Below are 123,654 nucleotides of genomic sequence, written 5' to 3'. Positions count from 1 at the left end.
ATTTAGGTGAATGATCTCAGCAGAAGTCTGTCCAGCCCCTTTTGCCACCATGAGCAAGTGTGTAGGGAAGAGGTGATGCTGGACCACAAGGTCACTGTAAGAAGAGGGGATCCAGAAGGACCAGGGCCCAAGGCCCTTGGTGAGATCTATAGTGAATGTGGACTAATTAAATCCACTCCTAAATGCCCCAGCCTATGTGGCAACTAGGCCAGAATGTCACTGATTATGTGGCTCCGTGGAAAAAGAGCTATCTTGCTAAACAAGGCCTTTGTGTTCCAGAGAGGGACACTTCATTCTGCCTGCCCAGAGCTTTGAGCAACATCCTTGTGCCAGGATGCCAAATGGCTGTCCCCTTGATAAGGGTTAGCTAGCCAGCTAGGCAGACAGGAAGGGGGGTGTCCAGGGAGGGTGGAGGCACTTCTGGCCTGAGCAATTAAAACAGCCATAAGGGAGATCAAAAGCAACCCTGACCTGAACAGATAGATGAATACGTGAAGGGCACCACGTGAGCTTTGAGCTTTGAAACTAATACTATATAGCAGAATGACCAATGAGGAAAGTAGGGGGGCCCTAAATTTAGGAAAGGTCCAATTAGAAAGGGTCAGGTTCATACAACTACAGCCTTTATAAACCCGGAGATAAAGAGACTCAGTAGATACAGATTTTAGATTTTTGGATTTATATTTTGAGAGAGAGAGAGAGAGAGAGAGAGAGAGAGAGAGAGAGAGAGAAGAGCAGGCTTTTCCCATTTGGGGGCCCCTTCCCAGGGGGACCCCCTTGGGGACACTCCTGCCCAGTTTGTATATGCTTCCAATAAACTTGTACATTTTTATTAAAGAAGCCTTTTTGCCCGCAGGTTTATTCTTCAAACTTCGTGGGGCAAGGACCCATGGGAGAGGAATCTGCACCCTGAACCCCACATTTCACCCTTAAGTGCCAACTCCTGTTGATTGGTGGTCCAGGCTGCCTGGCTCTGAAAGGCTGCTGGGATCAATTTGCCTTATATGCCAAGGCACATGGGGACCCAATGGTGGTAGCAGGGGTGAGTTCTAACCTCAAGTCATTTCCCTGTCTTTGTTCTGACTAAGAAACTATTGGGTGAACACTCTGGCCTCTGCCATGGGTGGATAAGACACGAATGTCTGGTCCCTCCATTAGCAGTGCTGCGGGCAGTGTAGCTCCCTGGGTGGCCATGGGGAATATGGTGAGCTGAGGATCTATCTGGTCATCATCTCCAGGTGCAACCAGGACAGGAAAGGCTTAGAACCAAGAACGAGTTTTCTGAAACAATCCCCAATGGGCAGCCTCCCCACTGGTGCCTCCCCCACCACAGAGTTAACTGGAGTTGGCCTAGGGTTATAGTCCCATTCATGGTCACATGTGCGCCGTATGTCACTGCAGGGACCCGGTGGCTGCTCTCCACCTGGCAGGGAAATACAACCTTTACTAAACTCAACCCAGGTGGCAGAACCCCATAGTGTTCCTCTGTGAACCCAGGGAAGGGTGGAGGAAGTGGGACACCAGGAAAGGGGAGTCATAAAGGCACAAATTCCTCTGTGGCAGTGGGATGAGGGATGTGATGAAGGGTAGTCCTGAGGAGCGCCGTAAGGTGGGCTGAGCCCAATGTGTCTGAAGACTCAGGCCTGATAGTAGAAGAAAAACCCTTGCTCAGCGAGGGGGTCCCCTCCTGCCCTGGAAACCCTGCAGGACATCACCCAGGACAGCCTCTCCTAAGCCTGCTCCCTGCCTTTGCTGTGGGAACCCTGGGGAGATGAAGGCGGGGGAGCCCCAGGGCCCAGGGATCAGACGGACTGAGTTTGAGGCCCGGTGGCCTATAGCAAGTGAGAACTTTTCTGAGTCTGTTTCCCAGCCTGCAAACGGGGATGGCAGAACTCTCCCCCGCGGGGTGTGTGAGGACCACAATTCGATGTTGACAGGAGAAGCGCTTGGCAAACAGCAGGCGCTAGTGAAGAATACCTACGAAGTGGGGGTGGTGATGGGGACAACGCGGCCGGAATCCGGGGAGGGGGCGTTAGTCCTTCCAGCTCCTGCTCGGGGCCGAACGGTCCGGGGACGTCCTCGAAGGAGCGAGGGAGGGGACGGCCTCGCGGCCCCGACCGCCACCGCAGCCGCGGTCCCGGCAGGTGCCGGGCCTTCGCCGCTCTACGAGGGGACCGGTCTCGGTCGGGACGGACATTAAGATGGCCCAATGGCAAGCTGGCGTCTTCCCGAGCCTGGCCAATCGACGCCGGTTGCTGGGCCGCGCCGGGCCTCCCGACCAATGGGAAAATTTGCGGGCGGATGGGGCGGGGTGGAGAGCTGCTGGCTAGGGCCGCTTTGCGCACGGGCCACGCGAGGGGCGCGCGGGCTGTCCCGGGGGCTGATCGCTGGGCCAGGAGGGTCAGCCCCCGCACGCACCCAACTCTGGGCCCTGCGAACGGTCCCTGGCCGTACGCCCTGGGGACGCCGCGTCCCGCACGCTCAGGGACCTGGGGACACTCGTCTGGGGGCGGGGGCCGTGCTGCGGAGCCGCCCACGCCGAGCTTCAGGTAGGCTGGGCCGGAGGGCGGGGTCCGCAGGGAGCCCGAGGTTGGAGCTGTAGGTGAGGGCCCGGCAGGGGCTGGGTCGGGGCGGGGTCTTTGGCTGGGAGTCCAAGTCTGGACCGGGTCGGGGCTGGGGATCGGAACCCAGCTCCACCCCACCCGCACATCCTCTGCGCCACGGTGCGCGAGACCCTCGACTGGCGGGGACAGGTCCCTTTGTGCGTGGCCTCCGGGCCCTGCCCCCGACTGGCCTGGGCCCCTCCCTGTACTGCACGACGCCGGGCGCCCCGTAGCCAGGGCTGTGCATCCACGGAAACTTTACAACCGCCGGAGGGGCTACGGGGACAGGGAAGTTTCCTGGGGGCGGTGCGCCGCTGGGAAGCGCTGGGGCTCGTCGGGGGGCCAAGGGGGTGTCTCCGCATCCCTTTGCTTCCGTCGCTTAGAGGACCAGAGGAAGGGGGCGGGGACGCTGTCCTGGGTTCAGGAGCGGTGCCCCGACCTGGGCCCGCCCCCTACCTCCCACCTTCATCCCCCCCTGCGCCACCTCGGTGGGACACCGGGGCCCCGAGCAGAACCGCGTCCTGTCCACTCAGAATGCTACCCAGCCCGGGTTCGCTGAGGTGTCGCCTTGGGCGGGCAACCTGGGCATTCCCAGCCTTCCATTTTAATCTTTAAATAATTAAATATTGGGGACTTACGACCAGTCGCCGTTTCTAACCTATGCTGAGTGTATTGCTTTGGTTCCGATGCAGTTTAGACCCAAACATGTTTAGAAACAAAGGAAAGAGAAGAACCTACTCCATGGGGTTTGATCGTTTAGGATAGACGTTTAATGTAACCTCAGGCGGGTACCTCTTGCTCACGCCCCTTCCTCTTATCATGTTACTGTGCAGGGCACACACCAGGTCAGGACTTACACATTCAGGTGCTCAGGGGATGAGCAGCTTAGTGCCTATGGGGGAACCTGCCCCATAAGGCCAGCACCAGGGGCACGATCTGAGCCCCCTACGCTTCCTGCCTCCACTCCCAGATCCAGGCTGCCACCCGAGGTCTGCCTGTCCTGAGCACATTCTGCCTGCCCTGTGCTCAGTGTATCTCTGGGACGGGGCTGGACACAGGGGACAGTGAAAGCCCATGGCCTTTCAATTCCCGAGCAGGTGGTCCAGGCCTTGAGTTTGGCCACACAGCGTGTGTGGCCATGAATCCAGAAGGCATGCTCTCTCCCGGCCTTGCTCTCTTCCATCTGCTGTACCGTGTCTGTCCCCTGTTGCCCCTGCAAGTCTGTGGTCTGCCAGCATCTAGCACAGAGCTGGGCACATAGCATTCCTTTTGCCGGGGACTCTCATCCGGCCTGGGGAGGAGGGTCATGGGCGTACAGCCAGGCCAGCCCCACCCTGCTCTTCCTCACTCGCTTTTCCGCAAGACACCGGTATCTGATGACCAAGTCCCTCCTGGATGAACGGGCTCAAGCCCTCAGCCTTCAGTCCTACTAAGTCAGAGCTGCCCCCATCCCCCTGTCACATCTGGACTGTAGTGCCCCCTCCAGAGGTAGCCCCTCAGGTCTCTTCCTAATCTAGGGGTTCCTTTGCATCTCCTTTCCTGTTTGTGTTGCGTAAGGATTCGGGGGGGGGGGGTTACTGTGCCCCCTTCGCCCCAAGAGACAGGCTTGGGGGACCTGAGCAGCGGGATCCTTTGCCTCCGAGAGCAACCAGAGACTGAAGCACAGCTGGGGGGCGGGGATGCCAAGGACGCCAGGCATGCGGAGCCTCAGCCAGCCCCTAGCATCTGCCCTGTGACCCAGCTTCAGCAGAGAGAGGGAGGGGCCGAGAGAGGGAGGGGCCGAGAGAGGGAGGGGCAGAGCTGGAGTGGAGGACCACGAAAGGAAAATGAGGGCCGTGGGGGCCAGCACTGTGGGATACAGGGAGGAGGGTTGGAGGGTACAAGGGGTTCTGGGAACTTCCCCAGTAATGGCTCAAATGGGGGGAAGACATGTGTTCTTTTGCTGCAGCTTCCATCAAGATTAGGATGAGGTCTAGGGCCACTGTGCAGGAGCCCCTGAATTAGAGAGTAGCCAGAGGGGGGACGTGGGGTCAGGAATCCTTTCATGGGCCTTCCCAACTGGAAGGGCAGCACATCGTGACCTACTTCACACGTCAGAAGATGAGCCCTTGTGCTGGTGGACAACGACCTCCCCTACATGGCTCCCCTTTCCCCTCCCCCCACCCTGGGTCCGTCATAGGTGTTCCCCCTGCCCCAGTGGACCCAGAGGGGCCAGCAGCCCCTAGCGCACGGGTGGGGAACCTTTTTTCTGCCAACGGCCATTTGAATATTTATAACATCAATCGAGGGCCATACAAAATGATCAGCTTAAAAATTCGCCTGCTATATTTGGTCAGACATTTAATTAACTCAACCCTAACGCCTTGGGAGGGCCAGACCAAATGATTTCTCAGGCCTTGTACTGCCCCGGGCTGGACGTTCCCCACCCCTGGTCTAGAGCAAAGCAGCAGCACGCTAAGTGCGGCCACCAGAGGGCACCAGGGACCACCATGCCAGGCAAGACTGGCTCCACCCAGGACCCCTCCCGAGGCACCCTGTAGGGAGACCAGAGCCCTGCGTTCTCTAGGTTGCCTGTTCTGGGTGCGCGGCTGGAGAGGAGCAAGGATCCCTGGGACAAGCCCCTTGCTACCCCTCAGAGCCCCTCACCACCTTTGGTGCCGGCAGAGGAGACCCAGAGTCTGGACGGCAGGTGGTTGAGCACCGTCTTGGGCAAGGGCAGTGAGGGACGGCCCCTGCACCTGCACAGCGCTGAGAGTGAGGACTCCTTCAGTTGAATGCCCCAGGCACCACCCTGCTTCCATAGGCTGGCCCTGCCATCAGGAGCGTTCCAGGCAAGGACTCCGAACCAGCCACTCAGGGCGGGGCTGTGCCTCTGTGCCTCAGTGCCCTCAGCTATAAAATGAAAGGGTGCAGCCAAAGTGGGTGCCTTTTCATGATGCACCGAGTTACCAGATTGACAAGAGCTCATCAGGATTTGCCGTGGTGCAGCCGGAGGCTCTGGTGCAAAGCGGGCTCTCCCACAGGCCTGCTGGACCCTCACCTGAGCTCCTCACTACCCACTGTGGCCCCAGGTCACCTGCCCAGCCCTCCCAGCCCTAGCCCCGGCCCTCCTCTGGACTCGGTTTGTGCCCATGGGAGCTGTCTCGTTGTCAGATGTCTGCGGGTCCATAAGCTTGCTGTTCTGGCCTGGTGGCTGGCCCTTGAAGGCTGGGCTGGGCTTCTGCCTCAGCTGGAGACACAGCAGGCCTTTCCAAGGCTGGGGTGGGTCTGATAAGGGGTGTGGTGACTCCCTTGACCTTGAGGTTCTTGGTAGAGGGTCCTTGGACTGGCAGGTGACCCCAGAACCTGCAGACCAATTCTGAGGGGGTGATGAGAAAGGATCCCCATGACAGGTACCCCCTGCCCTCACATCACAAATCCCATCCCTGGTTCTACCTTCATATCTCAAGTCTGTTCATCTGTTTGTCCATCTGTCCATGGCCCTGGGACTCCTGTTAGGCTCTGCCCAGCCCCGACCGATACAGCGCTGCTGTGACAAGGATGCCCTGGGAGTGGACGCCCACGCCTCCCCATACCCTCCCGCTCCCTCTGCTTCCACCCTCCACCGTGGGAAACCCTTCCTTGGACTCCCTCCCCCGCACAGCCCTGCAGACGTTCCCACCCCCACACTAGTGTTTACTGCTTGGTCTCCTCTGTGTTTGTGGAGTTCTTGGCCTGGCAGGAGCCCCATGAAAAGGAGCACGTTCTTCTTGTGACCGCACATTCCCAGCTCAGTGGGTGAGTTGTGGGAGTCCTGGGGGCAGGAAAACCTCCTGAGGTGCTGGCCCAGTGCCACCTTGCCCGGACCCAGTTTCCCCATCTGTAAAATGGGGTATTGGGAGTGAGCGTCTATATGATGATAGTGCACAGCCAGCATTTAAAGAGACTGCTCATCAGTGAATAGAGCGTTGGCCTGCAGACTGAAGGGTCCCGGGTTTGATTCTGGTCAAGGGCACATGCCCAGGTTGTGGCCTCGATCCCCAGGAGGGGGCATGCAAGAGGCAGCCAATCAATGATTCTCATCATTGATGTTTATCTCTCTCTCCCCCTCTCCCTTCCTCTCTGAAATCAATAAAATATTAATAAAATAATAAAACCTCCACCATTTATTTTTTTTAATATATTTTATTGATTTTTTACAGAGAGGAAGAGAGAGGGATAGAGAGTTAGAAACATCGATGAGAGAGAAACATCGATCAGCTGCCTCTTGCACACCCCCTACTGGGGATGTGCCCGCAACCAAGGTACATGCCCTTGACTGGAATCGAACCTGGGACCCTTGAGTCCGCAGGCCGACGCTCTATCCACTGAGCCAAACCGGTTTCAGCAAACCTCCACCATTTAAAAAAAGGCTTCTCATGAGGCCAGTGCTGGGGAGAGGCTGGTGGTTTGTCTGTTTGTTAATCCTCACCTGAGGATATTTTTCCAATGATTTTTAGAGAGAGTGGAAGGGAGTGGGAGGGATAGAGAGAGAGAAACATCGATTGGTTGCCTCCCACACATGCCTGGACCAGGGCCAGGGATTGAGGCTGCAACCGAGGTATGTGCCCTTGACCAGAATTGAACCCAGGACCCTTCAGTCCGAGGGCTGACGCTCTATCCACTGAGCCAAACCGGCTAGGGTGAGGCTGATGGTTTCCAGGCCTGAATAAATAAATAAAAAAGGTATGCAGTTCTCTGGGACAAGCTCTATATATGAACATTTAAGCCCAAAACTGAGGTGTCCCAGAAATGTCACATTCTGAGCAAAAGCTGATCCTTGAGCCTCAGACCTAGGGACAGGAGCAGCAGCACCTGGGCTGTGAGCAGGAGGGCATCAGTGGGCAGGTGGGCTCCTGACCACGCCTCCCTTCCTTGGCGCACAAGCTCGTGTCTTCACATGCATGTGCGTGCCCAGCTTGGGTCCCCGTGCTCCCCTGCCTCAGGCCCCATGATCCTCCCTGACTTGAAGCCCCTACCCTTGATGAAGGGGCTGCAGTAAGGAGGGAGGCCCACCCTCCAGGCCCCACATGGGCCACGTCCACAAAGGAAGATTGGACATAGGTGGAACAATCTGGAAGATACCGTGGAGCTGAGGGAGAGAGCTCCTGATCTCAATCACGCCTCCCAGGAGATAGCCTCCCCTCTGGGGTCCAGACCCTCCCTGCCTGTCTCTGCCACCCTGGCTTTCTTTTTTTCATGACGCAGACACTCTCTGGCAACATCTCCAGGCTTGATACGAGGGGGAATGTCTTCCCAGGTTGTTGGTCAAGACAGAAGGCCACGTGGGTCCTCCGTCCCCCCTTCTGCAGCATGTGAAGGGCGCTTGGCCATAGCTCCAGTCCCTGGGGCCCAGAGACCGGGGAGCTGGGTTGGCCTGAGGGAGCCTCAGGACAGGCAGGGGGAGTAGGGCCCAGCAGGGGGTGGGGACAGAGCCCTGGGCGGTGGGTTGTGACACCCTGCATGGGCTGGACACTGGTGAGGGAGTTCTTCTTTCTGGGCCTTTAACACAACCAAGCACACCCCGCCTTCTGGAAGGGGGACAGATGTTATCATCAGTTCACAACCCAACAGTCACACTTTTGAAGAATCGTCACAGCGTTAGAAACACAGGGACCATGGTATTCCAGTGCCCACTGCAGATGTGATGGCCCCAGTCGAGTGGGGACAAGAGTGCTCACAACTGCGCATGTCAGAAGCTCCATAGATGACCTCGGGATCAGGGATGACAGTGCCCAGCCAGGAGACTGGCCACATCCAGAAGAGACTTAGCCTGGCAGGTGGGCCTCACAAAGTGCCCTCTGGTTTCCCTGCAGGAGCTGGAGTTGGCAGGATGGGTGTCGGGACATGCTGATCTCCCCCTGAGACAGGTAGGTGACCCGGGCTTGGCTTGGGCACATTTCCTCACACAGGACAGCAGAATGTCCTGGTGGGCTGGGTCAGTGTGGTCAACAGGGATGGACCGTGGCTCTAAGTGGTGTGTGCTTCCAGTCAGCCTCTCGCTGGGTGGGCATAGCACCCTGGACTGGACCTGGGATCTCCTGCCACCCCTGCCTGGATTCACTGATGGCGTGAGCATGGACAGCAGCCACCATTTGACATCTGGCTTGAGGGATGAGCCTGCATTCGGGCCAACTGACCAGGACGTTAGCTGGGTTGTTCTGCACCACCTTCACATGGACGTCTGCCACGGCCGTGTCTGATATTGGCACAGCCCGCCCCGCTCTGCTCTTAGCTCAGGGTGGTCCCTGCTGCCAGGGGAGACTAAAGCTGCCCGCTGCGGACAGGCAGTGGTCCCACATGCCAGAGTGCCAGGAGGAGGGCACCAAGGCCAAGCAGCAGGCTTTGCCGGGCCCAGAGAGGAAATGTTTCAATTCTGCAGGCCGTAGGTCTGCCACTCACAGCCACACTGGTCTGCGTTGTAGAGAGAAAGCTGCCACGGACGACAGTTCTCTGAATAGTCTGATGACATGTGCTGGCCCAAGGCCTTGGGCGGTATCTGTTTTGTGGGTTTCTCTGTAAATCACAGCTCCAGTGGGATGGGCATGGTGCCAGCAGGAGGCTGAGTGGTCCCTGTCTCCCCAAGGACCCTCTGAAGGGTGCACGGTGTGCCCTCCTGACACCCCAGGCTGCCAGAGTTTACTGTGGTGGCGGCTTTCATAGAGTGGTGGTGGCTGGTAAGAATGCGCCCAGTCACTCTTCTCCGTCCAATACAGGCTCCCAGTCCCCAGCCCAGTGATCTGGCCCCAACCCACCGGGTGCTGTCTCTGTAGGAGGCTCAGCCGACCAGCTCTGTGGATCCTCAGTGTCACTGAGTGTCCAGTGTGGAGAGCCTGGCCCAGTCAGTGCTCAGGGTATGCTGAGAGCCCTTGGATCTCCAGATGCCTGAGTGTCCTGTGCTAAGGGCTGTGCGACGGAGGAGAGGTGCGAGGAACCCCCCACTTTTCTTGTCTCTTCCCCAGAACCTCAGTTGTTGGAGGCTCACAGGTGGGCTGGTGGGAGCCGGGGATCCACAGCTATCTGGCTGCGTGGGAGGACTAAGGTCCAGCCAAACATCTCAGTGGCCAGACTGGTAGGCCTTGCAGGGGCTCTGAATTGGGTTAAAGAAGCTCAGGCTGCGGAGCTGGTGTGGCTCAGTAGTTGAGCATCGACCTATGAACCAGGAGGTCATGGTTCGATTCCCATTCAGGGCATATGCCCGGGTTGCAGGCTTGATCCCCAGTAGGGGGCATATAGGAGGCAACCAATCAATGATTCTCACCATTGATGTTTCTATCTCTCTCCCTTCCTCTCTGATATATATATCCTACCTAATAAAGAGGGAATATGCCAATTGACCATCACACCCTCACAAGATGGTGGAGCCCACAGCCAATAGAGGGAATATGCTAATTGCTGTCATGCCCTCACAATATGGTGGCACCCACAGCCACAAGATGGTGGCACCCAGTCTCCTCAGCCCCGCCTCATCCAGCCAGAGTCCCCCAGTCCCCTCAGCCCCACCTCATCCAGCCTCAGTCCCTCAGTCCCCTCAGCCCTGCCTCATCCAGCCTCAGTCCCCCAGTCCCCTCAGCCCAGCAGGGGAAGGCAGTTGAGGACGATCATGCCGGCAAGGGAGCAGTTAGGCATCAATCAGGCCAGCAGGGGAGCGGTTAGGGGGCTATCAGGCTGGCAGGCAGGCAAGTGGTTAGGAGCCAGCAGTCCAGGATTGTGAGGGGGATGTCCGACTGCCGGCAGTTGGACATCCCCTGAGGGGTCCCAGATTGGAGAGGGTGCAGGCTGGGCTGAGGGCCCCCCCCACCCCCATGCATGAATTTCATGCACTGGGCCTCTAGTATATATCTATATCTATATCTATATCTATATCTATATCTATATCTATATCTATATCTATATCTATATAAATAATAACAAGTACATTATATATATATAATGTATTTGTTATTATTATTTTTTTCATTTCCATTTGCCTAGAAGATAATTTTCCATCCTTTCACTTTCAGTCTGTGTGAGCCCCTTGTTCTGAGGTGGGTCTCTTTTTTTTAATTTAAAAAAATATATATTTCTTTATTGATTTCAGAGAGGAAGGGAGAAGGAGAGAGAGATAGAAACATCAATGGTGAGAGAGAATCATTGATTGGCTGCCTCCTGCACGCCCCCTACTGGGGATCGAACCCACAACCCAGGCATGTGCCCTTGGCCGGAATCGAACCTGGGACCCTTCAGTCCCCAGGCTAATAATGCTCTATCCACTGAGCCAAGACAGCTAGAGCTTGCTTTTTTTTTTTTTTTTTTTAAAGGAGCTGGAAGGTGGTATAGAGGGTGATGGTGATGCCAGGCCTAGGCAAGATGTGTCCTGAGGGACATGTGTGTTCTTCACTGCAGTCATGTCAGCACTGGTACCTCCTCTCAGAGACCGCCCTCAGGTCGGCCTTTTATTTCCCCTCCCCCCACCCTCACTGATTTTCAGAGAGTCGAAGTGAGGGGACAAGACAGAGAGAAACATTGATGTGAGAGAAACACGATTGGTTGCCTCCTGCACGTGCCCCAGCTGGGGCCAGGGAATCGAACCTGCAACCAAAGTACGTGCCCTTGACCGGAATCAAACCTGAGACCCTTCAGTCCCCAGGCTGATGCTCTAACCACTGAACCAAACTGGCGAGGGCTCAGCTCGGCTTTTGTGGTTGAGCGAGGCTGCGCTTCTGTGACCACTGGCCCCTAGCCAGGGTTTCTTGAGGTTTTGATGTGTTCCTTAGCCATTGGTATGAGTCTTGACGCATTACAGCATGAATTCTCTCCTTGTCTGCCTGCCTGCTGCAAGTCTTTTTCAGCCTTTTAATTTTTGCTTGTGATGGTTTACATATTCAGAAATTTTTCATATTTTGTGGTGAAACCTGCCGAGTTGTTTTCCTTTTTACTTATTCCATTGTTCCATGCATTGTCCTCCCTAGCATGTAGCCAGATAAATTCACATGGATCTTTTCCTGTGGGTATTTCTAGCTTAGTGTTTACACTCAAGGTTTCGTTCATCTAGAATTTACTTTGTCATAAATGTGAGGTGAGGATTTACTTTTTTAAAAAATATTTTTTAAAATTGATTTTAGAGAAGAAGGGAGAGGGAGAGAGAGATTAGAAACACCAATGATGAGAGAGAATCATTGATCGGCTGCCTCCTGCGTGCCCCCTCCTGGGGATCAAGCCCAACCCAGGCATGTGCCCTTGGCCGGAATCGAACCCGGGACCCTTCAGTCCGCAGGCCAACGCTCTATCCATTAAGCCAAACCAGCCAGGGCGGATTTAACTTTCTTTTTATATGGTTGTATCTGAACTGTTTCTTTTTTATTTATTTTGAGAGGATGTTTGTTAAGGCTGGGGACAGCAGAACAAGGAAGGGCTGAGGGTGGAAGAAGCAACCAGGAAGAGCAGTAGGGCGGCTGTCGCTCTCTAGAAACATTAGGGGGAAGAAGTGAGCCAAGGCGGGCTGCTGTCGGCTCGCTGGAGCGTCAGAAAAGGGGGCCTTGGGGACAGGTTCAGGGGCCTAGCCTGGGAAGAGCTGCTGCTGCCCATTGCTCCCCTGGTTGCAAGTCTTGTGGGATCCCTTAGAGTTTAGGAGATGCGCGAATTTGGGGGAAGAAGGAGGAGAAGGGGAAGGCGCAGGCGTGCTCTGGGGAGGGGGAGTGTGCTGAACGGTGTCTTTTTGTTGTTGTGGTTAATCCTCACCCGAGGATATTTTTTTTCCCATTGATTTTTAGGGAGAGTCGAAGAGAGAGAGAACGATAGAGAGAAACATCGATGTGAGAGAAACCTTATCAACTGGTTGCCTCCTGCAGCCCCGACCAGGGCCTGGGCCGGAGAGGAGCCTGCAACCAAGGTACATGCCCTTGACTGGAATTGAACCCGGGCTTGGTCTGAAGGCCAACACTCTATCCATTGAGCCAAACCGGCTCGGGCTTCTGAACTGTGTCTTGACTAATATTTTCTGTCACCAGAAATTGGAAATGTCACATCACGTGTCCTTGGGTTTGTGGTGCCCTTGGCTAGAGCCCAGTGGATCGTTAAGATCCGGTCACCAGCCCTTGTGTTCTCAGAAGCCCATCCCTCTGTGTGTTTACCTATAGGGACATGTTGGGTCCACTCTGTTGGGACCTCCCCCATCCTTGGAATCATAGGCTCACACTGCTGGAGCCCACTGGCCCTCCCTCTGTGGGTTTGTGTCACGTGCTGTCCCATACACATCGTGCCTGCTCTGTTTTCCCTGTGTCTTGGGCTCGAAGCCCCTCTGAGCACCCTTCATTACTGAGAACAGGTCCCTGCCGTGGTGGGGCCCCCTCAGAAACCCCACAGGTGACCAGGTCCCTTTGTGGACATCCAGGCTTTGAATGCTATGCGCTACCTGTGGCCAGAGACAGCCCCAGAACCACCTGCAAGGCGGGGGGGCATGGGTGTGCCTTACCCAGGCGGCTTTGTCATGCTGGGGGAGTGAACTGGCCTCTTCCTCAAGGGTCATGAGCCTGGCATCCGCATGCCCGCAGTGGGTGGCACCACCTGGCCAGGGGCTCACGTATCCTGTTTGTGTCTCAGCCTCAGGGGCTGGTAGGCTTGTGGTGACCAGCCAATCTGCCTGCCACACAAGGATCTTGCCCTCGTGGCTGGAAAGCCTGGTTCAGGCCGGCCGGCTGCCCTCTCCGCTGTGGGCTGTCCTAAGCCAGGCAGCCAGGGGCCTCTGTGATTGGACTTGTGGGTCATTCCCCAGGTGGGCTCTGTTAGAGGCGCCGAAGGAGAAACGCATGAGGCTGAAAGTGGTAAAGAACTATAAATTTATTAGGTCATCTGGCGAGACCAGATAGGCTGAGCTCCAAAATGGTGCCTGCACCCAGGGAAGGGGAGTCAGATATTTTAAAGGACTCCAGGCGGGCTTTTTCAGTGGGGAATTCTCTGGGTGGGTCCAGATCCTGGGCCAGTCTGGAGGGGGAAGTTACTGGTCTTAGCAAATGGAATGTGGTCTAAGCGAAAGGGAATGTCAGACCTAAGATTATTTAAAGGTCCGTTTCCCAGGGGAGGGGGTATCGATTCAATTATTTGATCAGACCTAACAGGCTCGATGTGAGAAACAGGAGCCAACACCACAGCCCCAGGTCCCTTTCCACCCCCAGAACCCATGCATCTCAGGGGAGGCAGAAGGAAGGACACTTATGCGGCAGGACTTGGGTTCGGACCCTGGCTCTGCTTACCCCACAGGCCGCAGGAAGGGCTCCGTGCCGGCCACTGCGGTTGTGATGTGAGTGCCATGCCAGCTTCCGGCTGCACCATCCCTCGCTCAGGGTGATTCACAGCCCGTGGCGTGGGGGGTGCAGTGGGGCCAGCTTAGTGAGGCCGGGCAGTCCCTGCAAGCCCACAGTGGCTGTTGTGGTGTGTTTACCCTCACCCCCCAGCCCCATCACGCTCCTCCCAGAGCCCCCCCCCCCCCGCCCCTCTGCTCTTCTCTATGGCCTCCCCTGGGGCCTCTCACTGTCACTCTGGCCAGAGTCAGCTTTGGGCTCTTCCCTGGACTTGTTCTGCTTTGTCCCCTTCTTGTACTGTCCTTGGGGGAGCTGCCCGAGAAGCCCCCTGGGCCATCAGGCTGCTGAGGGGCCTCCGTTCCCCCAGGCCCTGGGTGCCCTGCCCAGCATGACTCTCAGCTGGAGCCCCGGGAGTCATCAGCTCTGTTTCTCTCGCCCACGGGGGAAGGCATCCCGGTGGGGGAAGCCAGAGGCACCCCACCCCCACGGCGCATCTTGCCAGGTTGATGTTTGCAGTGGATGAGTTTGGTATTTCGAATATGCCTTGAGTTAAACTTTTTCTTTTCAAAATATTTCACTCTCCTGAAAACCTAATTAGGCCATTCATTCGTCTGAATGTACTTGCTGCTCTCTGCATTTTGTGAGATAATGAGGCTGTGGAGATGCTGCCAAACCTATCCTGGGGGTAGGGGGAGGCTTTTGCTCTGTGCCCTGGAGGGAAAGGTGCCCCTGTGGCCTTTCCTGGCCTGTGGGATCTAAGCCCCAGGTCGGGGGTGGGGAGTAGGGGGCGGGGGCGCCAAGTTTATAGATGGGGAAACAGGCCTCTGTCACTGAAGAGTCTGGGATGGCATAGGTGGAGGGGTCTCAGCCCCGGCAAGGCCCACCCTTCACAAATCATCTCCTGTCACCTCTTGTCACACACCCCTGCCTCCCCGCCCCCCCCCCCCCATCACCTCTCACCCTAGGCCCTGGGTCAAGGCCATGGCCTCAGTGATGCCACGGAGGTGCCTCCTACATCCCCTGGGCCAGGCTCCCCTGAGGGGCTGAGAGCCAGGGAGAGGCCACAGGACCAACCCACAGACGCTCAACGACAGTGGCACCAGAGCCTTTTTAATAAATTATAAACCAATATGTGCTTTTCTATAGAAAATGTAGAAAATAAACCAGAAAAGGGGGGGGGGAAATAATGGCTGTCACACCCCTGCATCCTGGCACTGGCAGTCCTTCCTAAGCTCCTGGGGTGGGGGTGGGGGGGTTTCTGTACGTGCAAGTTTCAGCTGCTGGGTTTGGGACTCCGCTTCCCCTCACCAGCATCTTCTGTGTTGATGCTTTGCCAACACAAGAGAGTGGGTGCCCTTCACTCTGCTGGCCCTACCACGCCGCTCCTCTGACCACCTGGCTATTCCCTGCCCCCTCCCCACCACAGCCTCAGGCCCAGCTGGGTCCGGGGACTTGGGTGAGACCAAGACCACCTTGCCTCTTGAGCCTCCCAGCATGGGTGCGAGAGATTATGATGGGGAAACTGAGGCTCAACAAGCAGAGTGGTGGTGGGGGAGGGGGGTTGCTCCCAGGCCTGCCCCAGACAAGTACATCTTCCATTTTCATCTTCCTGGTAACAGTTCTCTGGCCTTTGTGGTCTGCAGAAACCTATTGTTCGTGATTAGGCTAATTCAGAACATTTGAAGAAATAATTCCAGACGTTTATTTGCCAAATCGTTTTAACAGGGGCATTCGTTAATTTTTAATCAAGCCTTTATGCTTGCAGACTTTGTCTTTGCAGAACCCGGACTTCCAGAGGTTTAGTGTTGCTAGTGGTGGAGGTATATGATGCCCCAGGGTGCAGTGCGGGGAAGGAGGCCATCTGTGACCTGTGACAAAGGCAGGAGCTGCGTACCCTGGAGGAACCCTGGGCCCAGCATGCAGGCTGACATGTCCTCTTGCTCCTGGTTATCCTCCGCTACCCTGACCCAACCTGTTCTGCTCCGTTCGCTCAGACTCCTCCCTCTGTCTCCACCAAGTGATGGGCAAGAGGAGTGAACCTCAGGCCAGATACATGGAGTCTGAAGACAGCAGCCTTGGGCAGGGGAAGGGAGCTGGGTGGGAGTGGAAGAGTGTCTGCCATCCCCTCCCCTGAAGCTGGTGGTGGGGCTGCTTTGGCCAGGGCAGGGGAAGCTCCTGAGCTGGGTCTGGTTCTCTTGCCCCAACACCCCCCATGAGATGCTTCCCCATCACCTTCAGGATAAAGGCCATACCCGGTCCCTGTGATACCACCAGCCTCACTCCTCGCCACACCCACCTTTAGCATCAGCAGGCTCTGCCTGGATGAGGTCTCCGTGCCCACTCCCCCCTCGTGCCATTCTAGACACAGAGGCACTCCCTTCAAGTGAGTGTCCCTCTGAGCCCTCAGGAGCCCCAAGGCAGTCCATCTCCTGACATTTCTCCAGTTTCTTGCAAAAATTGGCCTCCGTATACAGCACATGCTCTGACTCTGCAGGGCAGCCCAGGCATGGGAGTCACAGGGCTCTGTTCACCTGGGCACTATACTGCAGCTGCTCATCCTTTCTTCCTTCATGCAGCAGAAATTAATTGAGCACTGCCGCATGCCAGGTGCTGTGCTGGTTGCCACTCAGCTCTGGCCTGTAATTCAGTAGAAGATGAGGTGATGGCTGTCCCTGCCCACCTGCACCTCCAGTTCCATTTGAGGCAGCAGGTGAAACGTTAGATTTGTTGTTGTGTCTGCCTTGTTCATACAGAGGCTTAAGGGCTTAGGGAGGCATAGTAGTAACTTCACATTGTGATCCTAGCTAGGTTCAGAGATTAACTTTCTCTGTCTTCCTTCAGTCCTGCTAGGTTCATAGGTTAATTTTCTCTATTATAATTTTTTTCATTTCTGGCATATGAAAGGTAGTCAGTGAGAGATGCATTGGTTATTTCAATGAGAATCTTGGTTTTGGGATTTAAATGCCTATGTGCTCATTTATTTTATATTTATCCATATTAATTTTTTATTTTTTAATTATGAAAGTAATTAAGGCTATGAATTTACCTCTGAGAACAGCTTTAGCTATAACCCATATTTTAATTTCCAGCTTTATTGAGATGTAATTAACATATAATACTGTGTAAGTTTATGGTATATAATGTGACGATTTGATACATATATATATTGTGAAATGTTTACAACAATAAGATTCATTAACCCATCCCTTCACCTCACATTATTATTATTGTTCTGTTGTTGTTACAGTGAGAACATTGAAGTTCTTCTCTCATAGCAACTTTTAAAAATATATATATTTTATTGATTTTTTACAGAGAGGAAGGGAGAGGAAGAGCGAGTTAGAAACATCAATCAGCTGCCTCCTGCACACCCCTTACTGGGGATGTGCCCACAACCAAGGTACAAGCCCTTGACTGGAATCGAACTTGGGACCCTTGAGTCCGCAGGCCGACACTCTATCCACTGAGCCAAACCAGTTAGGGCTCTCATAGCAACTTTTAAGTACAGTAAGTCCTCACAACATTATTAATAAGTTGTTGGAATTGTGGCAAAATGACGTATAATGAAACCAATTTTACCACAGGTTAATTTATATAAATGAGTTAAGTTCCTATGGCATCTCATCAATGTTATAACGAAATGATGTTGAACAAAATGATGTTATTAATGACCTGCTGTACATAATACAATGTTATTAACTATAGTCATCATGCTGTATATTAGATCCTCAGAATTTAGTCATCTTATAACTGACGGTTTGTATACTTTGACCAGCATCTTCCCATTTCCCCTTCCCTTCAGCCTCTGGCAGCCACCATTCTACGATTCATACATGCTTATGTATGATATGTGAATATATTTTTTCACTGTTTCTAAATGGTCAGCTCTATATGCTTAAATTTTTATCTTTTAAACAAATTTTTATTAATTTTTTTAAGTAGGGGGGGAGAGAAACATTGATTTGTTGTTCCACTTACTTATGCACTTATTGGTTGCTTTTTGTATGTGCTCTGAACAGGAATCAAACTTGCAACCTTGGTGTATTGGAACAACACTCTAACCAACTTACCTACCCAGCCAGGCCCCTTCTTTTGACTCTTAAAGCCATAGTCCAGGGTCCTGGTGAGCCATGTTTGCTGCCTCCCGGGAAAGATTGACCATGCAAACGGCAACGTGACTTTGAAAATCCAGGAACTTCACCATGAAGTCTGCTTAAGGTAATCTCAGAGCTAGGTTAACCCTTTTATTTTATTTTTATTTTTAAAATATATTTTACTGATTTTTTACAGAGAGAAAGGGAGAGGGAGAGAGAGTTAGAAACATCGATGAGAGAGAAACATCAATCAGCTGCCTCCTGCACACCCCCCACTGGGGATGCGCCCGCAACCAAGGCACATGCCCTTGACCAGAATCGAACCTGGGACCCTGGAGTCCGCAGGCCGACGCTGTATCCACTGAGCCAAACCGGTCAGGGCAAGGTTAACCCTTTTAAAGATCTCGAGTTAAGGAGGTGAGGTTTCCGGTTTGTTCTTAATAAGGCTGTCAGCTATTTTTTACCAAAAAGAGTGTCTGCAACATGGGAGGTGATGAGTGGGCAGCGGATGCTGCAGCTGACAACTGAATATCCGGACAATGGCCAGGGCTGTGGGCAGCCTGGTGGCGAACGTGAACCCAGACCTCAGTGTGGCCTGGGGCGCCAGCCTAGGCAGGCCTCCCTCCCACACTGCAGAGTGGATACCACATGTTCAAGAAGTCCGAGGAAATATCAGCCTAATGAGAGTGAATCGTAAAACCCAGGGAACAGACACGTCCACCGTTTTCTCAGCTTCGACCTGGACGATGACAGGCCTTCTCTGTGAGGCGGTTTCTGACCTTTTCTTTGGGTCCCATGTCTATTTTTTCTGCCTCAGAGAATCCCCGTTATGTCAAAACTTGGCCCGGGTTTCATTTTCCACATCGCCTGTCTTCCCTCTTTTATCAGCTCTTTAATCGTTTTCTGCTGGTCTGGAAGGACTGCCTCCAGTTTGCTTTCTGCTAACTCCCCATAACCTGGTTTTCTGCTCGGCCCTGCCTGCTGTTGGCTGCCTCTGCCATGTTTTCCTGTAAATCTCTACAGGAACCTCCTCATTTATGATTGTTCCTTTTCATTAAGGTCTGTTCTCAGTGCATCTGTTCAACGCCGTCTTTCGCCATTTGAGAACACATGCCAGCTAGTCCCTAATATCTGTGCTAATAAATGCACTGAACACGGTTCAGCAGAAGGCTCTCGGGTCTCCTAAGGGCACAGGATCCGCCCGGGGTGTGGGGTGCTGCAGGAGGTCTGTGCATGCTGGGTGCTTCTGACCAGGGGCCGTGGCCCCGCCACCCCCATCTGTCACAGACAGACCTTAGTGTGGACCGGAGGCCTGGGGCTGCTTGTAAACTGTGTTGTCAGGAACAGGTCTGGCCTCTTGGTCGGGGACAGCCTTGCCTGGTGATCAGGACAGTAACGGGGTCTGCCCAGGACCTCTGATCCTCACCAGGAGCCATGATGGCTAAGGAGCCATAGTTTTACCTTCCCCTCCTCACAAGGACTGCCAGGCCACCTACCACCCATTTTCTGGTGGGGCAGGAGCAGCTCCATAGGGCAGTTATGGTGAGTTCATTGGCAGCCACACAGAGCAGAGAGTATGCATGCGTGTGCATGCATGACTGTGTGGGTGGCTGCACGCAGGTGCTGCAGGTGAGTTTGAGGAAGTCCCAAAATAGTCAGCAAGCCTCTGCAGTGTTTCTTCCTCCTTGTGGCCAGCCACAGACCAGCCTGGATCCCAGCAGGCTCTCGTGGTATATTACATATGTGTGTGGGTTGGGGGAGCCAGACGAGGACACTCACTGCTGGGCTTAAAGTCTGTGCTGGGTGGGGGTGGGGTGGAGCCCCCTGCCCAGTCCCACTGGCTTATTTGCATATGAAAAGCAGGACTCTGCTGTTGGCTGGAGGTTGGTGGTGTCTGGACTTGTTGCCATGGGCACTGGGAGCTTCAGAGCCGCAGAGCTGGTTCCCAGGAGGAGGAGAGCGGTTGGGAGCGGCAATGCTGGCATCCAGCTCAGTCTCTGGGAGGGAAGGGCTGTCCCTGGGGGTCCCTCCAAGGAGCCAGAGCTGGCCAGAGGCCACTTGGGACTGTGGGCTAGAGCAGACCAGAGGGGACCTGGCCCTCTGAGGCAGCAGGCCAGGAGCAAGGCTGGAAGTGCCTGGAACCTCCCTCCCCAGGCCATGCCCACCTCCGATCCATCCAGAATCAGGCAGCCACGGCCACTCTGCCTCTGCCACAGCAGCTGGAGGGGCTCTCACACCGGTGCTGCTGTAGGCCCTGTCCCTTTCACTGAGCTGCGAGTGCCGTGCAGGTGAAGCCACGTGGAGCCTCCCTGCTTGGGTCCCCAGTGCTGTTTCCTGATGAGGGAGTGCGGGCCAATTCCCCACACATCTCACTCTTCCCGGAGAACCTTCTTCTGGGGGCTGCGGGTGATTCAGCTGAGCCCCAGGTCCCATCTCCCCTGGGCTATGTTGGGGTCCCCTCCCGCCTCCCTCCCGCCCAGAGCCATGGGAGGATTGACTGGGTATATTGCTGATGATGGTCCCTGCAGGCACATCCAGCTGCCTGGAAGTGTCAGCAGCTCGCAGGAATGCTGAGAGAGCTGGCCAGGTGGGTGGAGCAGGGGCCAACATCGGGGGTGCAGGGGACGGTTGCTGACTTGCAGGGGCACTAATGTGTCAGGGCCGCCCTCCCCGGGATCTGTGTGGTTCTGCCCACAAAGGGAAGAATCTGTCGTGGGGCCATTACCGCCTCATGTTGCCCCCTGGGCCTGTGATCCCCACCCCCACGCCAGGGGCTTAGCAAAGCTGCAGTGGGTCAGACTGAGGTCACTTGGGGAGGGCCAGCCCGGCAGGGGCCCAACATGCAGGGGCACTGCCAAGTGCCTGGTCAGCAGCAGTCAGGGCGGGAGGGACCCGTGGGCTAGGATGGGGAGGGGCTCTATGACCAGGGCCACCTCCAGGGTGGCGGGGGGTCTGTTGGGGTGAGCCTCCCTGACTGTGGAGCTGGGGCACAAACAGGACAAACATGCTGGGGTGGGGTTGGGGGTGGGGACTCCACGTTTGGCCCCTGTCACTGTGCCCCGGACCTCAGTCCCATCTCCCCAACTCTGGAGCAAGCAAGGCCACAGTGAGGTTCCCTTATCCAAGCCTGTCGCAAGGTTGTGGCTGCATCAAGTCTGCTCCGGGCCACACAGTTTGGCTGGCAGAATTCTCAGGGCAGACAGGCAGAGATGGGGGCTCTACCATCTAGAGAAGCCAGGCTAGAGAATCAAGGGACGGTGAACTGGGATGGACCGGACACTGTGTCCCTTCAGCAGCCCTGGTCCCAGGCCTCCTATTATCTGCCGGCACCCAGGACTTCCCTGCCTGGTTTCCAGTGAGGTGGGAGTTCCCTTGCTGCCTGTGCGGTTTCCACTTATCTAGGCAGAGCACGCTGCTTGTCAGAGGACGGGGGAGACAGCGGGAAGCCCCCCAGCCCCCAGCAGACAGCCACTTCCAGGTGCCTTGATGTTCATCCCAGGGACCCCTAACCCTCAGGCTCTCCTGCCCCAGCTTCCTTGGCTCTGTAATGGGGGGCAGGGGATTGAGGGACCCTGTCTCATCATCTCCCAGGGGCTGTAACCCCACTGCCCCTCAAAGAGGCTTTGTACCACCACAAAGAGGCTCTGTCCCTCCCGGAGAAGCCTGGGTGTTGCCATGGTGACAGAGGGGACCTGGAAGAAGGGGGTCCACTGTGTGGGGGGAAAGAGACATTCCAGGCAGAGGGCACTGGTGTGCACAGGCCAGTGGCTAGTGTGGGTGACGGCTGCACTGCCAGGCTTCAGCCCTCGGCCTGGCTAGACAGCTGCCCGGCTGTGCCAGGTGGGGCCGTCAGACCATCTCACGGATCCCTTGGCCCCTCAGTAGAGGCTGGGCTCCCAGGCCCTGGTTGCTGCGGGGTCTGTCTGGGTTTGGTCCCAGCCTGGCTGTGAGCCTCAGTCCCTGTGATCACCTCAGTGGGTTGGGTCGCTGAGCCTAGGCCCTTGTATCTGCACCCCACACACACATTGTCCTGCTCTTCCTGCGATGGAAGGCTGTGGTGAGCAGGGCTCTACTGAAGGGGTTGGGGGAGCCACACAGGGTGCCTTGCAGGCTGGGTGCCTGGTGGGGGAGGCAGAGGGCCAGCTGATCTCACACAGTGGGGCACCTTGGAGTTCAACCACTCCTTTGTGCCTCAGTTCCCCTCTCATGGCTGGAACTGGAGTGGGTGGGCTGCTGGTGCAGGTGGAGAGAGGACTGTGACTTCCAGCCCCCAGCCCTCTCTGCCTGGAGCCCCCGGCTCTCCAACCCTGGGGCCTTGAGGTGCCCCCAGGCCGGCTGTTGCGGGGACCACAGAGAAGGTGGGTCCTCGCTGCCCATACCCACACTTGGAGCTTGAAAGGCATAGCCCTCGGGCCTAGGCTGCAGCTGCAGTCTGGGTCAGGTGCAGGAGGGGCAGTGAGAGGGCTGCCCGGAACCCCAGCCTAGGACCTGGGGGACTGCGGTGCATTTCCATCCCACGAGTCCTCACAGAGAGGCGGGCCGCAGGGAACCAAGGAGACGTGAGGGGTGCCACAGTGGGCACAGGGAACGCAGTCTGTGACGGTCCCAGTGGGAGTCGCAGGCCAGACCCTTCAGGGGTTCTGGCAGTGGCTCCCTGTGGCTCAGGCCTCCCACCCCGGGGGGGGGGGGTGTAGGGGTAGCAGCTGAGTGCTCACCTGCCCCTGCCTGTATTGCTGTGTCTGACCTGCAGTCACCTGGTCACTCCCCAGGCTCTCTGTGGCTCTGGCCTCCCACTAGGAGGGGCAGCAGTTGGGATGCTCACCTGCCCCTGCCTGCCATTGCTACATCTGACCTGCAATCTCCTGGCCGCTCCCCAGCCCCGCCCCCGCTCCAGGCTCTCAGCTCCTCCATCTCAGGTTCCCTGGGCCCCAGGAGTGTCCCTGCCTGGATCTGACCCTGAACTTACTGCATCATGCACACACACACACACACACCCCCAACACACACACACACACACACACACAGCCCCAGTTCTTCTGGACCACCTGCCAAATGGCCCCCCTGCCCGGGTGCTGACCAGTGCTTGACCTAGGGCGCCCCATAAGTACAGGGCAAGAACCTCTTGGGAAGAACACCCCTAGATTGTCTCCCCGCATGTAGGAGTTGTCTTCCATGTGATCATGGGATGGGTACTGCTGGGGGTCCATGTGGACAGACAGTCCTGGGGCAGGAGGAGGTCACCAAGGGGCCGCCGCCCCCCCCCCCCCCCCCGCCCCCGCCCATGGTGTATGGTCCAATGCAGTAGGCGCGCCTCCTCTGCTGGGGAAATCTAATTTCCGGGATGAATGCAATTACGGCTCTGCCAGCTCCCTGAAAATCCTACAGCTTCCCTTGGGCAGGCAGTGCCCAGGCCCTGGGGGAGCTCAGTTCCCCAGCTTCTTCACCCACTTGGCTGCCAGCTGGGCGGATGTCTGTTTTTCCCATTTCTCTCTTAGGGTCTGATGGTAGCAGAAGCTGGTGCTCCTTCCTAGAACATTGGCTCAGGACCAAGGGGCCTGGAGCTGCTGCGGCCAGAGGCGAATTCCTTCCCGTCTTTTTTCTGTGTATGCGCTTGCTCCCACTCTCATCGCATCTTCTCTGTCAGGCCACATCCCTTGTTTATGACCTTTACCTACTTTGAGTTGGGATTTTGGGTTTTTTTTATTGATTTATAAGAGCACTTTATAGACAAAGGAGATACTTTACCGCAAGGACTTGATCCCAATGTGTCGATTGGCTTTGGGTTGTCTTGATGTCTTTTTCTCCTACTTTCTAGTATGGAAAATTACAAACGCACAGGAGTGGAGAGACTGGTGCAACGCATCTCCACGCGCCCTCACCAGCTCCCACCGTGAAGTCACAGTCTAGAAGTAGAGTCATTGTCTTCCATCTGTAACGTTCTCTACATGTGCTACTGTAAATGGTGTCGCTTTAAAAAAAACCTATAACCAAAATACATGGCTTTTATTTTTGATGTACAGAAATGTCTCATTCTCCCAAAGTTAAGCCGGTTTGTCTTTTCCTTGGCAGTTGCTTTCTTTTTAAAAAATATATATTTTATTGACTTTTTTACATAGAGGAAGTGGAGAGAGAGTTAGAAACATCGACCAGCTGCCTCCCGCACCCCCCCCCCCACCCTCACTGGGGATGAGCCCACAACCAAGGTACATGCCCTTGATGGGAATCGAACCTGGGACCTTTCAGTCCGCAGGCTGACATTCTATCCACTGAGCCAAACCGGTTTCGGCCTTGGCAGTTTCTTTAAGGTTGAGAACAGCCTCCTCCTGCCCAGGCAGCCCAGGCCCTGCACTGACTATGAGTGACCCAGTGGTCCTGGCTGGGATGGATGGATGGATGGATGGATGGATGGATGGATGGACAGACGAGGACTCCACCCTTGTGAACCCCATGCCCCGGCCTCCTGTTCCAACCTTGACCCCAGCCTTGGCACAGTGTGCGTCCCTGTAGGCTGACCAGAAGCTATCCCTGTGGCTGTATCCACAGCAGGGGGCGACAGGGTAAAGATGGGCCCCCCACAAGGCCAGAGGTGTAGGGAGCAAGCCTCCCTGCTGGCAGTGCTGAGGGGACATGGCGCCCCCTGGCAGAGAGAGCTTCGGCACCACCAGCCCTGGGTTCTGCTCTTCTGCTCCTGCTTGCACCCTTCCTCCCCATCCAGATGGGTGGGGAGTGGGGTGTGGAAGGAGGTTCAACTGGTGTTGAGACCCCTCTCTCCCCTCATGGGGGACAGGGACAGCTGGCGGTCTACTGACAGATGGCCGGTGAGAGGTCAGGATCGGAGCCCAAGCCTCCTGCCTGCCTCCCCCTGCTGGCCTGAGCCTTGGGAAATTCCTCTAATTCCTCAACCCAGATTGGACTCAGGCCCCATAATTTGATTTTCTGGAGCAGGGTTTGGCTGTACTCCCTGTGAGGAGGAATGTCTGGGTCAGCAGGAAGACATCAAATGTGGGCTTAGGCCCTGACCGGTCATGCTCAGTGGTGAGAGCGTTGGCCTGTGCACCAAGAAGTCGGGGGTTCAATTCCCAGTCAAGGTTGTGGTTTGCACCCCACCTCCGGTCGGGAGGCAACCAATCGATGTGTCTTTCCCATATTGTCTCTCTCTTTCTCTCTCTCCCTCTCCCTCCCTCCCTCCCTCCCCTCCCTCCCCTCCCTCCTTCCTTCCCTCCCTCCTTTCCCTCCCTCCTTTCCCCTTCCTCCCTCCTTCCCTCCCTCCCTCCCCCCTCCTTTCCTCCCCCCCATCCCTTCTAGTTTCTCTAAAAAGGCAATGGAAAAAAAACATCCTCTGGTGAGGATTAACAACAACAACAAAAATGTGGGCTTAGGTTTCGGGGAAAGGTTCAGCATCTCCCCCCAGTTCCTCTGATGGTGCCTTCGGTTTCCTGATGGAGTGCAGCGTCTACAGTTGTGCCCCAAAAGGCTCGGGGACAAGGCCCCTCCTCCCAGCGGTTCTCAGAGCCTCATTCTTGCCCACCTGCCCACTCATTCATCTGCCCAACTGTCCATTTACTCATTCCTCCAGCCAGCCTCCTTGTACCCACTCACCAACTGCCTATGTAGCCACCCACCCACCCATCCACTCCTCTGCCCCCATCCTCTCATACAGCGACCTACTTATTCTGCAGTCCACACATCCGTTTACTCGTCCATTCCTTTCCCCTTCCATCCAGCCTCTGTGCTTTCACCCCTCCACCCTCCCACCAGTCCATCCACCGGGGGTCACTCCTGGGTGTCCAAGCCTGGACGGGCTTTCCCCAGGTCGAGCACCTCCACTCCTGCCCTGAGACAGGCAAGACTGTCTGTGGACGGCCTGTTTGTTCCTGTCTTCTTGCTACATCACCTCCATGGGCAGGCGGGCGTGTGTGTGGTGAAACAACTCATGCAAAGGTGGTGCCTGGGGTCAGGGCGGGGATCATGGTAGGTCTGCCCTGCAGGCAGGGCAGGGCCCTTCCCCGGTGAATGGCTGGGATGATGTCAGTCCGTGTGGCACCTCCCTGCCTTCCTCCCGGGTCACAGCAGGAGTGTCTCATGCCTACCACTACCCAGGATCGGAGCTCCACCCCAGGGCCAGCTGGGAACACAGCTGGGAAAGTCTCATGGTTGATCTTAAAAATTCATGCACATTTTTGCCTTTTCATTACATAGTTATTGTTTTAATATAAAAAGAGCATTTTGAGTTACCATCAGAAAAGCCACCTCTGGGGTGCTGGCCTGGGACACCTGTGCCCACCTGGGACTCGGGGAAGCTCCCATGTCAGGAGAGTGGGCCTGTGTCTTCCCGGCTTCCTAGATGCCCCCAGCCAGCAGTCTGCCTCCTGGGCATGCCAGGGCTGCTCTTGAGGCCACCAAGGTGACAAGGCGGCAGCCTGCAAGGTTCAGTGCCCTCACCCACAGGGTGTACCCTCAGACTGGAGCAGAGGGCATGGGCCCCAGACCGGGGGTCTCTGTTCTCCAGTAGGCAGCTGTGGGGCACTCTGCCCTCAAGCTGGCTGGCATTTGGGAGTGTCACCTGGGAGACGCACAGCCATGTAGCTCCAGCTGAGAGAACCGGGTAATGGAAAGGTCAGTGTGGGGTTTGGCCACCTTCTCACTATGGGCTCAGAATTCTGGGCCCCTGGCCAGCTCCCAGCCAGAGCAAGTGGGCCCCCTTCAGAGCCGGGGCCTGCTGGAGGGCTCAGGGCAGGGAGGCTGGAGGCTCAGGCAGCCCCCTCGCCTGCTGTCCCAAGGTCTGGGGGGAGGGGAAGCCTGAGGTTAGCCAGGAGCCCATGTCTCTGCATGAACGAGGAGGGAGGGAAGCCACCTCCTGGCCATGAGGCCAACAGCTGTCCCCCAGGTCCTGGTCATCCCCTCCCAGGCACACCTGGCCCTCCTGCGTGTGGCTCCGGGCTCAGCTGTGCTGCCCAGGCATGAGGCTCAGCTGAGGCTGCCCTGCTACAATCAAGGCTGGCTGCAGGCTGGCCTGCGTCCACCTCCATCCTGCCCTGTGCTGCCCCCGAGGGAGGAAGGGCCCATGACACCCACCTGGGCAGCCAGGTTTCGTTGATGTGTGCCCAGGGCCTGGTGGCCACCATATGCAGGTGTGTCTATGACCCCTGCACCGGGGGCTACGTGCCCATGGCTGCGTCCAGGCCGGGCTGTTTGTCCCGTATCCCCTGCTGGCCCACTGCACCCCCACCTCGCTGTGACTGCCAGGACCTCTCCCGGCAGGAGTTCAGTTAATTCCTCCGCCTGTGCTGACCTCATCGCCCCTCCTCCAGGTCACACGGACAATTTATTTGTGTGACTGGTTCTGGGGAAATGAAAAACAGCTCTGGGACCTATGCTGGCCTCTTTTCCTCGCTGGGCCTCAGTTTCCCCAGTTGTCACGGTCGATTGGACTCGGCGGCGTTCTTTAAACTGGAGGTGCACCCATACGCCCACAGTGTCCCTGGCCCCGCCAGCATCAGTGGGGCAAGCCTACCACTGACCTTCCTCTAAGGGCTCTGCCCCTGCAGCTGGACCTTGTCACGTGCTGCCCACTGTGCTGTGTCTCTAAGCTCAGGCCCTACACGAGTGGCCAGCGGAGGCAGCCTCAGTGGCCTGGTGTGGGTCGGATCAGGAGGATGCCCTGAGCAGCACTGGCTCCATGGGGCACCCTAAGTGCCTGGCAGTGTGGCCACATGGCCTGCACCCCATGCACTCCTATGCGGCTGGGTGTGAACTCCAAATACTCCTCCTGCATCTTTTTGCCCATGAAAAACAAACACCCTGAGCAGCCAGGGAGCATGCGGTGAGGAACAGCGCTGGCTTGTCATTGCAGCTGCCAAGCTCTGCCACCCTCTCCCCATCCCCTGGGACCTGCAGGGGAAGCACTGGGCCCAGACCCAGGCAGGCCTGGCCCTCCTGGCACACTGGGCCTGGGTAGCCTGGGCCCCCTACCCTCAGCCTCCTCCGGATCCAGTATTCATGGGCCACTTTCAGGCACAGAGTCACAACCACGCTGTACGCGGCTTTCACGGCCGTGTGGGTAGACATCACCCTGTTCCAGCCAGTGTAGCTGTGAGTGGAGGCCAGACCGCTGGTCTGAAGGCCAGTGTCACCCCTGTGCCTGCCTCGGTGTCCCGGGTGCACCTGGTGGCTGGGGAGTGACACCTGACGTCCTGCTCACTGGTACATTGGCTCTGCCACACCAGCTGCGTGGCTATGGACAGGTCCCCCAACCTCTCTGGGACCCAGCATTCACCTCAGTGTGAGGAGCCTAGGCTGGCCCCATGAGATGGGGTGAGTTGGCATGTGCTGTGGGCAGCAGAGGGCCTGGGAGGTCTGAGTGCTGGTCACACCAAGCTCTTCTGGCCCTTCCCTTCCAAGTGGGCTCTAGGACCCCCCAATAGTCCGTGGTTCTGCTGCGCCTGCCACGGAGCAGAGCCCCACACCCCACAGGGAAGGAGCCGGCTGCTTCCGGCCAGCCTCAGATTAATGGCTTTTAATTTAGAATTTAATCAATGTGGCTTCTCTCTTGAGAGCTGGATGCTCCAGTGTGGGAGTGAGTTGTGTGATCTGTGAGTGGGGCAGGCAGGGGGCCCATGGTGCCCTCTGCCTCGGCCCTACCTTGACCTTGCTCTGCTTTGCCTGCAGCCAGCAGGCGTCCTGGTCATGGAGGACTGCAACGTGCACTCGGCTGCCAGCATCCTGGCCTCGGTGAAGGAGCAGGAGGCTCGCTTTGAGCGGCTGACACGGGCCCTAGAGCAGGAGCGGCGCCATGTTGCCTTGCAGCTGGAGCGTGCCCAGCAGCCTGGTGTGGGCAGTGGTGGCGTGGGCAGTGGGCAACCCCTGCCGATGGCCTGGCAACAGCTGGTTTTGCAGGTAACAGCCCAGTGACTCAGGAAGGGTAAAATGGTCAAGTGGGAAAACAATCAAGGGGTCTTAGTGGACCACATGCCAGCATGCATTGGCTTATTGCAAGACCTCCTGGGGTCTCTGGGGGAGAGGCGAAAAGTGGGATCCCAAAGGGACTAGAAATCCCAGGTGGGTGTGCAGGGCACCATGCGATGAATGGGCAGGACACAACCTGACCCTCAGAACAGCACCCTCCACTTGAGTGAGCCCCCAGAACCCAGGCAGCTGAACAGGGTCTATTCTGGGCACCTCGGTGGTCAGCATGGTGACACTGAGAGTTTTGCCAGCCCTGGAGTCTCCCTGCCATGGTGTTCTTCCTAGCATGCACCAATGGGTCAGCCCCATGGGAAGGCTCCAGCAAGGCCTTGGGCTCTGCCTGCAGCCCAGAGGATAACCTGGGGGTTCAGTTTCTCCACTGGCTGTTACTCTCAGACGGGTATCTGGGCCCTGATCAGCCCCCAAGAGGTGTGGAACCCTGTCCGCTTTGTGGCCAGACCCTGATAACTCTGAAGTTAGAGGTTCATGGTTAGGAGTCAGGCCACCTGGATTCCTCCCGCCACCCACTGTGCCCCAGTGCCTAACCTGCAGACTAGTTACAAAAGCACCTTGCTCACGGGATGGTAGCGGCAGGACAAAGAAATGTGGGAGTCCTGGAGTTTGGCAAGGTTATTTTGGTTCCCATTATGAACTGAGGCATGGGGTGGCGGACAGGCAGGGTGGAGCTAACCCGGGAACTTAGGGAGAGCTGGGAGGAGGGTCCCTGTGTGGGGATCCCACCCTGCAGGCCTCCCACTGTGCCCCCTCCTCACCACTAGGCTCACTGGCCGCGGGGGGCATAGGCCTGAATATTCCCCGGGTTCCTCGCAGTGACCCTGGAGCCGCCCCCCCGCCCCGTGGGTTCGTCAGTTTCCTGGGCGGGACAGCAGGGTTGCTCTCCCAAGCTCGGTAGCCGGAGCTCCTCCTGATGTTTCCCCAAGCACATGCACATCCTCCCTTCTCTGGTCCTGCTGAGCCTTCCAGAGGTGAAGCCTGTACCCCCAAACTCAAGGAGGGGCAGAACAGCCTAGCTGGGCCACATGGGGATAGCAACAGCCAATGACCCCAAGGTGGCCGCTCAGGCGCCAGGAGCTCTATGCAGCCCTTCCAGGCCGGAAAAGGCTTGGGCCTTCAGCCCAGAGGGCACCGACAAGGGTTGATGCCCCCGAGGGAAGAGGGAAGATGTTCCCATGGCCCGGAGCTGCCCTGGCTTCCCGAGGGCGGTGCAGGGGAGACCTCAGGCCACCACCCCGCTCTGCCCACCACCCCTCCCCACACAAGGCTTTCCCAGCCTGCCCTCAATGTTCTCTCTCTTGGGAGGATATGGTTTTCTCGGGCTGAGATTGGGAGAGTGTGTTCCCAGGGCGGTGGCTAAACTGGCAGGGCGGAGGGGGTTGTGGGGGAGGTGGGACCCCATCTGGCTGTCCAGTCCTAGCAACCTCAATGCCAAACCTGCTTTCCAGATCCATCTCAGCATGAGGGGGCCTAGTGACCTACCTGCTGAGCCACAGAGCTACCGGGAGCTGCTGGTCCTCAGGGTCAGAGCTGGGCTCTGCACCGCTTGGGAGCAGGTAGCTGGGCCAGGGGGCTGAGAGGCCAGGGGCTACTGCTGCCAGGGGCTACCCCCACCCCTAGACTGTGCCACAGTCCTGGTTGCCTGCCCTTCATCCTCCAGCAGGAAGAGTCCCCTCCTCCAGACACCTGGCTGGAGCAGGGCCGGCCCTCACCAGTGTGTGTGTGTGTGTGTGTGTGTGTAGGGGGTTGGATGGAGGGGGGGCGGTCATCACTCGGGACCTACCCAGCTTCAGGCTGGGGCACAGGCAGCTGGTGTGATTTGGGAGAAGGCAGAAATGACCCCAATGTAAGCATCCTGGCCAAGTGACCTTAGGGCAGCGCTCCATCCTCCTGCTTCCGCCCCAGCCCTCTTGCTCCTGCTCCACCTAACGCTGCCATGGATTGATGATATAGGGGCCAGTGGTCAGGTCATCTCACCCCTGTGCCAGTGGTAAAACTGAGGCTCAGAGGGACATGCAGTGGACACCCCGAGGGCTCGCGCATGCTGGCTGCACGGTCTGTGTACGTGGCATGTTGTGGAAGAAAAGAGGCCCTGTGGTGGCTCTAAGTGGTGCCTGTGGGAAAACAGGTAGGAGATGGGAGCCCGGGCCTCCTCTCCTTTCTGACACGATGAACCTCCCTGGGCTGGCCCAGCTTTGTGCCTCCCAGAGCCAGGTTAGGTTACCTTGATTATAATGCCAGAGCCACTGGCTTGTTTTTGTGGGCTATGACCCAAGAGGTGGCCCAGCCCAGCCCTTTTCTTGTCTACATTTCTTTCGAACAGAGCCAGACTCCCCAGGGTGTGGCTTCGCCTTCTCACCAGGCTCCTGGGAGGAGGGGGGGAGTGTATCCTGATTAACCCACTACTCTGATTCCCCCCCCACACACACACACACACTTCCTAGTAGATCAAAGACATGGAGGGGAGAGGGTCTGAGGCAACTCAGCCTCAAAAGCTTTCACCCAGGGTCACCAATAATCCCCCCCCCCACCCCTTTGATCTGCTCTGACTCTCCTTAGAGGGTGGAGAGATCCTGGGCTTGGGCCTTGAGGGAGAAAACCCAAGACAAAGTGGGTCAGTGCAGGTCCCTTTGCCAGGTCTTCGTTGAGCTCTGTGGGGACGCTTACTTGGGGGGAGGCCTTTAAGGATGGGCAGTTGGCCTGGAGCGGGATCTGAGAGACCTTTGCAGCACTGCCATGGTAGTAACTACTGTCTTATCGGCCCCCATTTCACAGCAAGGGGAAACCGAGTCGCAGCCAGGATGAGCAGTCGTGCCGTTGAGAGTGGCCTTGCACTCTGTCCATAGCCACACTGGATCCTGAGCCCGGGAAGAGGGACTGGGCTCATCTCTGGGCAGGAAAAATATCACCCTCGCGGGGAAGTGGGGTGCAGGGAGGGATGAGGAGCCCGGACCGGTTGCAGGGGAGACCGCCCCGCACCCCTCGCCTCGCCCAGGCTGCAGAGCTCCGCCCTGCCCGGCCCCGCCTACCGGTCCCCGCCCCGCCCCGCCTGGGCGCGGCCCCGCCCGATTGGCTGCTCGCCGTGACCGCCGCCAGGTCCGCCCCCGCGGGGAGCGAGTCCGCGGAGCCCGAGCACCAGCGACCGAGGCTTCGGAGCCGAGCCCGGACCGGCCGCTGCTGCCCCACCTCCGGCCCGCGCCTCCCCAGCCGGCCCAATGCCGGCCGAACTCAGACAGGTTGGAGGGAACTTGGTCCCGGGACCAGCGGCGGAGGGCGGGGCGCCGGCCTTCCCGGGAGGACCCGCTTTTGTTTCTCGAAGCCGGCGGCCGGAGGCGGCTATTGTCTGTGCTCCGGGCCGGCGCATCTGGCCCGGGCGGGGCGGCGGAGTGGGCGCGCCTCCGGAGGCTCTGCCTGGCGCGGGGCCGCGGGGTCTCCGGGGGCCGGGCGCGGGGGTCCCGGGCGGGGCGACCCTGAGCGGGGAGCGGGGGGTGCACCCCGGGCCAGCGCCCAGGACAGGTGCCGACGACAGGGACGGAGGGCGAAGGCCTTCGGGAGCAGCCCCTCTGTGCCAGAGGGATGCCGAGCCCGAAGGGGGAAGCCCAGCCAGGCCTCCTGTTCCCGGGGCACGCTGGGCCTCTGCTCCCTTCCCCTCCGTAGCCCCAGCGCGGGTTCAGGCTCTGGGGACCCGCGAAGGAGATTCCAGAGGGAGATTTAAGGGAAGCCCTGTCTGCGGCGGCAGCGCACGTGAGGGGAGGGGTGGGGACGGCCCTGCCCACGTGCAGAGGCGGGTGGGGTCTCCGAGGAAAGCCGAGGCTGCCTGCCTGCCTTCCAGCACTGGGGCTGGGGGAGGCCTGTGTGCAGCCTGCACTCTTGCCCAGAGTGGGCGGGGTCCAGTAATAGACCCAAAAGCAGGCTGGGTGGAGGAACAACCGCAGGGCACCCCTTGTGCGGTCTCCCCCACATCTGCCTCCTGGGACAGCCAGCCAGTCTTTGCCTCCTCTGTATCCCTGATGTGGTCCCCAGGGTCTGGCCACTGACTGCCCCAGAGATGAGGTAGTCATTGGAGGAACTGGGGAATCTGGGCCACAGTGTGGCCAATGGGTGTGGGCTGGGTTTGGGGAAGTTGGGATGAGTGACAGCCAGCTCTGCTTTCTGTGCCCCACAATCCTGCTCCCGCAGCCTGCTGGGCACCCCCTACCTCTTGGCCTCTCTGCCACTCAGCGTGAGGCTGTACCCTGGCAGGAGGACTGCTGCTGTGGAGGGCTGACCTCCAGCCTGCCAGGGCTGGGCAGAGGCCATGGGCACCAAGGGAGAGGGTGTCTGTGGTGGCTAAGGGTTTGCTCCCTGATGAGAGATGCCAGCCTGGCTTATCCTTGAGTCCAGCTGGGATGGCCCTGCTGGTGGGAGGGGCTGTCACTCCTCCACCCCTCTGTTCATTCAGCAGCATCCATCTTATGCCCTCTGGGGGCCTGGCCCCGGGGGGTTATGGGAGCCAGGTGTGGGATCCCAGCATTCCCTGTGTTTGCTAACGGGAATGTGGACAGAGTGGGGCACCTGCCCCTTGGTTCATTATTCATGAAACAGACCACGGGTGCTCATCTGACAAGTGCAGATGGTGCAAGTAGATCCATGCCTCTGGGACCCCAGTCCAGCCTCCCCGTACCACCCCCCCCCCCCCCCCATTACAACTTGGCTTGTTTCTTCTGTCCCCTCCCTCAGCCATTTCCAATGCACCCCGGAGGCTATTGTGGACTTTTGCCCAAGTGGCGACCCCTCTGCATTGTCCCACATCTGGCCACAAAGGCGGACTGACACTATCTCCGCCTATCCCACAGCCTTGACAGCTCAGGTCCTTCCTGTTTCTGTGTGAAGAAGCCAAGCCCCTCCTGTGTGAAGGGGCCCAGGGCCCTCATGCTGTGCTCAGCTCTGTGCCTCTAGGCATCCTCTTGTGAGCATTACCTTCTGGGGAACTCCAGCCCCCACTTGGAGACCTGGGCCAACCCCCTTCCCCATAAGTTCAAGGGAGCTCATGGGAAACCCTAGGTTTGGGCAACAGCCCCTCTCTGGGCCAGAGCCCATGGGCCATGGACCAGGTGGACCATGGATAGGTGTATCACAGGGCGGATTTGGGCCCTGGAGGTGGGTGATGGGAGGCTGGGCAGTGGTTCCAGTGAGAGCTGCAAGCATGAGGCCAGGTCTGGAGAAAGAGTGCCAAGACACAGGTGACAGGACTTGACAGGATTTGGGACATGGAGGAGGGCTGGGGTGGTGTGTCCATGCAGGAGCCCATGTCTGGGGTATAGCGGGGTAAGGGGGGAACTGGGGCTGCAGGGCCAGGGGTTCCTGAGGGTGGGCTGGCCTGGGTAGGTGGACATGGGTGGTACATGGGGCCCTAGAGCAGGGCCTCAAAACCAGACAAGGACCCAGGCCCACTGGTCAGCTGTCTCTGTTGAGCACCAACTGTGTGCTGGTCATCGGCCCATGATCTCATGTCCCCAACCCAAAGATGTTGGACAGTCCCAAGCCATGGGTAGATCTTGGGCTTCTCCCTACCCTAGGCCTCAGTTCCCCCATCTGCTTCCAGTTCTGAGACTCCTATAGTGGATGCCTGGGTGCTGGTGGAGGGAGTCTGGCCCATGGTGGAAGACGGGAGGTGGTGGGGATGTGTGCACACCTCTGCGGGTGGTGGGCACCGCGCACTGAGTGCTGTTAGAGCACACACACTCATTTCCTCAGGCCTGTGGGCCAGGCTGGTTCTCGTGCACACGTGTGTCCCTTTCAGAGGGATCAGGTACATGCACATGTGTGACTAGGTCCCTGTCTGCATGCGTGTGCCCAGGCATATGGAATGGGGGCCAGGCCTTTCCATGATCTCCGGCTGACTCAGGCTCCTGCCTGCCTGCCTGCCCGCCTGGGTGAAGTCATCGCCTGTTTTTAGCTCCCTGAGGTCATTTGCCAGCAGGGGCTCTTGGTGCTACAGGGCTGCCTGGACTGGATGTTGATGGGTGGTGCTGCAGGATTATCAGGCCCTGTTGGAGGGCCCTGGCTCCCCTGGACACCCCATCTCCTCACCCTCCTGACTTAAATGTGTCAGAACCTCAGTACAGGTCGGAATGAAAAGAATAAGCTAGACCACAGAGTAGTATTGAGATCTGAAATGTGCTTTCCCCAATCCCAGCCAGGGAGTAGGGGCTCTTTAATGTATGCAAATGTATGCAAATTTACTGAGGGGCCATATCCCACTGGCAGTGTTGTGTCCTGGGCAACAGTCTTGATCCCTCGTGTCAGTCTTGCTTCTTGCCCCGCCCTGATACTTGCAACCACCAGTCCCAGGCCTGAGGCCCCTCCGTGCCTGGCCCTCCGCCTGGCCCTCCGGAGCCCAGCAGAGAGAATTCAGTCCCTGCCACACATCTGTTCCTGTACGTGCTAAATACAGATGGGGCACCCAAAGCCCCCGCAGTGACAGGCCGTTCCTAAACCTTCTCCTGTTTCAGAACTCTCCTGGCTCCCCAGTGCCCTCCAAGAAGTGCTCAGGCCACCCTGCCTGGCAGCCCATCCGCATGTCCCTACTCTGGGCCTCAGTTTATTTCTCTTTCCCAGGGGACAGTGTTCCTCCTTCCTGGCCAGGTCTCCAATAGGCACTGCACCTGCATCCCAAGACTGAGAAAGTGACAGTCAAGGCTGTGGCCCACAAGGGGTGAGGTGTGGCTAAAAGGCTTTGCAAAATTGCCTTCTGTGCAAAATTGGCTTCTATAAAGATGCCTGAAATCCCCCCATTAGCAGTTTGTGAAGTTCTGGGTAGAGCTTTTCCCCTTTGTCAGGCCTCAGTTTCCCTTTTGTAAAATCACATCTTTCCTCCTGCTTGGGGTACATCCTGTGCCTCTTCCTTCCTGTGTCACCAGAGCCCGAGGGATGCACCTTGTCCTCTCATGATAGTTTAGGCCCTTCCCTGGACCCCTGACGAAGTTACAGGGACCCAGAACCTCCATACTACAGGCAGTTGGGGGGCTCAAGCATTCCTTCAGGACCGGACCCCGACCTGGGAAAATGTCACACCCTGAAGGCACCTCTGACTGCCTTTCCCTGCATCACTCCGAGACCCAGGGACAGGAGCTGAGGAGGGCTCTGATGCCAGGCAGACGCAGATGGGAGTTGCTGGCCTTCCCTGGGCCTCAGCTCCACGTCTGTGCAGGCCTTCGGGGCCTGGGGCCCAGGCAGGGGACCCATCCTGCAAGGCATGGGGCCTGGGCTGCAGAGCAGAGCCTGTGCTTCTGCTGGCCCTGGCTGTCCAGGAATGTGCTCCCCATTACCCACCCCCTGTACTGGATTTCAGCCCCTGCCCATCCTGGCCAGGTGCTGATCCTGAGACGTTGGTGCTGTGTGTGGAATTCATGTGGTCAGAGATCCAGGGGTAGATCTTGGTCCCTGTGCCACACAGCACAGCAGGAGACTAGCCAGTTCTGCTATGGGCTGGCCTGTCTTCTTAGAGCCTCAGTTTTCCCACTGGCCAGAGGCATATGGGCCTTTGAAGAGCCTCTGTCCAGAGCCATCTTGCCTGGAATTCCACCATGGTCGTCCCCTGCAGGGATGAAGGTGGGGAGAGGTGTGTGTGTGTGTGTGTGTGTGTGTGTGTGTGTGGCGGGGGCAGGGACAGGTTGAGAATGAGGCAGGTGTTCGGGAGCTGAGGGCCAAGGTTGGGAGACCTGGGTGGTGAACAGAGGGGGGACACTGGTGTTCTTGTCAAGGACAAGCCGGGCCCCCTTGGCGTGAACCCACTCTCTGGGCTCTCAGGGTCTTAGCGATGGTAGGACTAGGCCTTGCCCACTCAACACCCTAAGAGTGTCTGTGCCGGAAGGAGTGTGAAGATATTTTGGTCCTCTGAGTGCCCAGGGCATTCTGGGAGCTGGGTATTTCTGGTCTGCGAGGGTGTCTGGCTGGCCTTAGGGACAGGGGAGCCTCGGTGTGGCCACGGCGAGTTGGTGAACACTAATGAAACTGCCACCTTAAGGCCTCTGTACTCAGCATTTGTGAGGTGGGGCAGGGAGGTGGCCCAGGACACCTGGAGGACATCCTGTGGGTCCTGCCTGGCCTTGGGCTCCCAGGAGCCTGCTGCAGTCAGGCCTCACTGCTAAGACACAGGACCTTTTCTGCCAGCTCAGCCCCAGGAGGCCCTGGAATAGGGGCCAGCCTCTGGGGCCCCCCTCTTGGGATGGGGCAACAGGGCACGGTCAGCCCCTCGGCGTTCAGAGGCAGGCACATGCTGTCCTCACCAGCGGGGGCTGAAACAGGCCCTCCGGTCAGTGGGTGCTGAGGGAGGGGATGAAGTCATTCCTGGCATCCAGGCCAGCACCTACCTGCACTCTAGGGCCGGGTGAGCATTGGGTCCTCCCACCCACACCCACACCCCTCACCCAGGAGCAGAGCCCGGGCAGCCAGGTCTCACTGGCCACAATGCCGGAGGCGCCTGAGGTGCTGGAGGAGACCGTGACGGTGGAGGAGGACCCCGGCACGCCCACCTCCCACGTGTCCATTGTCATGTCAGAAGATGGCACTACGCGGCGCACGGAGACCAAGGTATGGCGGGGCCCACGTGGTTGGCAAGTGGGCTCTGTAGCCGCAGTTGTCCCCTGTGTAGAGTGGGCGCATGTCCCAGCTTCCTCGAGGCCACTTGTTCGGGGGGAAGACTGAGGCCACTCGGGCCCTGTGGGCAGTGTCCGGGCCTCTCAGGCTGCCCAGCCCATTGGCTGCCTACTTACTCACCAGGTCACCAAGATGGTCAAGACAGTGACTACACGAACAGTGCGCCAGGTGCCCATGGGCCCAGACGGCCTCCCCCTCTTGGATGGTGGCCCCCCGCTAGGACACTTCGCTGATGGCCCCCTGGACCGGCACTTCCTGCTGCGCGGGGGTGGCCCGGCGGCCACGCTGTCTCGAACCTACCTCAGCAGCGGGAGTGGCTTTCCTGACAGCCCCGAGCCCCGTGACATCCCCAGCTACGGCAGCCTGTCCCGTGGGCTGGGTGTGCGGCCCCCACGTGGTGGCCCTCTAGGCCCCGGCCCCGGTGATGGCTGCTTCACACTGCCTGGCCGCCGGGAAGCCTTCGCCGAGGGCCCAGAGCCTGTGCCGCCGGCCGGTCGCTCCCAGCCCGAGCGCTTCCAGGCAGAGCCATACGGCTTGGAAGACGACACACGCAGCCTGGCTGCCGATGACGGGGGCGGCCCGGAGCTGGAGCCTGACTATGGCACGGCCACGAGGAGGCGGCCTGATTGTGGGCGGGGCCTCCGCACGAGGTGAGCACCCTGTGCCCTGCCACCACAAACAGGGAGTCTGTCTTCCCCTCGCCCACCGGAGAGTCCCCCACAGGTGGTCTAGCTGCCGGGGCTAAATTAGCTAGTCACGCACACGTCCGTTTGAATTGGCCTCTGTTCTTCTCAAGGACAGCAGCAAGGATGGGCTCTGGGATGGTGGAAGTTGCCCTGGGTGCCCTCCCTGCAGGTCTGGGCACGAAAGAAGCCCAGTACCTGCTGTCCCTGCTCTAGGCAGGTGACCCTGAAGACCGGAACCCAAGAGGCTCATGGGAGGTAGGGAGGCAGTGCCCATGGTCAGGGTGTTTCTCTAAGCTTGAGGCCTCCCAGGCCTCATGCTCAGATGCAACTGGAACCCAAGAACTCCCCTTCCCCCAGACCCTCTCAGTTTTACCTCTGGATCTGTTCCCTCTGCCCTCAGTTTCTCTATCTGTAGAATGGGAACATGAACACAACCTGGGTCTGGAGTATGTTGCATGACCATGGGCAAGACCCCTGGCTCCTCCTAACCTTAGTCCCTCTCCTGGGAAGTGGGTTTGATGGTAAAAACCCACAAGGACATCTGTGCCCTGGGGGACTGGTAGTCTGTATGCCCCTTAGATGGGCCCACCAGGGTGACCATATACAAAGAAGATCACCTCCCCCCACATCCTGGCACCAGGCAGAGACAGGCCTCAGGGGAAGGTGGGACTTCCCAGTCATGGGCAAATATTTCATAGAAAGGCATTTAGCTCCGAATCAGGGGACACTGCCTGGTGATGGGAGGGAGGGAGCCCTGTCCGGGAGGGATGCAGCCCTGATGACCATTGGCTGGGGTTGCTTCTGTCATTGGTTCTGAGTTGGTTCTTGCTGGGCTGGGGTATGACTCTCAACACCCATGTGGTGCCTGGGGCCAAGTACCAACACTCCAGGCCCAGTCCCACCCTCCGTGGGTTCACGTTTCCCTGGAGGTCTGTTGGGGCAGCTCAGGGGCAGGGCAGGCAGCCGCTGAGAACGTGTTCGTGTGCCCTGCTCATGTGCACAGGGCCTATGAGGACGTGGCAGACGATGGCGGTGAGCTGATGGAGGAGAGGCCCCCATTCCCAGCCACAGCAGCACCCCTGGCCCAGCCAGAGCGGGGCAGCCTGGGCAGCCTGGACCGGATGGTGCGGCGCTCGCCCTCTGTGGACAGCGCCCGCAAAGAGCCACGTTGGCGGGACCCTGAGCTGCCCGAGGTACTGGCCATGCTGCGGCACCCCGTGGACCCCGTGAAGGCCAACGCAGCTGCCTACCTGCAGCACCTGTGCTTTGAGAACGAGGGTGTCAAGCGGCGTGTGAGGCAGCTGCGGGGGCTGCCCCTGCTCGTGGCTCTGCTGGACCACCCAAGGGCAGAGGTGCGGCGCCGGGCCTGCGGGGCACTGCGCAACCTCTCCTACGGCCGAGACACTGACAACAAGGCCGCTATCCGGGACTCTGGCGGCGTGCCCGCCCTGGTGCGCCTGCTGCGGGCCGCCCGGGACAATGAGGTCCGAGAGCTCGTCACAGGTGAGTGGCACCTGGCCGGCCCTGCATCCCCCGGGAAGAGACGAGAGCGAGGCTTTGGCCCGGGAAAGCACCCCATTCAGTCAGGAGTCCCAACTTCTGGGGGCAGGTGTCAGGCTTAGATGCCATGGAAGGTCCCCAATCTTGACCTCTGACTTTGCTGCCACTGGTGGGGCTGGCACTGGGCCCCTCCCCACCCGGTCCCACTCCCAATGGCCAGGCAGGGTCACATGACCACCTTTCACTGTGGCCCCAGTTGTAGGCCTACCCACCCGTGTGGCTGGGAAGAGGGGTGGGGAAGAGAAGGCACCTGCTGTATCCAGCCCCAGGCTCCCTGCTCTTGTCCTAGCCCCTTGGGCCCTCACCCCCTCCTCAGTGGGAGCCAGTGGTAGGTGCCATATGCCCCAGCCAGGAGGAGCATTCAGAACCTCGAACAGCTTTTGTCACTTCCTGCCTTCTGGCCTGAGCTGGGGCATGATGGATGGTGCGGCAGGTCCTGAGCAGTCACCTGGGAGGTAGGGAGGCAGTGCCCATGGTCAGCACTGGCTGGTCAATGGTGCCCCACAGGCACACTCTGGAACCTGTCATCCTACGAGCCCCTGAAGATGGTCATCATTGACCATGGCCTACAGACACTGACCCACGAGGTCATTGTGCCCCATTCGGGCTGGGAGCGAGAGCCCAATGAGGACTCCAAGCCACGGGATGCCGAGTGGACGACTGTCTTCAAGAACACATCAGGCTGCTTGAGGTGGGGGTGGGGCCGGGCTCAGGCACCCCCTGAGCAGCTGCCCTGGGCTGTTCTTGGTCAAGGAGGCAGGAGCCGGGCACCAGAACCTGCATGCAAACAGCTATCCTGGGAGAGCCATGTCCTCCTGTCCCAGATAAGCAGGAAGACAACTAGCTGCCCGAGTCTTAGGGATCAGCCATGTCACAGTTCCTGTCCCAGTCCTGAGAATGGGGCCCGGTGGGCTTATACTGACTCCCAAGGGCCGCCTCTGGACAAAGTCTGCCACCCTGTTGTGTGGTACCCCATGGCCCTATTCCTGCCCAGCTTCAACCCACTCTTCCATCATCATGACATCCAGGGAATGGGGAGCCAGGACCTTCCTCTTCAGTCTGCCTCAGAGGCTTCATCCCACCTCCTGTGACCTCTCCCCCACTCTGGGGGGGCCTGCAGAGCCCACAGGCAGTCCAGTGTCCCCACAGTCCTGTTTATCAAGATATGGCCCCATCCTATAGGATCCTGACCTTAGGAATAGTAGAGCTGCCATTGGGGCAGGGGGAAGCCAGAATGGTCTGTGCACAGATTCAGGCTTCTGGACCCACTCTGTCCCTTTCCAAGTCAACTGGGAGTCAGGAAAGCCTCTCCCCTGACCCCCGCCGTGGAGATGCCAGGTTAGGGCTCCCTCCCCCGAAGGCAGGCCAGCCTCACCCCCTTCGCTGCTACGGGCTGGTGTCAGCTGCCGATCACCTCAACAGGGCGGTGTTAGTGTCCATTTTGTAGATGGAAACAAACCCCCCAAGGCCAGGTGGGGGCCCGGGGAGTTCCGGCGGGAGCCAGGGGTCATGGGGCTTGCTCTTGGCTACCCAGGAACGTGAGCTCAGATGGCGCAGAGGCCCGGCGGCGACTTCGGGAGTGTGAAGGGCTGGTGGACGCGCTCCTGCATGCCCTTCAGTCAGCCGTGGGCAGGAAGGACACAGACAACAAGGTGGGCGGGGTGAGACAGGGTGGTCCCAGCAGGTCCCAGGCAGGGGCAGCCGCAGCCTCCCACAAAGGGTCAGGGAGATGGGCCAGAAACGGGGCCCAGGGGGCTTGAAGCATATGGGCGGCACCGAGGGGACAGGCCCGCACATCTGGGGCAGCTCGGGCCACCCTGTAGTGACCATCCTGTGCAGTGGGCCTGCCACAAAGCCCAGCTGAGGTCCCACCTGAAGTAGGTGCTCTACCCTTTTCCTCTCGGCCCCCGCCTGAGGGTGCTTGCCCGTGTGGGCCCCCCTGCCTCAGGCCTCCGTGTTTACACCCTCGGTCCTCTCAGAGGCTTAGCATCCCCCATGCCCACCCGGCCATACCCCACCAGCTCTCTTCTCCCACAGTCGGTGGAGAACTGCGTATGCATCATGCGGAACCTGTCGTACCACGTGCACAAGGAGGTGCCTGGGGCCGACAGGTACCAGGAGGCCGAACCTGGGCCCCTGGGCAGCACTGTGGGCTCCCAGCACCGGAGGCGGGATGATGCTGGCTGCTTTGGTGGCAAGAAGACCAAAGGTGTGTGGAGGGGCCTGGGTGGGGTGCCACTTTAGAACCTCTTCCCTCCGTCCCCCCACTCTCCCCCTCCCCCCACACAGGCTGAGGCTCTCTATACCCATGACATTCATGGCCAGTGGGGAAGCAGGGAGCCAAGGCGGGTGGGCCGCCCTGGGGTACCCATCCAACAGGCCCAGCCTTCACCCCTCTGCACTGTGGGGACCGCAGGGAAGGACAGGAGAGAACCCATGTGGCGGGCCTATCCCTTAGCTCCAGGGAGGGTTCTGTGGGCCCAAGTTTGGAAAGCGCTGAAGATGATGCCACCTTCTGGCATTGATAGAGCACCTCCCTGAAGACCCCGAGAAATTGTGGGGCAGCACCCCACCCCACCTTCAGGGTGCAGGTTCCAACATCCCCCAGCAGCTGCCAGGTGGAATCTGTGGATCGCCTTCACCTGTCCCACCTGTGTGGGCCTTTGCTGACCCCTGTCCTCCTTGTGGGCACTCAACCCCCAACAGTAATTGGGGTGAGATCCCACATGCCACCTGTTTAACCCAGGGTGTGCAGTGGGAAGTTGAGGCTTCCTGGGAGGGCACGGGGTGGGGGGGTGCTGCCCGCTCAGGCTCGTCTCCTTTCTCCTGTGCTTCCTCCGGCCGCCCAGAGGACTGGTTCCATCAAGGTGAGTCCCTGTTTGTCCTGCCATCCAGGCCCGGCGGGTGCAGTGGGCACCAAGGAGGCACAGCCCCCTCCTCCCCTTATTGCTCAGCCTGTGGTCTTCGAAACTGCAGGGCTTTCCAGCCTCAAGGTCCTGCCCCACCCCCAGTCCCTTCTCTGGGCAGCCATCTCCATGACAACGGCAGGAATGTCAGCCCTGGACTAATTTGGAGGCTCAGGGGCTTGTCCCTCTGTAACCTCAGATTTTGCTCCCCAGGCCGGGCTGGGCCTGGAGCTAGGACTGGGGCAGAGCTGATGTCCTCAAGGCCTGGGGGTGTCTCCCCAGCGGAGTGGGGCATGTGTGGCTCACACAGGGACACCCAAAGGCCCCAGAAGGCCAGGGATGGTGGGGGTCCCAGGTCATCTAAACCAGCGGTCGCCAACGGGTGGTCCGTGAGGTCCAAAAGGTTGGCGACCGCTGAAACTCAGCTCTGCTGCCTTCCAAAGGAGAAACTCCTTCATCTGAGGTGGGGATGGTGGCCAGGAGGTGGCGATGCACCCAGAGGTGTACAGGTCGAGTCTGACAGGTGTTAGGTGGAGCTGCTGTAGGGGCTTGGCCTGTGAGCAGGGTTTTCCTGGCCAACAGAGCCTGGGACAGGGTCTAGGCCCCAGACGGGCAAGTTTCCCCCTGGGTAGGACTCATTGGCCCCAGCCCTGCCTTGTGTAGCCAGGCATGTCCTGTCCCTGCCAGGCCTCGGCTTCCCTGTGTGCACCTACCCACCACCCAGCTACTGGATCCCTCATTGCACACACCTGGCAGCCACAGGGAGGCCATTGGGCAGGTCTCAGCGCAGCTCCCAGAGCCTGGTGGGAGATGAGTCCTGCCTGGGACATCCCTAGGCCCTGCTGCTAACACTGCTCCCCTGGTCTCTTGGTGCCTAGTCCTGGACATGGGGGTGCCTTCTGGGCTCTAGGCAGGAAAGTGCTGTGCCCAGCCCTCATGACACACACCTTACCCCCAAAGGGTCCCCCTCACCTCCCACTGTTCTTCTGTTCCAGGGAGGAAGGATGGTGAGATGGACCGGAACTTTGACACGTTGGACCTGCCCAAGAGAACGGAGGCCGCCAAAGGTGAGTGGGTGGAGGTGGAGTCCAGGCTCAGGACTGTCTGGTAGTGAAGCTTTGTGCCACTAAGGAGGCCTTGCGGATCCAATATGGACACGGGCCCACAGGTGTGGCGTTCCCCAGAGGACCCCCGAGCCCCTGGGCACCAGCAGAGGGTTAGACTCAAGAGTCGGTGCCACAGGTTCCCAGGATTGGGGGATAGAGAGGCCAGGCTCTTGCTGGGTCTCAGCTTTGGAGTGAGGCCCTCAGTGAAGGGCAGGGGCTGGCTGGCAGGGCCGCTAGTGACAGGTTCGCTCCGAGGGGTTTGGGTACCGGGACGGTACAGTCAGATTCAATACGGAGGCTGGGCCAGATCACCCCGATTCCTGCAGGGGCAGCGTGGTTTGTGCTTCTGGTCCCGCGTCTGTTGGAACCCTGCTGGGTGCTGGCATTGTTCTGCGCAATGGGAATCCAGCCCGAGGGAGAGGGATTCCAGGCCACAGCCCCCCCTGCGAGACCAGATGCTCCCAGGCACCACGGAAGGAACCAGCCACAGGAGATCTGGGGGGACACCACAGTCTGAGGGATCAGCCGGGGCCAGCACCTCAGGGGGCCACGTGTTCGGGGAATTGGAAGCCCAACTAGGCTGGTGTGGAGGGAGCATAGGACGTGAGGACTAGGGAGGGGGTGATGACATGTGGGGGCCAGGGGCCAGGGGACAGGGAGGTGATGTCCAGGAGCAGGCAGACGCCCCAGTGTGGGTACAGTAACCATGGAAACTGCTCAGCCCCTCATCTCTGGAACGCTGTGGCGGAGCGCTGCAGCCAGGCCTGGACCTCTTGGAGGGATGGGCCCTGTTGCTAAGGGCATGACCCTGGTAACACAGCCTCAGTTGTATACGGGAGCTGGGCCCTGTTGCTAGGGGAGGTGGGTCTTGTTGCTAGGCCCACCCTCCAGTTGCACAGCCCCTGTTAGCTACTGGGAGGATGGGTTTTGTTGCTAGGGAGTTTGAGTCCTGTTGCTAGGGGAGAGGCCCTGGTGGCCACCTTCTCTCCACTGGTAGGCCTCCCTGAGCCTCCGTCGGTTCCTCTGTGAAGTGGGACTGCTTTTTCTCTGGGGTAGCCACGACATTGTTCAACATTTCCCGACTGCACCACCCCCATCCCTGGGTCCCAGCGCAGCCTTGCCCTGGGAGGAGGAGGGAGAGGCGGTGATGGGGGGAGGTCTGGGCGACCGTAGGCAGCTGGTGCTCTGTGCCCAGGCTTTGAGCTGCTGTACCAGCCCGAGGTGGTGCGTCTCTACCTCTCACTCCTCACGGAGAGCCGGAACTTCAACACCCTGGAGGCTGCGGCCGGTGCCCTACAGAACCTCAGTGCTGGCAACTGGATGGTGAGAGGCCATGTCTGGCAGGGAGGGGACAGAGAGGGAATCCCCGTGTCTCTGTTGGTGCCTGCTCCTGCCTTTGGCCAGGCAGGGGGAGGGGAGGAGCCGCCCCAAGGTCAGAGGTTCAGGGCGCTAGGGCTGCAAGCAGTGCGCCCTGGGTGGTGGGGTGTGGAGGCGTCTAGTGGAGGGAGAGTTGCGCCCTGGGTGGTGGGGTGTGGAGGCGTCTGGTGGAGGGAGAGTTGCGCCCTGGGTGGTGGGGTCCGGAGGCATCTAGTGGAGGTAGACTGGAGCTGCGGGTGTGAGGCTTTGTCAGGAGCACAGCCCAGCTGAAGGAGTGGCCAGGGCTCAGGTGGGAGAGTGTCCCTCCTGGGTGGGGTGCTACTCTGTGTGCTGAGCGTGCTCCGCCTTCTCTGCTGCCGCAGTGGGCCACATACATTCGCGCCACGGTGCGCAAGGAGCGCGGGCTGCCGGTGCTGGTGGAGCTGCTGCAGTCCGAGACCGACAAGGTGGTGCGCGCCGTCGCCATTGCCTTGCGTAACCTCTCGCTGGACCGACGCAACAAGGACCTCATTGGTGAGGACACAGGTGGGGCTGAGCCTGGAGGGGAACCGGGGGGACGGCTCTGGGGGTCCTGCCGTCGGGGCCAAAGGACCCCTGCTTCAGGGGCCTGGCCTGGGCCCCATCACTCAGTCCCAGCCGCTGGAGCGCCAGTCTTCTTCACGCTGCCTGAGCCTAGTCCCCTGTGCACTGGGAACCGTGGGCTCCTCTCTCCTGAACCCGCTTCTCCCCACGGGGGTGGGCAGAGGCGTGTCCTAACACCCGCCCCCGCCCCTCAGGGAGCTATGCCATGGCAGAGCTGGTGCGCAACGTGCGCAACGCGCAGGCCCCGGCGCGACCCGGGGCCCGCCTGGAGGAGGACACCGTGGTGGCCGTGCTCAACACCATCCACGAGATCGTGTCCGACAGCCTGGACAACGCACGCTCGCTGCTGCAGGCCCGCGGCGTGCCAGCGCTGGTGGCCCTCGGTGCCTCCAGGTAGGCGGGTGGGGAAGGGGGAGGGAGGTCCGGGGGTGGGTCCGGACATTGACCCCGCCCTGGGCCCGGCCACAGCCAATCGGTGCGAGAGGCGAAGGCTGCGTCCCACGTGCTGCAGACCGTGTGGAGCTACAAGGAGCTGCGTGGTGCCCTGCAGAGGGATGGCTGGACCAAGGCCCGCTTCCAGGTGCGGCCTGCACAGCCTTTCCTTCCTCGCGTTGCCAGGCCGGGTCCCCTGCCGGAGTGCCCCTGACCCCCACCCCTGTCTGTTTGGCTCTCTCCCCTCCAGTCAGCTGCTGCTAATGCCAAGGGGCCCAAGGGAGCCCTGAGTCCCGGAGGGTTTGATGACAGCACGCTGCCGCTGGTGGACAAGAGCCTTGGTAAGGGCGGGCGGGTTGGGGGTGTGGGAACCCATCCCTGAGCTAGAGTAGCCTCTCCACCCGGTGCATTGATAGTGACGAGGCTGGTGAGGCGTGGAGGAGGGAGGTGGGCCTTCGGACAGGAAATGGCCTCAGGGTGGTCCTTTTCCCTGTTTGCAGCCTACATCCTCTCCACCCGTGGTACTCACACGGGTGCCAAGTTGTGGGACGAGGTTGGCAATGGCCAGTGACCCAGCAAAAGGGTGCAGCGATGTTAGTGATGAAGGGTACCCAGGGTCTCTGAGACCAGCCCTGCCAGGGGTGTATCTGCCCTGGTCCCCCCACTGCTGCTTGCAACCAGCCAGCCCCTTGCTTGTGCCTTTTAGATGGTGAGAAGCCAGGCAGCCGGGATGTGATCCCCATGGAGGCCCTTGGCCCAGGTGAGTGCAGGGGCAGTGCTGCGTGCCTCCTGTGTGGGGAGGAGGGGGCGTGGGCCAGGTGGTTATGCTGTGTGTGTGTGTGTGTGTGTGTGTGTGTGTGTACGTGTGCATGCTCATATGTGTTGTTGGGAAGGCCCAGGAAGCAGTGGTTGAAAAAGAGAGATTTGGATTAGGGGTGCTCAGGGGGTAATGGGGTGGGGCCAGGAAGAGGTCAGTGCCCAGCTAGGGTCTCTGGTCTGTCAGCTGAAGGGAGGCTGGGGGTTCCTGAGCTGCCAAGGGGAAGCAATGAGCCCCTGCAAGGCCTGAGCGGGTGAGGCAGGGGATGGTGAGAGCCGGGAGGAGGAGCTGTGGGAAGACCTGTCCTAGGCCTCCAGGACGGTGCTGGGGCAGGGAAGCTGGTGCCCTCTCCAGATGCACCCTGTCCCAGCCGAGAGGGAGATCTGCTCCGTGGGGCCTGCCCCTCAGGATCCCCCTTGTGCCCCCACAGATGGATACTCCACGATGGACCAGAGAGAGTGGAGGGCTCGAGGCAGTGCCCCCGCAGGGGAGACCTCTGAGAAGGAACCGTTGAAAGTGAGTGGCTGTGGCAGGTGCCCAGGGAGATGGCATGAGCAGTGGTTGCCAGGAGAGGGGCTCAGGCAAGATGGGGCCTGGCATCCACCTGGGGGGGGCTCACCTGTAGGGCAGCTGGGCTGGGAGATTGGGCCCCGGGAGTGGCCCCTCCGCCTTGGGAACCTCACATCAGAGTCAGTCTGTGGGTGCAGCTGGTTCAGAGCTCACACTCAGAGAGGGAGGGGGCACATGACCCACGGCACGGCCTGGCACAGTGCACAGGACCCCAGGAGTCTGAGCAAGTGTGTCTACCCCCTACTCTGCATGTGTGTGTGTGGGCAAGGGCCCATCGTGTCCCCACTTCCAGGGCAGCACCGGCCCCCTGCTCTTTGCCAATCCCCTGGCTTTGGGCACAGGCCTCGTGCATCCACTCGTCACTCTGCACCTGTGTGAGCCACATTAGCCTGGCTCCCCGCCCCCTCAGCCCTCCCCTCCTGTGCACCAGCATGGGCCCTGCCCCTCTGACCAGACCGGCGCCCAGAGTCAGCTCTGACTAACCTACTGTGTTCTGCCTCTAACACCCTCCCGCCCACGCCCATCTGCTGCAGCCTGACCCCAGCAGGAAGGCTCCTCCTCCGGGGCCCAGCAGGCCCGCGGTCAGGCTGGTGGACGCTGTGGGGGACGCTAAGCCTCAGCCCGTTGACTCCTGGGTCTAGCTTGCATGCCTGGTACGTTCTCTCCTCTGGTTGTTTGTCCGACCGTTTCCCGCTCTCTGGGCGGGGGCTTTTTTCGTCTCTGCTGGCTGCATGCTCTGTGCTCCCTGCGCGCTCCCTGGTGGGACCCCGCCCCGCTCCACCACCTCGAACCCAGCCGCCTGAATGCCCATCTTAGGGAAGGACAAGCCAAGTCAGGGCCCCGAGGAGATGGGACCAGAGCAGGGATGGCCCCCCTACACCTTGAAATACCCCAAGTGCACGGCGTCTGAAGAACAGCATGTTGGGATTAGCTCTGGTGGTGAGACCCTCAGGGTCGTCCCACAGCAGCTGCCTTTGTGTACACCTCCATCTGCCTAGTCTGAGGAGGCAGCCCGCCCCTGCCACCCTGCCACCCTGCCACCCTGCTCAGCCTTTGCCTCTCCCTCCTCAGGGCCTGGGCCCAGCTTTTCATTCTTAGGAATCTGATCTTGGGAAGAAGGGAACTCCAGGGCCAGCCAGCACAGACCCAGCCTCGGAGCTTGGAGCCCCCTGGTGGCAGGGGTCGGCAGTGCCTCTGCGCGGGAGCCAAGGCTGGACTTTCTGGACGTGCCTCCCTTCCCACCCCCTCGCTCCCTCCCTCCTAACTCCCTAGGCAGAGTTAGCTGTTTACTGACATGGTGCTGTGTGCATGGTGCTGTGTGCAAGTGCGAGAGAAGGCTGGGGGGGCTGCAGGGCAGGGTCCGGGGAGGCGGCAGGAGAGGGGCCTGGCTTTGCTTTGGGGTCGGAAGGATAGGAGAGGGTAGTGCCCCAGAAGAGCTGGGCAGCTGGCCCTGGGAACAGGCAGCTGGGCAGGGAGGGGGGCTCAGAGGAGTTTGACTCTGAAGGGTGGAGGGGATCCCCTGGGTTTCCACTCCTGGGCCTCCCCCCTGTCCCCCCACAGGCCAGCCACTGGGCTGCTCTCGGGGGGCTGAGCCTAAAGAGAGGATTGGAGACCGCGAGATGGGGGTCAGGCTGTTCTAGCCCCCACCCTGGCCTTGGCTGCGTGGAACCCCCGTGCAGTGGGAGCCTCCCTAAGTGACACTGGCCCTGGCGCAGCCTCGGCGCCGTCGGCCAGAGCCTGGGACTGACACCGCCCGGACCGACCCTCCGCAGCAGTGGGGGCTGCTGCTCAGTGCCTGCTGTCTGTGACTTCAGAACAGAAGAAAAACACTGACAAAAAGCATTAAAAACAGAACCAAAATAAGACTGTATTGGTAAACACGTAAATTTTTGTAAGAAAATTTAAAAATTAAAAAAAGCAACCAAGGAACGTCTTTCGTGGCTCAGATCTCTCGCCACAAGCTGATTGCTCCTGTTTGCCAGGCGGGGAGTGGGGAGGGGGGGTGGGCCCAGGTGTCCAGAGGGATCTCAGCGCTCAGGCCCCTGGGGGGTTCCCACACACATTCTCCCAGACTCGCTGCGATCCCCTTGCTACATACAAAGAGGGGTGGGCTTGCTCCTGGGTGGTTGGCTGGGCCCTGAGCCCCAGCGTGGTGTCCTGGGACAGGGTGCTCCCCTGAGTTGACCAGAGGTCCAAGCAGTCAGGGGGTTGGGATTGGAGGGACAGGGGCCGGGGCTGGAGGCAGCTATGGATTTAGTGGATACAAATCAACACTACCTCATTACTCACCAGCTGTGCAGCCTGGTCTGAGCCCATTGTCTCTTCCATGAACAAGGCTGAGTGGGCCTGGGGAGGTGCCTCCACTTAGTGCCCCCCGAGGGGGGGGGCCCTGGGGGACCAGGTGCCGGAGGCCATGCCTGGCACTGCTGCGGGGCCGAGTCCTCCATTCCCCAACCCCTGCTTGGCCAGAGATGGGCGTGAAGGGTGGCCCGCTGCCCTGTCCTGGTTTCCCAGGTGAGACAGCCTGCAGCCATCCAGGTGGGGCTGTGACAGGCTCCTGGCCTGGCCACCGGAGGAGCAGTGCTGGGGCTGGGAGCCCCTGGGCGTATGGGCAACATTGGCATCCAGTCAAGGGGAGCGCTGTGTGTTTGGTGCCAACATGGAGGGCGCCAGGGGAAGGAAAGAGCAGCGCAGTGGTTGAAAAAAAAACACAAAGTTGACCTCTTGTATGTAAATACTTAGGTCTTTAATTACTATTTTAGTATCTTTTAGTCGTGATATCAATATATATAAAATGGTTAACAGTCGGCCAGTTTTAGTGAAGTTGCATTTCCTTCTTAAAAAGGAGAAGAAGAAACTCAGAGGAATCAGAGGTGTGATGTGTTGTTGGTCACAGCGCCATCGCTGAGGCATTGTTGCCGCCTGGTGACTGCAGAGCTTGAGGACAGACGGGGTGCACAGCACCAAGTTTCCAGATGTTCCCACCTTTCCCCTTTGGGTCAAGGGCCTGTCCGTGTAAGAAATCCTACTGGAATGCTGGTAACAGGGCTGAGTGAGCCGTGGCCACCCCCTCCCCTGGTTTGGTATTCACACATAACTTTCCAGATGGATTGCAGTGATGGTGCATGGTGAGCGGGTTGCTCTGGGGTGGGTTGGTGTGTGACAGCCTGGAGCCATGTGCAGGGGGGCCAGTGTGGCTGGCCTTGGCCTCGCAGGCCTCAAGTGTGTGGCGTTGAGGACAGAACTGCAGAAGCAGAGTTGGCGGCAGCATACCCATCGTGACCTTCCGAACCAGGCTTGGCGAGTGACCCAGAGGAGTGTAGGCGGTCAAGGCCGTGCCGGGCTGCCTGGGCCCATGTAGACGGCCTTCTCCAGGCCGTCCACCGTCTGGGAGTACTCCAGGAAGGAGGAGAAGTGTGTGCAGTGAAAGCGGCTGTTCCCGCGCACGTACGCCAGAAACTCCGGCGATCCTGGGCAGATGACGTTGTCAGCCAGCAACACCGAGCCCTTGCGTAGCAGGCCGCACTCCTGCAGGGGGCGAGACGGTTGAGTTGGAGGGGGTGGAGGTCAGGGGTGCCCATCAAGTTTGCTCCAAACCAGCAGGACAGGTGCACCTGACCAGGTGGGGGCTCCATATGCTGGCCTGACCCCTGGGTTAGCCCCCTCACTTCTTGGGGGTCATAAGAGTGCAGCCCTCCTCCCCAGCATGTCCCCTGCCAGAAGGCTGTGCTGAGTGCAGGTCCCGCCTCTAGCCCATCAGCCCTGAGGATCTTTTCCTCCGTTCACTCCTGCATCCTGGGCCCCTAGAACTGTGTGCAGTACACACAGGGGCTCACTAAATGCTGGCGAGATGCCTGGAGGTGATGACGGGGCCAGGACTCAGGTCTCGGCGCTAAAGCCAGTGGGTCCCTCATCACCCAGTGCCAAGAAAACGCAGCTTCTCCGGGTGGGAAAAATGCCTGGTGCCCCCATGTGTGGCTCTTGGGGTGGTCACTGGAGGTGCAATCTGGCCTGACCAGGATGACCCTGCAGTGCTAGGGGTGCAGGGGAGAGGCAGATCTCCCCACCCACACGCCTGCCCCTCCGGGATTCGCTTTGGACATCACCAAGCCCCAGCATCCGACATGCCCCATTCCATCAGCCCCTGGGCCCTGGGCGGCCAGCTGGCATTCCGGGCCTGGCTCTGCAGGAGGAAGGAGGAGCAGCTGGCCACAGCCAAGGTCCTCCGGCGCTCACAGCCCTCTAAGCGGAGGGAGGGGCTGCTCCGATTACAGGAAACAATAGAATGGGAAGCCTTAAGGGGGAATGTTTACCTTGGGGGACAGGTGGACTAGGGTAAAAAAAAAAAAGCAATCCAAACATGGAAAACAGGTGACCCCAGGTGTGTCTGAAACTGCCCACAGGACCACACACATGTGGCATCTCCAAGTGACTGAACATCGGACTGTAACTCTGCACCCCTGCAGGGCTGTGCCCTAGGACAGAGTCTTACTGGGGTCCCAGCCCTCCTGGTGGTGCTGGCTGCAGTTACCTCCAGCCTGTGGGCTGTCGGGGAGCCGAGGGCCCTCCAGCCAGAGCTCCGGACAACACGCACGTGTGAGGTCAGGAGGCTGGGGCAAACCACGAGACAGAATTTGAACAGAAAGGATCATGATGAATCATAGAGTGTTTTCTCTTCCAAAAGAGAAGGAACAGACCTTTTAGCCTAAAAAGACCAAAAAACGAGCACCCAGGGAGGAGGTGCCCCTGGCCCAGGCCCCAGAAGGGCAGCTCAGGCGGAGGGCGGGTGGTGGGGGTGGGGGTGAGACAGGAAGCGCACAAAGTGAGCTGAGAGCAGGGGCTCCAGCCCCAAAGGGTCCCGCTGAAGGACTCAGGGTACCCCTGGCACTGAGAGCCACCCAGTCAACCAGGAGAGAAGGAACGGAAGGCAGGAAACGTGGCCACCTGTGGAGGAAGCTGGCCATGAGGGGAAGACACGGTGCCTGCTCTGCCTCTTCCCAGACGCCAGCCTCCCGACAGGACACAGACCCCTGGAGACGTCTGGCCAGAAGCTCAGAGTCGGAGCAAGCCGGCTGTGCTAACTGCCTGGGGAGGAAATGGTGTGTGAGCACAGGGTGCCAAGTGTGAGGTGATTTTAAAACTGTGTCCACAGTTCGCAGACCTTCCAGGGGTGGACGTGGGCTGGGCTCGGAGACTGGCATCCAACAAAGAGAAGGCAGAAGCCACAGGGCGTGGCTTCGCAGACTAGGTCACACCCGGCACCCAGCCCCTCCTTCTGTCTGTCTGTCTGTCTCTTGCTCTCTCACCTCTGGCTTTGGGGGAAGCCAGCTGCCACGTTGTGAGGACACCTCAAGCGGCCCCGTGGAGACACCCCCGTGCCAAGTGGCGGAGCCCTCCTCCAAGGGGCCATCCAACTTGGAACTGGCGCCCTGCCCGCCCCTTATTCCCAGCGGAGGGGAGGGGCAGCTGGCCCTGCCCCGCACGAGCCAGGGGCCTGCAGAGCCCCAGGTGAGGGGGGCAGACACGCTGGAAAAGTACAGCTGGTCCCATTCGCGGCTTCTCTTTCGAGAGAATTCCCAGCCTTGACCAAGGAGCACTGAGAAAGCGATCAGTCTCCTGGTTACTGAATGGCAGTATTTGCTGCTCTTCCGTAAATGCAGGCCCTGTAATTATCACCACACCCAAGCTGCCGAAATCCTCCCACGCCCTGTGACACAGGCCCAGCGGGGCGGCCACCTGCTTTCTGCCCTGAGTACCTGATTTCCAGGTTCACGCCCCTCTGCCTGGTGGCCCTCCCCAGGCTCAGGAGTGCTTTCTGTTCAAATTCTGCCTCGTGGGTTGCCCCAGCCTGGTGACCTCACACGTGCGTGTTGTCCGGAGCTCTGGCTGGAGGGCCCTCGGCTCCCCCACAGCCCACAGGCTGGAGGTAACCGCAGCCAGCACCACCAGGAGGGCTGGGACCCCAGTAAGACTCTGTCCTAGGGCACAGCCTCTCCCCCCACCCCACGTCTCCTTGTCGTCTCCCCATTGTCCGCATGTCTTAGCCAACACAGGACCCATCCAACTTCTAGTCCAGGGTCCCCTCCCTTTCCACCACCAGCACTCACTGCCTCCCTGAGGTTCGGGACATCGGCACCCCCTCCTCACGGCCATCCCTCCCCACTCTCTACCCGCCCAACAGGGATCTTTCCTGGACACTGACCTCACCCTCACGTGCCGAGAGCTCTGTGCCCCCGCCCATGGGGCAGTTGAGGCCCTCCACACGCAGCTCTGGCCCTCTGCCCCAGGTCGGCCCACACCTGGAACATTCCGTGCCCGTTCACACCCACCGCAACCACTGGGCTCCAGGTGCTGCCCAGTCGTCAGCCGTGGCTCCTGTGCGCCCAGTCCCTGCACTGGGCAGCGTGTCCACCCCGTGGGGGAGCTGAGGTGGGTGAGCACACGGGACAGATAACATGGGACAGCGCCAGGCTGGCCCTCGGGCAGGGAGGCTGGGGTGGGACAGTGTGTCCCAAGCCCTCCGTGAGGGCCCAGATGCTTCTAAGAGTCCTCTTGACGTGTCAACTCCTTACAGGCCCCAAGCTCCACCCTCCTGACAAGGCAGCCCACTGATCACCACTCTGTGCTGGCTGAGCAGCTGGCACCGAGGGCTGGGACCGTCTGGCGGTGGGGACATGGGGGGGGGGGGGCGGGCGGAGTGCAAAGCAAGGAGCCCCAGGAAGAAGGGCAGGAGACGCTGAGTTCCCTAAGCAGCACCGTCCAGCTGGGAGAGCCAGCACGGCCGCCAGGCGGCTTCCCTCCTGCCTCCTCTGCCCTTCGCCCTCTTGGACCAGACCATCTGGTCCAGGAGCACCCCACCTGCTGCCCTGGCACAGGCCGCCAGAACCCTTTCTTGGTCTCCATCCTGCCCCAGGGCCTCCTGCAGCCCTCTGAGCTCCCTGACCTCCGGCGGCCAGTGGGAGCCACCTGTGGCCCCCAAGGTCCCCCCTTGGCGGGGCTACGCTGGAGCACCTGGCTCTTCAGAGGCTGAGGCCCACCGGCCGGGCAGCCAGCGCATCCCGACTGGGAGCGGGCACAGCTCACCTCCAGGAGGATCGTGTCCGGCAGGTACCGGTCCTTCCAGTGGTCTAGGAAGACCATGTCCAGCGTGTCCACGTCATATTTCTTCTTCAGCTGGGGGATGATGTCCTGGGACGCCCCAACGATCACGGTTACCTGCAACAGCGCTACATCAGTGCCTGTGCCCACGGGGGTCAAAGAGACCGCACCCCCCTCACCCCCTCCGGACTCCCAGGCAAGTCCACCGACAGTATCTCTGCGGTTCTGGGGACACAAGTCTCCACTCTGCCCCTCCCTCTGCGGAGGTTTCCTGCTCTGAGGGATGGGCAGTAAGACGCCCTCACGGAGCTGCTGGAGGCCCGTGAAACCTGGCCCAGGAGACTCTGAGGCCTGGCTGCAGGGGGATAAATGTGGTCTTGAACCATGTGGGGCAGGCCCCAGGCCTCCCCCTCCCATCCACCCACACCTGGCTCGTCAGTGTCCACGTCCGTCACTGGGGGAGGTGTCGCACCCTGTCCTGCAGGCCGGCGAAGTCCAGCATCTGCTGGGTGATGGCAGCGTAGTCAGGGTTGAGCTCGATGGTGAGCAGGCGGGCGCCAGGTGCCAGCAGGCGGCCCATCCGAACGGCCGAGTAGCCGCAGTAAGCCCCCAGCTCCAGCAGCACGGAGGGGCACTGCTCCCGCACCACTGCGTCCACGATCTGGCCTTCAGGGGTGGACAGGGGTGAGCGCGGGCAGGAGGACACCCACGCCCAGTCCTGGCCTGTCCCTTCTGACTAAGCGACAGCCTCTCCCAGTGCCTGGCCCCCAGCCCTCCCCCAAGGCCCCATCCCACGGTACAGACCCCCCAAACCCCCATGGTACCTTAGGCCTCTGCCTTTCCACACACTGGCCCTTCTCTTTCCACGTTCCCTGGCTGACTCGTACTGGCCCTAACCCAGAGCTGCCCTCTGTGGAAGACCCCCCACCCCCATCCCACCCAGGGGCCGCTCTCAGTCCCTGGAGCCAGGCAGTAGCTGTCACGTTTGTCCTCAGGGCTGGACTTCAGGATGTGCTGGAGTCCAAGGTCAGGAGGCAGCCAATGCCAGGGCTGGGCAGAGTCCAAGGAGCTCTTTGCACCCTCATGCCTGGCAGGGACACCCAGGAACCCACTGCCCACCCTGCACCAGCCGGGCTCTGAGGGATGGCGTGTGAGTATGGGGCCTCATGGAGCCACTGCTGTCCCCTCTAATACTGGCTCTTGGTCTGTGGCAAGGGGGGACCCTACGCAGTGGCCTCCTGGGTGGTTTATCAAATGCCCCTCCCTCCCCACGGGGACAGTGCTATGGGTGTTAGGGTCTCTGCACAGCCTTGACCCCTGGCTGGACAGGTGGCTCGGGCCCCCAGGGCTCCGGATGAGCACCCTCCCCAACACGCAGAAATGGGGTGATAGTAGGCCCCTCCTGGATGGGCTGTGCTGCCTGGCCTGGGGTCCCCCTTCCTATAGTCCCTACCTGCTGGCCAGGCCACCCACCTTTCTTGTCGCCCACGTTCATGGCCCACTCCTTCTGTGAGCAGTAGGTGTCGATGGCATCCAGCACGCTCTGTGGGTCCCCGGCCACGGCATGCTGCAGCACGTAATGCAGGATGCGCTGCTCCTTGCTGTCACCCATGAGCAGGTTGTAGATGGGCTGCACGACGAACTCGTTCCAGCCGATGAAAAGCAAGCCACTGCGTCGCAGGAAGAACAGCAGCCCCAGCAGTGAGAGGCCCAATAAAAAGGCTACCAAGAGCAGGGGTGGGGCCTCCAGCATCTGAGATAGGGCGGGGGGGTGGGGTGGGGAGAGGGAGAGGAGGAGAAAGGAGGAGGAGGGAGTCACGGGGAGGGTGGCCGGCTTCAGTGCTTTGTGGCTGGCCAGGCAGTCCTGAAGCCAGCTGGGGGGGCTCAAGTCCCCCCAAGTTCGTGCAGACCTGCCCTCCTGGCTCTCCCACCTTCTCCTCAGTTCGTTGGTGCTACTGTCGTGGGCAGTTAGACGTGAGCAGGGCAAGGAGGTCAGGTACAGAAGGTCATCATCAGGGCGGAAAGCCCCAGGTGCCTAGCAATTTAGGGTGGGACCTCCCCCGCAGGGTGACCTTTTCTCCCCTAGCATACCCTGGTCATGAGGTTCGGACCCCTTGACCTTCCCGCCCTAGAGATAATAACATCTAGGTCTCAGTTGTTTTTCAGCTCCGGGCCCAGAGAAGCAACGGAACCATGGCTGACCTCGGGACCAGCTGCGTGGAATAATGACCCCCTGGCCTGGTGCCGGCCAATCAGTCAGTGGAGGCCGCTGAGTGGACACACCTGGAAAGCTACTGAATATTCTATGAAGCTCTTCTCCTGGGATCTCCCCGAAAATCGCAGCCCTTAAAACCCTTAGGATGGCGGAGCCAGGGAGCTCCCCCTCCCAGGAGTGACCCTGTCTCTTCCTCTCTGCCCCCCTCCCTGTCCCAGGCATATTGCCATCAGCTTCCTCATCCCCAAGCTCCGAGGGCCCTTCTTGACTCCCATAACTAGTTTCCTGAGCCCCTTTCTTCTAGGAATGACTTCTTCTCCCCCTGTGATTTGCCAAATAAATGCTCTCTTCCCGCTGGGGTCTTGCTCTGAATTCTTTCCTAGCCAGAACCCAAGTAACTGAGGTTGCAGAACCCAGGTCTGGTTTGACCCCACCGGTCTCACACCTGCTGCCTTCCCACTGCCCGCCTACAACACTACCATTGTCCCCCTTGTGCTGATGGGGGCCCAAGGTTCAAGAGTTCAACCAAGCGCCCCAGTGCCAGGGGAGCATAGGCCCAATCCCCCCCTGCTAAGAGCTTCTGGCTAAGGACGAATCCTCAGGCAGACTGCCCAGGTGTGTGTCTGACAGTCCTGCCTGGGGGCCTGCTGGTCACAGTCCCCCTCTCTGGGCACTTTCCCAGACAGCCTGGGACCAGCCACTGCCCTAAGGGGGGCACAGCTGGCACAGGGGAGGTCCTGTTGTATGTTCAGCCCACGTGGGTGCCCACTCAGAATAGTCTGGGATCTCGTGTAGTTCTCTGAGTTTCCAGATAAGGACATAGGCAGTCCTCAGGCCAGGCACAGGGGGCGAGTCTATCTCCTTTTTCTTTTCGAAGATTTTTTTTTATTAAGAGAAAGGGAAAGAGAGAGAGAGAGAAACATCGATGTGAGAGCGAACTCCTGCATGTCCCCTGTCGGGGATTGAGCCAGCAACCCAGGCATGTGGCCTGACCAGGAATCAAACTGGCAACCTTTTGGTGCATGGGACACCCAACCAACTGAGCCACACAGGCCAGGGCTCGAGGCCATCTCTGGACAAGGAAGGCCAGTCCTGCCACCTGCACCCCAGTGTAAGCGAGATGTGCCAGCTGTATCCGCTGCTACAAGTGCCTGACGGCCTCCCCTGGCTTGCCACCCCGCAGGCAAGTAGGTCAGGAGCCAGCCACATGGAGCTGGGCCAGGGCCCCTGGAGACAGGGCAAGGCTGGGTTAGCCCCGAGATTTCAAAGTGCGCAGGGTGCACGCTCGGATTTCGGGCTGGAGACCTCACCATGTTAAAGGACGAAAGAAAGAGGATTATGGGAAGCTTCCTCCAGGGGGGTGGTCACTCACAAAAAAGGCCCTTGGAATCCTGGCAGCCACGCAGGACCCTGCTCTCCAAGAAGCTCCCGCTTGGAAAGGCACACCCAGGGGAGCAGGAAGGCTGAGGGGCTGGGAGGGGAGACCCCCTCAAGAACAGCTGACGGCCCAAACCCCAACGCCCTGGACCACGAGGAAGAGGGGGCTGCGGGACAGACAGCGGAGAAGGAACGTCATAGCTGAGACTCCACCCAGGGGCGTGTGGACACCAGATCTCTAGGTTCCCTCAGGCCACATGGCCTATTTACACAAGGCTGAGTGCTCAGCAGGTCCAAGTTTGCGCAACCCATGGGCCCAAATCCTCGCTCCACACCCCTGCTCCCAGCACCATCCCGACCTTCAGAGCAGATTTCCCAGCACGCCCTCCACTGGGGATCGAGCACGCAACCTGGGCACGTGCCCTTGACTGGAATTGAACCCGGGACCCTGCAGTCCGCAGGCTGACGCTCTATCCACTGAGCCAAACCGGCCAGGGCTGGGGAGTTCTTCTGCCTGGAGATAATCACCAATGGAAACTGTAACTTGAAAATGGCCAGGGTCCAGGTATCTGGGCCCACCCTGGGAGCCAGTCTTGCTCTCCACCTTCCCTCCTCGGGGGAAAGAGCACGGAAGGCCTCAGAGAGGCGACAGCCCGGGAGACGAGGGACAGTCCCTCTGGTCCTCGCCGGCCCCGCCGGGGTTATGAGGGCACGTGCACCCGTGCCTTAGGAAAAGCAGGAGAAACGAATGAGCCACTCTGCTCAAGGCCTGTTTTCCAGGATAGCAATTTTCAATTTAGAAGTGACATGTAAGACCAAAGGCCAGTTACAAAGAGCACATTCCAATCAGGGGGAAAAAGATGAGTTAAGGCAGCAAATACGAAGCTTACAGAAGGAGGCCAGGAGCCCCGAGCAGACACGGGAAACAGGGAAAGGTCTTGGCACCAGCGTGGGGTGACCCTGGGCCTCACCAGCCTGACAGACTGTGAATCAGGCTTGTTTCTGCGGAAGTTCCCGGGACCCCCTGGGACAGGACACACCGTGCAGGTGAGGGGGTCACGTAGGGAGAGGGCATGATGGATAAGGACAGCGCCTCTCCTCTAGGGCTCGGAGGACAGGGAACAATGGCCGGAGGCCTGCTCCACCTGGATCCCCAGGAGCGCTCACTGAGCTCCGGTCTGCTCCCAGCCACACCTGTGCTTCTTTATTTGTTGTTACTATTATGACTAGTGTGTTTGGGTGGTGAGATCCTGGGCCATTTTGTTTTATTCTCTGTATTTAAAAAAAACCTAGTATTAAAGGAAAGAAATGGGGGGAAAAATAGATACAGAGGCAAAGAAGCATTGAACAGACTGCCAAACTACAGCGGGAAGGCAGGGGAGGTTGGGGTGGGGGGGCTGTAAGAGATCAACCGAAGGACTTGTACGCAGGCATATAAGCATAACCAATGGATACAAGACACTGGGGTGGGGGGGGGCAGGTGAGGGCATGTACTGGGGGGTAGGGGAGGCCAGGGGGAGGCCAATGGGGGGAAAAAAAGGAGACATATGTACCACTATTTGAAATACTTCAAACAATAAATTAAAAAAAATGTTAAAAAAATAAAAAAAACCTAGTAAATGTTAGAAATAAATATCTTAATCAAGAAGGAATATTCTGCTTAAATAGTGAATTACTTGGCAAACTCTGGGATCGTGAACTATACATTTCAATCCTTTTAATACTCGAATTGTGTAAGAATCTGGCTTTTAAATCTCTACCTCTAGGTCTGTCTGTCCATAACTCTGCAGAAGGGTGCAGAGAGGGGCCCCACCTGTGGGGTGGCCTGTAGCCCCTCCCCTTTCCTGTGAGGAGTGGGTGGCATGCCCGACAGGCAGGGCAGCTCTAAACAGGGCAGAAGTGGCCCCGCCGTGCAGGGGCTGTCATGCTTCCTCATCGCCTGTCATGCCCACCTCCCACTGGCCCTTCCAGGGCCCCCTTGGGCCAGGGGCATGGGGCTCAGGGAGACACTCAAGGTACTATCCCACCCCCATGCAGTGCTAGGGGAATGGGCTTCATGCCCACCTCCTCTGGTCCTCCAGCAACCCTAGAGAGGGACTCGTTGCCCCTGGCCACCAGCTGAGCACGGGTGACTGGCCACACTGCCTCCCAATGGACACCTCCCCTTCTAACACCGAAACCCCACTAGACTTCCCTGACCGCAGGGCCACCCTGTTCCTAAACCTTCCTGCTCTGAGTTGCCCAGCAGCGCTGGACGAGGTCACACCCACCCAGCCCTGGGAGAGAACAGTCCAGGTCCGCCCAGAGCTTTGCAGAACAAAAGGGCGGAAGTGTGAAACAGAGTCATGCCATCTATAATAATAAAAGCGTAATATGCTAATTAGACCGGACATCCTTCCGGACTTCCTTCTGGATGAAGCTGGGACTTCGAGGGAAGCCCGGGTCCCGGGTGCCTGCCAGCAGCCAGAGGGAAGCCCGGGTCTTGAGTGCCTGCTGGCGGCCCGAGGGAAGCCCGGGTCCCGGGTGCCAGAGGGAAGCCGGTGCCGGCAGCCGGGGACAAGAAGGCCTACTACTCTTGCACGAATTTCGTGCATTGGGCTTCCAGTTAAAAATAAAATCACACAGACACCACAAGGGAAGCCATCCAGAGCCTGCAGATGTTCTGACCTGGGATTTTGCCCTGTGAGTCCTTTGTGGGGAAATTACTAGTAAACACAGGAGCTCCTCTTGTTTTGGACCCTGGGACCTGAGTGCCTGCTGCTCTGTCCTTGGAAAGAGCTGAGGGTGAGGGCAGTCTGCTCCCGGGAGACAGCCTCAGCATTATTTACAACAGCCAAAGCACAGAAACAACCCAAGCGTCCATCAGTTGATGAATGAATGGAAAAGAAAATGTGGTCTATCCACACAATGGGATATTATTTAGTTACTAAAATGAATGAAATACTGATAGATGCTACTCCATAGATGGGCCTTGATGACATTATGTGCCTAGCCAGAGTGGCACAGTTCGTTGGAGTGTTGGCTTCAGTACTGGGTCAGGGCACATACAGAAGGGAACGATATCTATCTCTAACTCACTCTCTCTCTCTCTCTCTCTCTCTCTCTCTCTCTCTCTCTCCCTCCCTCTCTCAGAATAAACTCAGGTGAGGATATAAAATAAAATAAAATAAAATAAAGACATTATGCTAAGTGAAATAAGCCAGACACAAAAGGACAAATATTGTCTGATTCCACTTATATGAAAAAGAACAGGCAAATCCATAGAGACAGAAAGTAGAATAGAGGTTGCCAGGGCCTGGAGGGAGGTGGAATTACTGCTGAATGGGTACAGAGTTTCTTTTTGTTGTTGTTAATCCTCACCCGAGGATATTTTTCCATTGATTTTTTTTTTTAGTTTTTTTTTTTTTTTTTAGAGAGAGTGGGAGGGGAAGAGACATACAAAGAGAGAAGAGAAAGAATCAGTGTGAGAGAGACACATTGATTGGTTGCCTCCCACATGAACCCAACCAGGGTTGGGGATCGAGTCTGCAACCGAAGTATGTGCCCTTTGACTGGAATCGAACCTGGGACCCTTCAGCCCACAGGCTGACGCTCTATCCACTGAGGCAAACCCGCTAGGGCCCGAGTTTCTTTTTGGAATGGTGAGAAAGTTCTGGAAATAGTGGCAATAGTTACACAATAATGCCACTGAATTATACACTCAGAAACGCTAAAAGGGTAAGTTTCAGGTTATGTATGTTTTACTACGGTAAAAAGAAAACAGTGGGAAACCGATAGCACAAGCAGTCCTACCTCTGGCACTCCCTGTCCCAGAAAGGGACGGGACATGCCATTCCCCTAGGAAGCAGGATCGAGAACAGCAGCCAAGCTCCCCTCTCCCTGGGGGACCAGACACTCAGGAATGCCTCTCTGCCGCCCGCTGCCTGCCCATGATCCATGCCTCTCTGCCGCCCGCTGCCTGCCCATGATCCAGACTCCCGCAGGCCTGCACGCACCTAGGGGAACACCTGTCCGCAGGGTGCACGCTCACCTCCCCTCTTGGAGGCAGCAGAAAGGGGTCTTCCTGTCCCAGCAGAATCTGCCCACCCCACACGCTTCCTTTCAGCGTGCCCAGTGTGTGCATCCAGCGTACATCTCAGACGACACAGACATGGGCGAGGGACAGGCCAGGCCCTTTCCCAAAACCACAATAGCACGCACCCTCCCCCCGATAAACTTTCCTTATAGAAGCCCATTCTTATGTATTCTCCCTACAACACCTCAGAGGTAGGGGGCAGGCAGATGGGTGACTGACACCCAGAGCCATCAACCCCTGGACCTTTAACTTTGTAATTCTTTGTGGCAAAAGTGTTTTGCCACATCCAGCTCGACGCAGTTAAACTTCACCCATGTCCAGCCCCCCCGCCCCCCACCATCTGCATGTGGGGCGCTCCACTCGCCCTACAGGCATGCCCCTCTTGGCCCATGGGCTCCTGAGGCTGGGGCTGGGGGTACTTTGTGCTTGGTAGCCAGACAGTTGATCACTTTGTCAGCTAGTCAGTATTCATTTTCACATTTCACACATCCTAGATGACACTCATCTTTCCTTAAAGGAAACGGAGACATTTTTCATAAATATGTTGCAAGTAAAGCACCAGCGGATGTTACTGAGACTCTAAAAAATTCTTTAAAAAGATGAACTGCCCAGCCAGCATGGCTCAGTGGTTGAGCGTCGACCTACGCACCAGGAGGTCACAGTTCAACTCCTGGTCAGGGCATCTGCCAGGCTGCGGGCTCAATCCCCAGTTTGGGGCGTGTAGGAGGCAGCCAATCAATGATTCTCTCTCATCATTGATGTTTCTATCTCTCCCTTTCCCTTCCTCTCTGAAATAATAATAATAATAAAAGATGAACTAACTATATGACCTGGTTCCTAGGCTCATTTAAAAATCCTGTAAAAGATCACTAGGAATGCCTTCGGCCCCTTTGCAAAGATCCCACATTGCCGACACCTCTTCAGTCTCTGCCTCCCACTCGTTCTGGACGCCTGTGGGAGGGGCAGGATGTCACTTATCCCGTCGGCTGCAGGAGGGACAGAAGAAAGGTCCCAATAAAAGCGGGCGGGCTGGCCAGGATCCTGTGGTGGGGACAGGAGATGCCTACCAGGGAGGGATGGTTGGCCATCCGCCCCGCAGGCCGGCCTGTATGACAGAGCCCAGGAGCCTGCTCTGCTGGGGAACTGGGAGCAAGCTTTCTCGCAGCTCTTGGGAACCTTGAGCAAAACCCCAGCAGGTGTCTGGTTGAGCCCTGTCCCCTTACGGACACTGAACGAGACTCCTTACTTCCCGCCTCAGGCTGGAGGGCGGCACCCACGGAGATGTCTTATCTCCCCTGCTATTCACTTTGGCACCTTGTGGTGATTTCAACTCCTGACCCAGGGCTCCCGACAAATGACAAATGTCTGCTGCAGTGCGGTGAGGACAGGTTTTGGTTCTGATTCCGAGTACACGCTCTGAAGCTGGGTGAGAAGCCAGGTTTCCTCTGGAAGGTTCCTCGGGGCTGGAAATCCCTCCTGGCTCCTGGGCAGGCCTCTGTGTCTCCGGCTGATCCTGCTCCCTCCATGGGTGCTTTTCAGCTACTGTGCCCCCTTCTTGCACCCTTGCTGACCACATCCGTCTCGGTGCTAATTCTGCCCGCTCCGTTTCTGGTTGGCCTGGCTTTACTAAGGCTAATGTGGAACTTCAACGGCTTCTTTGGGAAACTGCAGATCTCTCCAAAGTGGCTCCGGTAAGACCTCTCCTTCCATCACCTCTGCTCCTCCTTCCCCCTGTGCCATCTCTGGTCCTCCCTCCAGAAAGCTTGCATCCTCTGTGCTTCATGTTGTCATTCACGTCCTGTCATTACTAAGGAGAGCCCAGTCTTCTCACTGTCCAAAGAGCCAAGGTCATTTTACAGTTGTTTGCTCTTATATTTACCTTTGAAGTCTTTTATTGCCACTTTGGTTAACCAGATAACGAAGTATTGTTTCACAATGACCCGGGAATCCTATTTAGAAAAAGGCTCAAACCTTTTGACGTTTTTGACAACGTTCCCTTTCTAAAATCAAATTCTAAATGAAGTCTTCTTGATCTCAAACTGACTTTGGGATTTTACAGAGGGTCCCTGGAAGATCTCAAAGGATTTGTTCTTTCCCTTATAAAGAGAAATGTTAAATTAATTAGGTTTATTTGACAGGCGTTTTCTTTTTCTTTCCTTTTTTTTTTAATATAAAATATTTTTTAAAAAATTGATTTCAGAGAGGAAGGGAGAGGGAGAGAGAGATAGAAACACCAATGATGAGAGAGAACCATTGATTCACTGCCGCCCGCATGCCCCCTATTGGGGATCGAGCCTGCAACCCAGGCATGTGCCTGTGACCAGAATTGAACCCGGGACCCTTCAGTTCTCAGGCCAACGCTCTATTCACTGAGCCAAACCGGCTAGGGTTCTCCCTTCCTCTCTTTAAAAATCAATAAACTATTCTCTTTTTTAAAAAAATTTCTTTATTGATTAAGGTATCACATATTTGTCCTCATCCCCCCATTCCCATCAATAAACTATTCTTAAAAAAAAAAAAAAAGAGAAAAGAATCTGTCCTCTTTGTGATAGGACATAATTAAAAACATTGGTTATATTTCCAAGGAATATCCCTTGAAAAGGATGTATAGCATCAGACCTTTGTCAAGGAAGCCACAGGCCTTGACAGTTTTGAGGAACTATAGTCGACTTCATGGAGCCAGTGCCTCACAAAGCCCTCTGGAGAAAACCGTCTGGTACCTGGCTTAATAGGGTTCCCAGTCTTCTGGTGAGCAAGGGAGGTCACGTCCTGGCAGGCCCAGGAACCATAGGATATTTTGGAGACCTTGAAAATTCACACAGATATCTAGGGGAAGTCTGATGGTAAGTTTTTGGCTTGGCTTCCTAGCCTTGAGAGGCTTTTAAAAGTCTAATCTGAGCCCTAGCTGGTTTGGCTCAGTGGATAGAGTGTTGGCCTGCGGACTGGAGGGTCCCAGGTTCGATTCCAGCCAAGGGCACATGCTCGGGTTGTGGGCTTGATCCCCAGTAGGGGGTGTGCAGGAGGCAGCCGATCGATGATTCTCTCTCATCATTGATGTTTCTATCTCCTTCTCCCTTCCTCTCTGAAATCAATAAAAATATATTTTTTAAAAAAATCTAATCTGAGATGCCCATAAAAAGTTCCACAAAGAACACTTTCAAAGGCCTATGTGGTCAATTACCATATAACCTGGTTCCTAGGCTGGCTTCATGCACTTGTGGATGAGAAAGTGGTCCAGTACTAAACCTGACAAGCTCCAGGGAGGCCTGAAGGGCGGGCCTTACAAACTCCGAGACCGAAAGTAACCAGGCAGGATGGTCTGAACAGAAAAATTCCCAACTAAAAGTGAGTCCTGGTGGGTAGTCAAGGCCGGTAGCTTCCTTGACAAAGGTCAATCTTTATCTTGTCTATCTTGGTTTTGTTTTTTGCCTTTAAGGTAACATACCTTTGAAATACAAGCGTAATCTTCTTTTTGAGACCCCTCAGGGCACCAGAGCACAAGACCTCATTGTTATCTTGTTTCCTACACACCATCTCTATGTGCTGTAAATGTTAATTATAGCTGTGCTGTAACCACCAACGTAAAAGAGATGTGTGTCTCTCCGGTTTACTTTTTAAAAAATAGTTTACTGATTTTGAGAGAGAGAGAGAAACATCAATGTGAGAGTGCAACATTGATAGGCTGCCTCCTTCACATTCCCTGCTGTAGAGGGCCACCCGGGAAAGCACATGGGCATTTCTTTAAATTGTCAGCTGAGTCTGAGACGACTGGCAGAGCCGTGTCTGGGATACACATTTCCCCAAGATGGCGGGACAGTGTAATCGGCTTGGCCTTCTTATCAGCCCAGGTGTCGGCAGGGGCGGGTCTAGATACGTAAATCCAGTCAAGCAACAGGAATGCTAGGGCCTACTTAAGAATGCAAATAAGCTCCTTTGATCCCAAGTTTTGGTGTTACTTCCTGGTATTGGGGGTATAAAATAAACGTGCTGCATGGCTCAGGGTCGTCGTCCTGCCTCTCCTTCAGAGAGAATGGTGTCCCACCCAGCTCCCAGCTTTAAATCCATTTCTGCGTCTTCTTTCTTTCTTTCTATTATTTCTCAATCCCTGGCCGCCTCCACTTAGAACCAGTTCGTTCATCTCTCTTTCCGTGCTGGACGCGGAAAAGGGAGATCCCCGCCGCATCTGGCCCCCGCACCCTACCGGGGACAGAGCCAGCAACCTGGGCAGGTGCCCTTGACCAGGAATCCAACCTCCCAGTGCATGGGACGACCCCCAACCAACTGAGCCACACTGGCCAGGGCTCCAGTTTACTTTTTATCGAACCCCAGAGATTTCCCGCTCCCCTGCTTTGCTTTCTCTGGCCCCCTTAACCCTCCTTACATCCCTTCCTTTTATTCTAACGTATAAAATAAGCTACCCAACTGCCCTTCACGGGAGCATTTTCTCAAGCCTGTGAGATGTTGCTCCCGGGCAACTGGCAGTTTGGCTCAAATAAACTCATAAAAATTCTCTACAGGTTTAGACGTTTCTTACATAAATAAATCAGGCCAAATTTAATGACACCAGAATTATTTTAAACAAGAATAATTACTCTGGTTATCTTTTTTTTTTTTAACTCTGGTTATCTTTGATCAAAAAGGAAAAAGTGACTATAGAGATAAATTTCTCAACGGAGAAAAATAACACACCCTGAAGATACCAGTCCTGTTCACTGTCTTCGAGATTTTATCACCTGCAGAGGAAGGAGACGGGGTCCTGCCATCTTACACATATGGTCAGCCTTTACCAAACCATTTTTTAGTTTCCTTCAATATCTGGCTCCAATTCTCCAACGTGATGTTTCCATTTTACTCCCTCCCTCCTGACTTAGCATCCAAAACTTGACTGCCCAGACCCTTACGGGGACTCGGGTTGTGTTACAGCTGCCCCTTGTCCTTCAGGACCTGAAAGAACCCCACAACTTGAAATAAATTTCAAAGCCAGGCCAGTGTGGCTCAGTGGTTGAGGTTGACTCATGAACCAGGAGGTCCTGATTCGATTCCGGGTTAGGATACATGCCCGGGTTGTGGGCTCAATCCCCAAGCATGCGGGAGGCAGCCAATCAATGGTTCTCTCTCATTATTGATGTTTCTCTCTCTCTCTCCCTTCCTCCCTCTGAAATCAATAAAAATATTTAAAAAAAATTTTTCAAAGAACTCATCACCACAACCAATCATGTACAGGCGGCAGCCTCTGTACTGGAGTGGCTGCTGCACGGGGCACTCGGAAAGTCCCTGGGAACTCCTGCGTCTTCCAGGCTCTGCTCCAGGATAGAACCTCGCCGGTGACACTGATGTCTATGCCATCGCCACAAACTTTCAAACTACACACCAGAAACCCACTGGATTGCGACTGCCATCCTCACTCCACCGCCAAGAGACCCTTAGAGCTCAAATCTAAACTTTTCTCAGCTGTCTGCCCTCAGGACTCACAAACTGGGTTTACAGTCAGTTCCTCTGCTTTGCTTCCTGCTTCCATAGCAATGCCCCTCACGCCCTGGCCTGGTGGTGTGGCTCAGTTGGTTGAACATCATCCCATGTACCAGAAGGTCGCCAGTTCAATTCCCCACCAGGTTGTAGGCTCAGTCCCCAGTAGGGGGCGTGCAGGAGGGAGGCAGCTGATACATGTTTCTTGTAATGATGTTTCTCTCCCTTTCTCCCCCTCTCCCTTCCTCTCTCTCTAAAATAAATAAAAACATTTTTTTTTACATGCCTGATTGCTTGCACCATCCAGCAAATATCCTCTATTACCAAGTCCCAAAGGATGGTTCAGCTGTTCCTTAATGAACAAAAGATGACCGAACAGGCAATGGACTTTATTTCTTCTTTCCTTTAATGAGAACAGGACTTGATAAGGACTCTCTCCTTGACCAAATCCTACCCCAGCCTTCTTCTCAACTAGGCCTCAACCTTGGCCTATAAAGACTTGAACAAATACTAACACAGTTTCTAACAGCTCCCTTAAGGTGCCTGCCTGTTCTAGCCAATACCTGAGGACACACCTGTCTCCCTGCCTCTGTGGGAGGGGAGGAACCTAACTTCTTTAAATGCCAGTTAGCAAGCTAGTAAGCCAGGACAAGCAGCAGAGGGGAACTGAGACGGATAGTTCAACTGCCGCTAGCAGCCATCTAGAAAATCTAGATGCCAAGCAGTTTCTAGACACCTAGTAAATCCTATCTCCCCTAAACCAAGCACACTTAGGAGCCAATGGTTTGCACTTCGTTCCAACCAGAGGAAAAAATAGCTTAAATGCCTTACTTAGGGAGACAGCAGAAATCCAATTAGTGCCATTTGCCAACCACACCCAAGGATAGATGAGGTTAAGAGAATAAACCTCATTTTGGTACATTGGCATAAAGCGGATGAATATTCTATTGAGATCCTCTCCTAAGACCTCCCCTAAATGCCCAGACTTTAAAATCCCTGAGAAGGAAGGTCCCAGCGGGTGCTTGCACACCCAAGCCTTCTTCCCTTCTTCCCTTTCTTTCTCCACAGGGATGCATCTCCTAAACTCTGAGTGACCCCACGAGGCTTACAACCAGAGCAACCACGGTCAGCGGCAATTCATCCCGGGCAAACCTCCTAAACCTGCCTCCAAGGCCCCCCTTTCTCTGACTTCTTAGTGAGCCTAGCCCTTTCTTGTTTCACTGTCCCCAACTGTAACCAGCGTCCTCTAAAATTCACCTGGACTCGTGACATTTTTCCTGCACAAAGTCAAAAACCCACACGCTACCGACCGACTGGCCTTAGGTGGACCCGCCAAGGGCCAGGTCCCCTTTCCAGTAAGTGTCCCGTGGACCAATCCCCCATTCTGCTTTTTGTAATTTTTCACTTTCCTGACTCTCTCAAGCCCCCACACCCTGACCCCCAACCCCCACCCCCATTTTATTCTCCCTTTACAAACACCCAGTTTCACCCAACCGGTGTGGCTCAGTGGTTGAGTGTTGACTTATGAACCAGGTGGTCAAAGGTGGATTCCCGGTCAAGGCACATGAGGGCTGGATCCCCAGTGGGCGGCGTGCAAGAGGCAGCCGATCAATGCTTCTCTCATCATTGACGTTTCTATCTCTTTCTCCCTTTCCCTTCCTCTCCGAAATCAATAAGAATATATACAAAAAAAAGACATCCAGTTTCCTCTGAGCATATCAAGCTCTTTCCCCTGCTCTCAGCAGTTACTGAATAAAACTCGTCCTCACGGCTTGAGCTAGTGTCTGGCTGTGTTCCTCCATGACACTGCCCTCCTCACAGGACGCACCCCTCGGAGCCCCCCTACCAGTTGGGAGGCACAGGCACTCAGGGCAGCTCAGTCCCAGGCAAAGGACACAGACGTCCCTGGCTGGAAACCCCCAAAAGTTAGCAGGTCAGGCCTGGGGCGACTTCCCTTTTCTCTACAGCCTTGGGCTACTGTCATGGCCTCCCTAGTGGGGCAGCCTGTTCCCGTGAAGGGAACGGCCTGGGGTACCCCAAGGCCTCCAAGAGAGAGCCTGTTGGGGGCATCCCCGAGCCCCCCCCCCCCCCCCCTGGGCCTGGGCCCTCACTATCCCGCTTCCCACGGTTCCGATCCAGCTCCAAGGTCAAGGGTGGACCCTCTCACGGGGAGTCAGGACCTGACTGTGCCATCAGTCACCAGGTCAGGGCCCTCCCCAGGCGGCAGGCCTCCCACCCAGGAGTGTGGATCCCCCACGGGAAGCGGGAGACCCCACCCCAGTCTGGACCCCTGTCCCCAGGTCGGATCTTGCCCCACAGCACGGAGCTCCCACTCCCTCGGTGAAGCCTGGCTCCCCCCCACCCTCCAACTCCTGCCCAGAGACCCCACCCAAGGTCGGACCCCTTCATCCGGGTCCGAACCCCCCATCCCTCCAACCGAATCCCCAACTCCGGTCCAGAGACCCCCCCCCCCCCCCGCAAGGTCGCAGTGCCCCCGCCCGGCCCGGACCCCCGTCCCAGGGGGACCAGGTCGCACCCCGCAGCAGGTCCGCTCCGCCCGGGGGGGCGGCGGCCGCGCGCACTCACCTCGCCCCGGCGGACCCCGGGCGGCGCAGGCAGCGCGGCGGGCAGCCCGGCCACGAGGCCCCGCGGCGATGGCGGCGATGGCGGTGCGGGCGGCGCTGCGGGGACTCCTCGGGCGCTTCCGGCGGCGGACGCAGGCCTCGGTCCCGGCGGGCGGGGTGCGGGGCGCGGCGCAGGGCGCAGCAGGTAGGGCGGGGCCCGGCCGGGGGCGTCCACGTGGTGGTGTCCCCGGGTGTAGCGGTGTCGGCCGGGACGGGCGTCCTCCAGCTGCCGGGCGCCCTCGGACCCTTTCCAGAGGGAGGAACAGCTGGGAGCCCTGCGGAGGTGCTGCTGGGGCGCCCCCTGCGCTCGCGCCCCCTCCCGCTGCCCAGTATTGCCTATGGATCCCAGGAGGAGGGCGGCTCAGCTCCTGAGGTTCCGAGGGGCCGTCCCCTCCCCGAGGCCCTAGCGCCCCACCCAGCAAGTTCTCAGCACAGGCACATGCGGGAGTCCGTGAGGGGTGCCAGGGAGCCGGGGGAAGGGGTGGGGCGGGGCTGGGCACCCGCTGCCCGCCGCTGCTCTGCAGGTGCCCTGGGCCGGAGAGGACTTGTGGCTCAACCTCCTGGAGCCACTAAGGGACACTGACCAAACCAGGACCGTGATCACAGACCCACCAGGGTCCGGAGCAGGGGCTGGCTGCTCAGGAGGGTGTGAGGGAGTGTGCAAGGGCCTGAGCAGGGGCCGGGTGAGGGGCCCTTCACAGACTTGTGGGCTGGAGAGCAAGGACTGACTGCCCGTGTAACTGGGCAAACTTGTACTTTGTGGCCTTGGGGAACCCGGGGGGGAGGGGGGGGCAAGGAAAAGATCTGGAAACAGGAGCTGCCCCTACAGTTCAGGGTCATTTTTTTAGGAAGAGCGTCACACCAGTGGCCTTGGGATGGAGTCTTTAGTTTCCAGTTAGGCAGGAGGCAGCGCCCCAAGAATTCTGCCCGCCCCCCGCCCCCCCCCTCCGCCCTGCTCTCCGCCCCCCCCCCCCCTCCAGCTGTGGTGATGAGCAGATAGGGCCAACCCCCAACCAGGACACCTGGTGGGATGTTACACCTTCTCCTCCATGCCAGCCTTGCAGCGTCTCTGAGAGGAGAAAGAGGCCTGCTGTGTCCCAGGCTTGTGGGGAGGCTGCGATGCCTTCCCTGAACAGGAACCAGCATGGCAGTGCTGCTGGTGTCCCCTGTCCCCTAACACCCACTGCCAGGGTCTCCCCAAGGTAGTGCCCCAAGCTGACGGGCACACCTGTGGGCCACTTGCCCTCCCAGAGCAGCACGCTGTTCACTCGGCCTTGCCACACTTGCTGGGCCCCTGTGCCGGGCACCGAGGTCAGAGAGGAGCAGAAAATTAAAGGACAATGGGCTAAGAACGCAGAGGCCAGACAGACCTTCCTGGGCCGGCCCTGCCTGCTGTGCCCGGCTGAGGTGGGGAGGGCGAGGCTGTGAGGCAGCCCAGGGCCTCTAGGTAACCCTGCAGAGTGGCTCCCACCCCATCCATGACCCCTCTGGGGTCCGTCAGGGTCATTCCTCCCCAGCAAGCTATCGAAACCTTCCCATGAGTTTAAAGGCAGATTTCTCTCCCTTACCGAAGGCTCCACTGCCGGCCTCTTCCAAGTGGTTATCAGGCTCAGAGGGCTCCTGGGTGTGCACAGTGAGTGGGGAAAGCAAACCGCTAAAGATAAGCCCATAATCCACATGGCCAGTTGCTCTTCCTGCCCTCTGCCTGGTAGCTGGCCGGATAAAGGGGGGCGGGGGGCACCGGGCAGGGAGACTCAGCAGGGACCCTGCTGTGGTGGCAGGAAGGACGAGCACCTGCAATGGAAGGTAGGGGTGTTCTACTGGGTAAAGCCTCCCCCTGTTACCCCCCCCCCCCCCCCCCCCCGCCCCCCGACAGGCAGCTGGAGAGATTCAGCCACGCGGCAGGCCTGAGCTCCTCATCCGGCGGTAGCTTTTCTCCAACAGCAGTTGGTTTGGGGTTCTCTAGGGCTCATATGGAAGCCATCAGAGTAACTGACAGCAGGTGAAGACCTCGTCAGAATCTCTGAGTTGCATTTGGAATTGGGTCCACTTTGGACTGGCTCTTTGAACCGAGTTGTGGCTCCATTCGATCCCTAAGAACCTGTCCATGCATCTTAGGTGCCCTCCTGCTGGAGGGAACCTGCATGACCCTGCTGCTTGGCGGGCACAGCTGCGGGTCCCCATGGGCAGGCTGCCTGCAGGCCGTGGACCGAGTGCCTGGACACAGCTCTGGGCGGCTGCTCCCCAGGCTTCCTCAACTGCAACCCAGGGCCTCCTCCAGGCCCGAGCTGCTGTGTCCCTGAGGGGCACAGGCCCGGACTGTGGCCTGTGGGGCATCTACTGAGCTCAGGTCCCTGAAGGGCCTGGGACGCTGTGTGTGTCCTCCACAGCCAGGGAGGTTATGTGGCTGCAAAAACAGCCGCACTCTTCTCACGGAGAGGCCCAGGCTCTGAGGCTCACTGGCCTTGGGTAGCAGACCCACGGACTGATAATTTCCTATTATTTCTTCCTTCCTGGTGCTCTGGGCTCACATGGAAGCCATCAGAGTGACTGACAGCAGTTTAAGACCTCTTCAGAGTCTTTTGATCCCGTGCCTGCACTGGGCATCCCCAACTTGGGTCCTGGGTTAGAGCTCTCACAGGCTGGCCATCCCTGAGGACACACCTGTCCTCGCCTACTTACTCCATTCCCTTTCTCCATGTCTTCTTTTTGGCTGTCTCTTGACTGCCTTCTATGTCAGTAGTTTGCAGAAGAGACGAGCAGTCCTCTGTGCTGGGCGCGGGAGTGGAGGCTGCATGCTGCCTCTGAGGTGACACCACAGTGAGACCCAAAGGCATTTCAGGGAGGAACTCAGGGCCGGGGAGGAGCCTGTAAGTGCCCTTGACCAGAATCGAACCCGGGACCCTTTGGTCCGCAGGCTGACACTCTATCCACTGAGCCAAACCGGCTAGGGCAAGGGCCTGTGCCACTTTTAACCAGACAGGGCTGCTTGCCCTTGGGAAATTATGTGTTACCTGCTGGGATTGGTGCCCCAGGCTTGTCCTGCCCTTCCTTCTTACCCTTGTCCCCTTACTCCAGCAGGACGACCGGACTACGATCTCCTGGTGATTGGTGGGGGATCCGGCGGGCTGGCCTGTGCCAAGGAAGGTCTGTGTCCTGTGTCCTGTGCCCTGATGGTGTCACCACGTCTTCAGTGCCCCCCGGAGTGGGTGGTGGTGTTTGTTCTCCAGGGCTGGGTGGGGATGTGCCCTGAGAAGCCATGAGCAGAATTCATTGTCTCCACAGCTGGCCTCCAGGGTCCTATCACTCTGCCAGGATCACCCCAGCCATCTTGTCACTGTGCCCTGCTCCCCACTGTACCCCAGTTATCTGTGCACCACACGGCAGCCAGGTTGGAACCCCACGTCCGAGTCTGCCCTCCTCAGCACCAAGCCCCAGGCCTCACGGGATCTCCCCACCTTGGGATATCTCTCCCATCACCCACGCCCTCCCTCACACCACTCAGCCCCCTGCCTCTTCGCTGTTTTGCAAATGCTTCCCTAGGTCCCTCTGGCCTGGTGCCATGCCCTGGCGGTTGCCCTGCCTAGCCTGCTCTTCACCTGCCCAGTTAGCTGTGGGGCTCACTCACCTCCCTCCAGACTCTGTTGCCGAGATGGCCTTACTACGAACTGTACCCTCCTGCATGTCCAGTTCCCGTCAGTGGCTCCGCTGTCCTGGTTCCTAGCCCTGGCACCAGCCCGCGGACATCACGGTTTGTTGTGCTGGCTGTGTCCTGCTCTCCAGATGGCCCCAGGCCCCAGGGGCACTTAGTGAAGAGGTGTGCCGGACACGGGCTGGACCCAGAGGCACCCTGAGACATCACGCCTCTCTCGAGTTGCAGGGTGCCGCTCCTCCAGGTGGGGACAGACGGCCAGGGTTTCCCTGTAGACCCTGGCTCTGCTGTAGGAGCGCCCAGCAGTCTGCTCCCCCGTCTAAATGACAGCGGGCAGATGTGGGAGCGTGAAGGGGAGGAGACGGGAGAGAAACAGGGCCCAAAGCAAGAGGGAGTGTAGCAGGCACCCTGGCCATGAAACTATGGCTCCCTCGTGGCAGATGCTAGGTTTTAGAATCTCAGATGGCGTAAAGGAAATTCACTCTCCACTGCTCTTGCTCTGAGGGCTGGGGAAGGGGACCCACCTGCTCTGAGGGCCAGGAACCTGGGAAGTCTCCTGGCTGATTTGGGGGCTCACAGAGGGACTTGGGGGCTTCACTCCACTGGACCACTGAGCCACCCCAGGAAACAAACTGCAGTTGTCTGTCCCTTATAGCAGAAGAAAGCCCTGGACCTGTGTCCGCTCCAGTGTCGTCTCTCTAGAAACGTATCTCAACCCAAAACAGTTCCCGGGTCTGTCTGTGGCTTTTGTAACAGTGGCATTTCTTACAGCTTTATTGAGACATAATTAACGAATCGTATATATTTAAAGTGGACAACCTGATAAGGTTTGACGTACATACACACCTGTGAAATGGTACCACAATCAAGATAATGAGTCCGTGATCACCCCTGTATTAGTGTGTTGGGGCTGTCGTGACCAAGGTCATGGACCGAGCGGCTTAAACAGCAGAAATGTATTTTCCTGTAGTTCTGGAGGCTGGGAGGCTGAGATCACGGGCCAGCAGGGTCCGTTTATTCTGAAACCTCTCTCTTTGGCTTGTACCTGGCCGCCTTCTCAATATGTCCTCAGTGGTTGTTCCTCTGCTAGTGAATGTCTTTGTACATAAAGATACTAGTCAGGTCGTATTAGCGCCTACCCATACGACCTCATTTTAACAGACCACCCCTTTAAAGACCCTGTCTTCAAGTAAGGCTACATTCTGAGATTCTGGGGGTTAGCACTCCAATTTGGGAGGGACACAATGCAGCCCATAACAACCCTCAAAGTTTCCTCAAACCCTGAGAAGTCCTTCCTGCTCCCCCCTCCCTGCTATATCCCCTGGCAAGCCCTGATCTGTGTTCTCTCACTATACATTAGTTTGCATTTTCTAAAATTGTGTGTAAATGGAATCATGCTATATGTATTCTTTTCTGGCTTCTTTCACGTAGCAGGAGTGATTTGAGATTCATCTTTGTTGCTGTATATATCCACAGCCCATTCCTTTTTCTTGTTGATTAGTATTCTGAGATATATATATATATATATATATATCAATCACATTTTGTTGGTTCATTCACCTGTAAATGGACATTTGGCTTGTTTCTAGTTTGGGCTATTGTGAACAGTGCTGCTATGAACTGTGTGTGTGTGTATGTGTATGGATATATGTTTGTTTTTTAAAATATATTTTTATTGATTTCAGAGAGGAAAGGAGAGGGAGAGAGAGAAACATTAACACATCGATGGCACTAGGCTTGTGCTGAGTGTCTTGGGGTGGGAGGCGAGGGGGAGCTGGGCCCAGAAGAGGGTTCCCGCCTGTGGGCAGCACAGCTGGGTGGCAGCAGGCAGTGGGAGACCCAGGTGCAGAGCTGGTGGTGCCACTGGCCCTCGTCCTTTCCCATCCTCTTCTGGGTCACATAGGCTCTGGGGTCCCAGCCCCAGAGCAGCTCCCAGTTGTGCCCACCTGCCCTCTCCTCTTGTCATTCCAGCCGCTCAGCTGGGAAAGAAGGTGGCCGTGGTAGACTACGTGGAACCGTCCCCACAAGGTAGGCAGCCCCCAGCCAGAGCCTCGTGTCCTGGGGAAGGGGGTAGGGAAGGGCAGTTCCTGGCACGGAGGGCAGCTGAGCCACCAGGCACCCTGCTTTCCAGAGTCTCCAGAGAGTGCCCTGTTTCCCGGTAAACTGCCATTGCTTTAAAGTTCCTCGTTCTTATTTAAGAACGACTCTGGCCCTGGCTGGTGGTTCTCAGTGGTTAGAGCGTCGGCCTGCGCACCTGAGGGTTGCAGGCCTGATTTCTGGTCAAGGGCACATACCTGAGAGGCAGGTTCGATCCCTGGCCCAGTCAGGATTAACAACAAAAACCACACTAACAAAGGACTCTGAACACAATTATACAGAGCAAAGCAGTAGGGCAGGGTCACCTGGGCCATGTATGAGCTACAAGCCACAACCTAAAGGAATTCTAAACGGTAGAAGAACAGGAAAGCCTTCGGCGTCACCTGAATATGAATCTAAATGTGCTCTTCTCAACGTACCAGGCACCCGCTGGGGCCTCGGCGGCACCTGTGTGAATGTTGGCTGCATCCCCAAGAAGCTGATGCACCACGCAGCGCTGCTGGGGGGCATGATCCGAGACGCCCCCCACTACGGCTGGGAGATGCCCCAGCAGGTCCCGCATGACTGGTGAGGAGCCCGGCTGTTCTCAGTGTTTCGTCTTCCTTCCTTCCTTCCTTCCTTCCTTCCTTCCTTCCTTCCTTCCTTCCTTCCTTCCTTCCTTCCTTCCTTCCTTCCTTCCTTTCTTTCTTTTTAATTTTATTTATGGTCTAAAGTTTTACATATGTTTTCCCCCAGTTGAGCCCCCCCCACCCCAGCCATTCCCACCCCAGGCAAGCCCCCACCACCCCAGCCCAGTGCTTTTCTGCTACTCCTGGAGGAGGCGGAGGGTTATTCATCTGTTAACCTGCAGGGGAGCATGCTGTCCCATGGGGCTTCTCACCCGGGGCAACCTGGGAGCCCAGACATGGGGCAGTGTCTGGAGGCATTTTTGGTTATCACCAGAGGGGTAGGGGGGATGGGCACGCTGCTACGTCTACTGGGTAGCACCCTGGGATGCTGCTAAAGGTCCTGCAGCACACAGGACACCCCCATATAGGATGACCTGACCCCAAAGGCCAGTGTTTCGGGGTGGACGCCATTTTAGGTTTAGCAGGCGGCACCTGGTCCACTGAGAGCCACGCACAGGCCCCTTCGTGGTTCTCGGTGACCTAGACGCAGGGCTGCTGCCCGGTCCTGACCTCTGTGGACCAAAGCCCTGTTTCCCATGAGGCCAAAGGTCCACAGCCCCGAACCTGGGACAGTGGTGGTGGCCATGGGGAGGGACATCATGTTTGACCATGTTTAGAAACACCTCTGTTTCTTGGTATTTCTGTTAACGCACTATTTGCATCTAACAGTCTGTTTGGGACTCTACAGCTACCACTTCTGTGGTGGCTTTTAACGTTTTGTTTTGTGCAATAACAGGAGTAAAATGGCAGAAGCCGTTCAAAACTACGTGAAGTCGCTGAACTGGGGCCACCGGGTCCAGCTGCAGGAGAGGTACTGAGCCTCGCCGCCCCCTGGCCTTCCCTGGGTCATCTCAGACCTCGACAAGCCCCTACTCCTGGGGGCTCAGCAGCAATGAGATGAGAGTCCCTGCTCAGAGGGTGGAGCGTGCAGATAAGCAGCTGGCAGGCGAGTGCCCTGGGAGTGGAGGCTGCCCTGTGGGGTGGCCCAGCAGAGCCCAGAGCAGCAAAGTGTGAGGTTCACAGTGCACAAGGTTCAGCAGGCGGCCCCTGTTCTGGCTTCCGGCTCCCTGGGCACGGTGACGGGGCCTGGCGCTGTGCGCTAGAGCAAAGGCCCGATGTGATCGCTCCAGCCTGAGCCCACCAGGGCCCATCAGCCCTTTGGGAGCCCCAGCCCAGATGCTGACATTTCCTCCCACCGAAGCAACTCCCATCCTTGGGGAGAGGTGCCTGACACCGTACTGACCCAGGCTAAGCTTTGCTCCTTATCCAGTAGTTCTGCCCTAGGCCATGTGGGTCATGGAGGGCACCCACTCCCTCAGAGGTCCGGTGGCCCTCATCTGAGCACCCTTAGCTTGGTCCCAAGGGGTCTTCCTGGCCGTGCCGTAGGCAGCTGTTTTGTGCCCTGTTACCTAAGGAAGCTGAGCCGGGAGGCTGCTCCCCTGGCTTCCCCGGGGTCCCTCGGGGAGCTGGGCCACAGTGTGTCGTTTCTTCTCCGAATGGGGCTCGCTGTTCCCCAGTGCAGTTTTCTGGAGGCATCAGGCTCTGCCATTTGTTCTGTCTGACGGCGGGTGGGCACCCAACAGGCCAGGCACTGGACTGGCTCTAGAGCTTCTCACCGAAGGAGGCTGGCGTGGAACTGTGTCTCTGTGTCCTGCAGCTCTTAAAGGGCTGTGGGTGAGCGAGGACTTCTGTAGGGGCTTCAGGTGGGACAGGAGGCACAGGACTTGGCACTGGGGAGAACGCCAGGTCAAGGTGGCGGGGAAGGCTCCCTAGAGCCGCCTGGAGCCCACACCACAGCACAGCCTGTGTGATCAGAGAGGGTGGGTTGCTTCTGCGCACCCTGCTCCCGACCACCCTTGTGCTCCCCTCGGACCCATTTCCTGGTCTCACTGTCCCTAAAGGTGGGGTGCTGCCTGTCCTCTGGGCTCTCTTCCTTGCCAGCGGGAAATTGGTGGTTGGGATGTTTTGGGGTAACTGGGTGCACATGGGGGTCTCTTCCTGGTGGAGTGTGCCTGGCCCCTAGGGGAGGCCGGGCTTCTGCCCCTCCCCCGGGCTTCCCGGCCTGTTCTCTCCGCTTCCCCACCTGGACTGTGGGTGGAGGACGTGCACTGTGGGCCCGCGCTCACATTTTACCAGCCACACAGGGCTCCCTGTTTAATCCCACAGGTGATGCCGCATCTGTAAAGGAAATGTTTGAAAATTCTGTTTATTTTGCAGAAAAGTCAGTTACTTTAACATGAAGGCCAGCTTTGTGAATGAGCACGTGGTTCGCGGTGTCACCAAAGGTGGGAAAGAGGTGAGTCCCGGCCGAGCCGCGGACCGAGGTGCTGTTCTCAGTAATCAGTGCTGCTGGGTGGACGGGACGGATGCCTCTGAGGCTGCTCGTCATTCTCTACGAGGGAGGAAGCGGATCCCGGGCGATTCATGTGCCACGTGGGGCGACGCGTGATGAGGCCATGGGGTGGGTGATCACACCCTTGCGCGGTTTAGTGGGAACGAGACACCCGCAGGGTGCTTTGTAAGCTCTGAAGTGCTTGGAGTTAGAACAACTCCCTGTCCTCTTCTGCCTGACCCTGGACCCTAATGGGCTCCCAGCTCCACAGGGCTGCTGCCCACAGGGTCCGCAGTGCCGGGCAGGGGTTGCATTAGAAGCGTGGGTCTCTGCCCTGGGGTTCCTGCTGGCAGAGGCGTGGGCGACCACAATGTATCTGTCTGACCCTGGCTTTCTTGGTTTCTTCTCAGACTCTGCTTTCGGCTAAGCACATTGTCATCGCTACTGGAGGGAGACCGAAGTACCCCACGCACGTGAGTGTCCCCGAGCACAGCCTTCCCTGCCGCCCTGCATGTTCACGGTCTCTGGGCTCATGTGATATGCGGTTTACTGTGCTCATGCTTCCCACCCCAGCAGCACTCCCCACCCTTCCTCTTCTTTAAAAAAGGTTTTGTGTGCTTACCATCGTTACTTTCTATTTTCCAATTCTTTCTTGAATCCACTCTGCTGAATCAGGTCACCAGGACCCTCACACTGCTGAATCCTAAGTCATTCTCAAGTCATTCTTAAAAAAAAAAGAAAAGTTTTTATTGATTTTAGAGAGGAAGGGAGAGAGATAGAGAGATGGAAACATCAATGAAAGAGAAACATCAATTGGCTGCCTCTTGCACACCCCCTACTGAGAACCAGCCTGCAACCTGGGATAGAACTGGGGGCCCTCTTGGTTCATGGGTCGATGCTCAGTCACTGAGCAACACCGGCCGGGCTCAGGTCATTCTCCAGCTGGCATCTGGGAACCGCCAGACCTGTTCTCCTTTTTCTCAGGGCCACTTGTTCTGTCTCCTTTGTTGGTTCTTCCTTTTCTCTTCAGCCTCAGAACATTGGAACATGCAGGACTTAAACCTTGTTCTTCCTCCTCCAAACCCAACTCTTTTTTTTTTAATTGGCAAAATTCACATATCATAAAACGTACCCTTTTAAAGGATACAACGCAGTGGCTATTTCACAGAGTTGTGCAACCATCAGTCACCACTACTTCATTCCAGAACATTTTCATCACCCAAAAATGAATCCCTGTACCCGTTAACAATCACTCCCCATTCCCTGCTTCCCCAGCCCCTGGCAGCCACGGGCCTGCTTTGTGTGTCTATGGATTTACCTGTTCTGGACATGCCACATACGTGGAATCACACACGGTGTGGCCTTTGTGACTGGCTTCTGCACTTGGCGTAACGTCTTCAGGGTTCGTTCCTGGTGTAGCCTGTATCAGAACTTCATCTCCTTTTACGATGAGTAATAGCGCATTGTATGTGTCTGTCACATTTTGTTTATGCCCTTGTCCATTGATGGCTATCTAGCTTGTTTCCACTTTTGGCTTTTACAAATCATGCTGCTATGAACATCTGCGTAGGAGTTTCTCTGTGGACTTAAGTTTTCACTTCTTTTGCGTATATACACTGAGTGGCCAGATTATTATGATCTCTGAATGCGTAATAATCTGGCCACTCAGTGTGTGTGTGTGTGTGTGTGTGTGTGTGTGTGTGTGTATTAATTAGAGGCCTGGTGCATGAATTCGTGCATGGGTGGGGTCCGGCCAGCCTGGCCAGGGGGAGGGGACATGGGCGGTTGGCTGGCCTGCCTGCTGGTCAAACTCCTGGTCGAGAGGACAATTTGCATATTAGCCTTTTATTATACAGGATATGCACTGAGTGGTCAGATTATTATGCATTCAGAGACCATAATAATCTGGCCATTCAGTGTATATACCTTGGAGTGGAGTTGCTGGGTCATATGAACTCTATGTTTAACCTCCTGAAGAATTGCCGGACTGTTTTCCAAAGCAGCTACACCATTTCATATTCCTACCAGCAGTGTGTGCAGGTCATACTTCCTTGTTTCTTTGCTTGTCTCATAGTTTTTTGTTGATAACGGAACTTCGCATTCTTTAAAAATATATATTTTTATTAATTTCAGAGAGGAAGGGAGAAGGAGAGATAGACACATCAATGATGAGAGATAATCACTGATTGGCTGCCTCCTGCACACCCCCTACTGGGGATTGAGCCTGCAACTCAGGCATGTGCCCTGACTGGGAATCAAACCGTGACCTCCTGGTTCACAGGTCCATGCTCAACCACTGAGCCACACCGGCTAGGCAATAACAGAACTTTTCAAATTAAATAATATGTTAACTCTGGGAATCAGAGTCTCTCTCCACTGTAGGATTTTGTGTATTGCTGTTGGATGGTTTTTTCTGAACTGATTTTGTAAAGTCTTTATTCTTTGTTGTGTGAGGCCACTGAATTCTCTGCTCAGTTAGCTTAGTGGTCAGCTAATGACAGAGAGTTCCTTAAACACCTGGAACCAAGAAATCTCCCGTCTTTGCCGAGGGCCCCGGGGGCATTTTGAGGCAGACCTTCGACACTGAGCCAGGCACGAGGAACTGCCTTAGCCCTCACTTCCTGCCGGGCCAGAGCCCGAGGTCAGCCAGAGGCCGAGAGCTCAGTGCCATTTCAGGCCTTTCCCGGGCATGTGCGCAGCCCAGTGCCGACGCCTGGCCACCTCGGTCCCAGGAAGACGTTGGAGCTTTTGAAAGCCCCAACGGACGCCTCCTGCCCCAGCTTTTCCTTTCCCGCTTTTGGTTAGGCTGTTGTTTGCGTCCGTTGTTATCCATCACGGGAGGCAGCCGTGATGTTCAGTCATTGGGCAAATCCTCCCCGGGGAGCGGCTTTCAGCGCTGGGCGAGTTCAGGGGAGGTCAGAGGAAGACCAGCCTACTGAGTGGGGTCTTTCAGGGAGCCCCCGGCAAGGCCTGCCAATGGCTGCTCCGGGGAAGGAGCTTTGAGCAGGCTCCAGCTCCGTTCTGCTCTCTCCGTCCGGACTGTCATTTTTCAAGGCTGCCACTGAGCTGGGGGATGGGACTAGAGTACGTTAATATTCCACAAAACTTACCATTCTTACCAAGTTTCAGCCATTTTTCTTGACTTAATGTTCCCGGTGTTGCCACAAGCCGTCGGTTAACTTCCGGAGTTATGAAAAAGTCGAATCTGACCGCTTTTGCCAGTTCTTTTGCTGTTTTTATGGAGGGGTGGACCTTGGGAGGCCCTCAGTCCACACCCTTTTCGCTGACGTCACCTCCTGGCCCCGTCGTACGGGTGGGGGCTTCTCTGTCCTCCCTGCTACCAGGAAGAGGCCCCAGGTGGGGTGAGGCAGAATGGGAGGCGGGAAGGGAGGACAGAGGGGTTTGGCTGGAGCCACATCCTCGAGGGTCTCCCAGGGTCCCCAGGAAGTGGGTGCTGCAAGCCCTGAGCCTCCACATGGGCCGCAGCAAAGGGCACCGGCCCACAGGTCCCACGAGCCTGGAGGACTCCTGCCTCCTACCGAGACCCGGATGGAGCATGGATGGAAGAACAAGGGCTGGTCCTGTTTCCTCTCAGACACCTAAACCCCGAACCTCCAGTTTCTGTTTTGTGCTTTCTCTGGAAACGGGGCACCGAGGGAAAAGCACACCTCTGTCCTCAGAGACCACCGGGCCTTCCCTTCCGCCGCCAGGCCAGCAGGAGCAGCCTTGGGGGACGGGGTCGGGGGAAGCTTGTGCTCAGGGCTGGCCCTGGGGCAGGCTGCTTGGCTCTGTAGGACGGCAGGCCGCTGTGGTTCAAGGTAGCTACAACAGATGGGGGCAAAGCGGGTGACTGTCAGTGACCCCTCACCCCTCACCCAGCCTGGAGCCCCAGGAGCCGGATAGTCATCTCAGCTCCTTTGAGGCCCAGGGCGGAGCTGCGCACAGCCCCACACCAGGGCGCCCTGTGGAGGGCACTGGCCCGGCTCCACCCTGCTGGACCTCGGCTGGGCAGCTGCCCATGTCTCTGCCCAGAGGGAGATGAGGCCGGAGCTGCGGGTCCTAGTCCTGGCTGTCCGGCTCTCTGACACCTCACCCGGGATGACCCTGCTGCCCACCCCGCTGGGTGCCTGCCAAGACTTGCTTGTGTTTCAGTCCCTTTGATTTTCAGACCTTTCGGTTTCCCTTCAGCAAACCCAAGAAATCCCTGACTTTATTTTTTTTGCCAGTTGGAATCATAAACTGTTTGAAATCCATTTCCTCTCCACCAGCACATCTTACTCTCACAGGCCTGAGGGAGTGCTCGCCTGGTGTCTTTTTTTTTTTTTTAAGTATTCTTAAATATATATATATATATATATATATATACATATATATATATATAATTGATTTTTTTACAGAGAGGAAGGGAGAGGGCTAGAGAGTTAGAAACATCGATGAGAGAGAAACATCAATCAGCTGCCTCCTGCACACCCCCTACTGGGGATGTGCCTGCAACCAAGGTACATGCCCTTGACCGGAATCGAACCTGGGACCCTTCCGTCCGCAGGCCGATGCTCTATCCACTGAGCCAAACCGGTTAGGGCTCGCCTGGCGTCTTTCCACTTGCTCGAGAGCCCCTCACCAGACCCCGCTGGGATATAGGAGGACCCATATAGTTCCTGAGCACGGCCACCTGTGCTTCCCCTCAGGGTAGAGACCATTGGGCCTTCCCATCCAGCCTTCAGCCTGGTGCCCTTGGAGATGGCTTGCTCCCCCACCCCTGCCTTGCTTCCCCCTCCCCTCCCCATAGTTCTGGGTCTGGAGGAAGTTGGGGGTCCTGGAGAGCGGAGAGGAAAGAGCTGCTGGCCGTGCCTGGCTCTCTGGTCACCTTGCACAGCCAAGGAGAGGCAGTGCTTTCATGCTGGGCAGATGGCACACCGAGTTAGATACAGACAGGTCCCCTGTCCCTAGAGCCACAACCTGAAGAAGGCTGTGGAGCAGCAGAGTGCACCCACAAGTGGGCTGGGTGGGTCAGGTTGTGTTGTGTCTACAAAATGGGTGTCCCCTTTGAGGTAGTCTCTAGGACGGGTCCGATGACATTCATCACATTGATCCTTTTTCTCTGGCTAGATTGAAGGTGCCGTGGAACATGGGATTACAAGCGATGACATCTTCTGGCTGAAGGAATCCCCTGGAAAAACGTAAGACGTGATACATGCCTGAGTGGGGGTCCCCTTTGTGCATTTCTTACACATCAGGGCCGTGTAGAACACTGCGTGGTCCTCTCTCCTAGTGCGTTGCTCCCATCTCCCTGAGAGGAGGACACAAAGCCCATTATTTGTGCCCCTGAGAGGGGTTGTTGACACATCCTGTGACTGACTATCTTGGAAATGATGGCACATGTGTCACCAAGTGAATCGAATATTGTCTAGGGCTGTGGTCGGCAAACTGCGGCTCGCGAGCCACATGCGGCTCTTTGGCCCCTTGAGTGTGGCTCTTCCACAAAATACCACGGCCTGGGCGAGTCTATTTTGAAGAAGTGGCGTTAGAAGAAGTTTAAGTTTAAAAAATTTGGCTCTCAAAAGAAATTTCAATTGTTGTACTGTTGATATTTGGCTCTGTTGACTAATGAGTTTGCCGACCACTGGCCTAGGGCAATGGTTTTCAAACAGGGTTCCCTATGTCAGAAACATCAGAGAGAGGAGCATTCAAGCAGGGAAAGAGGGTCAGGTCATCAGGAAAAGCCCTCAGCCCCTCTGGCCTCAAACTTTCCTACTTTCACCTGGTTCGCACCTTGGACTTCCCTGAGATCTCACAAAGAAGGTTCCAGAGGCCTCAGAAACCACATCCCAGTTGTGGAAATGAGATCTGTGAAGCATGTGAGTGGTTTTATATTTCCCAAGCAGGTGAAAATGCACTAAGTTCATTTCCTGCATCCACAGAGCTGTTCTAGGTCCTTAGAGCTCCTGCCTGTCTGTAGGTTATGGAGGGGACTTCATGCTCATGTCAACCAAAAAGACCACCAGAGGGCGACAGAGGCTTGGTCGTGAGCAGCACTGGGCTGCCTTGGGACTTGCCTGCAAGGAAATGTGGATGGAAAATGTGTCCAGAGGTGGACAGGCATGTGTGCACAAGCATACATGTGAGGCGTGTGTGTGTGTTGTGTGTACATGGGGAGTGTGTGTGCATGTCATGGTGCTCTGCTCACCATCATCATTTCCTATTCACCAAGCATCTTTGTTCAGGGCAGAGGCTGGATTCCCTTGAAGGGATATATTGTAGTTTATTTTATCTTTTCACCATTCTGGAGCAACTCAGTAGTTTCTCTTTTTCATTGTTATACAATGTTGCAATGGAAACCTTTGGTGTGCATCTTATATACCATCATAAGTACCACTTCTTTATTTTTTTTTGTTAATCCTTACCTGAGAATATTTTTCTATTGATTTTTAGAGAGAGTGGAAGAGAGGGGGAGAGGCAGAGAGAGAGAGATGCATTGATTGGTTGCTTCCTCATGTGCCCCAACCAGGGCTGGGGATTGAGCCTGCAACCAAGGTATGCGCCCTTGACCAGACTTGAACCTGGGACACTCTATCCACTGAGCCAAACCGGCCGGGGCGTAAGTGCTTCTTATGTGTAACATATACCTGAGGGTGTTTCACAAGTAGAAACCCGAGGTCCAAGGCAGATGCCCTTCACACCTTCACACATCTGCTGACATGCGCCCTCCCGGCGGGCTGCTCCCTGTAATACGGGCCTCCCGTCTCCCTCCTCATGTGGGCACCAGCTTTTCCACAGGCATACAAATGAAAGGAGCCTCTCCTGCCCCCGTCAGGGCGGCACCAGTGGCTTCTGCCCGAGGCACATCGGGTCCCTCCCAGATCTGCGCTCAAGCTCACGCAGGTTTGTGTCCCATCACCTTCCACAGGCACCCCCAGGCTGTGGTTTGCCTTTTGACTTAAAGGTAGTTAGTTTTTCATGCAGAAATTTTTAATTTTTATGTTGTCACATTTATTCCTTTTTTCTCTTTATGCGTAATTTCTGGGTTCCTGTTCTTTTATCTTTGACTGTCCAATAGGTTAAACATGACCTGGTTTTATTTGCATTTGCTATTATTAGTAATCTTTTTTGTGTATTTCTCGGCCATTTAAATGGAGTATCTGTATGCGAGTTTGTGTGTGAACGTCTGTGTGCCTGCGCGCGCGCGCGTGTGTGAATTGTTAGCTTGGTCCTTGGCCTGCTTTCTATCTGGTTTTCTTTTTCTTCTCTTATCTCTTATCTTCCAGCTGGTTTGCATATTAGGACTGTGATCCCATGTCGTTTATGTTGCAGACTTTCTCAGCTTGTCATGTCTTTTAACTTGTGCAATGTACAAATGTTTTTTTTAATGTAACTTAGATCTCTTTTTACACTTAATGGCTTTTAGATTTATTGCATGTTCAGGAAGGCCTTCCCTACCCCCAAGATTTTTTTTTTCCCCCTTAAAAAAAAAAGTAGCTTCTGTATTTTTCCCTTAGGGCTTCCACCCTTCAGCTTTGCCTTTGTGTCCGGGGTGTTTGCAGTTCATCTGTGGTGTGGTGGGGTGGTGACCCGGCTGCTGGAGTCTAGCATAGCTGGCCGCTCAGCCCCTCAGGCCAATCTGAAAGCTTCATCCAGGAGCTGAGTCCCTGTCCTGCCCTGACTCTCAGCTCCACTCTTCCTGTGGCATTGGCGAGAGTGCCTGGCATCGTCTTCAGAGGGGTAGGGTGGGAGACCCGGGTGCAGTGGGCACCGGCGGCACGCGGCGAGGTGGTCCTGGCTTGCACTGCTCCTCTGTGGCCGTGTGCTGGGGGCCGTGGCCCATTCGGCCAGGAAGACACGGCCCCAGATACTTTGTTCGGGAAAGAAACTGTAGTGTTTATTTTCTTCGTAAAAAAAAAAAAAAAATTTAGAGGATTTTTTTTAAAACAAGCTCTTTCGTTTAGAAGGAATCTAGGTATGTTATTGTTTAAGAAAAAAAAAGTGTTTGCAATGTATCAGTCACCCGTTTCGTTCTGAGCATGATTTATGTGAGGAAATGGTTTTTTTAAAAAATTAAGCTGGAGATATATCCCTGTACGATGCTTCTGTGAAAATGCAGCTTTTGTCCGGTGCTGTTAATGCAAGTTGTAACAGTGTGATATGGGAGTCAGTGTTTACATGTTACATTCCTCCGCGCAGTCAAAATAAGCCCGCAGGGTCTACAGTAGCATTTCTGTATTTTATCAGCTTGGGCTGGGGCTGAGGGGGAGGCCTCCGCTCACACTTGGAGGGGCTGTTTCTGCCAGATTTATTTGCCTTATAAATATTCCCCGTGTTTATTTTAACTCGCCTTTAAAATGGAGCTGAAATTAATATGGACCTGAGGGCTGCCCCCTGGCCCCAAGTGCCTCCCGTCACCGGCCGGGACGTTTTCTCCTTGGCCCCATCAAGGAGGCCAAGCTGGTGGCCGAGGGTGCCCGAGCGCCTGGCCGCCTCCTGCAGCGGGTACTGTGTCCTCTGAACAGCTCCCCAAGGCCGGTCGGAGGCTTTGGGTGGCACGCCAGGCCCCCGCTTTCTCATGGATTCTGCTGCATCTACAGGCCTCCCTCTCTCCTCCTCCGGTGATGGGGCCTGGCCAGCACGAGACCCTCTTCCACGGCGCACGATGACCAGTAGCTTCAGATCTGGCACCTGGGCCCACGGTGGGGCCTGCGGCTCTCAGCCTCCTGCGTTCGCTCCACCACCTTTGTTGCTCTGTGGAACCCCCCACAGCCACAGTGGTGTCCTAGCCTCAGGGACATGTGAGGAGACCCTTTCGTCCTTTGCTTGTGTCCAGGTCTGAGGAGCCCAGGGCTAATAGATGGCAGAGGGGGTGGCCCAGCCCGAGCCCAGGAAAACAGTCAACACCCTCACCACACAGCTGGGTACCTGATTTGGGCCTCCTGGAGGTGACGCGTCCCAGGTAGAGGACTCCAGCAAGTGCAGCGTGAGTTCCCGAGTTCACAGGCAGGACCTTCGGAGGCCAGGCGGGCTGGGCCAGCATGTGCGGGACCTGTGGCAGGCTGTACAGGTTGGCATCTTCAGCTCCGCCGCCTGAATGCCAGCTTTGTGTCCGGCTTGTGTCCCTTTTCCATTATTCTTGTTTCTTTCTCTCTCTTTTTAAAAAAATGTATTTTTATTGATTTCAGAGAGGAAGGAAGAGGGAGAGAGAGAGAGAAACATCCATGATGAGAGAGAATCATTGATCGGCTGCCTCCTGCATGCCCCCTACTGGGGATCAAGCCTGCATCCCAGGCATGTGCCCTTGACTGGAATCGAACCTGGGATCCTTCAGTCCATAGGCTGATGCTCTACCCACGGAACCAAACTGGTTAGCAGGGGTCCTCAAACTTTTTAAACAGGGGGCCAGTTCACTGTCCCTCAGACCGTTGGAGGGCCGGACTATAGTTTAAAAAAAACTATGAACAAATTCCTATGCACACTGCACATATCTTATTTTGAAGTAAAAAAACAAAACGGCAAAAACACCCGCATGTGGCCCGCGGGCCGTAGTTTGAGGACGCCTGGGTTGGGGCCTTATTTCTTTATTTTTGTGTGGAAACCCAGGATGGGTTGCAGATGCATGGATGATTCTGGGGGAAGGAAGGGGTCCTCTGGGCTGGCAGGAGCCCTTTGGGAAGGAATGGGCAGGGGAATAACGGCCACTTTGGGAAGCTCTCCCCAACCGGTGGAGGACGTAGGGGCACAGAGGGGGTGTACAGCCCTGCCTAGGGAGGCCCAAGCCCTGCATGGCCCAGTCATTCAGCTGGGCAACCCCCGGGCAGGTGGAGGGAACATGGAAGGGGAGAAAGGGGCCCACTCCCCACAGCTCCTGGAAGGATGCAGGTCCTGGGGTATCTACACCCAAGTGCCCCTGAGGCAGCCGGGCTCCACCTCCATCCACGGCCCCAGGATGTTTGCTTGTTCACATGGAGGGCCATCTCCCCTTAGAGGCCTTTTGGCCCCAGGCAGCCTGGTTGGGACTTGGGCCCAGCCCCCCAACCTGCTCAGGCCCAGGACCATCTGTTTGTGTGCCTTCAGGGCAGGCAGTCAAGGTCACTGTACCCACCCCCTTGGCTTCCTGGCCCAGCTGCTCAGCCCTGATGCCTGGGGCTCGCTCCGGGCTTGAGGCAGAGACCTGGCTCTGAGCGAGAGCTCTCACTGACGTCAGTGTCAGAACTTTCTCTGATGGCAAAGAGGACTCGAATGAGACCGGAGCCACCTCGGGTGGCTCTTCTCCCGTGTGGGACCCACCAGGCAGCAGAGTTACCATGTCCAGATGGGACCCAGGACCCTGTGTTCCCACTGCCACTCGGCCGCCTAGGCCTCCTCGAGGGTCTGCAGAGGGAGGCGCTGGCCGGCCTGCCCCGCACGGCCCAGCTCGCTTTCCCGCCGGCCTGTGCGCTGCCCTGCGGCTGCTCCACAGCCTGACCCCTGTCCTTGGGCCCCAGCGAGCGTGAAGCAGGGCGAGTCTGTGACTGGGGCTGCCTGTCGGAGTAGGTCACGGAAGGAGCTTTTGTGTGACCCTTGTTAAGCACAGAAGCTGATTAGGTACTGGAACCGCTTTTCTCTCTTCCTAAGAGCAAGAGAGAAGAATGTAGATTTTATTTTGCGAAGCACCACAGCCATTCATTTAGGAAAATTCACTGCAGCTTAATTTTTCATTTTCTGCCTAACTTCCATGTTTGTTTAGCGTGAGCATGACATCCTTACGTCCAGCAAAGGGAGGTGAGCCAGCAGCGTGGACCTGGCTACCAGCTGGAAAGCCCTGCTGCCCGTCTCCCGGAGCGTGTCCCCGTGACTAAGTCATGGAGGGCTCAGGGGCTCAGGAGACGCCTCCTCAGGGCGGCAGTAGTTGTGGGGCCAGAGCCTGAGGTGGCATCCGTCATGGGGCCAGAATGTAGAGAACCGGGCCTGGTGGAGTGGGCCCAGCAACAGGCCCTGAGGGTGGGAGGGGGCTGGCCCACACGGGGGAGGAGGCCTTGGGTCCCCCGCCCCCCGTGCTGCCTCCCTAAGGGCCTGTTTGGCATTTCCTGCGCTGGCAGGACTGCCAAGGGGCCAGGTGCCTGCCGCGAGGCCCTCACTTTGTGTGGGTATTCCCCTTGGGGAGCAGATCAGGGGCCTTCAAACTCGAGAGGCAGGTGGAGAGCTCTTTAAGCCAGGGCTTCCCGGGCCTGAATTAAGGCTTTTGTTTCTGTTTCCCCCCCCCCCCCCCATTCAGATCTTGAACAAGAAAGCCTGCCCTGTGATTAGGCTAATCCCGCTGTAGCTATACCTTCGTGTAAAACGTTTGCACGCAGAGAGGCACAGAGAGTAGTCAGAGCAGCAGGGAAATGGAACCAGGGCCTCCAAGTGCAGGTGGTGACTTCCGGCGTGGGCTGATGGCCTAGTCCTGGGCCTCCTAATGCAGAGATAGGCAAGTTTCCAGCCCTCAGAAGCTCACTCCTCCCGCCCCAGGTGCAACAAGCTGGCCCCCGACTTCCGCTGCCAGCACTGCTGTCCTCCCGTGGCCGGCCAGGGCCGGCGTTGGCCACTGTGACGCGGCACCCAGGCTCAGCCCCATCATCCTCAGCCCCCCATGCAGGCCCAGCATGTCCTCAGTGGCCAGAGGAAGCTGATCTGCAGTTTCAAACTTTCCAATAAAAACGAGATGGTGCCGAAACCGGTTTGGCTCAGTGGATAAGAGAGTCGGCCTGTGGACTGAAAGGTCCCGGGTTCGATTCCGGTCAAGGGCATGTGCCTTGGTTGTGGGCACATCCCCAGTGGGGGGTGTGCAGGAGGCGGCTGGTCGATGTTTCTCTCTCATCGATGTTTCTGACTCTCTATCCCTCTCCCTTCCTCTCTGTGAAAAGTCAATAAAATATATATTTTAAAAAAAAATGTGATGGCGCCCCTGCCTCCTGGCACTCTCCCCACTCATGACCTGGAGGCTCCACTTTGGCTCCATCTCGTTCTTACTTGAGTCCATCTGAAGGGGTTCTCTGGCTGAGTTCTCGGATCCTCCGTTCTTCAAAGAATAAGCATTATTGGATAAATTGGGGTACCGGGTGGAGTGAAAACCAAGGTGGCTGATAATCCTGCCTCATGAAGGCAGGAAGAGGCCCAGAGCCACCCTGGGCACATGTGGGATGCCCGCTTTGGTTTGTGGGATTTCAGCCGCACACATTTGGTCAAGGACATCCCCTTCGGAAAGACCTGCCTGCCTCCTGCCTCCTCCCAAATATGCCCCCTGTTGGCGACTCGGACCTGGTGGTCCTGGGGTTGGGGGCACCGTGACTTTGAGGGGGAAGTGGGAGGCCCAGCGCACTAAGGGGTGTCTGTGGGAGGAGCTGGGGATTCAGCACCTGCCTGCCCTGTCTCTCCATCCAGCTCCCCATCTTTAGTGCAGGAGGGTAGGGAGGAACGTGGGGGCTGCAGAAGCGTAATGTGTTTGCCCAAATCAGACCATGTACGTAGCCGTGTTGTATACAATGAGTACCTGGAGCTGTCCTGTAGGCCATGGCTGTGGACAGTCCACTCGACAGGACGGCCCACTTTTACAGAGACAGGAAGGCTCGGAGACAAGCAGGGACAGGCCATTTGGAGGACAGAGGGGCTGCCGTGGCGGTCGGCACACGCCATTGCCGCCGCTGGAAGCAGGGAGCAAAGTGCACTCGCTGTGTGTTCAGCAGTGATGCCCTAGCTCAGCTTTGTTCTTGTGTTTGGGGCAGGGTATTCAAAGTAGCTAAAGTCTGTTTGTATCAGAATTTCATATCTTAAAGAAAGGCTTATCCCTCTCACCATATAATCAAGTCCCCCAAAAATAGTTAGGTCTTTTGTTAATTTTGAAAATGTACCTGTGCGTAGACATCTAGGTGACACCACACGGGTGCAGGAGTCCCCTCGGCTTCCCCGTGCACTGAGCTCGCTGCAGTCGCCCAGGCGTGACTCCATGGCTCTCTCCAGCTCCTGAGAGGAAGCCATGTGCCGGTTGCTTCTCACAGGGCACCTGCACGAGTGTTCCCCGGGATCCGCCACTTCTTGAAACGGAATTATATCATTAGTACCTGGCGGGATTAGAGCTGACATTAGGCTTAGCCATCCTTACATCACCTCCTCTTGTTCAAAGGCTGAAGGAGTGATCTGACAAGCCCACCCACACATCGCCTCCCAGGCTGGGAGTTTTCCTTCTGCGTTAGGTTCCGTGCGCGTGTGCATGTGTGAGCATGCGTGCAAGTGTGTATGTGTGTGCATGCCGAGCGTGGAGCTGAATTGCAGGAGAGCATTTATACTACTATGGCAGATACTTTTAAATGATTGTGCTGGGTCCCTGTGTCCTGTGTCTGCCTCTTCTCCCAGGTACCCTTCTCCTTGCTCAGAGAAGCTGGCTCTCCAGGCCCTGGGCCTGCGTGTGCTGGGGCTGGACAGGCAGGTGTCAGCCTTCCGGCCCGACCTGCCCTGGTCAAGAGTGTTCTGCCCATAGACGATGCTTTCCAGGAGCCCCCACCCCACGGTGTGGTGCCCTCCCCATTCTGCCAAGTGTCCTTGTTGCCACCCTGGCTGCAGGAGGTCCAGAGAGACCCCAAGGCAGAGCTTACCTGAGGGAGGAGGAAAACCCTTCTGCGTCCTCGGACTGGGCTTTTCCCGCCATGCCCCTGGGTCCACGCGGGCCCCACTCCCAGGGCCTTTCATGGGACATGTGCTGTTTTGTCCCCGGCCACTCACATCCTTCACCACCAGGCAATTTTCTGACCCAAAGACACTGTTTGTCATGTTGTGTTTCACAGCTGCAGCCTCGGGGAAGTGGGTGTTGTACCTTGGGACGAGCTGTTTGAACGCTCGGCCTCAGCGGACGCGCCCGCAGTCACCCGTCAGCTGACTGAGTGCCTTGCGCGGCGGCTGAAGGGCCCCGTCCCCGTGGCAGAGCCCCCCCTTGGAGCAGCTGCTTGTGTGTGGTGGTGGGCCACGTGTGAGACTCACTCCTGTTCTTCTCTGTGCTCATCCCTCTAACAGGTTGGTGGTCGGAGCCAGCTGTATCCTTTGATGGCGTGCAGGTGACCAAGGGCCGCGCGCCTGCGTCCCGAGAGGGGATGCTCAGGGCCCCGAGCCCTCCCCGCTGCCCTCCCTCTGCCCGCGAGTACACTCGCTGCCTGGAAGCAGGCACTTAAAGGGCCACTCCGAGTGGATGACCTGTACTCGGGGGACAATTTTAGGCTGACCTTTGAGTCTAGGGCTTCCGGAGGCTCTTCCTGAGCCACACGCTGAGCGGCTGAGGCAGCTGGGCCAGCTGGACGCAGCCGTGAGGCAGGTGATCCTCCCTGGAGAGCAGCCCCGCTCACTCAGGTCCGCTCCTTTAGAGGGAGCCGCAGAACCAGGGGGGTCAGGCGAGGCGCCACAGGAGGCCCTGGGGTCAGGAAGGGGGTCATTCAGGGGAGATGAAGTGCTGGGGCTGCTAAGCCCAGAGCACAGGCCAGAAGCTGCTGCCTTGTGTCTTTCATGGACGGCGTGTTTCCTCTCCATCACCACTCGGACCCCACAGAGTGGGCCTCATCCTAGAGGCCGAGGTGAAACTCCAGGGAGTCTGGACAGATGCCCCGTGGAGGCAGAAGCCTCCTGGCCCATGGGTGCTGGAGGGAGCCCCGCCCTTGTCCCCGCACGTTTGAGAGATGGGGGAGGGGGGGTGCCCTGCGGCCGGTGTTGGGAGACTCCTTTGGATACTACACTTGATCTTAGCCAAAAGGCCGAGAAGCGATTGGGAGACTCCTTTGGGCCGGCTGGGGACTGGTGGGAAGTGGGCTGCTGGTGTCGGGCCCTGGGGATCTCGCCACTTGGCTTCCGATGTCCTGATGGGCCAGCGGGCACTCCTTAGCTTGTCTCTGGCAGACGTGGCCCTGGAGTGCGCCGGCTTCCTCACCGGCCTCGGACTGGACACCACCGTCATGATGCGCAGCATCCCCCTGCGGGGCTTTGACCAGGTACAGCCCAGGCCCCGCCCCCACCCTGTGGTCTGCAGGTGTGGGCTGGGAGCCTCAGTCTTTAGAAGCTGGCCCTTGAGTTGAATGAGGAGGTTGTTCATAAAACATACAACACCTGCCAGAGTGGAAGCAGGATCGTCACGTAGGGCGTGTGGCAGCCCTGGGCACGCCGGGCCAGCCTCCCAGACCTCGGCCGTTCCGTCAGCAGGTGTATGTCAGCCGAGGTGCGAGCCCCGCCTCCTTGCTGAGGTGTGATGGGGGTGCCCTCTCAGCAAGGGGAGCACCAGGCAAGGAAGCAGGTGGCAGACTGGCGAGGCCCTGGGCGGCCACTTCAGAAGACAGCAGCTCCTGGCCACAGGACTGGCCACCTGCCATAGACTGAAAGACGGGACCCGTGAGCCCCGATGAGCACTCGGCTCCCCGGCCGGGGGCAGTCCACCCTGAGCACTCGGAGCATCAGCATAGCCTCCGAGGCCTCATCGCTCACATGCCTTGTACAGGGGCAGCGCCAGCTGAATGCACAGTGAGCCTGTGTGTCCACTCCTGACCGCTGTGTGGCAGGAGCCAAAGGCCATCTCACCCGTGCAGGTTGTCCTCACGAGTGTCCGGGACGCAGACACCCATGTGATGGCAGATGCACCTATGTGAACAGCTAGTTGAATGTTTTTAACTAAAAACTCTCCAAGGAAAGGTCACCTGTTAAAACCCAAGTGTGGGGTTGTGACGATGGCAAACCCTCCATGCCTCCCCAAAGAAGACAGACAGCCCCTCATCACACAGTCCCACCGGCCCTCAGTCCACCCTCCGTTCCCGGGCCTGCCCTGCCCTGCCCGGTGATACAGAGACTTGCCCCGCCACGGTGGGCCCACCATGTGCCGTTTGCCCTTCTGCTGCCACACTCGTCGGTCACTTCCCTCAGCGCAGAGGCCCTGAGTGCCTGCTGGGGGACAGGCCGCTGAGCCCCGGGCTGTGGGGAGAATGGACCAGGCAGCAGACAGGAGCCACGAGGAGGCCACACGGAGGATGCAGCAGAAATGAGGCGGGAGAGGCAGAGGGGACTGTGGGGACCAGGGCTGCGGGAGGGCTGGCCTTGGCACTGAATGGAGGCAGAAGCTGGGGGCAATGGGAAGGGGGAGCAGTTCCCAGAGAGGGGCCAATGGAGGGAAGGAGAAGAGGCTGGATCAGGCCTCCTGAGGGGCTGGAGTGAGCAAGGCCGGGCTGGAGGGCCAATTGGCGGTAGAGTTCCCTGGAGGGGAGGTGGTCTGATGCCTGGGTACAGTCGGATTCGTCCCACTTGGAGGCAGTGGGATCACCCCAGGGAGGGTCGGGAGGGGAGGGAGCAGGCCCCAGGTGTGCCCTGGGGGAGGGACAATGGCAAGGCCAGGTGACCAAGGCCGCGCTCCAGCAAGAAGAGTCAGTCAGAGCTCCTCACTGCAGCCCCAGTGGCAGGCCCGGGGACGGTGGCGCTGCGCCGTAGCTCAAGGGGGCCAGCTGTTCCCCTCCGACTGAGACAGGGATGTCCAGGCGGTCAGGAGTCCACAGGGCTCCAGGAAGGGCAGGCAGCCTCCCTGCCTGCTCCTGTGACGGGGGCGACAATCCCAGAGAGGCCGGGCTTCCCCTGCTGTTCCCGTCCCTAAGTGAGCTGGTGCGTCTGAGCAGACACCAGGGCGTTTAAAGTGACTTTACTTTCTCCTGAAAGATGAAGCTGTGGCTGACTGCGCCGTGGTGACCAGCCCCACGGTGGCTCCAGAACGAGGCTCCCCGTCTGCAGCCTGGGGGCGCGGGCTGGGAGGAAGGAGCCCTCTCTATAGATGACCCGCCCCCCCAGCAGCACCCACTATCCTGCATTTCTTGGTGGGGAACAGAGGGGCCCACCTACTGTCCCAGCTCCCTGCTCCATGAGGGAGGGCGGGGAGCCGAGCGCCCCCTCAGGCTGGGCAGAGCCCCAGAAGGGTGCTTCTCTGTCTTTAATTTCAGTGGAGACAGTTCATTAGTATCTAAAGAAGAGCCCACAGGTCAAGTGCATCCTAGCTGAAGGGCTCAGGTTCTCTGGTTTAGAGCTGGGGGCTGGGGAAGGGGGTGCCGGCTCTTCTTTCAGCTCCACAGAGAACAAGGGCGCCCGGAGGTGGGGCGGTCTGCATGGGGCCATGTAGAAGGGGAGCCCTGAACCTTCTCTTTTTTTATTTATAATTTTTAAAAAAATATATTTTATTGATTTTTTACAGAGAGGAAGAGAGAGGGATAGAGAGCTAGAAACATCCTTGAGAGAGAAACATCGATCAGCTGCCTCTTGCACACCCCCTACTGGGGATGTGCCCGCAACCAAGGTACATGCCCTTGGCCGGAATTGAACCTGGGGCCCTTGGCCGGAATTGAACCTGGGACCCTTGAGTCCGCAGGCCGATGCTCCATCCACTGAGCCAAACCGGTTTCGGCTGAGCCTTCTCTTTTGAAGAGACCCCTCTTACCCCCACCTCGGGGCCTTTGCAAGGAGGCAGGCGGCTAGGTCCTCTCCTCCTGCTCAGTCATCAGGAGCGACATTTTCACTGCCACCTGGTCCTCACAGCATGTCCTCTGTGCTTTGCAGCAAATGTCAGCCTTGGTCACGGACTACATGGCTTCTCACGGAACCAGGTTTCTGAGGGGCTGCACCGCCTTGAGAGTGAAGAGGCTCCTGGACAACCAGCTTCAGGTCACCTGGAAGGACCTCGCCTCCGGCAGGGAGGACATGGACACCTTCAACACCGTCCTGTGGGCCGTAGGTAAGGGGTGTGAGCCCCGTGTGCGCGGGCCTGAGTGCACACAGGTGGGGAGCGTGGCGCCGCCTCCCCCTCCCGCTGCTTCCAGGGGCTCCCTCATCCTGCTGGCTCTCAGGTGGGTTGGCGCCACAGCGCGCCTCTTGGGCCGGCGTAAAGACTCGTGGGGTTGCTCCTGATAGACTTCCCAGTGGGTTGCTGTGCGCGCTCTAGGTCATCACATGCTACGGGGGCCCTTTTACCAGCCTTTCCGGCAGTCACACTGCAGATTTCCAAGGACAGCATCCAGGGACAGGACAGAGACCCGAGGCCTCTTCCGGCCAGGCATGGGCTGGGTTCTCATCCTCCGGTGCTCTGAGAGGCCTCGGGGCAGCTGTTGGTAGGGCCAAGGCTGGGCAGGTGTGACTCTCAGAACTCGCCCATTGCCCACCTTGCCGGACACACTCCCTCCCAGGCGGGCCCTCCCTGCACTCCTAGGCCACCCCTGGGGAGGAGGCGGGGAGTGGGTGTGGTAGGGGAAGATCCTTGCTCAGGGCCTGGACCTGGGCTGACTCGGGCGGGGAGTGGGCTTTGGGGAAAGGCCTGGAGCTGGGTAGGGAGGACAGGGGGCCTGGTCTCCGCTGGGACGCTCCTGCTGTGGCTCCTGGGGTGAGAGTTGTTTTCCTCGTCACCCGCCCACTTGCGTGTTAAATCGAGGTCTTGCTCACTCTGGATGTGTTCCGCGTGAGGGGTTTTCTCCGCCTGGTCAGTTGTCCCTCTTCGGTGAACCTGGGCTCGAAATCCTGTGGCTAACAGGCTTGTCCTCGGCTCGTGTCCATGAAGCGCGTGGTCACCGAGCACTCAGAGGGGGTCCTGCCGGTGCTGGCTAAGTCCTGGTGGCTCGGTCCCCGTGCTCCTTGAGGCGGGGCTCCTGGCAGGAGCAGGTGTGCATCACAGAGCAGTGGATTTCTGAAAAGCTCAGAGTGATCGGGAATCACAAGGTGAACTGACCTTCAGAGGATGTTCACTTTGGTGGTCAACATGAGCGGATCTGAGGAGCAAGGAAAAGGATCGGAAATGCCCCCGAGTGAATTTAGTGCCTCTTCATCAAAAGCCAATAAGTTACCAAAGGAAATACTCTTGATCCACTTGTAAAAGTGAATTTTGAGTAGGTTTATGCTGATGAACATGAAAGATTGTATAATTGTTCAGACCCAGAAATGTAAATTGACCTGTAATACCTTAACCCTTTGCACTTGCTCGCTTTTTTCATCGAGCTGCTACCGATGCTAACCGTGTCGAGTCACACTCAACATCTGAGTGCAAAAGGTTAAACTCCATTCTAAACTGGGAGGCGGCATGTTTCTCTTTCCCACTTGTACCCCAGCACTAGCCCTTCGTCTTCTGGTCTCTGTGCCCACCACGTCCCTGGTCTCCACCTTCGCACCGAGGCACAAGCCTGCACCCAGCGCTACCTGCCGAGGCCATGCTGATGGCAGCAGCTCAGAGGGCAAGGGTCTGTGCCCTCGGAAAGCTTTAGGGTCGCCCAGCTTCCAGACGGGGCCTGGTGGATGACAAGCAAGGCCCCCCAACATGCATGCCTGCCCTCCCCCACCAGGAGTTCATTTTATTTTTTTGTGTGTTTTCAAAAAGAGCATCCCCAGACAGTCTGCCCGGCATGATTGATGCTGGGGGTGTAAGCTTTTCACAGTCCTTGGCCTTTGACCTTGCTTCCCCAGGCGGCGCTGCGGTGGCGGCGGTTTCTGGCACGCCTTCTGGGGCTGCACGGGCATGTGCTGACTTTGCTGCTCGCTCCTGGGCCAGGTTTTGTAAACATCAGGAGCTACTTCCCAGTTTAACAACTGGGAATGTTTTCTGCCGGTTTACTCCTGTAAGCCTTTAACCAAAGCTCTATTTCTACTTGCAATAAAGGATGATCCGATCCAGGAGGTTAAAATAAAACACCCTGGGGGCCACACGGCTGGTGCAACGGAGCTCTTGGACCGGACATCCCGCCCCGGCAGCGAGCTGGGCTTTGACATCAGTTAAGAACAGAAAAGGGAAGGATGCCCCTCGTGCCCCGTGGACACGCGCAGGGGGCTGCCGGGAGCTCCAGTGGGGCTGAGTGCCGGCCCAGCCCGGATGCCCCTGATGCCTGGGCCACAGCTGGTGAGGACCGTGCACGCAGGGATGGCGAAGTCAGCCCTACAGTCTGGAAGCCAAGGAGGACTCCGCGCCTCTTCCTCCGCGCAGCCTTGATCTCCACGTGGTGGATTAAACACATTAGCAGTTAAAGCAGTTAATTGCTGTGCAGGGGGCCCTCTCATTGTTTGTCTCTGAATCACCCACCCACACCAGGTGTCTCAGATAATAGACTGGGAACTCGCAGCGAGGAGGATTTCCTGTCTGCAGATGTGCCGATTACAGTGCTGAGTGAAGACAGTCAGCCTGTGCTGCCGGCTCGAATTCGCCCTGCACAGTTAACCAGTTGTGGCCTGAATCCCCGCGGTCTCGGGGAGCAGGCGCAGGACGAGCGTCAGGAGTGGACACTCGGAGCATCAGTGCTTCTCAGCTGGTGGTCAGCTTTAGTTCAGCTGAGGTTTTATTCTAAAGGGCGGCCGGAAGGGGTTTGGATCGCAGCCTGGAACGTCACCGGCCGGCACCCCTGCCCCTCAGCATCCCCAGCCTCTCGGCAAGATTCTGTCCTCCACTCAAGGGAAGGATGAAGGCCTTGGCGCCTCCATCCCGGGGCCATGGCGTTCTGCTCACTGTTGGAAGAGCCAGATGGCCGTGTTCTCAGCGCCCATGGTGCCGGGAGGGCTGTTCCAGACCCGCCTCGGGCGCCCCCAGGGTCTGCTGGGTGAGACCTGGGGAATCAGCCCCGAAGCCATTTCCTTTTCTCAGGCTTCGTCCCAGCAGAAGAGCTGTGGTCGTCCCCCTGTTAGGTCACTCTGAACTCCTAAGGTGGTGTAAAAGGAGCCAGCAGGCCCTGGCGCTGAGGCACTGGGGGCCCAGCGTTCCCGCTTCCATCCAGCCACCATACTGAGGCACCCACCACGAGCCACTCTTGAGGACAGCCCACCCACACAGCATGTGTACTTGGACCACGGCCAGGGACACAGGAGGTGTCCGGGGAGCCATGCTGGGGGCCCACCACGCCCAGGGCGGGGAGCACATCTGTCCAGGGTGGACTGCAGCCTGGAGCTCTTCTCTCTCTGCCCCGGGATCGTGTTCCAGTGCACATGGTAGCCGTCCTTGCTCAACTGTGCTCATCGGATGGCGCGGCCACACCGCACACACGGCTCCCAAAGTCCCTGAGGAATTTTCCTCACGGGGCCAGGCAGCAGGAGAGGGGGCAGGAGGCACAACAGAACTGAGCCCCAGGGCTGGGGATTCCTGGGTGGGAGTGCACCGAGTCCAGCAAAAAAGGAAGAGGCAGCCCAGGGCTCCGGCTCCTCCAGGCCATGGATGTTGGGGAGGAGCTTGTGGGCTGACCGGGGATGCAGCCTGGTTTGGAGAAGCCCGGGTCCAAGGCCACCGGGCCTGTTCTCTGGGACCGCATGTTGCTGTGGCTGTAGGAGAGCACGTGCCCGGCTGTCTCCTTCCCGGAGGGGACTCTGCAGTGGCCTGGCTGTGACAGGTCACAAACAGAAGACTGCTCTGTGACAGATACCTCGATTCACCCAGTGCCCACCCTTCCCTCTCTCAAGGTGGAGCAGCTGGCCTTGAAAAATGAACTACTCTTCTTCTGATATTCTAATGCAGTGGTCGGCAAACTCATTAGTCAACAGAGCCAAATATCAACAGTACAACGATTGAAATTTCTTTTGAGAGCCAAATTTTTTAAACTTAAACTTCTTCTAATGCCACTTCTTCAAAATAGACTCGCCCAGGCCGTGGTATTTTGTGGAAGAGCCACGCTCAAGGGGCCAAAGAGCTGCATGTGGCTCGCGAGCCATGGTTTGCCGACCACTGTTCTTTTTTTTTTTTTTTTAATATATTTTATTGATTTTGTACAGAGAGGAAGGGAGAGGGACAGAGAGTTAAAATCATCGATGAGAGAGAAACATCGATCAGCTGCCTCCTGCACACCCCCCACTTGGAGATGTGCCCGCAACCCAGGTACATGCCCTTGACCAGAATCGAACCTGGGACCTTTCAGTCCGCAGGCCGATGCTCTATCCACTGAGCCAAACCGGTTTCGGCCCGACCACTGTTCTAATGCCTTTTTAGGTCAGTGCAAATGTCAAGTTTGTAACTACTGACGTCAAGAGAGACCCAAATCTGCTTGTGTCTGTGCTTGGCTTTTGGAGGAAAAGAAGACATTTATGGAGCTCATGCCTATCGGCACTTTCACAGGCCAGGGGAGTGGCCACAGGCTTGCCTACCACGCCGTGTGGCCGGCAGTGCACCCCGCTCCTGAAGCAGCGCCATCGGCTGTGCCCTTCATTTCCCTCCGCCCCGGCTTGCAGAAGCCAGGAGAGGGGCAGCGGGAAAACAGTGCCCTGTGCTCCCAGACTCATGCCCTCTGCTTGGGGTGAGCCACCAGCCAGGATGGAGAGCTGTGCCAGGTCCGCAAGCCAGCTCCTTGTGTCCAGGGTCACCGTGCCCCCCTCAGCCACCAGAGCCAGCCAGCCTCGTGCCACGGGGATCAGATGGGGTCTCTTTACCAAGTCAAATCCAGGATTTCTGGTTAGAACTTAGTAGAAACCAATTAGGACAAAAGGCAAGAAAAAAAAAAAAAACCCACCTTTGTGAAAGTTCTCCTAGAGATAAACGGGCACCACATTAATGTGCACCGTCTAAGTCTGCACGTGCCGCTCGGAGCAGCCGACAGCGGGGGAATTCCATCTCTAACTGTTACAGCCGTAATGCTGCTGCCATGGAGCACGTTCCTTCCTGGGGCCCCTTGGACCAGGCTTGGCTGGGACTGAGCTGGAGGTTCCGCTGAGTCCATGGGCTGCCTGCAGAGCCAGTGTGGCTTTTGTATGCGATGCTAGAGCTGGCATACAGGCCTAGACAGGAAAGACCCACACACGGTCTTCCAGATGGACTCTGGCCAACAGACATGTGCGCCCCCAGGGGTAAGCTCTCCCCGCTTGTCCAAGGAGCCTTCCAGGTAAGAGGCTCCCTCATGATGGCCTAGGAGGCTCTGGTGGGTGCTGGTGGTCACAGCAAGCAGCCCACCTCAGGTCACACTGAGGCCCAGGGCCTCACTCATTCATTCAACAAACATGGAGCCCTGCCTGGGAGGCTGAGGCCAGCAGGATAGCAGCTCTCTGTCCTCGGCGTGCTGGCAGCTGTGGATCGGCCTGGGACTCACTGAGAAGGGGCCATTTGAGAAAATAAAAGAAGCCCTTTGCTGTTTTTATCATTTTCCCTTAAGTCTGAAGGATGACGAGACACATATCATACATTTTTGAAAAGTAAGTCTCCGAAAATCCAACTGGAGGCTCCGAAGGTGTGAGTTCCCGTTTGTGCCTGGTTCAAGGTGCTGCACAGGCCTGGCCAGGGGGGAGTGGCCAGCCCTGGGGGTCCACGTGCCCCTCAGGAGGGTCGCTTGGGGGGGCCCTCGATGAGCCTGTGTGGGAAGCTCTTTCCGGGCCCTCGCCCACGCTGTCTGTCCAGCCTCCTAGACTCCCGAACTCCCAGCACTGAGCCTCCAGCTGCTTCCTGTAAATCCTTGCTGCATCTCTCTGATCACAGTCCTCACTCACCCTGTCATACTCCTGCTGGCACTTAAATCTTACCTCGTTACACGGATTGCCCTTCACTCGTCAGAACATGTGCTCCAGGCAGGCGTGAAATCGGGGGGAATGCCTGTCTTCCCATAATGGATGGAAGAGGCACGTGAAGCTGCCTGTGCCCGGTTATCTGCGCCCCCGTGCCCGGCAGAGCAAGTAGTAATTGACCAGGGGTTCTTGGGGGTCTCAGATTTGGCTTCTCCAGCGGCTGTGTGGTGTGGTGGCCAGGGAGCAGCAGCAGCTGTGGGCATCCGCGGAGGGCTGGCCCAGTCCGGTTGTACCGAGAACATCTGGGCTGAATGCTGATTCCGCCACCACTTCAGGGCCCTGGGGTGCCCTGGGTGGTGGGTGCTGGGAAGGAGGGACTGTTTCACCTCAGAGACACCAGGGGTCACATGGTCCTCCAATGGACCAGGCTGGGCCTGGTGAGGGAGGCAGCTCCACGGGCAGAGAGGTGTGGGGGCCCATTCACACATTCATGCCGATGGTTGTGGCCTCTGAAGAGGAAGGGAGAACATCTGTTTGTACCTGGAATTTTAATGTTCTCATTGTTTGCTGTAACAACGGCAGAGTATCATACGTGTATTCCCTAAGAAGCTCTTACAAGGCCAGAAAGTCATGAAAATGTCTGTAAGTGAATGAGAAAAGGCAGGAACTGACAATTTGTAAGAGGAAATAGAGTTAATGCGTGGCCAAAAAATAAGTTTACTAGTAAAGATCAGCACTGAGAGCGCACTGAGCCCTCAACCTCCCCGCCCCCCCTTTGGGAAGGAGCAGAGCCCTTAACCCCCTGAAGCAGCCATGGGGGTGCGGCCTCCTGCCTGGCCCCGCGCTGAGGAAGCCCCACCTGGCCCGTGGCCCTCTGGTGAGGACCTGCCCCAAGGAACTAAACTGACATGTGGACAGATGCCATCTCCAGCCCGGGGGTGTCCAGGGAGCAGGACTTGGGAGCCTCCAGGAGTCCCACCGGGGGAGCCATTCAGCAATACTTGGACCCAAGCTGGTGCCAAGAGCCCAGGCTGAAGGGGGAGAAATTCGGGGGCGGGGGGTGAGTATTGTGTGTGACACGCGGGGTGATGCAGCCCTGGGCACGGTGGGGGCTCCCCTCTTCCCCCAAATCCTTTGAGGAGTAGTACCTTTATTTTTTTAATCCTCACCGGAGGACATGCTTATTGATTTTAAAGAGAGGGGAAGGGAGAGAGAGAGAAACATTATTGTGAAAGAGAAACATCAATCAATTGTCTTCCCATACACAGCCGAACCAGGGATCAAACTTGCAACTTTTTGGTTTACTGGACGATGCTCCAGCCACCTAACAGCCATACCGGCCAGAGTAGTACCTTTATTTTTGCCTAAGATAAAAGGAAAATGGTCAAGGAGATGACTTGCCCGCATCTTGCTTTGTGCCATTTATGTGCAGCCTGGGCCTAGGCTGGGCATTGTCCGTGTGGTAGAGCTGCCCTGCTTGTGCGGCCAGCCATGGGGTTCCACCCTGGCACCCACTCTCCCCCCTCTGGGCCTCCGGGGGTCCTAAGAATTCTGCCTTCAAAATGGACTGTAGAGGCAACCTGATCCATGCATTTGTTATTCATAAATTTGTTATTTAGTAACAAATTTACTACTTTTAAATGTATCTTTATAGTAGTCCCCTGTTATGCATGGTTTTGCCTTCTGCTATTTCAGTTACCTGCAGTCAACTGAAGTCCAAAAATATTAAGTGAAAATTCCAGAAATAAACAGCGCATGCGTTTTAAATTGCATGCTGTTCCGAGTAGAGGGATGAAATCTTGCATGATTCCACTCCATCCTGCCTGGGACGTGAATCATCCCTTTGTCCAGGGTCTCCACGCTGTCTCTGCCTCCCACCCATTAGTCACTTAGTAGCCATCTCTGTTACCAGATCAACTGCCCAGGTATTATAGTGCTTGTGTTCAAATAACCCTTATTTTACTTACTAATGGCCCCAAAGCAGAGGAGTAGTAATGCTGACAGTTCGAATATGCCAATGAGAAGCCATAAAGTGCTTTCTTTAAGTGAAAAGGCATGCATGTATAACAGTGACTTTCAACTGCTTTGCCGCAAGAATTTTTAAAGCATGCAATCCCTGACTATTTAGCCAAGGGCACTGACCTCTTTTCCCTTGGATTGTCAAATGAAAAAATGACAACAGTCATGTAACAATAGCCGTCCAGTGTGAGTGAATCAAAATTATACCTATTTTTTTAGTCAGATTGGCAAAAAATATATTTTTTGGTGTGCCACAGAATTTTAGTAATTAGTTTAGGTTTGCCATGAGATGAAAAAGGTTGAAAATTGCAGATGTGTAAGAAAAAAAAAGTATAAGTTTCAGTACAAGGCACGGTTTCAAGCATCCACGGGGGGTGTTGGAATGTATCACGTCCGTGAATAGGGGGGATACTCTATTTTCTTCAGGACCTCGGATGTGGTTTGCTGGCATCTGCAAGGTGTGTAGTTACCATGGTTACCACGAAGTATGTGAGGAAATGCTCTTGGCCTCCTGTGACTGGCCAGGCAGGAGTGCAGGAGAGAGTTGGGATACAGCATGGTCAGCATCAGAGCAAGTTGGTCTGGGGCACCAGCTTGCCCCAGCCCCCAGCAATCCGCAGGAAGCGGTGGGCATGGTGAGCTGCTGTATGCTGTGTCCCCCAGAACTGGGGGCCTGGGGAAGAACCAGCGCGCTGAGCTGTGAGCCCTCTGCCTGCAGGGACCCTCGGCCTACCCAGCCAACCCCCCCCCCCCCCCCCCGCAGTTCTGCCCACGGGGCCCAGCTCCTTCCTCACGGAGGCATAGCATGTTTCAGTCCCTTCCCAAATGCACGAGGGTTCCTGGGTGCCCACTGGTTCCAAAACACCAATCTCCCTTACTTGGGAGTCAGGCCTGGCCCCCACCCACCCACCCCAGGCCATCTTGTCCAGGGCAGGACACTGGCTGCGGTGGCATGTCCCACCCTGCATTCTCACGGGGCTCCATTCATACCACTCTAGTGCCGTCAGAATGCAGGGACCTCGGAGCCTCTTGTTGCCTATGTCTGGCCTGATTGGTGATAGGTGCCAGCCTGCCTGGCACCCGATTCCTGTGGCCAAGCAGAGTGAAGAGGCTGGAGCCGGCTCCCCATGAACTTGAGAAGCACGGCTTAGCCAAGTCTCTGTTTTGACTTCCCGCTTCAAGAGAGCAGCTGGAGACGAGGTTTCCCTTTCACACGGCTTGGTCCTCCAGATGTTCAGATTGGCACCACCCGCTTCCCGACCTCTGTGTGTCTGAGCCACTGCGAGTTGTGGGAACTGTGCCTTAGAAATAATTAGTTTTTGTCATTAGGGGATCATCCTGAGCCTCTGGGGGCCATGAGCTGCCCACTACCCTCGAAGGGTCGGGCAGGAAGAGCTGCCTTTGCCACTTGCTGCTCCGTGAGGCCACATCGACTAGATTAGGGGAAAGGGGACCCGTGCTGACAGCTCAGCTGTGATGACGCCCAGGCTGTAGCATGTGGAGTCTGGCAGGGAGGCCGCTGCGCCAGCACCCCAGGGACCACTGTCCCCTGCCCCCCTGGCCTCTGCACCCAAGAGCAGGATTAACCAAGCTGACTGCACCAAGGGTGGGTGTGGTGTGCTCTGCCCCTGGGCCCAGGTCTGCTCTCAACTTTGGGGGTCTCAAAGCTGGGGCTGCCTGCTGGGCAGGCCATGACACACAGAAGTGGGGGAGCTGATGTCTGCAGCATGGAGCTGCTGCAGGAACCGCCTTCCAGCCCCCTAGAGGGGCCCTGAGACCCTGAGCAGCGTGTGAGTTTGTGCATTCTCGCTGCTTGCTCAGGGTTGGCTCCCCTTCCGGTGGCACCTGGGGCACAAGGCCACAGCGTATCCACTCAGTCTGATGGCAGGATGGAAGCGTAAAATCACCATGAAGTGCTGTCCTCGCCCCAGTGCGACCCGTCAGGAGGAGCATGGGGAGCCCTGGGGTCACACAGAGTGGAAGGGAGGTCAAATGGGGACTCACGAGGCCGTCAGCTCACCTGGGGCCCACCGATGGGCTCCATAGAGACTCAGTGGAAAATGCACGTGCAGGACAGGAGCCACGGCTTCTGTGAGGGGCCTGGGTATGGAGAGTCCGTGTCTTCCCCGGGGGGGGGGGGGGGGGGCGTGATGTCTTTAACAGCTGCATGGCCCTGTCCCCTCATGTCGGTGGCTGCCCTGCCATGTCCAAGGCACCCAGGCCGGAGTGGGCTACGCCAGGATCGCGGCCCCTTCATGGCGGAGGGGTTTAGTGATCACAGGCTCGATGCACATCGCCTTTGGGTCATCACTGCTTCTAGACCTTTCTGTGGTAAGAACCAGGAACTTTATATTAAAAAAATAATAATGAATTTCAAATTTAACATTACGGGGTTTTAACTGTTCTCTGTGACACACAAGCTCTGTTTGCAGCTTTATTTATTGTTAGGACATAGCCCTCTGAGGATATTCAGTTAAAATGTTGGTTCCTTTGGTTCTTGAACAAATCATCTTTCTTTTGCTCTGTTACCAGCTGCATACACACTCAGGCCCCTTTGTTTCAGGTTATTTATAGGTCATAGGGATTTCCCCCATTTTTAATTTAAATTTATTTTTTAATATGTAATCATATAGATGATTAAGAAAACAAAATTGTATCACAGGATGTGTTTAGAGAAGTCCTATTCCTGTCTCTGTCCCTTCCCCCTGCTTCCTCCCTTTCTGAGGCCCACTGTTTCTGCTGGTCCTGCCTCATCCTTTCATTGATTCTTTGTGCAAATAAATGTAAGGTGTGTGTGTGTGTGTGTGTGTGTGTGTGTGTGTGTGTGTGTGTTTAAGGCCGCGGAGGCCAGGAGTCCCCCGACGATGTTTGTGTTTGATGTTTTACCAATTCTGTAGGCAGTCTGAGAAGTGTTTCAAATAAACCAAGGGATCTTGGTCAGAACGGCTAAAGAAAACTGCGGTAAATAAATTGCTCTTTCTTTCCTTCAGGGCGAGTTCCAGAAACCAGAAATCTGAATTTGGAGAAGGCTGGCGTGAACACCAACCCCGAGAGTAAGAAGATCCTGGTTGATGCCCGGGAAGCCACCTCCGTCCCCCATATCTATGCCATTGGAGACACAGCGGAGGTATGGCTAGTGCCCGATGCCTGACCCCCCACCCCCACCCCCGGCCACCTACCCTGGCCAGGCCTTGGGGAAACACATGGCCAAGTCCCAGGTGCCATTAGACTTGAGTTCTGGGAGGAATCGGGCATCAGCCTCTGCTCTCTCGAATGCTCTTCCTTGCCGTGGAGGGCAAGTGGGGACGCTTACCAATAGCTTAGAGCACCGTTAGCTGATTCCTATTGCAAACCTCTGCGTCAGCTCTGAGGCAAGGGCACCTGTTCTCTGCCGTGGCCGCCTCAACCTCCCCGCAGGTGGGCAGAGGTGCAGGCCCTGGAAATGCTGCCATGTTGGCCCCAGAGCACTGGGTCTGACCTCCTTGCCTCAGTTTACGCTCTGATCTCTGGGCGGGTCCGTACTCTCCCTGGGCTGGCAGATGGGCAGGGCCTGAGGGCCCTGGAGCCTGACAGCCTGTGGACCCAGCCCCACTCAGGCCTGCCTGTTCCCTCCTCTGGAAAGGAGGGCGCACACCACCTGCGAGTCCCTGGTGGAAGCCCTGTCCCCCTCACAGGCTCCTACAAGCTGGTCAGTTGTGGGGCCCCTGCTCCCCCAAAGCCTCAGGAGCAGTCAGCCTGCCCCACACGTGTGCAGCACATACCGAGGAAGTGGCTCAGGAGAGTCCCTGGTCAAAGGGGACTGAGGGGCACCAGGCGCCCGGACCCCAGCAGCCTCCTGGCCTTGAGACCTGCTGGCATCATTGACGTGTATGTTAGTTTCCCCGGGCTGCCATCACAAATCACGCAAACGGGGCGGCTTAGAACGATGGGAGTTTACTTTCTCTGGTTCTGGAGCCTGGAGGTCTGAAGTCTCCCCCTCCGAAGCCTCTAGGGGAAGGACCTTTCTGGCCCCTTCTAGCAGCTGATGGCCCAGACGGTCCAGGCTTGGAGCTGCAGCTCTGCAGTCTCTGTCTCACGTGACCGTCTCCTCCAGGGGGCTGTGCTCTTGCTCATCTCTTGGCAGGACCCTCTCATTGGATTTAGGGCCCACCCTAATCCAGTATGACCTCATCTCCATCCTTACCTTAATCATTTCTGCAAAGACCTTTATTTCCAAATAAGGCCACATGCTGAGGTTCCAGGCAGAGGCGAATTGGGGCGAGGGAGCGGGGGGAGCTATTAAACCCACAATGATGTGCTAATTTACATTCATTCATCATGTACTGACTGAGTGCCCACTGTTCTGGTACCAAGCACTTTTCTGGGTTCTGGGGCCACTGCAGGAACAGATAAAATCCCAGGCCTCAAAGAGGTAACATTCTGGTAGTGGGCACAGGTGACAAATACATGAGTAAACTATTTCCGATTCAGAAGATGCTTAGTTATTGGGGGTCAGGAGAGACCTAAGGCGGGGGTGGGGGGTGGGGGAGGGGGCAGTGAGGGAAGCCTGGGCTGGAGAAGAGCTAGAAAAGGCACAGGTGAGCTGAATGAGGATGCTTGTGCCCAGGTACCCAGGGAACCCACTTTGGGAAATGCCTAGGGGTGGGGAAGCCAGTATCTAAGGTGAGTGGGTCCCTAGGTGGGACATCCTGGAGCTGAGAGGCAGTTGTCACTGATGCCATGGGACCATCCTTCCCTCAGCGTCACCTGCCAGCCTCTGCTGTGGTCATGATATTTGGGGGCCTTCGGGAGAGCTGGGACACATGGAGACAGGCCAGGGCAGGTACATGCAAGGCTGGGCCTTCCTGTTGTTCCTGAAGGGCCAGTTTTCCCATCCGGCATGGGGCTTCGGGGACAGCTCAGCTGGGGCGTGTGGCCAGAGCTCTGGTCAGTTCTCCTCCAGGTCAGCTCTGACCATCTAATCGTCCTGTTGTGTGAACGGAAGTGAGTGGCTGTACATGTCCTCAAGTGTCCCGTGGACCCAACCTGCATAGCCAGCCGCAGTTGCTCAGTGTGATCTCTGATGGCCTGGAAGTGGCATTCGCTGCTGGTGTCCATCCTGTGAGCTGTGCCCTCAGGTAGCATCATGGTCTTGGGAGAGAGCCCAGTTCGAATAAGACGCGCTCTCTACGCACCCCAGGAACTGAGTGAGTTGGAGTTCCATCAGCTGCAGGGCTTGTGCTAACACGGCAGAAACTGTTAATATTTTAGACCAGCGGTCGCCAACCTTTCGGACCTCATGGACCACCAGTGGTTCGCGGACCACCGGTTAGCGACCGCTGTTTTAGACCACATGGCCAGGAACATACGGCACACACAAGGCATTATTTATTCAGATATTACATTCGCTTACTTGGAAAGGTCATTCTGAGCAGGCACAAGGGTTAACACCGCAATGGTCCAGGTTGGGGGGGAGAGCCATTGTTGAGTGCGATATTGTGCGCGTGCGCCTAGAGGTTTCCGCAGCTAGCCAGGCTCAGTGGAATGCACAGCCTGCTCTCCTGAGTTATCTCTGTGGATCTCCATTCATTTCTGGAATGTCAAACAACATCTGCATTTCCTGCTGCTGCAGGGGTGATTGGCAGCCTGTCCCAGGCCTACCCGTGCAGGAACGCTGGGGGCTGTGTCCCCCACTCCCCCCCGCAGGACACACACTGGGACAGAGGGGACCCCAAGAGAGCGGCATTTTCATTTTGGGTTTGTAATGGGCTGTGATGAGCTGTGTCAGGAGCACACGGAATGCTTCCAGGGCCCGGTTTAGCCAGAATCCCAGATCATTGAATGGCTGAGTGGCAGCAGGATCTCTTTTGAGCTTTGTTGTGGGCTCAGCTCTGCAAGGTCACTGACATGAAGGAGGGGTGCAGGGAGAAGCCACAAGGGAGCCTGGCAGGCTCGTTAGAAGCTCACCGCTCTGCCGGGGAAGGTGTGATCACCCAGAGCCGGACAGAGGGAGGGAGGAGAGAACCACAGGCTTGCGGAGGGCCTGCTGACCCACTGCAGAGGCCCAGCAGCAAACAGCGTTGGGGAGTTTCTGAAAGAGAGACACCTCACTAGGGAGGTGGAGGGCGATGGAGGGACTGCACAGACTCCCTTACAAGACACGCCGAGCTAACTCCACTTCTCCTTCCTCATCAGGGGCGGCCTGAGCTGACACCCACAGCTATCATGGCAGGGAGGCTCCTGGCCCAGAGGCTCTGCGATCAGTCCTCAGACCTGATGGACTATGACAATGTGAGTGCTCACTGCTCTTCACAGGCTAGCTTCAGCCTGACGTGTGAGGGTACGTGTGCGTGTCTGTATGTGGGGGTGCACGTATGTACACATCTGTGTATGTGCATGTGGGTGTGTGGTGTGAGTGCATGCACGTCTGTGTGTACACATATCTGTGCATTTTGTGCATGTCTTTGCATATGTGCATGCATATTATGGGTGTATATGTACACATCTGCATGTGCGTGTGTGTGTGTGTGGGTGTACATCAGTGAGTGGGTGCATGTCTGCATGTGTATGTGTGTGTGCATACGCGTGTGAAGTTTAGCTCTGTGGGTGGGGCCCAGGAATAAGTGAGTGAGTCTGCCCACTGCTTGTGGCCTGCCAGCCAGCGTGTCTGGTGACTTGGCCCAGTGAGAACCTTCAATCTTGGGTCCCCAGCGGTGTGCCTGACTCAGAACCTTCTTTCCAGGTCCCCACGACCGTGTTCACCCCGCTGGAATACGGCTGTGTGGGGCTGTCCGAGGAGGCGGCTGTGGCACGCCACGGAGAGGAGCACGTGGAGGTGAGTCAGGGCCCCGAGCAGAAGGGGCCGCCACAACGTGACGCCTATGTGGCACTCGTGCCCTCTGACACCCCCTCCCTGAGAGGCCCAGCAGGCGAGCAGGAGAGCTGGCTTTCCTGCATCCCAGGACTGCATCTTTGAGGGCAGGAGCAGGGCGGGGCATGGGGCCCAGGACCAGGGCTGTGAGGCCGTGATGTGGCTGGAAGGGACATGTGAGTGGGAGTGTTAGAGGGTGGCCTCGGGAGCCTTTGGGGTGTGGCCACCTCACAGGGGACACGTGTCTCCCTAGACCTGGAAAGGCTTCTCCTGCACTCTGACCTCTAACCCTCGTCCCCTATCCTCCTGCCCCAGCCTGGCCCTGCCTCCAGGTACCTCGACTTCCTGCAACTCCCCAACTCCCCTGTGGTTCCTGCCGTCTGTGACCCCTCACCCCACCCAGCCCCATGCCAGCTTCTGCCTCTGCTCCTCTTACGAGACCCTCCTAGTCCCCGCAGGCCCCCGGCAGCCCAGACTCGGCCTCTCATCCCAGAGGCAGGGCTTTCCTCAGACAAGGCTGCTTCTGGGGTCTGCTCCGACGGGCCAGCTGTGCCTGGGCTGGCACAGCGCGTGCCCAGGCAGCCTGGCAGGACGCGGGGACACTCTGGATGCTGGAAGCCTTCAGTGTGGCTCCCTCTCGCTGCAGCAGCCTGCTGGCGGGCCGATTAGAAACCAGACCCCATGTGGCCAGCACAGCAGGGCTTGGTGCCCTCTGGGAATAAGGCACTGGACTCCAGGGCCTGCCCCTTGCCCCAGCGCCCCAGTCCCCTCCATCAACAGGCCAGGCTTGACAGGCCGGCCTTCCCCTCAGCACTTTATTTGCTATTTTTGTTTGATTCATCGCAAGTACACTGGGACATATGTTCATGGCATTTTATAATGTTGTTTTATGTTTCACAATGTTGAATGGCCAAATACCCTTTGTTTGTTTTTTTTACAATTCTGTCTTAGTTAGAACAATATTCTCTGAAGCTCCATTAATTAATAATGGCTGTGCAACACATGTGAGGGCCCTGCTCATTTTTTACTCGGCCGCAGCCCTGAGCGCGCTGTCGGTCCCTTCTCGGGTGCTGAAAGCCTTTGTCCGACAGCTCCGGTGTGGGCTTGGGGGGGCCCCTGCGCCTGCCCCCTCCTCCCTGCTCAGTGAGGGCCCACCAAGCCCCAGGGTGCCTGAGGGAGGCCAGATGGCCACCCGCTCACCCGCTCCTGTCTCCCACTGCCTCAGTCACCCGGTCACTCTGCAGCGTCCACTCAGACTGCCCTCCTGGGTGGTTCCCATGCCCTGTGCTGAGCTTTGGGCCCAGTGACCAGTCACAGCGGGTGGCACGCACCGGGCGCCTGCTCTGCTGCCGTGGTTCATGGGGCCCTCGGCCTGAATGGGAGAGGCCTGCCCTGCAGTGTGGCTCTGGCCATAGACTGTGTGTGGGAGAGAGGCTGCTCTTCAAGGCCAGCCAGCCACGTCCTGGCCCCAGACCGCAACCACGTGGGAGATCCCGAGCCCCTGCTGTGTTCGCACAGCCCGTCAGAGCTGGAAGGAGTCCAGGGGGCTTGATGGGCTGCAGCCACTGACTCCAGGAATCGGTATCTTGTCGCCCAGGTTTATCACGCCTATTACAAGCCACTGGAGTTCACAGTGGCTGAACGGGACGCGTCCCAGTGTTACATAAAGGTGAGTGTCCTCGGGGGCCAGGCCGGGGCATGCCAGGGGGTGAGAGAGAGGGAAAGAGTGGGCCCCGGGGGTGGGGGAGCCCCCCCATGGCCACACATACACCGGGGGGTGGTCCACAGGCAGCCCTGGGGTCCCCCCTCCAGCCGATGGCAGCTGCCAATGTGGCTTTCAGATGGTGTGCCTGCGGAAGCCCCCGAAGCCGGTGCTGGGCCTGCACTTCCTGGGCCCCAACGCAGGTGAAGTCACTCAGGGATTTGCTCTGGGGATCAAGTGAGTCCGGAAGAATGCGGCTGTTACTCGATGCGCAGACGGGTGTCCCTCTGAACGCTGGCAGCACTACAGTGAACGGCCGCTGCGCTGACGTTGCTTTCATGTAGTGCTGTCTGTGTTTTCGGCAGAACGTCTCCTCCGATGGGGCAGGTTCAGCCAGACAAGAGGCAGCTTTCTTCTCCAGCCAAACCCAGTTAAGCCGGCCACACTGAGTGTGTATGGCCAGGCCACTTGGGGAGCAAGAGGAGAGCATCATGTCCTTGGCTGGCCCTCGGGGCGGGGGCGGGGTGGCACTCTTTGGGTCTTCTCTAACTCAGAATGAGCAGGGTTGGGGCCCTTGTTCATGGGGCCCAGCACCCAGGTGGTCATGAGCCAGGTCTCAGCCTCAGGTGTACTGTGAGCGCCAGCCCCCCCGGGCAGGCACTCGTCTGCTGGAGGCCCAGCCATTGTCTGGATCTTGGGCACAGGCTGTGCACTGTGGGGCCCCTGCCTGGAGCCTTTGCTGACAGAGGTTCTGGGTATGAGTGGGTTGTCTAGGGCAGTGAGGAGGTTGGGCAGCTGGGTGTGGGCCTGCCAGAGGCTGGGGGATGGGGGGAGGGGGGAGGGGCTGGACTCATAAAGGAAGACATGTACCTCCCGGATCCCCACGGATGCTTGGGGTGTGTGGAGGTTCAAGGAGCAGGGTCGATACCCAGAAAACCTGATGATGGAGGACTACAAAGGCGAGGGTCTAGTCCAGGCGTCCCAGGGACACCTCAGCCTCCGCATGGGCCCTCAGATGGGGCACCCGTCACAGGGCAGCGAGCCTCAGGCCTACCATTGCCCTCCTAGCCCTTCCCACACACGTCCAGGTGATCACTGGGTGGTGGGGTCAGGTTCTCCCTGGAGGGGAAGGGGAGCTGGGCCTTGGAGGAGAGGAGGGTGGGCAGGGCTGGGTCCAGGACTGGACTAACATCCTTGGAACGTGTGTCTGTGGTCCTTAATCACGGGATTCACCTTACATAGAGTGACCATTGGCAGGAGGACCGTGAGCCTGGTACAAGGCTCTGCTGAGCCTTGCCAGAGCCCCCTGTGGGGAGGGCAGTCCACCCTGGGCACAAGGAGAACAGCTGAGGGTGCCCCCTGGAGCCCAGCCCCTGACCTGTGTGAGGGCTGGCAGGCTCCAGCCCAGATCCCTGTGGCCGCTGGGACACGGAGAGCCACGGCTCTCCCCCGAAGCCATCTCCATGCTCCGGCATGTGGATGCTTTTGCCAGGACTGTCACTCAGCTGGAACAGTTTCTGGAAACTCAGCCTTTTTAATAATGCAACTGCAAAGGGCTGGTTAGAAATCAACAGTAATTATAGTACGAATCCAATAGACAAGAGAACACGAATAGGCAATTCAGAGGAAGAGAACATAAAAATAAGTAGAGAGCTGATGTGTCTCAGTCAGGATTTTAAAATGTAATTGAAACCCCAAGAAACCCTTTCGGTCGGGGAGGGTGTCCAGCAGACCCTTTTCCAGCGTCCGCACGGGGGAGACGCTGAAGCTCTGAGCAGGTGAGTGGAGCCATGAGAACGGTGTGTCAGTCAGTCGGGAGGAAGGCCCTCTGTCCACATTTGAAATGAACACACTGGCTGGCAGGACTCCGCCCACCAGCTAGCCATTCCAGCACGCGTGTGCACAGACGTAAGAAGAGCCGTGCGACGGGAGTGCCCCGGGGGGTGCCCACACACAGCGTGCCCAGGAGTGCACAGTGCGTGGGGAGGGGTTGTTGCTGAGCATGCAGGCGGCACTTGTGTGATAAGTGCCGGGTGCTGAGCAGCCGAGCGGGCTGGGCGGGGAGCAGGGCAGGTGCAGGCTGCGGGAGTGAAACGTGGGCTCAGGCAGACTGAGGTGGAGCCTCAGCCCAAGCGGAGCTGCATCTGGTGGGCAGCGAGCAGCAGGGGGCCAGGCTGGAGCAAGTGAGGGAAGGTCAGGTGGGAGGCGGGCATTTTCTTGGAGGGAGATGCGATGGGTCCAGCTGTTGTTGGCAGGTGTTTCTGGCTGCTGGTGGGAGGAGAGAGGGTGGGGGCCGGGGTTGGCAGGGGGTGAGAAGACCAAGACTTCTGAGGTGCCCTCCTGTGTGCCACCTTCCCGGGGACAGGGTCACATGAACACGTCTCCCTGCACTGCCTCACGGCCCCTCCCCCTGCATGTAGGTGTGGGGCCTCCTATGCGCAGGTGATGCGGACAGTGGGCATCCACCCCACTTGTGCCGAGGAGGTGACCAAACTGCGTATCACCAAGCGCTCCGGCTTGGACTCCACCGTGACTGGCTGCTGAGGTTAAGCCGCCATCCCTGCCAAGCCCAGGGCACACGGCACAGCTGCTGCCCCCACAGCCAGGCCCTTTGGGGCTTTGGATCCAGGTACGTGTGGGGGGGCTCCCAGTAAGGATAGAGCAGTGACAGAAGGGGGGAGGGTGCCACTGTGAACTGCCCTCCAGGTGCCTGGCAGGCTGTACCTGCTGTGCCACCTCAGAGGGGAGCCCTGGGCCCGGGCCATAGTAACCAAAGACACAAGGATGGGAAAGGAGGCCACTGGGGGCCCTCCCCCCACCCTCCCCAGGATGCCCCAGACCCTGGCCTGGCTGCTGCTGCTCCCACAGGCAGGAAGTGTCTTGAGGCGGGGCTCACACCCATCTCGGGTGGCTGTGCCGGGTGGGTCACTGGGTGTGGAAAGCGCCCCCAGGCTGAGCCCCGTGGGCCGCTGGGTGGGAGGAGCGGGCCTCCCTCTCCCGCCCTGCTCCGAGCAGAGCAGCACCCGCTCGTTTCTCTCTCGCCCAGAAGGTGGAGATGCTGCCTTGCGCACAGCTGCTTCTGCTAGAGCTGCGCAAAGCCGGCTGGGCCAGCCGCGGCCGGGCCGGAAGCCTCTAGCTACACTGTTGCCTCCAACCCTCTTCTGAGGAGGAAGACATTAGCGAGACCCTCCCTGACCCCTGCCAAAGGGCTGCCTGTGGTCAGAGCCTTGCATCTCTCAGACCCAACATCCTCCGGCCTCAGCCTGAGGGGCCGTGCAGTGGCTCAGGGCCTCTCCAGGGGCTCCGTGGGCACCTGCTCCACCAGGTGCCCCCGTCAGGGCTGCCTTCGATATAGACAAACACGGGGCATCCTGAGTGTCACACCTAAAAGATGATAAAGATTTTATCATCGCCAAGTAGTTTTCACAGTACAGTACCCCCAATGACTCATCCCGGGGGTACATCTGCCCTGAGAGGGTCCCGGCGTGGGGGCACGAGAGTCGTGGCCACGGGTATGCCAGGATGGTGTGGCCGTCTCATGCTGACCCCCCACCTTTGGCAGGACACTGAAGGCCCAGCCCAGGCGACCCTCAGCCCAGCCTGGAGAGCCCCGGAGGTATCTGGCGTGGGCGGCGTGTCTGGATGGACTGCCCGTGTGCCCTGCAGGGATGGCTCCTGCCCTGTTGCCCCTCCTGCCCGGGCCGGCCCTGCCAGGCCCCCGATGCCAGATGATGACGACCTGCGCAGAAACCCACCCCGTGGGCTGCCCACGTCTGAGCCCCCCTGGTATTTCTGGAGTGCAAATAAAGAGGGTGTTTTCCTGAAGTGTGCCCTGCCTCTGGTGCCCCCGATGTGCCCCCACCAGCCTTACACACACACACACACACACACACACACACACCCGCATCACCTCCCTTCATCATTTGGGAACTGCTTCCAGATAGTTCTGCAACAGGAGCTGGGTAGCATCCCTGCGTTCCTAGCATCAGTGCCTCGGAAGACCCTGACCCTTCCCACACGGATCTCGGGGAACCTCTCCCGGGACCCTCTACGCTCACAGGTACTCTGAGCTCCCGGTAGGTGAGCATCCTGCCAGCAGTGTGACCCGGCGACAGGAGCGGGCAGGGGTTGGAGGCTCTCTGTCCCCTGAATGTCAGGCACCTCATTCGTTTTCATGGTGGCCTCCAAGTCGGCTTGTGTGCTGTGCTCCGGCTAATCCTGCACATTGAGGCTTGATGGTGCCTGTCAGTCACCGCAGACAGATAGGCTGACAGCGCCGGGCAGGGCCTGGCATTGTGCTGGGGCTTTAGTGGCGGTTAATCTCATGTCTTTCTTAAGAAAACATCACTTAGTCTGCCGGCCCGGGAGCCTTGGATGGGACCCTGCTTGTCAGCAAACAAAGGAATGTCTTTGCACCTTAATGGGCCTACGGGAGCCTCGGCTCTGTGCGAAGCGTGTGCAGGAGCTCTCAGACGCCCAATTAAGATGCCAAGTGCTGGGCTGGGCCGGGCCCTCTCGACAAGTGCAGCGCGAGATCAGCCGTGTCCCATTTAACGCACGGCTGGCGGCGCGCCCCATGCTGGATCCTGCGAGGGCCGCCTCTCCACGGGGAGGGGGTGTGCCCCTGTCGTGGAGGCAAAGGCGAGGTCTGCAGAGGTCAGCTAACGCGGGCCCCCAGGGCAGCAGGAGGGGCCCTGTAGGCAGGGGCTTCAGATTCCTTGAGCCGGATCGGTCTCTGCCTTGGGGCAAGTGAGGAGCCTGAAATGGGCTTGTTGCTTTTGGTGATGATGGAAATGATGCTGCCTGAGTGGGAGCCCCCGTGCACACCGGGCACCTCTCTGGGGCGAGGGTCAGGATCGCCCACCACTGGCTGCCAGGGTGCTCCCACGTGCCTACCCCCAGCCCCCCGGTGGTTTTCTCTGCACGCCCCTTTCCGCAGTACCAACCTCGCACCTGCCGTGTCTGTAATGCCCGCTCTGTGCTGTCTGGCCTGTGCCATCACCTAGGAGAGAGCAATGCACCCTCGGTGCCGGGCACCGCCAGCCTCACTGTCCAGTCCTGCGGGGCTCGGGACAGCTCGTGGGGGTGCTGCCTGTGTGGCCCCAAAGCTCCACAGGCCCGCTGGCTCCCCTGCATGGGGTTCACATCTTTTTCGTAAATGGTGGGCAGGGGCCTGGCCCAGCTGAAAGCCTGCCACAAAGGGCCTGGCCTTGGAGACCGCCATCGCCGGAGCAACCTTGGAGCCACAGGCTGTGTCAGTATGCAATTGCTGCCATGGTGCCCAGTAACCTGGACTCCCACACGTACACACTGCTCTGTGGGGCCTGGGGACCAGATTCTGGGGTCCCAGCTGGGCAGGGTGTTCTGACAGCTGCTTCCCTGAGTCAGGGCTCACTCTGCACGTGGGTCTCACTGAGAGCACTGAGCAGTGTCATCTGTCCAGCATGCCGCTTGGCTCCAGGCTCACAGTTTGGCCTGAGGCCCCTCTCTAGGCCCACCCCTGCCCTCTCCCCTCCTCCTAGGGACGAGGGAGGGGCCAGAGCGCCACAGGCCAGGTGCTCTCCACCTGGCCTGAGGGCCGCCTTCCCGCCGCCTTTGCATGTTTTTATGGTGCAATGAAAATATGATTTTAATTCCTCAGATTGTTTGGTGTAACCTACAATTACCCTGGGTGATTCCTGCACACTTCTGCTCATGGCTCAGATTGCACAACCACATGGGAGGGAGAGGGGCTGCGCTCAGGGGCCAAGCCACCCCCTCCCGGCCTCACCCTTAGCTCGGAAGCTGGGTAAGGCACCTCCAGCGGCCCCCACTCCTCTTCCTCTTCCAGCCGCTGAGGTGCTGTCCCCTGCGGTCCCATGGCCCCTCGGGAGGCAGGGATACAGAAGAGGGTGACAAGCAGTTTTTGAGGGCTGGATGGAAACTGAAATAGGCAAGGCAAGGGAGGGGTGGGCCTTGCCGGAGGAGGGGACTGACTGCAGGGGTGCAGAAGGGGACATCAGCTCAGGGGAGGTGGCCAAGATGCTTGGCTGCGGTCCCCTCCAAACCACAGGCTGCTGGTGTCTTCCCAGCATCTCACAGACCGGCCTAGACGCCCAGCTTTTCTCAGCAGTAGCGGGGAGCACCCGCCCCCATGCGTGCTTCAGCCATGCTTTCACATGGCGGGGAGGTGGGGGGACGGGGAGGCCTGGCTCAGGAAGTGCCCACCTTGCTGAGCCAAGGGCCCTTGCAGGCAGAGTTGCCGCGTGAGAAACAGGTCCGCATCAGGTGGTGCCTGTGCCTCAGGGTGTCTGTGCCTGCAGCTTCAGGTTCGAGCTGGCCCCTGAGGACCCTGGGGTGGCTTGTCCCGTAGCGTCTCAGCTACACCCCTCACTTCACCTAGCCCCGGCAGCAGCTGGGAGCCCCAGCCTGCTCCACAGCCTGGCGCAGGCCTGAGCCCCTCACCTACCGCTCTCCACTGGGTGCAGAGCTGCTGCAGTGAGAGTGACCCAGGGCCCTGCAAGAGGGGACCCTGAGTCGGCCAGACAGGGCCTGTGCCATCTTGAGAGACCCATGGCTTCCAGGCCACATCACTGAGCCCTCCGGACTCTGTTCAGGCTCCAGATGCTCGGGCCACCCACGTGAGGGGGCTCCTTGCATGGCCTCAGTGTCCTGTGCTCACATCACTCACTGGAAGTGCACACGTTGGTGTCTGGCTCTTATAAGTACATCGGGGTCCAGGCCAGGGCACAGAAGGGTGGCCACCAGGAGCCACTCCTGCCTCCCTGAGTTGTTCACAACCCACTGGGAGCCACTTGCCCTCCATTCCCGTCCCACTAGGCAGGAAGGGCTGAGTGACTTTAGGAGTGATGCCCCAGGGAGGGGACAGGGTGGACGGGGTTTGGGCCTATCTTACAGATGCTGCTTCCTGTTCCACGTGCACTTGGTCATGGGATGGCCAGGGCCCAACCTTCAGACCTGGAAGTAACATCTGCGGGAGGACAGTCGAGGGCTCTCCCCTGCAGAACCGCTCTGAGCAGGCCTGACCTGCTGCCTACTCTGCCCTGTGCCCAGTCCTCCCCCATCTGCCACCCCAGTTCCCAGTAGTCTCTTGGATTTCTTGTACCGCCACTGTGGACCCCAGGAGCCCTGTACATACTGGTCCTTGGCCAAGTGCCTGTGCCTGCAAGGCCAGCAAAGAGGTCACTGAGTGGGCCCCAGGGGGCCCAGCAAAGCATCTTAGAGCTGAGCTCACCTAATCCCAGCCCCAACATGCTATGGTGCTCGGGTTTCTCTAATCCCGAAACCCAAACCAGGGCCTGCAGCCTTCCCAGGGCCATCTGAGTGGGCAGCCAGAAGACCCCCTCCCGCGTGCCTGTTCTGTTTAGAGCTGAACCCCCACCAGGACAGGACAGGGAGCTGGGCACCCACAGGGTGAAGATCCAACCTGATGAGCCCCGGTGAGCTCGGGAAACAGCTGAGCCCTCGGCTCCTGGCTGGTCCAGGCAGGAATTCAAAGCCGGTGGCGACAGCAGAAATGACGGGCAAGGCAGGCCCACCTCAAGCCTGCCGAGGTCCTGGCCTCTAGGGTTTCATGGGACAGTGATCTGGCCATGAAATTAAGCTTTTTTCCCCTAATAAAACCAGGATCTTTTTGGCTTACAACTGATGATCAAATAACACCAAATGCTTGGGAATAAAGGGGAACCATAAACAAGAGACCGTGTGACCTTGTTATGTACCAGCTGGGGGTCAGGAGCCAGCTGGGCCCAGCTCTCTGCTCTGACCACTGACCCAGTCAAGGCTCCCAGGGGACTGGGCACGAGGCACACGTATGTGAACACCCCAGCATGGGGCACCCCACAGGCTCCCTTTTTATAGTTCCATTAGAGAGGCACGCAGGCATGTTGTGTGAGAACAGTTAATGGCACCTAGTGGTCTAAGCATGTTTGAAGAATTTTCATACCTACAATTTCCCCAGATCAGATGCAATTAGCTCCTGAACTACCAGGGTCGAGATAGGAGACAGAATGTGAGATCAAAGCAACATACGAATGTGTGGTGTGTGTTTTTTTGGGGGGGAGGGGCCTCCCACTTGATGAGTGAGAAAACCGATGCCCAGACTCCCCAGAAGTCCCCATGGGGCACAGTGTGCAGCCACACTGCCTCCTTGCCCACCAAGGCCTCAGTGCCAGGCCTTTGCCTGTGGGAGAGGGTGATGGGAGACAAGACCTCCAAAGGGCTCTAATGACTCCTTGTTCAGCCCGTGGTGGCTGGAATTGGGCGAGTGATTATAATAATAAAGTCCTAACAATGAGCAGAGGTTGGGTTTCCATGGCTGGGGGAGTGTTTGATTTTCAAAGTCTTGGGGAGAAGGTGTATAAATGGAGAATGTGGTTCACATCAGCCCACTCCTTGCAAGTCAGAGCCCCAGCCAGCACCTTACATCTCTCAAAAGGTGTGTTACCCGTCAGCTCCCTGGTGCCTGAGCACATCAGGGCGGGAGGCTGCCCCAGGAGGCCCAGGCACGGCGTGAATGAGTATTGCCTTCACCAGCTCAGACAAGCTCTGACCCCCCCATCCCCACCCACCCACCCACCAAGGGCCGCTGTGAGACCTGCTGCCTGAAGAACTTCCTATAGCAGTTCTTATAGTGAGAGTTCTTTGATGAGGAATTACCGCAGCTGTCATTTATCTGAAAATGTCTTCATTTCTCCCTCATTTTAAAATATTTTTACTGTACATAGATTTCTTAGTTGCCTTTTTTTTTTTAATGTGTATTGATTTCAGAGAGGAAAGGAGAGGGACAGAAAGAGAAACATCAATGATGAGAGAGAATCATTGATTGGAACCATTGATTGGATGCCCCACACTGGGGATCGAGACTGCAACCCTGCATGTGCCCTGACTGGGAATAACCGTGACCTTCTGGTTCATAGTTGACGCTCAACCACTGAGCAATGCTGGCTAGGCACTTTTCTTTTCTGCACCTAAATTTTGTTTCATTGCTTCTGATCTATGTTTTTTTCTAATGTGAAGTCAGACATATGCAATGTATTTCTCTGGCTGTTTTCAAGGTTTTCTCTTTATCTTTGGTTTTCAAGAGTTTGACTATGACATGCCTAGGTGTGTTTTCTTCATGCTTAATACTGCTTGGGATTTGCTGAGATTCTTGGATCTGTAAGTTGATCCAAAATTAAAGAACTTTTAGGTCATTATTTCTTCAAATATTTTTTTTCTGCCCCATTCTCTCTCTCTTCTTCAGAGGCACCATTATATTAGACTTTCTAATATGGTTTCTCAGGTTCACATTACCTGTAGCTTTACTCTCATATTCTTTTGATTGGATAATTCTTTTTAAATGTGTCTTCAAGTTCATTGACCCTTTCTTCTGCCATCTCCAATTTGCTTGTAAGATCAGTTAAAGTCCACCCAGTTACCTTTACATTTGTTGTTGTATTTTTTGGCTCTAGAATTTTCATTTGGTTGTCTATTCCAGTTTCCATTTCTCTGCTTAAATTCCCTCTGTTCATTCATTATGACCACATTTTCCTTTAAGTACTTAAACATATTTATAGCTGTTACAGAGCCTACAAGCATTAAAAAGATAATAAGGCACCCTAGCTGGTTTGGCTCAGTGGATAGAGTGTCGGCCTAGGGACTGAAGGGTCCCAGGTTCGATTCTGGTCAAGGGCACATGCCCGCGTTGTGGGCTCAGTGCAGCCAATCAAAGATTCTCTCTCATCATTGATGTTTCTATCTCTCTTTCTCTCTCTCCCCCTTCCGCTCTGAAATCAATAAAAATATATTTTTAAAAAAGATACTAAGGCAATATTATGAACAAATTTAATTCAATACATTAGACAAGTTAGAAATGGACAGATTCCTTTACTTTTACAAGAAGAAGTAGAAAATATGAATAGCTTTACATCTCTTAAAGGAATTAAGTTCTTTATTAAAGGTATCCCATAAAGAAGACTCCAGGCCTACATGTTTTCACTGATGAATTTTAGGAAACACTTAAGGAAGAAATAATGCTACCCCTACACCAGTTATTTCAGAAAGTAGAGGAGAAAAAACACTTCCCAAGTCAGTTTATCAGGCCAGTATTACCTTGATTTCAAAACAAGACAAAGATGTTACAGGAAAAGAAAATAACCAATATCCCTTAAGTAGGTAGACCAAGGTCCTTAACAAAATGTGAGTGCTCAAACCTAGCAATACATGCAAAGAATTCATTATGGCCAAGTGGGGTTTATCCCAGGAATGCAAGTGGTTTTACGTTCAACATTCAATCCTTGTAATTTATCACATTAACAGAATGAACAAAAATATTGTGATCATAGCAAAGATGGTGTAAAAGCATTTGACCAAATTCCACACCCATTTATAAAAAAACAAAACTTCTGCA

General features: G+C 57.3%; 3 protein-coding genes across 12 annotated transcripts; 2 read left to right on the top strand and 1 right to left on the bottom strand.

Moving 5' to 3' along the window:
* Positions 1-2,348: 2,348 nt before the first annotated feature.
* Positions 2,349-49,555, top strand: ARVCF (ARVCF delta catenin family member). Of its 6 annotated transcripts, XM_079763197.1 has the most exons (19): positions 2,349-2,549; positions 8,438-8,491; positions 28,663-28,890; positions 37,390-37,548; positions 37,738-38,264; positions 39,304-39,803; positions 40,368-40,551; positions 41,395-41,512; positions 41,898-42,069; positions 43,762-43,833; positions 45,068-45,195; positions 45,612-45,762; positions 46,026-46,224; positions 46,300-46,411; positions 46,514-46,604; positions 46,970-47,023; positions 47,511-47,596; positions 48,184-48,303; positions 48,722-49,555. In XM_079763197.1, the coding sequence occupies exons 3-18, from the start codon at positions 28,681-28,683 to the stop codon at positions 48,289-48,291; spliced, it is 2,871 nt and encodes a 956-aa protein (XP_079619323.1). In that variant the 5' UTR covers positions 2,349-2,549; positions 8,438-8,491; positions 28,663-28,680; the 3' UTR covers positions 48,292-48,303; positions 48,722-49,555. The 6 variants fall into 6 exon arrangements, with proteins under 6 accessions (XP_079619323.1, XP_079619324.1, XP_079619321.1 ...); XM_079763198.1 differs by lacking the exon at positions 48,184-48,303 and having other exon boundaries at positions 45,612-45,774; XM_079763195.1 differs by lacking the exons at positions 48,184-48,303; positions 48,722-49,555 and having other exon boundaries at positions 47,511-48,157.
* An 831-nt stretch (positions 49,556-50,386) lies between these two features.
* On the bottom strand, positions 50,387-70,599 carry COMT (catechol-O-methyltransferase). 3 transcript variants are annotated; one of them, XM_079762365.1, is made up of 5 exons: positions 70,468-70,599; positions 56,222-56,501; positions 55,221-55,414; positions 54,734-54,865; positions 50,387-51,178 (listed from the first exon to the last, which is right to left on the bottom strand). In XM_079762365.1, the coding sequence occupies exons 2-5, from the start codon at positions 56,499-56,501 to the stop codon at positions 50,978-50,980; spliced, it is 807 nt and encodes a 268-aa protein (XP_079618491.1). In that variant the 5' UTR covers positions 70,468-70,599; the 3' UTR covers positions 50,387-50,977. The 3 variants fall into 3 exon arrangements, with proteins under 3 accessions (XP_079618491.1, XP_079618490.1, XP_079618492.1); XM_079762364.1 differs by lacking the exon at positions 70,468-70,599 and adding an exon at positions 63,662-64,338; XM_079762366.1 differs by having other exon boundaries at positions 50,388-51,178; positions 56,222-56,418; positions 70,468-70,582.
* Positions 70,524-117,094, top strand: TXNRD2 (thioredoxin reductase 2). 3 transcript variants are annotated; one of them, XM_079762361.1, is made up of 18 exons: positions 70,524-70,650; positions 73,584-73,652; positions 76,129-76,185; positions 76,677-76,821; positions 77,659-77,733; positions 79,140-79,218; positions 79,665-79,727; positions 84,364-84,434; positions 93,265-93,284; positions 94,135-94,226; positions 96,814-96,988; positions 107,703-107,839; positions 110,887-110,982; positions 111,434-111,526; positions 113,160-113,231; positions 113,404-113,501; positions 115,685-115,893; positions 116,827-117,094. In XM_079762361.1, exons 1-17 carry the CDS (start codon positions 70,536-70,538, stop codon positions 115,806-115,808), a joined length of 1,581 nt encoding a protein of 526 aa, XP_079618487.1. In that variant the 5' UTR covers positions 70,524-70,535; the 3' UTR covers positions 115,809-115,893; positions 116,827-117,094. The 3 variants fall into 3 exon arrangements, with proteins under 3 accessions (XP_079618487.1, XP_079618489.1, XP_079618488.1); XM_079762362.1 differs by having other exon boundaries at positions 70,527-70,650; positions 73,587-73,652; XM_079762363.1 differs by lacking the exon at positions 116,827-117,094 and having other exon boundaries at positions 113,404-113,467; positions 115,685-115,846.
* The last annotated feature ends 6,560 nt before the right edge of the window (positions 117,095-123,654 follow it).

The sequence above is a fragment of the Cnephaeus nilssonii genome (genome assembly GCF_951640355.1).
Source record: "Cnephaeus nilssonii genome assembly, chromosome: 22".
In the NCBI taxonomy this organism is placed as follows: Eukaryota; Metazoa; Chordata; class Mammalia; order Chiroptera; family Vespertilionidae; genus Cnephaeus; species Cnephaeus nilssonii.
The sequence above is the reverse complement of the archived record's forward strand: the minus strand, read 5'-3'. Positions and strand labels throughout refer to the sequence as shown.

What these genes read in the sequence shown, in the direction of transcription:
- ARVCF (XM_079763193.1), top strand. Translation starts at nt 28,681, where the DNA reads ATGGAGGACTGCAACGTGCACTCGGCTGCCAGCATCCTGGCCTCGGTG. An exon ending in GGGCGGGGCCTCCGCACGAG is followed by an intron (nt 38,265 to 39,303) that starts GTGAGCACCCTG and finishes TCATGTGCACAG; the next exon opens with GGCCTATGAGGACGTGGCAG. An exon ending in GGACCAAGGCCCGCTTCCAG is followed by an intron (nt 46,412 to 46,513) that starts GTGCGGCCTGCA and finishes TCTCCCCTCCAG; the next exon opens with TCAGCTGCTGCTAATGCCAA.
- COMT (XM_079762364.1), bottom strand. Translation starts at nt 63,991, where the DNA reads ATGTGGTCAGCAAGGGTGCAAGAAGGGGGCACAGTAGCTGAAAAGCAC. An exon ending in GAACGTGGGCGACAAGAAAG is followed by an intron (nt 55,415 to 56,221) that starts GTGGGTGGCCTG and finishes CCACCCCTGAAG; the next exon opens with GCCAGATCGTGGACGCAGTG. An exon ending in TCGCCGGCCTGCAGGACAGG is followed by an intron (nt 54,866 to 55,220) that starts GTGCGACACCTC and finishes GCGCTGTTGCAG; the next exon opens with GTAACCGTGATCGTTGGGGC.
- TXNRD2 (XM_079762361.1), top strand. Translation starts at nt 70,536, where the DNA reads ATGGCGGCGATGGCGGTGCGGGCGGCGCTGCGGGGACTCCTCGGGCGC. An exon ending in GACCGAAGTACCCCACGCAC is followed by an intron (nt 79,728 to 84,363) that starts GTGAGTGTCCCC and finishes TTCTCTGGCTAG; the next exon opens with ATTGAAGGTGCCGTGGAACA. An exon ending in AAGGAATCCCCTGGAAAAAC is followed by an intron (nt 84,435 to 93,264) that starts GTAAGACGTGAT and finishes TCCCTCTAACAG; the next exon opens with GTTGGTGGTCGGAGCCAGCT.